Source organism: Meriones unguiculatus, chromosome 7, assembly GCF_030254825.1.
Source record: "Meriones unguiculatus strain TT.TT164.6M chromosome 7, Bangor_MerUng_6.1, whole genome shotgun sequence".
NCBI lineage: Eukaryota > Metazoa > Chordata > Mammalia > Rodentia > Muridae > Meriones > Meriones unguiculatus.
Window position 1 is genome coordinate 14708605 of NC_083355.1, and position 141844 is coordinate 14850448.

The 141844-nt window shown below is 46.0% G+C and overlaps 2 protein-coding genes, 1 long non-coding RNA gene and 1 other non-coding gene across 18 annotated transcripts; 2 read left to right on the forward strand and 2 right to left on the reverse strand.

Moving 5' to 3' along the window:
• Positions 1-11497: 11497 nt before the first annotated feature.
• On the forward strand, positions 11498-118252 carry Bptf (bromodomain PHD finger transcription factor). Of its 13 annotated transcripts, XM_060386521.1 has the most exons (32): positions 11506-12371; positions 35938-36760; positions 49888-50111; positions 53475-53684; positions 54187-54375; positions 61248-61436; positions 65696-65883; positions 67481-67836; positions 68288-68419; positions 73829-73958; positions 74524-74662; positions 75846-76025; positions 77511-79800; positions 84126-84250; positions 85319-85447; positions 87556-87706; positions 88006-88048; positions 90930-91173; positions 91494-91655; positions 91867-92018; positions 93263-93371; positions 94556-94773; positions 100612-100846; positions 101577-102031; positions 103595-103677; positions 103889-104114; positions 107218-107576; positions 109857-110030; positions 110740-110932; positions 111650-111734; positions 113077-113263; positions 117372-118252. In XM_060386521.1, the coding sequence occupies exons 1-32, from the start codon at positions 11717-11719 to the stop codon at positions 117406-117408; spliced, it is 9072 nt and encodes a 3023-aa protein (XP_060242504.1). In that variant the 5' UTR covers positions 11506-11716; the 3' UTR covers positions 117409-118252. The 13 variants fall into 13 exon arrangements, with proteins under 13 accessions (XP_021489972.1, XP_021489973.1, XP_060242500.1 ...); XM_060386517.1 differs by lacking the exon at positions 109857-110030 and having other exon boundaries at positions 11504-12371; positions 101577-102454; XM_060386518.1 differs by lacking the exons at positions 91494-91655; positions 117372-118252 and adding an exon at positions 116622-117365 and having other exon boundaries at positions 11505-12371; positions 101577-102454.
• Positions 118253-122988: 4736 nt separating this feature from the next.
• On the reverse strand, positions 122989-127718 carry C7H17orf58 (chromosome 7 C17orf58 homolog). Of its 2 annotated transcripts, none has more exons than XM_060386524.1 (5): positions 127522-127718; positions 127297-127395; positions 125089-125565; positions 124781-124975; positions 122989-123932 (listed from the first exon to the last, which is right to left on the reverse strand). In XM_060386524.1, the coding sequence occupies exons 1-5, from the start codon at positions 127616-127618 to the stop codon at positions 123742-123744; spliced, it is 1059 nt and encodes a 352-aa protein (XP_060242507.1). In that variant the 5' UTR covers positions 127619-127718; the 3' UTR covers positions 122989-123741. The 2 variants fall into 2 exon arrangements, with proteins under 2 accessions (XP_060242507.1, XP_021489945.2); XM_021634270.2 differs by having other exon boundaries at positions 124781-124972; positions 127522-127713.
• LOC132655109 (uncharacterized) lies at positions 125534-126794 on the forward strand. Of its 2 annotated transcripts, none has more exons than XR_009592744.1 (3): positions 125534-125689; positions 125929-126081; positions 126275-126794. It is a non-coding gene; the product is annotated as an uncharacterized LOC132655109 (long non-coding RNA). The 2 variants fall into 2 exon arrangements; XR_009592745.1 differs by having other exon boundaries at positions 125551-125689; positions 126004-126081.
• Positions 127719-139058: 11340 nt separating the features above from the next.
• On the reverse strand, positions 139059-139131 carry Trnar-ccg (transfer RNA arginine (anticodon CCG)). The gene has a single exon. It is a non-coding gene; the product is annotated as a tRNA-Arg (tRNA).
• Positions 139132-141844: the final 2713 nt, after the last annotated feature.

Consider the following 141844-nt stretch of genomic DNA (forward strand, 5'->3'; position numbering starts at 1 on the left):
ACCAAAGCATGTACTAGCACACCTGGCTAAAGGGTTGTTTTAAATTATGTGTGTATGCATGCACACCTTTGTGTAGGTACATAGGAGTGCTAAGACTGGAGTTATATGGAGTTGTAAACTGCCTGTTTGTGCTGGGAGTGGAACATAGGTCCTCTGCCAGGGTAGTTATTTCATATACTCTTAGTTAACCAGGGAACCATTTCTGCAGTCCTTCAAATTTCTATTTTTATCTTTTACTTCTTTGTTGTTGTTGTTGTTGTTGTTTTGGGGGGGTTGTTTCATTGATCTTCCTATCTATCTATCTATCTATCTATCTACCTATTTTTCTAGGTAGGGTTTCTCTGACTCAGAGATCCACCTGCCTTGCCTCCCAGAGTGCTGGGATCAAAGGCATGGGCAACTACCCCCAGCTAATTATTTTTTGAGACAGGGTATTTATGTGTAACCCTGGATATCCTGGAACTCATTCTGTATTAGATCAGGCTAGCCTTGACAACCTTGAATTCAGAGATCTTCCTGACCCTGCTCTCAAAATGCTGGGATTAAAAGTGTGTGTCACAGCCAGCCTGGTGGTACAAGCCTGTAATCCCAGCACTCAGGGAGGCTGAGGCAGGCGTATCTCTGTGAGTTCTGAGGCCAGCCTGATCTACATAAGGGAGTCCAGGATAGCCAAGGCTACACAGAGAAACCCTGTCTCAAAAAAGTAAAAACCTAAATAGATAGATAGAAAGATACTGTGTACCATCACTGGCTTAATTTTAACTTAACTGAAAGAAACCTTGTTCTCACAGAGCTGAGAAACATGTCACTATGTAGCAGCTGTGGGAACCAGTCCAGTCCTGTGTGTTGTTGTCTTCCATTCTTTCCTGAGGTCTACTAGAACAAACGCATACTCAAACACCCTTGTAGTATTTGTTAGGAAATATCCGCTGGAATCTCCGTAAATGGTCACTAGGTTTCCAGGTCCCTGCTACCGGTTCTTTCTCTGCTTCCTTTCATTTACTCCTCAAACCAGTCCTGTTGTTTTCTATTTCACACATGGGAGAGAAATGAAGTCAAGAAGCCTGCTCTGTCCTGGAGACGTGGTGCCAAAGGAGGTCCGATCCCTTTGCTTTTGAGTTAAGGGCTCCTCCCTCTGTGGCCTCGGCGGGTCCAGAAGCCTTACTGCAGCCTCCCGAATCTTGTTTTAGAGGTGAACAACAGTGCTTTGCTGGTGGTATTGTTTTGGGGTAGCACTGACAAAGTCCCCGATTCAATCTCCAACACTGAAGAAAGACAGAAAGAGCCTGGTGGTGGTGGTGCACACCTTTCTTTAATCCCAGCACTCAGGAGACAGAGGCAGGTGGATCTCTGTGAGTTCAAGGTCAGCCAGGTGTACAGATCCAGCTCCAGAACAGAGAAAGCCTGTCTCAAAAAACAAAACAAAACAAAAAGGAAAGACAAAATTAAGGGGGGAAAGGGAGAAAAGGGAGGAAGAAAAGGAAGGGGGCACAGAAGAGAGGAAAGAAGAGAACAGAGGAAAAGAAAAGAAGAAAGGCCTGGAATGAAGGGGATTGACTTTAATCCCACCACTGGGAGGCAGAGGCAGAAAGGATCACACTGCCGAAGCAGCCTGGGCTACATGAGACCTGTCTAAATAAGTAAAGAGATAAAATAAAAATAGAGACAAGTGGCTCAGTAGAGCAGAGCCAGGCAAAAGATGTGGCCCTGAACCTAACACTGTACTATCAGCACATGTATTTATTTAATTATTTATTTTCTTTTATTTAATTTACTTTTAATTTTTTTCTTTTGTTGAGGCAGGATTTTGCTATGCACCTCAGGCCTGGGCCACGTGGTTCTCCTGCCTTAGCTTCCCAAATGCTGGGATTATGGTGTGATCAAAGTCTTTTTGTTTGTTTGTTTTTGTTTTTTCTTTTGAGACAGGGTTTTTCTGCGCAGCCCTGGCTGTTCTGGAACTCACTCTGTAGGCCAGGCTGGCCTTGAACTCGGAGATCTGAACTCAGGAGATCTGCCTCTGCCTCCTGAGTGCTGAGGTTAAAGGCCTGTGCCACCACTGCCTGGCTTTATCAGTGCTGTTTAACAAGCTGTATACCCTGCACTGGTCTACAGTGCTGATTGCAAAGCCTGGTTCTATCATGCACTGTGTGACACTCACCATGAGAATGAGATAAACATTTTTGAAAATTTTTTTTTAATTTGATTTTATTATATACGCATTAGTGTGAAGGTGACAGATCCCTTAGAATTAGGGTTACAGACAGTTGTGAGCTGCCATGTGGGTGCTGGGAATTGAACCCTGGCCCTTTGGAAGAGCAGACAGTGCTCTTAACCGCTGAGCCATCTCTCCAGCCCCAAGATAAACATCTTTATAATTCTCAGTTCCAGTAATACACACTTAGTAAATGGTTGGTTTTGGTTTTTGTTGTTTGTTTCTTTGTTTTGTTTTGTTGGTTTGGTTTGGTTTTAGCACTTAGGACCAAATCCAGGGCTTTGTGCAGGTTAAGATAAACATTCTAGTTGGGAGAAGGGGGCCCACACCTTTAATCCCAGCACTTGGGAGGCAGAGGCAGGCAGATCTCTATGGGTTCGAAGCCAGCCTGGTCTACAGAGTAAGTCCAGAAGAGCCAGAGCTGTTACACAGAGAAACCTTGCCTCAACCTCCCTCCCCCCACCCCCCCCAAAAAAAGAAAATTCCCTACAAACTTGCCTACAACCTAGGCTTGTGCAAGCATTTTCTCAACTACTGTTACCTACTCTGAGGTGATTTCAGCTTGTGTCAAATTGACATAAAACCAACCAGCATTTCCAGGCTGTCTTCAAACTCTTGCATAGCCCAAGACAGCCTTAAACTTGCAGTGATTTCTCTGCTCAGCATCCAGAGCTATCTGGGATTCGTGTGTGAACTACCATGTCTGGCGAAAATCTCGATGGAATACCAGGCAACTATTAAAATGTAAAGGTGCTGGATGGAGTCACACACACAAAATATGGGGCAAAATTAGGCATCTGGTGTTATCGTGCCTCTGTAAATAAACCACAAAAGACCCCGGGCCTCCCGGCCCATGGATTTAAATGAGGTCATGTTAACCTTGTACCCAAATTTCACTGCTTCACTGCCCCCACCTGTTCATACACTCCTCTGCAAAGGCCTTGAGAGCACCCAAATATTTGTCAAATGTCTGTGCTTGTGGTTGAGCAGGTAGCTCAGTGGGCAAAGTTAGCACAGAGATAGAACCTCAGTTTGATTCTTAGCATCCAAGTTAAAAAAAAAAAAACACAACAAAACTGGGCAGAGCAGCACACACACACACACTGGCACTTGATATTCAGTGTCACTCTTAAACCTTCAATCTTGAGAGGCCTCCTGGTGAGGTGACCCATCCACTTGATTCACCAGGTACTGGGAGATTTCTTGAAACTCAGGACTTGGCACTCAACTGAGAAAATCGTTAGTGAACGTGGGATGAGGAAACCACTGTGTCACACTCCAGACCCTATACAACTTGTTTATGCTTCAGGGCAGTCATGCGTTCTCAAGATGGCGCCAAACTATATTCCTCAGGTAGACAGGCTCTGGATTGCTCGGGGAGCTGAGGTGGCTGGGGATGGGGCTTTGAATCAGGGAACCTTTTTTATTCCTGTGACCGAGAGGTAAGAAAACAAGCCAGACTCAGGAAGCAGCCAGAGCACAAGGGGAGAGGGGAGAGGGGAGAGGCTGGTTCCCGAAGCGTGGGCACGATGTGTGGTGACTGAAACAATCCTGAGAGTGGACAGGAGGATCCAGAGATCCAGAAACAGGATGGAGTTTTGAGGAAGATGGGAGGCAAGAGGCAGACGTGAAGGAATCCATAGAGGAGACCCAGGTCAGTAACCCAAAACATAGACATCTACGATTTGATGTGGAGTTTGTAAGGTTTTCCTGTCTGTTTTGTTTTGTTTCTGAGATAGTGTCTCATGTAGTCTAGACTAGCCACAAACTTGTTATGTAACTGAAAATGACTCCGAACTTCTTGATCCTTCTGCCTCCCCCTCCTCAGTGCTGGGATTACAGGCCAGTGCCTGGATACCATGCTCAATTCCTGTGCTGTTGGGACTGAAGCCACAACTTTTTTTTTTTTTTTCTTTTTCTTTTTTCAAGACAGGGTTTCTCTGTGTAGCCTTGGCTGTCCTGGACTCGATTTGTAGACCAAGCTGTCCTGGAACTCACAGATTCACCCGCCTCTGCCTCCCTAAGTGCTGGGACTGAAGCGTGCCCCACTGCGCTCGCCCTGAATCCGGAGCTTTCTGCACTGTGGGCCGGGTCCTTGGCAACCGTGCTGCGTCCTCAGCCTTGTTCCTCTTCTTAGTTTCTGCGTGTGTTTTGATGCTGGGCAAGCGCTCTACCCGAGCCCTTCCCCAGCCACTTCCGCTCTGTCAGCTCCTGAAGTGTATGCAGGTGGTTCCCAAGGGTCCGCGGGAGGTGTTTCCGCCCTCACTCTGTATTCTCTGCTGTCAGGCTTCAGCTCCGCGCTACATGTGCACATAATTAAAAGTAATAGTAAGACTAAACCTCTCAGAATGGTCCGATTTGTCTTCTGATTACCATTTTATATTTATTTATTTAGAGACAGAGTTTCATTCTGTAGCTCTGGCTGGCCTGGAACTCTCTGTGGAGACCAGGCCAGCCTCAGCTTCACAGAGCTCTGCCTGCCTCTCTATCATGAGTGATGGGATTAAAGGCAAATGCTATGGGAGAGGTAAGAGGACAATTTTCCTTCTTTCTTTCTCTCCTTTTCAATTTTCTTTCTTTTTTCCAGACAGGGTTTCCCTGTGTAGCCTTGGCTGTCCTAGACTTGCTTTGTAGACCAGGCTGGCCTCGAACTCAAAGATCTGCCTGTCTCTGCCCCATAGAGTGCTGGGATTAAAGGCATGAGCTACCATGCCAGGCTTGTTTTTTGTATTTATTTATTTATTCATTAGAGACAGGTTTCTCTTTGTAGCTCTGTCTGTCCTGGAACTTGCTCTGTAGTCCAGGCTGGACTTGGAACTCAGAGATCCATCTGCCTCTGCCCAAGCTCAATTCTAAGCATCTACAAGGTGGCTTATAAGTGTAACTCCAGTTCCAGAGGATCCAAAGCCTTCTTTTGGCCTCACAGGTGTTAGGCATCATGCATACAGTGCACAGGCATTTATGTAGGCAAAACACCCATATACTAAAGAAATTCATAAATAAATAAATAAACAAACAATAAAGATCACTTTTTGTTGTTGTTTTTGAGACAGTTTCTCTGTGTAGAGCCTTGGCTGTCCTGGACTTGCTTTGTAGACTAGGCTGGCCTCGAACTCGCAGAGATCCATCTGCCTCTGCCTCCCAGTGTACTGGGAAGACAGGCAGGCCTCACCATGCCCTGCTTAAGGATTACACTTCTACGTTCCATTTCCAGAGCGCTCTGAGGCCTCCTAATGTTGAGCCACAGTGCAGATCAGAGGGTGCCCAGCAGGTCTAAGTCCTAGCACAGGGAACTCTGATGACTGGACTTTGAGACCTAGAGCACCCCACATTCCACCCACAGCTACCTAGAGGGAGTTTACAGAGCCTGCTGCTGGTCTCAAAAGGAATGTCTGGGTACACGTAGACGGCAAAATCTAGCTCTCTTTTCTTGCAAATTGCTCTTCCTCTGAATCCTAACACAGCTTGAAAGTCTGGTACACGCTGTGCAGATTTTTTGTTTGTTTTCTCGAGACAGGGTTTCTCTGTGTAGCCCTGGCTGCCCTGGAACGCCCTCTGTAGACCAGGCTGGCCTCAGACTCACAGAGATCCTCCTGCCTCTGTCTCCTGAACGCTGGAATTAAAGGTGTGCACCACTGCGCCCAGCCCCAGCAAGGTTAATTCTTTTTAAACAAGTTCACATGTATATGTGTTTGTGTGAATGTAAGCTGAGTGTTCCTAGCACATAAGTAAGTTGTATTATTTTTTTCTTATTTATTTTTTATTTTATGTCCATTGGTGTTTAGCCTGCATGTATGTTTGTGTGAAAGCATCAGATCCCCTGGAAGTGGATTCACAGACAGATATGAGCTGCCATGTGGGTGGTGAAAACTGAACCTGGGTCCTCTGGAAGAGCAGCCAGTGCTCTAAACCACTGAGCCATCTCTCCAGCCCAAGAAGTTGTATTTTTCTGGTTCCCTTTGCCACAAGAAGGACTCTCACAATCCACAAGCCGGTGGTCATGAATTTATGAGTATAAGGAAAGACGTACGGGAACATCAAAGAATAGACCTAGAAACCCCTGTGACCCCAGCACTCGGGAGGCAGAGGCAGGTGGATCTGTGTAAGTTTGAGGCCAGCCTGGTCTACAAAGTGAGTCCAGGACAGCCAGGGCTACACAGAGAAACCCTGTCTCAAACATCCTCTCCCTGGGAAAAAAAAAATAGCCCTAGAAAGTAAGAGCATTTATGTCTTACAAAAATACTTATCTGGCCAGGTGTGGTGGTGCACATCTGTAGTCCCAGCACTCTGGGAGACAGAAGCAGGTGTATTTTTGTGAGTTCGAGGCCAGCCTGGTCTACAAAGTGAGTTCCAGTTAGCTAGGGCTCTGTGACACAGAGAAACTTTGTCCAGAAAACAAAACAAACAAAGCAACAATCATCAAGGGACTGAAGGGATGGTCCAGCGGTTCAGAACACTGGCTGCTCTTCCGCAGGACCAGGATTTGCTTCCCAGCACCGACACGGTGGGTGACTCACAACTATCCGAAACTCCAGTTCCAGGAGATCCAACGCCCTTCTGGCTTCTGCAGGCATGGTGCACAGACACACACACAAACACATACAGACACACCCCACAAACATCAAAATAAGGTTTCAGTGTGGAGGAGGAGGCTTCAGTAACCAGATGGTGGCACACGTTTTTAATTTCAGTACTCAGGAGTCAGGGGCAGGTGGATCTCTGAGTTCGAGGCCAGCCTGGTCTACAGAGTGAATTCCAGGACAGCCCAGGCTAGACACAGATGCCCTGTCTTGAAACAAACAAACACATAAACAAATAAATAAGCAAGTGGACAAGACATATATACCTCTGGGGCCAAGATGGAGTTTAATTGGTGCTTGTATAACATGCACAAAGCCTTGGCTTGCATCTCCAGCAACACATAAGGTGGACATGGTGACTCACACCTGTAATCTCAGCACTCCAGAGGTGGGGGAAGCAGGATCAGTATTCAAGGCCATCCTTAGCTGCGCAGTGACTTTGAGGCCAACCTGTGCTACATGAGGCGGTAGGGAAAGAGGAGAGAGAGAGAACTGATCTGTGGATCTGAGGTCATGGACAAAATAACACAAAGTAACAATCTGGTCACCGGCTTGTCTTCTGGAAGGACTTGCCTGTTGCTGAAGCTGACTTGGTTTAGAAGGGATTATAATGATACAATCTGGTAAGAGTTTTCCTCTTACAGCATCAAGAGATACAGGCCACCCGAACACCTGCCTCTTTCAGCAATATGGTTACTTCCTTCTACCTCTCTCTCTTACTCTTTCTTTAAGATAGGGACTTAGTCCTCCAGGGTGTTGGGATTAAAGGTGTGTGTGAGCTGAAGGGATAGCTTAGGAGTGAAGAGCACTGGCTGTTCTTCCTTGGGACCTGGGCTCCATTTTTAGCCCCACACGGCAGCTGAGAACTGTCAGAACTCCAGCCCCAAGGGTCCTACACCCTCTTCTAGCCTTTGCTGCGCACAGCCTGCATATGCATGTGGTATGCAAACATACATGCAGGCAAAACACTCACACGCTTAAAAAAAAATAAAAGGCCTACACCTTTGAAAGTTTTGTTTAGTAATTTATTTTTTAATGTGTCTATGTGTGGCCTGTGGAGGCCAGAAGAGGGTGTTACAAGGGGCAGTCTAATCCTGGCTGTCTGGAACTCACTCTTGCAGACCAGGCTGGCCTTGAACTCAGGGATGCCTGCCTCTGCCTCCTGAGTGCTGGGATCCACTCACCACTGCTGCCTGGCTGCAATAAGGGTGCTCTCTCCAGCCTGGACTTTTAAGACAGGTTCCACTGTGTAGCCCTGGCTGGCCTGAAACTATGTACCCCTGAACTCACAGAGATCTGCCTGCCTCTGCCTCCAAAGCGCTGGTATCAAAGGCGTGGGCCACCATCCCTGGCAACTTAAAAAGATTTATTTTCACATCTGTGTGTATGGTATATGCATAGGAGTGCAGGCTAGGAGTGGGCCCTGGATTTCCTGGAGCTGAGTCTAGGTGGTTGTGAGCTAGGTGGTTGGCAGCTGAGCTCTGGCCTTCCTTAAGAGCAAGCACTTTCACTAACTGGACCATCTGCCCAGCCCTGACCCACTCACCGCCATGACAGTGCCTTATGTATTGCAGCACCTGCCTAAGAGCCTGACCTTATAGTGGTTTTACCTGAGCTCCACTAACTTGATCGCTAACTACTGAGCACGGGTGGTCAGCTTGCTCTGTGATGCTGGCACTCAGAGGCAGAGCAGTGGCCTGCTTCTTCTCTGGAACATTGGGATCCTTAGGCAGACATGGAAGGTGGCAGCTTCAGAGGATGGGATTCCTTTTAGACTCGGAACCCACAATTCTAAAGTTCTCTGCGTCCTTCTTAAGGATTCCTTTTCTGATGAAATGATCCAGAGTCACTTTCCCAAGGCCAGCAACTAAAAAGCCTACCTAATGTCAGAAACATCCTACTGGTCCATGTTTCATGTTTAACATCTATGTTGGTAATTACACCTTCACTGTTAGATTGCCAACTCTGAAGGCTGTCTCCATTTCTAACACTCTTGCCTTCCCTGCCGTATGCAGAACTGTAGTCTACACTGTAGTACAGGTCACAGGTTACAAAACCCTACAGTGTGGACTCTATCTGGAAAGTATATATTTAGTCCATCTATAGCGTTGCTGTTCTGTTGTTGTGTAGTGGCCTACTCAATGCAGGCCACTAGTCTGAAGGCTCAGGATGCTGAGGTCCGAGGACCATTTGAGGCCAGGAATTGCATTAGCCTGCACAGTACTGTGTGACATTATTAAAAACAAAAAAAAAAAAACAAAAACAAAAAAACCAACACCGGCACACATCTATTTTCAACATTAACAAGACTAAGGCAGGATGAACAGCAGTGTCAGGCCCGCTTGTGCTGCATGGTGACACTGCTTCAAAAAAAACAAAGCAGCCTGGTAGTGGTGGTGGCCCACGCCTTTGATCCTACCACTCTGGAGGCAGAGGCAGTTGGATCTCTGAGAGTTCCAACTGGGGAGGAGAAATGTATATGTATACACACACATATGTACATATATATGTGTGTCCGTTGTGTATGCATATATATAGTTATATATATATCTTAAAATCTTGTCTTTTGGCATTTATTTATTTATGTATGTGTATGTGTGTAGGAGTCAGAGGAAAACTTTTAGGAGCGGGATCTCTCTCTCTAGTCTCTTTTATTTTTGAGTCAGGGTCTGTATATGACCTCTGCTCCTGAGTGTGGGGATTAAAGGCTTGCCACTAGGCCCAGCAGGCTTTCTTTCTGTGGGCTCCAGGGATTGAACACAGGTCAAAAGGAACGGTGGTAAGGACTTTTACCCATGAGGAATCTTGCCTACCCTCTGTTAAATAACCTTATTCTATCTCTGTCTACACACACGCACACACACACACACACTTCCCCCCCATGACTGGTCATGGTGGCACATTTGCTATCCTATATTCTGGTTTGATGACAGGCTGGGTCACTCTATTTAAAATCAAATAAACAAACGTTTCAGATAAAATCTCCATACTCTTGAAAAATATAGAAGATGGGGACCTGTCTATAATTCCAGAGTTTGCGAAGCTGAAGCAGGAGGATCACAGGTTTGAGGCCAGCCTGGGGTACATAGTGAGAGTCTGTGGCAGCTCCTCCCCCCCAACTGCAGGGTGTGGCGGTGCACACCTTTGATCCTAGCACTCAAGAGGCTGAGAGTTGGGAGGACAGCCTGTTCTACAGAGTGAGTTCCAGGCCAGCTAGGGCGGCATAGCGAGACTCTGCCCTAATAAAACAAAATAACCCCCCCGCCCCTCCCCCTGACACACACCAAGGAAGATCTGAAGATCTATCTATTTTGGGCCTGCATTCTTATAGCTGCACTTTTTCCCCACGCCCCGCCCCTCCCCACCCCCCATGAGACAGTGATTCTCTGTGTAGCCCTGGCTGCCTGGCTGTCCTGGAGCTCGCTCTGTAGACCAGGCTGGCCCTGAACTCTCAAGGTCCACCTGCCTCTGCCTCTCACGTGCTGGGATTAAAGGCCTGAGCCACCACCGCCTGCCTCTACAGCTGCACTCTTTAAACAAAACTAACATTTGTTTACCAAAGAACGCTTGTGGCTCGGTTTCTTTACTTCGGTTCCTTCTGAGGTCCCCATGGCTAAGTTTGCCACTCTCAGAGATCAACTGAAGTAAAGTGAATAAATAATGAATTAGTTGGCAATTAGTACTCTGTTTTAAATTTTCACTTCTATTCTCCGAACTATATTGTAATAAGCCATTTAGCGGACTGAATCCTATTAACTATTTTTCTTCAGATTACTTCTTCGGTTCCCACATCTATCAATGAGCACTCATATAGGTCCCTAAAGCCTTTCTCTTCTCTCTAGAGCCCACCCGGTTGACGTTGGCGTGGGCCACCTCCACTTGGCGACCTGGAGGTGCGCGTGCCTTGAACTCTCATCATTCTGACTAGCTCCCTGGGCCAAACCAGGGGTGGTGACTTGATCAGGCGGGACATTATCCGCGGGGGAACCCAAACGCTTGTAACTTCGTGAAGCCAATTATCTAGACAGGGCGCCATCCTTCCTACCGCAGGTTCTCGCTGAGGTGTGGAACTCCCTAGCGGGGAAGGGGAAAAGGTGCCGGGAGGCCGCTGGGAAGCCCCAGCCCTGGAATTTCACCCCGGCTTTTAGGGTGGGGACTCCCCGAGCGCCTGCGACCCACCCCGGGGGTGTGGCTCCGAGCGTGCAATCCTGGGGCAACTTCAGGACCCTCCAGAACCCAAGCTTGGAGCGGGGCTGAGTTATCCCAGCTCCTGCCCCCGCGTGGCGGCTGGCTCCGCCCGGCGACTGCCCCGGCCCCTGGGTCGCGCCCCCACTCCACGACACGCCTCGATTTCCCCCAGGAGGACCAGCGACTGGAAGGGAAACTTCCCCGTTTTCCAAGCGGGCTTGGGGAGACTCGCACAGAGCTCGCTCTCTCGCTCTCCCTGAGCTCCTGCTGCGGGGGAGGGGGCTGTTAGGGTCTCCCGGGAGACGACCCCCGGCGAGGAGACACCCCGCGGTCCCCCTCTCGCCCCTGCGCCGCCGCCGTCCGGCCGCGCAGGGGCGCCCCGGGGCCTCCCCGCCCCCGCCGCGCCGCTCCCGCGCTCCCCCTAGCGGCCGCCGCGCCGCCTCGCTCCGTCCCAGGCTCGTCGGGCGGCGCAGCTCACGTGACCGCGCTCCGGGCCTGCGGCCGCTGTCGGTTCCCCCAGTCACCGAGCGAGAGGGAAGAAACAAGATGGCGGCTGCAGGCGATCCGGAGCGGGGCCCCGGCAATTCGGACTGAGCCTTCTCTCTCCAGCCCGCCGCCGCCGGGCCGCGCCCCTCCCGCCCGGGCCTCGGCGCCCTCCCCTCCCCCTCGGCCCCGGCGCCCCCCGCCGCCCCTCCCCCACCTCCGCTCCCCCCCTCCCCTCAGCCGCGGCTCCGACATGAGGGGCCGGCGGGGCAGGCCGCCCAAGCAGCCCGCGGCTCCCGCTGCGGAGCGCTGCGCCCCGGCCCCGCCGCCGCCGCCGCCGCCTCCGCCGCCGCCGCCTCCGCCTCCGCCGCCGCCGCCGCCGCCCGCGTCCGGACCCATCGGGGGGCTGCGCTCGCGGCACCGCGGCAGCAGTCGGGGCAGGTGGGCCGCCGCCCAGGCTGAGGTGGCGCCCAAGACGCGGCTGAGCTCGCCCCGGGGGGGCGGCCGCAGGAAGCAGCCGCCGCCGCCGCCGCCGGCCTCCGCCAGCAGCGCCAGCGGCCCGGGCCGGGGGGGCCGGGGAGGCGGGGGCGGCAGGACGGGGGGCGGGGGCGGCCACCTGGCCCGGACCACCCCGGCCCGCCGCGCCGTCAACAAAGTGGTGTACGATGACCACGAGAGCGAGGACGACGACGAGGAGGAGGACATGGTCTCGGAGGAGGACGAGGACGAGGAGGAGGAGGACGGCGACGCCGAGGAGACCCAGGATTCCGAGGACGAGGAGGAGGATGACATGGAGGAGGACGACGATGACTCCGATTATCCGGAGGAGATGGAGGACGACGCCGACGACGCCAGTTACTGCACGGAGAGCAGCTTCAGGAGCCATAGTACATACAGCAGCACTCCAGGTACCCACCCAGGCCGCCTGGGGACTCCCTCCCCACCTCCTCCCCTCCCCCTGGCTCGCTCCCTCTCCAGCGCAGTGCATCCTGCTGCCCGGCTCCCCCCCCACCCCCATCCCCGGCCTGACCCCCGCGCGGGGGCCTCGGCGCGTCTAGTGACAAGGAAAAAAAAAAAAGACAAAACAAAACTAGATTTGCAAGAGGAAAGAGGCGCATTGTTCAAAATGGAGATTGCATTGTTGCAGCTTGCAGGCCACACACTCGTTCGCCTTCCTTCTCTTCCCCTCCCTCTCTTTCCTCTTCAAAATTTGTGCCAAGTGCGGTGTCTCCACCTGGCAGGATTGAAACTTTGGCACACACGTATCCACTGAGTTGTTTTTTTTTCTCCCCTTGGTTTGGTAGGGGTATTTTGTTTATTTTGCAATGAAAGAAGCCTCTTGCTCTGCAAACCGTTGCATGTCTAATGCGTTTTCTTGGAGATTTAGAAAAACAAAACCTATCTGTTCCTTAAAAGAGAGAATTTAGATATGGTAACACGTGTGGACGCGTTTCCTTTCCTACCCCAAGTTCTCTAGTGTGGGAACTGTTTTGGAGGAAGGGTTGCTTGGTGAACGGGGAGCCTCGACTGGTCCTGTGCGTTTGTTTGTGTTCTCCGAGTACTCTCTGGGCGCGTGCAACAGTTGCTGGTAAATGGCTGATTAGAGACCAAAGCAGAAAACCAGACCAAACCAAATTTGGCAATCCTTCCGATTTAAAATCACTTTGGTTAAGCTCCAAATAAAAGTATGACACCACAGGGCCGTGTGTCCTAACCAGTTTGGTCTTGGCTTGGCATTGGAGATGCAGCTTCGTGGCACCTGTTGCAGAAGACTTGTAGTTAGTTGAGCATCTACGCGTAATTGCCAAAGATGAACTTTTTGAAGTTACAGTATGGAAGGTGTCAGCGTGGATCCGACAGGACTTTGTCTTGTTATTTCTGTTTCTGAGGGAAAAGCCCTTCCTGGGTCAGTGGTGGATTTCTCCATGGTGATTTCTCGCATGTTTCCTCACATCGTTTCTTGAGGTTGTCCCTGAGTTGTGTGTCTTGTTTAACTAAAAAGCACGCATACAGTTGCTCCTAAAAGGATAGTTTTTTGGGGAAAAGAACCTTAACTTGTAGCTGCAGACTATCAGGCTTCTCCTTTATGTGTCTACTAACCTGGATTAATAAAATCAAAACCTAATTTTAAAAACATTTACAAAGTAAAACTTATAACATCTGAGTTTTTTTTTTTTAAAAAAACATTAATTAATTTATTTTATGTATATAAGTGCTCTATCTGTATGTACACCTGCATGTCAGAAGAGGGCATCAGATCATATTATAGATGGTTGTGAGCTGCCATGTGGTTGCTGGGAACTGAATTCAGGACCTCTTGAAGAGCAGACAGTGCTCTTAACCACAGAGTCATGTCTCTCCAGCCCCTTGGTCTTTCTCATGAGAGCTTGCCATATAATTTTCAGGGAATAGTAGGGTAGTAGAGTGGTTAAATGTTTACTTTTTTTTTTTAATTGCTTAAGTTCTTAACTGTTGCAAGTATGAGAGTTAAACCAGATTAGATTGTGTTAACATCAAGTGAAAAAAAGCTGATTTCCTTTGCCTGTCTGTAAGAACAGTTTAGGGGGAGACCTGGAGGGAGACTATGTTTTACAAGTTTCATTTCTTTTCAGCTTGGTTCAGTGTAGCTTTTATAGTAATGGGCTTTACTTTAAGAAATTATGCGTTGGCATCTTTGTACTACCAAAAGCCTAAAATTGAACTGAAGACCAACATACAGTAGTGGAGGAAGTTAGGTTTTTATTTAGAACTGAGGCATTTTGGCAGGGCAGTCCAGCTAGCTCTAAACTCCTTGAAGCCCTAACAAACAGTACTGATGAGTTGGTGGCCATGCAAATGCCGAGTTAAGTTGCTGTGTGTGGTTGGAGGTTCTTTTTAAACAGTCACATAAACCTTGTGTACTTTTTGTTGTTGTTGAGACAGGGCCTTTCTATGTAGCCCTGGCTGTCCTGGTACTCTGGTAGGTAGACCAGGCTGGCCTTGAACTCACGGAGATCCACCGGCCTCTCGGCATCTAGAGTGCCTGGCAAACTTGTGCACTTAGGATATTTCAGCGGCGCTGGAAATGTACAAGTGTCCAAATGGCACTTGTGCCCCACCCTGGTGTTCAGTTGTCTTACGTTTATGTGAGTCACTTAGCGGGTAAGTTTTGCTCTTAAACATTCTGTCGCTCCTAACAGACATGCACATGGCAGAAATGCGTAAAAGATTGATTGGATAAGTTGTTGTCAGTAGGTAAGAAACTTGATGATTCTGTAGTAGGTACTATAACTTGAATGTTCGGTTTTAAGAAACTAAAGTTGGTGTAATTAGATTTGAATAAACTCTTCAACCAGTAACACTAAAAGCAGGTCTTGTTTTGTTCATGACAGGGTTTCTCTGTGTAGCTTTGGTTGTCCTGGAACTCACTCTATAGACCAGGATGGCCCCGAACTCCCAGAAATCTGCCTGCCTCTGACTCCAGAGTGCTGGGATTAAAGGCTGGTGCCACCACTGCCTGGCTAATTTTTTTTTTAAAGAACTTTTAGAAAGTTGTATTATTATTATGTTGAAAACTGTGTGTGTGTGTCTGTGAGGGTATGTGAGGGAAGTGTAGTGTAGGTGTCTTCAGGGGCCAGAGGTATCAGGTGTTTTGGAGCTAGATTCCAGATGGTTGGACTGTCTGACATAGGTGGTGTTAGTGAAATGCAGGTCGTCTGGAAAGAGCAGTGAGTGCTTGTAAGGTTGGGCATTTCTGCAGCCAGAGTACACTGTTTTAAACTGCTCTTTGATGTGGCCTGCCGGCCTTTTCCTTCCTTTATTGGCTGTGGAGTTATCTTGAGTGTTTGGTCTTTTGAAGCAAATTACTTCTTTAGATGATGATAAAAGGGTGCTACCTTGTGAGTTTTTGACTTTCAGAGTCTGTCTACTTGTTTTTCATGAGTGTCCGTGATGGCAGTGAGCTGGTTAAGTCAAGAATATTGTGCCATCCGTCTTGTTTGTTGGGACTTCTGGGAGGAGGCTTCAGGACAGTGTGTATGAGTATGTGTGGAGCTGAGATACACTTACGCTGCTCCAGGACAGTCAGCTACCCGGAGAAACCTTGTCTTGAAAAACCAAAAGAAAAAAGGTATACACTGAAGAGCAGGTCCAGCTGGGTGGTGTGGTGCACATCTTTAGTCCAAGAATTCTAGAGGCAGAGGCAGGAGTTTGAGTGTAGTCTGGTGTACATAACAAGCTCCAGTACAGCAAGGACTACATGGAGTGACTGTCTCAAAGAGGAAAGTTGGGGGATGTGTGTTGTATTGTCAAGGCTAAAGAGGAATGTGCTTTAGTAATGTAGACTAGGTTGTGTGGTTGTTGTAGTTTAGCGCATTGACTTGAGCATTACTGGCATATCAGACTCCTGGTGCAAGAGCTGTGGGTGTAGTTCGCTTGGTTCAGTGTTTGCTTAGAGTGCACGAAGCCCTGGCTTTCATTTCCAGCACATAAACTGACATACGGGACATGCCTGTAATCCCAGTGCCCTGGATGTGGAGACAGGAAGAATTTAGAAGTTCATGGTCATCTTTAGCTATATAGTGACATACACAGCCTGGGTGACATCGATCCAGTGCCTTAACTAACTAAGTAGTATACAAGTAGAATTACTAAATAAGTTTCTTAAAAAATAAGTTCCTGTTGTAACAAGTAATTCATTGACCTATTTATTGAGTACTGGGTAGGTAATATAACTTGATGCAGATAGTCTTAGGGTTTGTTGTTGTGAAGAAACACCAACACAGAAGCAGCCTGAGGAATAAAGAGTTTCTCTGGCTTACATATCCTGACACAGTCCATTGAGGGACCCCAGGGCGGGAACACAGACCTGGCAGGAACATGGAGGCAGGAGCTGATGCAGAGGCCAAGGATGAATGTTGCTTACTGGCTTGCTCATCATGGCTTGCTGAGCCTCGTTTCTTTTAGAACCCAGGACCATCAGGTGAGGGATGGCACAAATGCCCTACATGCTTTTTGGATCTTTTGGAGGCATTTTCTCAATTGAGGTTCCTTCCTCGAAGATGACTCCAGATTGTGTCAAGTTGACATAAAACTAACCAGCACACAGATATTATTAAAGTCACAGACTTAAAAAAAAAGATTTATTTATTAATTTATGTATACAGTGTTCTGCCTGCATGCCAGAGGAGGGTACCGTATCAATCTGTAGATGGTTATGAGCCACCATGTTGTTGCTGGGAATTGAACTCAGGACCTTTGGAACAGTCAGTGTTCTTAACCTGTGAGCCATCTTTCTAGCCCTAAAGTCACAGACTTTACAAGTTTATTATTACTTATTTTTTGTGGGGGAGGTTTCAGTTAGGGTTTCTCTGTGTAGCCCTGGCTGTCCTAGAACTGTTTTTGTAGGCCAGGCTGGCCTCAAACTCAGAGATCCCCCTGCCTCTGCCTCAGCCTCCTGAGTGCTGGGAGTAAAGGCGTGTCCACCGTGCCTGCCTTTAAAGTTTATTTTATTGGGGAATTTTTCTTTTGTAATAGCACCTTATTCCAGGCTGTCCTGAACTTACTGCCGTCCTCCTGCCTCAGCCTTTCAAGTACTGGGAGTAAGGTGTGTGCCATCACACTCTGCTGATTGCTTTCTTTTTTTTTTTTTTTTTCTCCACAGGGCAAATACTACTGTAGGGATGGCGATTATTAATGCAAACTTGAAATTATCTCAGTTTGCTTAAGTTAGAGGTATTTGGTTGACTAAAGCATTTATCTTTTTTTTTTTTTTTTTAAATTGGTAAAAGTTTTGAGTTAGGGGCCTGGAGATATGGCTCAGTGCTTTAGCACATTTGTTGCTCCTGCAGAGGTCCCAGGTTCCCTTCCCAGCACCCACATGGTGGCTCACAACTCTGGTTCCAGGGAATCCAATGCCCTCTTCTGACCTCCTAGGGCACTGGGCACCCACGTGGTGTACATAACATACGTGCTGGTAAAACACTCATTCCTATAAAGTAATTAAATCTTAAAAAGTACATATATAGGGAACTAGAGAGCTGTCCCAGAGGTTAAGAGTACTGTCTGTTCTTGCAGAGGTCCTGAATTCAATTCCCAGTAACCACATGGTGGCTCACAACCATCTATAATGTAATCTAATCCCCTCTTCTGGTGTGCAGGCGTACATGTAGGCAGAACATTGTATACATAATAAATAAATAAATTTTAAAAAGAGTTAGTTCATCTGGTAGGCATTATTTCCTGGTGTATTTATTGAGGACTGTCTAGAAAAATCTGTGGTGTTCTAACTCTTCACCCTCTCACCAGCTTTGTGTACTGAGATTTGAACCTAGGTAGGCAAGTGTCTATATATATACCCAGTCTTCTTATTCATTTTTAGACAGGTTCTTGTTAAGTTGCCTTGAATTTGGCAATCTTCCTGCCATAGCTTACCAGGTAACTGTGCACTACCAAGCCAAACCAAAATATCTGTTTTTTCCCCTTCCTTTTCTTCCTTCCTTCCTTCCTTCCTAACTTCCTTCCTTCCTAACTTCCTTCCTTCCTAACTTCCTTCCTTCCTTCCTTCCTTCCTTCCTTTCTTCCCTCCCTCCCTCCCTCCCTCCCTCCCTCCCTTCCTTCCTTCCTTCCTTCCTTCCTTCCTTCCTTTTCACAGGGTTTCTCTGTGTAGTCCTGGCTGTCCGGGAACTCACTGTGTAGACCAGACTGACCTCTAATTCACAGAGATCTCCCTGCCTCTGCCTTCCAAGTGCTGGAATTAAATACATCTGCCATCACTGCTCTTTTTTTTTTCCCCCTTCCTTTTCAATCAGGATCTCTAGGCCCTGGCTGTCCTAGAACTCACTCACTGTGTGGCTAGACTGGCTTTGAACTTGTGGCTATCCTTCTGTCAGCCTCCCAGTGCTGGGATTACAGGCGTGGTACCACCATATCCTGCTCAGAAAGCGCATTTTCAGTAGACATTGGGTAGAGTGCTGACAGCACATTGAAATTTAGCATTCTGATAAAAACAAAAAAGATTACATGTTATTCTTGAGAAGAATGGCCCTTGCATTAGACTTCTGGGAATATTTAGCTATTTTAAAATTTGGCATCTATTGTGACTTCCAAACAAAATCCTGGTATCCTGGGAGCCTTAATAATTTATGTCCTCTAAGGATTATGGCAGCAGAGATTGGTGGCAGAGATGCGCTGAGTGAGCTGTGCATTTCCCCAGAGCTAGAGTGCAGTACTCCACGGCAGCACTCGCTCCTTCAGTGTTACCCCAGTGTGTCTTTTTAGGACGCACATGATTCCTGATTGCTTCAGGGGAGGTACAGAGTGGAGACTTAGAGAAGGCAGGATCTATACCTTGGTTTGGGTTTGGCGTGGGCAGAAGCTTCCGGGATGGTCTTGTCGGTTGTAAGGAGGGAGGCAGAGATGGAGCAGCATGATCTTAGCACGATAGTGAAGTGTGGGCAGTGAGTGGGAAGTGGTGTTTTTACCAAGAGTTGGGGTTGATGAATAGGAAGTCAACTGTGAAGCTGCATTTGATACCCGGTGGTGGGCAGTTCCCCAGAGAAGCAGGCTGTGGCGTGTATTTGCCTGCTGAATTAAGGATTGGGTAGTTGGGTGATCCCAGGCATTATTCCTGCTCTGGAACTCTGGGTGGATGTGTGGTGCTCTCATCATCAGGACTGCGGGTGGAAGCTTGAACTGGCCCCACCACATTAGGTCTCAGAGATGTGCTGGAAGCCTCTGGTGTCACCCTTTCCCTTCTACTGAGAGCTGCACCTGTAAGGTGTCCTGAAGCCTTCTCTATCTCTTCTCACAGATCTCTGTCACATGCATCATTCTGGCTCCTGGCGTCAATCAGAAAATCTGGGAATAGTGGGGTATGGTCTCAGTGATAATTTATAGACTTTTCTCCAGGATTCAGCAGGATGGCTAGGAGGAAAGTGAGCTAGCTGCTGGGATCTGGATGACTTCCATAGTCCTGCATGGCCATTCAACCCAGGAGTTTTCCTGGCTTGACCCATAAGTGCAGAGAAGGACAGCACCAGATAGGCTTTTGCACAAAAGCAGTGTGATCCGAGATGAAAGGAGAGCTGTTTTGACCATCAGTGCCTTTGGAGGCTAAACTTTAGAATTAAAGAAAGTGAGGACCAGGAGAGTTAACTGTGGTCAGGCAACATGATCTGTGAGGAGCGCTGAGGCATCTCCTACATTTGTGATAGTGAGTAGGCTTGCGTGTGGTTCAGACTCACTGGTCCTTGCCCACGGCATATTTGGAAATGAGGTTGTGCATATAAATCTGTGTAGCAGAATCTTGGAGGTTGGAGCCAGGAAGGAGCGCTGGTCCCTTTTGTTAGGGCCTCCTTTTCTCACCCTTGAGACCCTGTTCTCCCTGTGACTGAGACTTAGAGAAGACATCACAGATTGACAGGGTGTAGAACTGATGGGCAGCAGTAATCTGTTGATAGAGTATGAACAGCTTGGTCCAGTACTCATAATCCTTGCTGTTTAGATTCCTCCTGTTCATCTTGGTCCATTTCTTTCATTGTCTTAGAGTAGTTAACAATCTCACCTTCATAATTAAAAAAAAATTCTCTATGTGTGTGGGTGTTTTGTCCATGTGTTTGTCTGTTCATCACATGAGTGGCGGGTGCCCTCAGAAGCCAGAAGAGGGTGTCAGGTCCCGTGAGGCTGCAGACGTGAGACACCATGTGGATGTTGAGAATTGAACTTGGGGCCTCTTAACTGATGAGACGTCTCCAGCTCTACAAGCTTCATAGTTTTAACAGTGACCTCCATTCTAATTTTTAAAAAAATGTTTTTGGTTATTTAAAGAGATGCCTTAGGAGATGAATTTCTGTTCTTTAGGTCCCTCACCCAGACCAGGTCTTACTGTGTAGCTCTGGCTATCTTGGAACTATGTAGACCAGGCTGGCCTTGAACTCACAGAGATCCACCTGCCTCTACATGTCTCTGCCTCCCCAGTGTTGGGGTTAAAGGCTGTGGGTCACTATACTCAGGCATTTGGTAGTTTATTTTGCTGTCTGGTTTTTATAATTTTTGAAAAAGATTTATTTAGGTGTTTGAGTGTTTTGCCTACACGTGTATATATGTGTACCGGGTGTATGCCTGGTGCCTAAGAAGGTCAGAAGAAGGTATTAGATCCGTTGGAACTGGCATTATGGATGATTAGGAGCCTGTATGTGGGTGCTGGGAGGTGCTGGGAACTGAACTCGGGTCGTCTATATAAGAACAGCAATCAACTTTTAAGCCATTTCCCCAGCACGCATTACTGTTATTTTGAGACAGACACTCATTTGGAAAAAAATTTACTTAGTTTTATGTGCATTGGTGGGAGGGTGTCAGAATCCCCTGAAACTGTAGTTGCAGACAGTTGTGAGCTACCATGTGGGTGCTGGGAGTTGAACCTGGGTCCTCTGGAAGAGTAGCCAGTACTCTTTAACTCCTGAGCCATCTCTCCAGCCCCCAGAAACTCACTTTGTAGCCCAGTTCTGGCCTGGAACTCAGAGCAAACCTCAGCTGTCTGTCTCACTGCCCAGATTGCAAGTATGAGCTACCACACCCAGTGTGGAAATGAAATCTTGCAGGAAAAGTGATGCCTGAAATTGAGGGGCATTTCCCATAAACCTAGCACTACCATAGTCTGTGTGGCATCTTGGAACCCAGGCTCAGGGTCCACAAGAGAATGAAGAAAAGACAGACATAAGTACAGGGGTCAGGATGGGTTTTCTAGCTGTGGCAACCTGGAAGAACCCTGAGCATGCTCATTAGGTGCAGCACAGCGAGAGGGGTTATTAGTCTCCACAGGAGGTGTCTGAGGGCCAGCGATCTCAGACTGTACATATCCGTGTGGAGCAGGTGCGCTTGCTCTTCTCTGCACACACTGACCAATCTTCATAGGCAGTCATATTTGAACGTTTGAGAAGAGCTTTGCCATTCCTCTTGAGTCTGGTTCATGTGGGTAATGGCTTTGCCAATATCCTATGTGTCTGTGGGCTTGGAGTCCTTCAAAGGCAGAACCCATGTCACCACACGCATTCACTCAGGGTTTCCTCCACTCCTCACGCCACATGGAATGCTGAGGCGGGAGGCTCAGAGCAAGGCTAGCCTGGGTACGGAAAGCAAAAAGGAAGCTAGGAGTGATGGCCTTAATCCTTTTGGGATTTTAAAAGAAGCCAGGCATGGTGGCGCGCTTAGGCAGATCTCTGAGTTTGAGGCCAACCCAGTCTACAGTTGGAGTTGCAGGACAGCCAAGGCTGCATAGAGAAACGCTGCCCCAAAAAACAAAACAAAGAAACAAACAAATCCTAGTACTTGGGAGATGGAAGCAAGGTCATAAAAGGGAAGGAAAGAAAATACATTATCAAATTAATTGTGGTGTTTTACACTTATTTATTTTGCACGTGCCAGGGGCAAATGTGCCACAGGTTTGTATTAGGATCAGAGAACAACTTGCAGGAGTCCATCTGTCCTTCCATCATGTAAGTTCAGGAATTGAAGCAGGTGCTCAGATCATTAGGCTTGGCTGCAAGCACCTTTATCTGCTGTGCTGTCTGGCCAGCTCTAAGTATGTTTTAAATGATTTCTTTGCTACTCTATATCTAACATTTTTATTTTGTTGCACAGGGTTTAAGTATTTTTGATTGTCTAAAGGTATTCAAAATAGTGATAGCTGTTTTTCAATGGACATTGACTAATTTGATGATTTTTAAAAGGCATTTATGAAATGTTTTAGGTTTACTTTTTTATGCATACTGGGTAAGTGTTCTTTCTCTGAGAACCAGCCCTAGCCCTATCTCTCCCCCAACCCACCAAGGCAAAATTTATTCATCATGTAGTACAGGCTGCCTTTGAGTATTTCATAGAGAGGGAAGGGAAGCATATGCAATCCAGCACTTGGGAGACTGAGGCAGGAGGATTGTGAATTCAAGGCCACCCTGGGCTACCTAGTAAACTATGTCTTAAAGGAAAAAGGTGGAATCCTGTATTATATGGTCTTTTTCATTTAGCATAATGCTTTAAAACTCATGTTTTATAGCATGTACAGTACTTGGGTAATACATATCTTGTATGGGAATATCAAACTTCCTCTTCCATTTATTTCATGAGTTCATAGACATTTGAATTATTTCCATTTTGGTTATTGTTAATAATTCGCTATGGAATTTATGTGATGTGTTTATGTGGCATGTATCTTCATTGCTTTTAAGTGTGTATACGTAGAGGTGGAGGAGGTAGCTGGGTCTCTGAGTTCGAGGCCAGCCTGGTCTACATGGTGAGTTCTAGGATAGCCAGAGCTACATAGTAAGACTCTGTCTCAGCAAAACAACAACAACAGAAGGTTTTCACTTTTTAAAAGCTGTTATATAAAGCAATGGGTTTTTACTTATATGTGTCATTACATTTTTTCACCTGCCGTTGTAATATTTCTTGTCCCCCTGCAGATTCAGTAGTTGTAGTGTTCTTGTTGTTTTGAAAAGGTGTCATATAGCCAAGGACTCTCTTCCATTCCTGGTCTTTGTTTCTTAGTGTCTTGAGTGCCGGGAGACCGGTGCCAGGGCCCCAGCCACCCTACTTGATCATCAACTTTTCCTTTGTCTGGTACTGTGGGAGTGATCCTAGGCCTTTGTAGAGACAAGCACTGTATTACGGAGGTCTGTCCTTAGCCCTTTGCAAACTAAGTTTGTTTGTTTGTTTGTTTTCAAGATAGGGTTTCTCTGTGCAGCCCTGGCTGTCCTCTAGCTGTAGATCAGGCTGGCCTTGAATTCAGAGATTCACCCACCTCTGCCTCCTGGGTGCTGGGATTAAAGGTGTGCACCCCCACCACCACCCAGCCAGTTTACTTTCTTTTCTTTTTTTCTTTTTGGTTATTGGAGACAGGGTTTCCCTGTGTAACCTTGTCTGTCCTGGAACTCACTCTGTAGGCCAGGCTGCCTACTCAGAGATTGTCTGCCTCTGCCTACTGAGTGCTGGAATTAAAGGCATATGCCACCACGCCTATCTATCAGTTTACGTTTTTAAAATCACATTAATTAATCCCAGCACTGCTGGGAAGCCAAGGCAGGCGCATTAGCCAGTGCTGCACAGAGAAACCCTGTCTCAAAAATCAAAATGCAAATCACATTTATTAGTTAGTTTGTGTGTGTGTGTGTATGTGTGTGTGTGTGTGTAGAGATTGCTGGACAACTTGTAGGAGTTGGTTTTCTTTTTGTACCACGTGGGTCATGGGGATTGAACTCAAGTCATCAGGCTTGTTTGGTGAGTGATTCTTATTCCTCTGTTCACATCTTAAACCCTGCAGTTAGCCACAATTGTTTGTTCGTTTTAACTTTACATGTATGCATGTATGTCTGTGCGTCATGTGCATGTCTGGTGCTTGTGGAAGGCAGAGGAGGATGCCAGATCCTAGAGTTAGTTACAGGTGGATGTGAGCCACCATGTAGGAGCCAAGCCCGGGTTCCCTGCAAGAACAACAAGAGCTTTTAACCAACAAGCCATCTCTCCCTTCACCCGCAGCAGGGCTGTCTTTTTTGTTTGTTTGTTTATTATGTATACAATGTTCTGCCTACGTGTATGTCTGCACACCAGAAAAAGGCACCAGATCTCATTACAGATGGCTGTGAGCCACCATGTGGGTGCTGGGAACTGAACTCAGGATCTCTGGAAGAGCAGCCAGTGCTCTTAACCTCTGAGCCATCTCTCCAGCCCTGTCTTTTTTTCTTTAGATAAACTTGTGGGGCTGGGGTGGTGCTCTGATTGTAGGACACCTTAGCATGTACGAGTTCAACTCCCGCACTGTGTCCCTTTACCACCTATAGGCAGGAGGATCTCTTCAGTGCCTGACTCAAGCCTCTAGTTTGTAATGGATTCCTTTTACTTTCTAGCTCTGAGCCATTCAGTATGTAGCTTATTTAAATATGATTCCTTAAAATGACTTCAAATTGAACCTCAGGTCTTCAGGGCCAGTAGGTACATTGCAGGTGATCAGGAGCCATTTGGGTATTTGCTTTTGGGGTTCTCTTGGGCTCACTGCCTCTGTTGGGTCACTGACACTTTACTTAACACCTTTTCTGGCCTTGGTTTGCTTCAGTCGTGTGTTGCCCGGATAGTCTCACTGTGGTCCTCTTTATTGAGGCTGTTGGCTGAGTCTTGTTCATTGAGACAGTGGTGTTGTATTTCTTGCAGTAAGATTCTGGGGTTATCTTTAGGATACTCACTAATGGTTCTTGGTGGTCAGGGAAGAGGCAGCCAGTTAACAGTGTTAGAAAATCTGATACAACTTTTATCCTCTTGATAAAATGAAGTTGTTACACACACACACACACACACACACACGCACATGTAAAATTCATACTTGGTTTTAAAGTTAACATAGTAACTCAGATTTCCTGTGTTGTAAAAGTTACTGTGTGAACTAGATGCCCCAGGGCATTCTACATGTAAAACCTCTGAGGAATCTCTCAGAGTAGTTAGTCATTTTCATCCCTTGTTGTCTTGGTGGGGTTCTTTATGACACAGTGATGAAGTTGCTTCTTAAACCTGCAAGGAGAATTAATGTTAGCCTCCCCATGGCCGTGGCTGTGTCCTGTGATTCACGCACAGAGAGTCAGCCTGGCCAGTGGCACACAGCATGGCACTTGGCTTCTGTGCCCAGATGTGCAGCTTCCTGAGTGGAGTGCACACATCGCCTCCCCCCAGGCCTGCCCTCCTGCACTCTGTGATGGACCATAGAAAGAACTTCACAGATGAACATACTAACTGAGGTGGGTTTCTTCTGTCCATCTGAGGCGTGCACAGTCACATAGAGATTAGTTTGAAAAACTCCTAACACCTGGGAGGCAGAGGCAGGTGCATCTCTCTGTGAATTCCTGGACAGCTAGTGTTACACAGAGAAACCCTGTCTTGAAAAACCAAAAATCAAAAGAGAAAAAAGAAAGTCCAACGGGCTGGAGAGATTAAGAGCACTGGCTGCTCTTCCAGAGGTCCTGAGTTCAATTCCCAGCAACCACATGGTGGCTCACAACTATCCACAATGAGATCTGGTGCCCTCTTCTGGCCTGCAGGTGTACATTGCTGACAGAACATTGTATACATAAGAAATGAATAAATAAATAAATCTTTAAAAAAAAAAGAAAGAAAGCCCAACCTTCAAAACATTATTTAATAACATTTTTAAAATGTGGTTTTGTGTTAAAAATTTTTAAACATTAATTTGTGTGTGTGTGTTTCATGTTCCTGGGCTCAGGTGTGAGATCAGAGTACACCATTTCAGTCAGTTCTCTCGTCTGCCCTTTGATTCTAGCTAGGTGTCTGACTGGTCATCAGGCTTGGTGGCAAGCATCTTCACCCATTGAGCTGTCTTGCCAGCCCAAAATAACACATTTCAAATGCATATTTGCTGCAGTTTCAGATACGCATTTGATGTTGACTCAGCATCAGACGGTCCTTGATAACCTTAGGAGATTGCCTTTTCCTTTTGACATCTTGTCCTTAATGGTCTGAAGAGCTTGAGTTAGGATTCTGCTCTGTCTCGGGTAGCAGTGGAGACTGGAGCAAGGATTACATACACTTACATGTGGACAGGGCCCTCAGATGTGTGAAGACAGGAAGCACTTTTTGTCTTTATTAATGCATGACTGTATTTGCTGTTAATATTTAGTTGTCTTTTACAAAAGCAGTTTTGAGGGAGTCTGAAAGCTGGTTCAGCAGGTCAAGACACTTGCTACCAGGCCAGACGACACGAGTTAGATCCCTGGACTCCACATAGTAGGAGTCCACATATTGTCTTCTGACTTTCATGTGTACCCGTGTGGGTGTACATGCGTGCATGTGTGTGTTCCTGACATGGTGCTGGGATTGAGCCAGGGGCCTCGTGTTTGCTTGCAGGCGCTCTGCCGCTGGAACCAGGTCCCTAGGGCCTGTCACTTTGTAGCTCAGGGCTGGCGTTAAACACAGGACCCTCCTGCCTCTGCCTCGTAAGCACTGGTATTGCAGGCTTGTGTCCGTACACCTGGCACCAACACCCAAATCGAATAATGCCACATTCTAGGGTATTTGCTTCAGACCTCTGTTAGTTACCTTTAAATTTATTTTATGTGCATTGGTGCTTTGCCTTCATGTATGTCTGCGTGAATGTGTCGGATCCTCTGGAACTAGAATTAAAGACAGCTGTGAGCTGCCATGTGGATGGTGGGAACTGAACCCGGGTCCTCTGGAAGAACAGCTAGTGCTCTGAAACACTGAGCCGTCTCTTCAGCCCCTCTTTTAACCTTTAAAGATAAGGAAAATTATAGATTTTCCTCTGTTTGCTTCTCCAGAGGTAATAATCCCTGTTAAGTTGGCATATGTTGTTCCTAGCCACCACCACCCCTTTTTTGTGTGTTTTTTTTTTTTACAACCAGAGCCCTTAACTACTGAACCATCTCTCCAGTACCTATTCTTCTTATCTTACATGATTTCTTTTTCATTATTTATTTATTTATTTATTTCTTATCAGTTACATTTTATTAACTCTGTATCCGAGCCGTGTCCCGATCCCTCATTCCCTCCCAGTCCCTCCCTCCCTCCCTCATCTCCACCATGCCCCTTTCCAAGTCCACTGATGGGGGGGACCTCCTCCCCATTCATCTGATCCTGTTTTATCAGGTATCTTCAGGACTGGCTGCAAAGCCCTCCTCTGTGGCCTAACAGGGCTGCTCCTCCCTTGGGGGGTGGGGAGGCCAAAGAGCCAGTCATTGAGGTCCTGTTAGAAATAGTCCTTGTTCCCCTCACTTTGGGAAACCAATTGGGTGTTTTTTTTTTTTCAAGACAGCTCTGTGTAGCCTTGGCTGTCCTGGACTCACTTTGTAGACCAGGCTGGCCTTGAACTGACACAGATCTGCCACCTCTGCCTTCAAGATTACAGGCGTGTGCCACCACCCCTGACTTGTATCCCTATTTTTATTGTTGTGGCATGTATGTTTGTGTAGGAGTGTTTTATGCTTTTTATTAAAAAAAAAATAGTTTGTCAGTAGACCTGACCTGATTCACTTAGTACCCTGGGGTTGGACCACATGGCCTCCTTTGCATACTAAGCACATGCTTGGCCACTGACTACCCCACCCCATCTAGCGTATTTATTTGGGGTGGAGCCTCAGACTCAGAGAGCCACCTGCCTTTGCCCCCAAGTGCTGGGACTAAAGGAGCACACCTTCACCCAGCCTTCATTTAGCATTTCACTCTGTATTAGTGTTTCATGTTCCTCCCATCACCTCCAACTAGCTGACCTCAGGAGGTGATTTTTTCCTCAGTGTGTTGTATGTATTTATGTATGTGTGTCTGTCTGTCTGTCTGTGTTGTTAGGAAGAGTTTACCGTCTTTTTTTTTTTTAAGATTTTATTTGTTTTATGTATGAGTATTCCATCTGCATGTGCCCCTGCAGGCCAGAAGAGGGCATCAGATCTCATTATAGATGGTTGTGAGCCACCATGTGGCTGTTGGGAATTGAACTCAGGACCTCTGGAGGAGCAGATAGTGCTCTTATCCACTGAGCCATCTCTCCAGCACCGGGTTTAAGGTCTTCAGATTACATGTCTTCATGTCAGTTTTGACAGATTTTTTTATTTGTCCTTGTTCTTTTGAGACAGGATTTTTTTTTTGTGTAGCCCTGGCTGTTCTGCTACTCACTCTGTAGACCGGGCTGCCCTTAAACTCCCAGAGATCTGCCCGCCTCTGCCTCCTGAGTGCCGGGATTACAGATTAAAGGTGTGCACACCACTGCCCAGCTCCAGGTTATGATGTATGATTATGATTATCATTGGAAATCCATTGGGTGTATATTTGCATTTTACAACTGTTTTGAAGAGTTGTACCAAGTGAGGCGTGAGGGCTGGCTGTGGTGGTTACATAGTGTAGACCCCCCACTTTTTTTTCTGTGTAGCCTTGGCTGTCCTGGACTTGCTTTATAGTTTAGGCTGGCCTTGAACTGACTAATAGGCCTTTTTTTGTGATGTTCTGTGTGTTCTGTCTAAAATGCTAGCCACTAGTAATGTATGGCTCGCTGCCACCACCATGCTTAATTCTTTCTGGCTTTCACGAGATGCATGAGTTACTTCTCAAAGGCGAGCTCATTGACACATCAGCTCAGATGGTTGGTTTTGATAGTGGAGGAGAAACTTCACCTAAGTAGTGAAGACCTGAAGTATCCAGTAGGTTGTTAGCATAGTTCTGGTACTGGTTGAAACTCAGACAGAGCATTGAGCCCTCTGAGCATTTTTGAAAGGCAGTAATAATAGTAACTATCTGTTTAGGGACTGTGAGGAAAAAAATTGATAACAGGTTAAAAAGTGCTTAGCACTGGCCAGGCATGGAGGCACAGGCCTTTAAAGCCAGCACTCTGGAGGCAGAGGCAGGCAGAAATCTTTGAGTTCCTTTGAGGTCAGGTTGGTCTACAGAGCATGTCCTAGGTCAACCAGGTCTACACAGGGAAACTCTGTCTCAAAACTCTTTTGGGGGGCTTCCCCCCAAAATGTCCAATATCAGTCTTGGCACCTTGCAAGTACTCTGAGAGCTAACTGGGATGAACACCCAGGGAAAGGGGCAAATGAAATGTACTTGGACATGGCCTTGTGTGTAATACCCTATACTGGATCGGGACACTGTTCCAGATCAGGTGGCGGACAAGTCCTTGTAAGTTCTTGTGAATTTGTTTCACAATTTTTGGTTAGGTTTGTTTTTTTTGAAACAGGGTCTCTCTACGTAGTCCTGGCTGCCCTGTAACTCTATATGTGGACTAGGCTGGACTCAAATTCACAGAAACCTGCCTGACTCTGCCTCCTGAGTGCTGGGATTAAAGGCATGTGCCATCACAGCCACTAATTTCATAATTTTTAGAGGACGACTGTTAAGGACGTCACAGTTTTAAAAAGTTACATCATCCGTAGCTTGCATATGTGTATCAACTGGTGAAAGCTTTTGGTTTTCTTAGGCTGGAGAGAGGGCTCAGCAGCTGAGAGCACTGGCTGCTCTTGCAGGTGACCTGGGGTCTATCCCCAGTGCCCACATGGCTTCTCACACCTGTCTGTAACTCCAGTTTCAGAAGATCCAATAGCCTCTTCTGGCCTTTGAGGGCAGTATGCATGAATGTGGCACACAGATGTACCTACAGGCAAAACAGCTGTACACATACAGTAACAGAAAAAGAATTGGATTTTATTGATTGGAGAGCACCAACATGCAGGAAATGTACTTCCCTCATTTCTGTTCAGTGCTGACATCTGTCTTTCAGATGTCATATCCCAGCATTTTCTTCATGTACTTAGAATGGTTTTTATGAAGTCTAGAAGTTGGAAAAGAACACAAATAATAGTCCTGGAAAGCAGTGGCTTCTGGATTTAATCTTGGCGTGACCTCTGTATCTTATCTTTACTTTGTCACTAAAAAAAAAATAATGTTTTTTAGTTGCTGTAGTAAGTAAGTCATGATCAACTCACTAAAAGAGTGAACACAGGAGCCAGGACTACACAGTCAGTGATGAGGAGGGCAGACTGTCAGACACAGGTAGGAATTACCTCACAACATCATGGTGGTGACATTTGAGTGAAACCTGGAGTTGTTTTTTGTGTGTATGTGTGTGTGTTTGAGACAAGGTTTCTCTGTGTAGCCTTGGTTGTCCTGGGCTTGCTGTGTAGACCAGGCTGACCTCGAACTCGCAGAGATTCACCTGCCTCTGCCTCCCTGAGCACTGGGATTACAGGTGTGCACCGCTGAGCCCATCTAGCAGCACTGATTTAAAAGGTGAATGTGAGTTGTTTTTTGTTTTTTTTTTTTTTTAATTAAAAATGGAAAATGAAGTGAAGATTGTGACTTCGATGCATATTTCTAAAACTCAGGCATATGGAAAACTCCCTGCAACAGTTTGTTGTGAGTACAGGGAGGTGTTTCCTCATGGACAGTTTCCAGTTTCTTCGTGGACTACAACTTCTGCCCCGAAAGCTTCAGGGTTCTTTAAAGTGGCTGTGCACACTGCCACCTTGCCCTCCTGCTGGAGCCGGCAGCCCTCTGCGCTTTCTGCATCTCCTAGTGCTGGCCCTCTGGCCCACTGTCTGCGGCCATTTCCCCTTTTGCAGGCTTGTCTGTCTTAAGCGTCAGCTTCCTTTTCATGGTCTGTTATTCTACTGGTTCCTCCCGAGGCCTTTTGCTGTTTTTTCCTTTTACTTTTCTTCCTTAGTTTCCAGAAAGCCTCCTCACTGCTTGCTTTTCTAGTGTTTTCGAACTTTGGCTGTATGTCAGAATGAACTGAGCAGATGGGTGAAATACAGATGACCAGACTTCTGGAGTTCTATGCAGTTGGGTCCCACACTCTAGCCAAGGCTGACCTGAATGATTTTGTTGCATCTCCCCAGTTTTGAAGCTAGTTTTTCACATACCAAGGAGCCTGTGGTTGGAACCCTAATTTCCTAGGTGGAGATGGGGCAAGAGATTATGAACCTGACACACCACAGATGCCAGTTATGTTTATTTTGTTTTGAGACAGGGTCTCTCTACGTAGCCCAGGCTGTCTTGGAACTTAGTATGTAGATCAGGCTGGCCTCAAACCCGCAGAGAACTGCCTCTGCCTTCCATGTGCTGAGATTAAAGGTGCTGGGCACTCTAGTCCAGGCTGGCCTTAAATCTGCCAGGTCCTGAGATTACAGGTGTGTACCACCACAGCACTTGAATCTTTGAATTTGGCATAATCTCTCGTTTGCATTTACATAAACTCACTCTTAGTTATTAGTAGCAACATTACCTGACTCATTCTTTTCCCCCTCCTCTTCCTACTCCTCCCATTTTTGAGAAAAGGCTGGCCTCAAAAGAGTTGCAGCAGTTTTTACCCAAGCCTTCCAAGTGCTGGAGTTACCTGATACCCCAGCACTCACTTTTTCCTTGGAAACAATACAAAAATGCGTGAGATACCTCAGATTATGAAAGTGCTGAAAAATCAGTCATCTGTTTTTGGCTCCCTGTTCTCCCCAGAAGTAACTCCTTTTCAAAGACAACCTGACCTCCAGGGCATACTTGTCCCTCTCTTTATGCCAGTGCCTCCCAGTTCATTGTTCTGTCCAGAGGCCGGTTCCTCCCTTAACAATTCAAGGTAAAAGGGATTTCATGGGAAAGCAGCTTGAGCCCCTGGATTCTAGCCCCAGTACCGAAAAAGGGAAAAGGGATGTTATTTTTATTCCTTTTCTTTTTTTCCTGGCGCTGCAGTTTGTACCTGGGGCCTTTGTGCCAGGCAAGCGCTCCACCACTGAGCAGCATTTCCAGCCAGCTGCTTCATTTCAGCACGTTGATGCATGTAGATGCTTCATAATTGACTGAACTGTTGACACATGTTGAGGCTAAAGAGGAACAGGTGCTCTGTTGAATGAAGTATTTTTGTGCTTCATTGTGTGTGAGTAGATTCACCTGTGGGGTAGAATCAGGAGGCAAAGGGAATTTCTTTTTTTTGAGACAGGTTTCTTTGTGTATTCCTGGTTGTCCTGGAACTCACTCTAGACCAGGCTGGCCTCAAACTCACAGAGATCTGCCTGCCTCTGCTTCTCAAAGGCACGTACCACCATTGCCTGGCAGGGAATTTTTGATTTTGCCATATTGCTAAGTGTGGTGGCACATTTCTTCGCAGGCGGATCTCTGTGTTTGAGGACGGCCTGGTCTACAGAGTGAGTTTTAGGACAGCCAAGGCTACCTGTATTGGAAAAAAAAAATTTTTTTTTTTAAACCCAAGTCAGAAGTGGTGGCCCACTTGGAAGGTAGAAGCAGGCAGATCTCTGTGAGTTCAAAGACAGCCTGGTCTATATAGTACAGTCAGGACAACCTGAGCTACATCAAGGGAGCCTCTGTTTAGAACCGAGGGAGCTCCTTTGGTGTCGGGGCTGGGAGGCCAGTTGTGTGTCTAAGCATAGTCTGTGCTGCCAGCTCTACACCCTGTGGAGTCTGGAGGCCTTCTTGCTTTACCCCTAAAGTCAACAGGGTATTCATTCCGTACCTAAGTCCGGCTGCCTCAGCTCCCTTGTTTCCAAAGCTAAGGGACGAAGTAAGGGAATTTACAGTTGTGACCAAATGGAGGAGGGGGAGAGAAATCTAACACCCTTCCCACAGAGCCAGTGGCCTATTCAGAATTTATAAAAAGCCGGGAAACAAAGGCAGGGCGTATGTAAATGTAACTGTAGGTTAGCTTGATCTGTTTTTTCCTGGGTCCCACACTATCTCTGAAGGGTTTATTTAAATCTCTTCTGATTAAAATAGGGTCTTAAAAAGCCCCGTTTTAAAAGAGAAAAGAAGCCATTTTGTAGGGTGGGCAATCCTACCCATTCCCAGTTCTTTGTTCCTAGGTGTTTTGATAGGTGGGAAGCTGAGGCTTTCTTTTTTTTTTTTTTTTTTTTTTTTTGTCTTTGGAATAGTACTTTAGGTGTCAGGTTCCTGCATTCATATAATTTTGCTAGTGGAAACAGTCAATTGTCTTAGTGAGGGTCAAGGGTCAGTATTTTTTTAAGAGTATCTTCTCTGGCCCTGCCCTGCTGTTCACTGCCTGAAACATCTTTAATTGCCGTCTATACACCATAGAAGACCAGAGGACATAGGAAACTCAGAGGAAATGGTGGAAGAGCCCCAGCACGTGGGTCCTGGGTGTTAAAGTCCTACCTGCTGCAGGGCGTGGCTGCCATGCCCTGCCCTCTACCGAAGAATGGGCTTCTCCCCCAGAGGCCCTTCATTGTAGAACAAGACTCCTTGGGTCTATCACCCCTTTTTGCCCTATCTCCTCCTTTCCCCCTTCCTGTCTGGTCTCCCCCCCCCATCCCCCAGCGCACAGGCTCCTTTTCTCCCTTCCCCTCCCTCAATGCTCCTGGTAAATGTGCATTTATACAATATAGCTTCGTCTGGCAATTAGCTCATACCATTTTATTTGATCGATCATCCAGGATTGAACTCATGTTATCAGACTTGGCAGCAAACACCTTCTCAACAGCCCCAGTTTCAGGGACTTTCTTTCATTTCTTTTTTGTTTTTATTTTTTGATATGTGTTTATTTTTGTTTTTATGTATATTGAGTGTTTGCATGTATGTCTGTGTACTGTGTGCATGCCTGGTGCATGCCTGGTGCCCATAGAATCCAGAAAGGGAGTCAAGTCCTCTGGAACTGGCGTTACAGATGGTTGTGTGGGTACTAGGAATTGAACCTAGGTCCTCTGGAAGAGCAGCCAGTGTTCTTAACCTCTGAGCCATCTCTCTAGTCCCCTCCAGGGACTTTGTAACGGCCATGTTCAATAAGCAGCTAAGGAACATAGGAACTTGCTCCATAAACCATTCCTTTGCTGTGCTAAGTTATATGGAAGCAGATGAGTCGAAAGTCATGTTGAAGACATGAGACAGACTGCCTGTAATGTGGCATCAGCGCCACTTGGGTTTCTGTCCCTGCTAGGTGTGCAGGGGTGGGCAGCTGCATTTCTCACTGTGTATATTCCACATCCCTGTCTGGCCAACAGTGACCGCATTTTCTTTCACAGCAAGTGTGGCTATGTTCTAATCTGAAAAATGTGTTCTCAGGAGGCTTGTGTATTAGGCTACATTGTGTCCATCAAGGGTCTTTCTGTTTGTATTCTTTGGTGCTACTTTTTCTCTAGTCCCATGTACCACTTGGGTACTAGAGAAATTGAAGGTAGAAACCCAGGGAAGGAGCTGAAGAGCAAATCAGTGTCTTGGTTATTAATAAAACTTAGCTATACAAGAATGAATTTAGATAGCCCAGTGGGATGTTGCAAGCCTATAATCCCAGCACTTGGGGAAGCAGAGGCAGGCAGATCTCTGAGAGGCCAGCCTGGTCTACAAAGGGAGTCCAGGACTGCTAAGGCTATACAGAGAAACCCTGTCTTGAAAAATCAAGCAAACAAAGAATTTAGTTGATCTTATTAAAATTACTTTTGAAAATTAGAAAGTGGATACCAGCAATTAAGTGTAAAAGAAACATTTTAGAAATAACTTGTTCCTTTCAACAAGACTTTCTTTTTAAGCTTCAGTTTAATTTATTATTGTGTGTATGTGTATATGATTCGGGTAGGGGCATGCTGCAGTGTACACTTTGAGGTCAGAGGACAACTTTGGGGTTTTCATCAAGTGTCTTTACCCATTGAGCCCTCTGTCACTTGTAAGGCTTAATTACAAAGCAGGGCTGGCTGTCTACCTCAGACTTGTTTAAAGGGTTAAATGCTATATGTGAACATGTACAGACCGAAGTTTTCAGTGTGTGTGTGCGTGTGTATGTTTGTGTATGTGCATGCATACAAACACAGAATGTGTGTTTGTACATACATAGACAAATAAGACACCTAGATGTAGTGTCTGGTTTGTGTATGTGTGTGGATACATAGTGTGTAGATGGATGGATGGGTGGGTAGGTGGGTAGGTGGGTAGGTGGGTGGGTGGATAGATGATGGGTGGATGGGTGGGTGGAAGGATGGATGGATAGATGATGGATGGATGCCTGTGTGTACCTAATTGGTTGGTGTCTCAGGCAAGACATCGCTGTCCTCTTCAGTGCTGGGACTTGTCTGCTCTCTTGCCTTCTTTTCCAGTCCTGAGCCTGCATTTGGCCGGCTCTGTGTACCAGCACTTCTGGTGAAAGTGGGGCACATGGGAACCTCTATTGGTGGGAGGAGCCTGGCCGATTGAGCAGGAGGTCTGCTGCCCCACCCCAATGCTGGTCACCTTATATATAGTTAATTTTTTTCCAGTTATATTTTGTCAAATTCTTATCAACACATTGAAAAAGACCACTTACAGTTAATTCTTAGGTAAATAAAAGGTAATTGATTATACTTTTTTTTTTTTTTAACTTCTGGTTTAGAATTGAATGGGAAGCCAGGAGTAGCGGCACACACCTTCAATTCCAATTCCAGGACAGGCAGAGCTACACAGAGAAACCCCATCTTTGAAAAACCAAAAATAAGCAAACAAAGGAATCAAATGAGAAATTCTGAATTTAGATTTTTTTTTTGTAGTCTTAACAATCAGAATTAAATCATTGTGTTGGTATGGTGACTTAGCTTGTAATTCCATCTACAAATGGGCTGTATAGCTCAAAGCTAGCCAGGGCTGCAGCGTGGGGTTGTGTCATAGAAATGAATGAACTAAGTCGTTGGCTCTTGTTATTGTTGTTTTTGAAGCAGCATCTCACTGTTTAGGCCAGGCTGGTCTGAAACTTCTATTCACCTGCCTCTGTGTCCTGACTCTTGGGATACAGGCAGTGTGTACCCTCACACCCAGCTGCTGTTATTTTTGCTATTGTGTAGTTCTGGGGATGAGCCCAAGGCCTACGCGTGCTAGGAAGTGCTCTACCACTGAGCTCTGTGCACCCTTTTGCCCCTGATCTTGCTGTTTTCCAACTTGAGTGTTGTATAAAAGCTGATGGTATGTTTGTAGGAGCAAGGTGCTATTTGACCTGTGATGACACCATGTCCTTGTTTACAGGTAGGCGAAAACCAAGAGTGCATCGGCCTCGTTCTCCAATATTAGAAGAAAAAGACATCCCGCCCCTTGAATTTCCCAAGTCCTCTGAGGATTTAATGGTGCCCAACGAGCATATAATGAGTGTCACTGCCATTTATGAGGTGGTGCGGAACTTTGGCAGCGTTTTAAGGTTGTCCCCCTTTTGCTTTGAGGACTTCTGTGCGGCTCTTGTGAGCCAAGAGCAGTGCACACTCATGGCGGAGATGCACGTGGCGCTTCTGAAAGCGGTTCTGCGAGAAGAGGACACATCCAACACCACCTTTGGCCCCGCGGACCTGAAGGACAGTGTGAATTCCACCCTGTATTTCATCGACGGGATGACGTGGCCCGAGGTCCTGCGGGTGTACTGTGAGAGTGATAAGGAGTACCATCACGTCCTCCCTTACCAGGAGGCAGAGGACTACCCGTACGGGCCGGTGGAGAACAAAGTCAAAGTCCTGCAGTTCCTAGTCGACCAGTTCCTCACCACCAACATCGCCCGGGAGGAGCTGATGTCTGAAGGGGTCATCCAGTACGACGACCATTGTAGGGTCTGTCACAAACTGGGAGATTTGCTGTGCTGTGAGACATGCTCAGCTGTGTACCATTTGGAATGTGTGAAGCCGCCTCTTGAAGAGGTACCAGAGGACGAGTGGCAGTGTGAAGTCTGTGTAGCACACAAGGTGCCTGGGGTGACTGACTGTGTTGCTGAAGTCCAAAAGAATAAACCATACGTTCGACACGAACCTATTGGCTATGACAGATGCCGGAGGAAATACTGGTTTTTAAACCGAAGACTCATAATGTAAGTAAATCTGGCCATCATTTGTGTACACGCTTAGAGGGAAACCCTTTTCCTTCATGGCCGATATGGCAGAGCCGTGCCATGTTGATGCAGAAGGCTGGGATTTACTAATGAATTGTAGGGAAAGGCTTGTGATGGAAGAAGTATGGTATTTCAAAAACTGAAGCGACTGGGTTCAGGTGCGGAGTGTGTGCCATTCACTTCAGTACCCAGTGTCCTGCTGCCCTCCCGCAGCCCGCTGAGAGCTTTGCACCTGACTTGGTGTTAGGGCTTGAGCCTCCTCTTTACTTTTAGCACAAGGCAGTAGGAGCAGCAGGAGCCAGCCTGCCTGAGACCGGGTGTTCTATATTGGCTGCAGTCCCAAGGAGATTCTGACACATGGGATTATAGTCTGAGTCATGGGGTTTCAGGCCTGTGGGGCAGGAGGATCCCAAGTTCAAGGCTTGTAGAACAGAGCAGGCTACCTTGGGGAGTTTAGCACGACCCTGTCTCAAAATAAAATGAGAGGCTGGGGAGCTGGTTTACTGGTGTTAGTGTGTGTGAGGCCCTGTGTTCAGTTCCAGCACCACAGAAGTGGACAGATGTGCAAAAAAAGCCCCGAATCAGGGGCAAGTGGGGTCAGGGGTTGCTGTGCTTAGCCTCTTGGGGGCGCCAGGCAGTGTTGGAGTCTGGGCTGAGGACTGAGTGTCCTTAGAACCCTGCTAGAGGATACCGACCACTTGGTATGTTGAGCTTCTACAGTGTTGAGGCTTTCTTCCAGCTCTTAGACTTCGGTGGAGAGAAAACGCAGATGAAGATGGACTTCAGGGCGAGGTGCGGAGGGAGAGCAGTGAGAGCTGACACTTGATTTGTTGTCTGATTTACTGACTCACTTTGCTGGAAGCCTGTGGAATTTCCCCTGTCTCTAGGGACAGACTACACAACTGGTGCCGTGGAGGTGTACGGTGACAGGTCTCGTGTGGATCTGTTGCCACCAGTGGAGTATTTGTTTGGCATTTTGCCGGCTGCCCTCCCCTGAGCTCTTCTGTTACTTGTCTTGTGCTATCACTTTATTGAGTGTTGGACTATTTTTGCCTTCCCTCTCCAGTTTTCCTCTTTGAGGCGAGCACGTGGGTGTGCATGCATGCATGTGGGTGTGCATGCATGCATGTGTGCGTATGTGTGTGTATATGTGTGTTTTATTTGGACAGAGTCTCATTCTGCAATTAGTTCTGGCTGGCCTAGAATTTACTGTGTAGAATAGACCTTAGACTCACAGAGACCTGATTGAGAATTTTTTTTATTATTTTAAATATTGACTTTTTTTTTAATTGTTGTTTTTAATTTCCAAGACAGGGTTTCTCTGTATAACCTTGGCTGTTTCTCTGTATAACCTTTGCTGTTCTGGACTCACTTTGTAGACCAGGCTGGCCTTAAACTCACAGAGATCCTCCTGCCTCTGCCTCCCAAGTGCTGGTATTAAAGGTATGTGACATAGTTTAAATATTCTCTAAGCCCTGCTGTTAACTTTTTCTTAGCTGCTACCATGTATTTAATTTTTGTATATGTAAGAGTGTTTTGCATGTACCTGTCTGTGCACCATGTTTGCAGTACTCCCAGAGGCCAGAAGAGGGCGCCCCTGTAACTGGAGTTATAGGGGTGAGTCACCTTATGAGTGTTGGGTCCTCTTGAGAGCAGCCAGTGACTTACTCTGTAATCTTGCTCCCCCCCCCACTTTCACATTTGATCTGTTGGTCTGTCTGTCAGTCCGTCCGTCCGTCCGTCCGTCCGTCCACGTTTTTAAAGTATTTGTCTGCACTGTGTCTGCCCGGTACCCAAGAGGCCAGAAGTGACTACTCGATCCCCTGGAACTGTGTGGGGGGCGGGAATTGAACCCAGGATCTTTGCAAGAAGAGTATACCACTCCCCACATCCCAAGAAAAAAGGCCAGCAGTGGTGGTGCACCCCATTAATCTCAGCACTGGGGAGGCAGTGGTAGGCAGATCTCTGTGAGTTAAAGGTCAGTCACAGCTCCATAGAGAGTCCATGTCTAAAAACACAAAACCAAACCACAGAAACCAGTTAATGCTCTGAACTGCTGCGCTGTCTCTCCAGCCTCATTTTTTTTATTTATTTATTTTTTAAGAGTTCTTTTGTCCTATTATTATTTGTGAAAATAACAACACGAGTCTTTACTTTTAAGGAGTGTAACAGAATCCTGATTTTATTTTATGGATATAGTGTTTTAACATCCTGAGTGAATTATCGTAATGTTTTGTTTTCTTAAGACAGGCTCTCCGTAGCACAGACTGTCTTTCAGTTCCCAGCAGTCTTCCTTCCTCAGTCTTTGAAGTGCTGGGACATAGGATGAGTCACCACACCAGGAGTCTAGCTGGCTCTTGAGTGCTGGGTACAGGTGTGTTTCTTTACCCCACTGCTGCATGGCTTAATTTTTTCTGTGCTGCCTCCACCGTTACTTGTTTTGGTCTTTAGCCCCAGATGTCTGTTCTTCCTTAGTTTTAAGCTGTTGGTTAATACTGTGGAACTACCAGCTCGTTGGCAGCATTAAGCAAGTGGGGGGGGCCATATCAATTTCAGGCCGAACGAGGGGTGACAGGCAGTGTGTGTTAGAAGCCCCGCTGTCCGGCTCCTTTTCTGGCGAGCTGCTCAGAGCACAGCGGCCGTGTCGGCGGCATGTGCTGTGCGTGCAGCATTGCTGTGTTCCCGAAGGCCTCAGTTCTGAATTGCTCACACCAGGCCTGGAGGCTTTTGAGCCAGAGAATTTCAGCTCTGCTGTATTCCCTAGAGGCCAGACCTTTGGCTTGGAGAGGTGGTCTCAGAGGTCTGCTTAAGCAGCCTGCAGCCAATTCTGTTTCAGAGCTGCAGCCCCCACCCCAAAATGCCTGCCAACAGTGGGGTGGGATTCTCAGCTGCCTTGGGGTTAGGCTTTTTTGGCGGTTCACTTTGATCATGTGACCACCTGCTTTCAGCTTTTTCAATTGTCTTTCCTTTATTCTGAATTTATGTCTTTAAAAAATTCTTTTTAAAAAGTCATTTCGTTATGTTTTTAAACAAGCTATTGCTGTCAGCCTTTTTTGTCTTGTAGACAGGGTTTCTCTTTGTAGCTTTGGCTGTTCTGGAACGCTCTCTGTGGATGAGGCTGGCCTTAAACTCACAGAGATCCTCCCTCTTTCGCCTCCCTGAGAGCTGGGTGATAGGCATGGGCTATTATTTGCGTGGAGGATAGGGAGCATGCACTGCACGCGGTCAGCGCCTGTGTGAGACATCTTTTGCGTGGAGGATAGGGAGCATGCGCTGCACGCGGTCAGCGCCTGTGTGAGACATCTTTTGCGTGGAGGATAGGGAGCAGGCACTGCACGCGGTCAGCGCCTGTGTGAGACATCTTTGGGAGTTGGTTCTTTGCTCCTATCACCTGGGTCACAGTTGCTGACGAGCACCTTCATCCACTTGAGCCTCTTTCTCACTGGCCCGTTCCTTGGCCTTTTAGATGTTGGTTTCCATAGACTGTTTTTTTTCTTGAGCGACTTAGAGACCAGAGGTGTCTGGTGCATGTGTAGACACAGCTTGACGTCTTTGAGATCTAGGTGATTTTTAGTTTTAGAAGCCTGCGGATAGTAGCTAATAAGATAAAAAATAAACAGTCCAAAGCAACGTTTATTGAGCACCTAATATGTACCTCACTTTGGGTGTCCTGAGCATTTTATATCCAGTTCCTTACGACAGTGCTGTAATATAGGTTCTATACCTGCCTGTGATTTACAGATGGTGAGACTAAAGCTATGGGAGAGTAAATAACTTAGTCCCAACGCTTTGTATCTGTTTGCAGGTGAGACCTCAAGTCGTCTGTAAGAATGTTTCTGATAGTGTCAGAGTGTCCCCATGCTGGCTGGCGGCCGGCAGCTGTCTGTAACTGCAGTTCCAGGGAGCCGAAACCTCTGGGCTCCATAGGCACGGAACACACACACACACACAACTAAAAAGAATAAAAACAAGTATGTTTTCAAAACAGTGTTTCCAGCCTCACTGTATACTGCAGTCAAGCTTCTAAACAATCCCTTTGAAAGCCTGCTACTTGAGTTTTAGAGTTAAGGTGGTAGCGCTGACTGCGCTTCCAGAGGACCAGCACCCACCTTGTCACTGCCTGACGCTCTAGTTCTGAGGTGTCTCACGCCCTCTTCTGGCCACTGTGGGCACTGCGTGCATGTGGTATAAAAAACCATATTCAGGAAAAAAAAAACCTTAAAAAACAAAAACAACACATATAACTGGGGGAGAAAGCCTCTCTGATAGTTTTTGGTTTGTGTGCACAGAGTGTATCTGAGATCTTTTATATTTAGAAATAAAGGAATTTTTAGAAAACAACTAAAATTTAACATTATTGCTTTTACTCAGTAAATAACTTAAGCAGGTATACCCAAATAAAGAAGATAAAATAAGACTTAAGGAAGGAAAGGACTTATAATTTGTGAATGTCCATGAGCATTGGAAATCAAGTGGTCTGAAGGACTGAAATCACACTTTAAAGCACTTGTGGATTAATCAGTCATACGGTATTGATGACGTTAAATAGTCTCTTAGTGGAACAGCAAGTTCATTCATTTAATTTTGGTTTGGAAATAATGTTTTATGACATTGGATTTAATGTTGGTTTTATAAGCTCTGATCTCTCAGATTTCATGCTTGGTGTATAGGAAAGTACACAAATTAATGATTACTCAAACAAATATGGATCTCTTTTTTTGTTTTGTTTTGTATTTATTGTTGTCTGTTTGGGTATTTGCCAGTATGTGTGTTTATTATGTGTGTGCCTGTTGCCTGAATCGGCCAGAAGATGAGGTTAGGTCCCCTGGGACTAGTGTCCGAGCTGCCCTGTCAGTGTTAGTGGATGCTCGGCCTGTGGCCCTGGTCCTCTTCGAGAGCAACCTGTGCGCCTAACCTACTGAGCTGTCTTTTTAGCTCTTGGTTTGTATTTTTGAAACAGAATTTTCCTAGGTAGACCAGGCTGGCCTCAAGCTCGCAGAGATCAGCCTCAGCCTCAGCCTCAGCCTCCAAAGTGCTGGGATCAAAGGCGTGCGCCACCACCGACCTGACTAGCAATATGTTTTAATGCTCTGATGTCTTGAGTATTTTCTGTTTAACATCAGCGAGGAATCTTTAAATGTTAATAGTTATACAATACCCTGTGCCTATGTTAATAATTAGAAGTAAATCTGAACGGTTTCTGTGTCATTTATGAGAGTTAGATTCATATACTTTGAGGTTAAGTGTTCCTTGTGGTGGACATATGTAGAAGCTGGGAAGGTTGCAGAGCCTTGTAAACTGTTCAGGCAACTCACTAGAAGTGGAGCTTTGCCACATGTTTTTCCTGGAAGCCTAGAAGTTGAAAATGTTGACTCTCAGAGGCCCTGGTGCTCATAGTAGAGGAAGGCCTCAAAACAAAGTCTGCTCGTGAGCAGTATTTTAATTATGATGCTAGCAGCAAGTAGAAAACTGCCTTTACTAAGTGAGCATTACAGTATGTAATGCTATAGGTTGGTGACACGTGCAGTAAGAGAGCAATTCTATATGAATTTATGCCAGCAGATGCCATGTCTAGACTAGATTCTGGGAAACTCTCCTACCCACCCTCCCAATGCTGTTCTCTGTTAGCTGAAATGCTTTCTAAAGAGTTACTTATTTGTTTATATTTGAGACAGAGTTTCTCGGTTTAACAAAGCCCTAGCTGTCCTGGCCTCATGCTGTAGACCATGCTGGCATCAAACTCAGAGAAATCTGCCTACCTCTGCCTCCCGAGTGCTGGGACTAAAGGTGTGCACCATTATGCCCAACTTGAAGTAGTCTTCTAAAACTTTTTTTTTTTTTGAGACAGTGCCTCTTTTTATCTATCTATCTGTCTGTCTATCTAAATTTTTTGTGCTTTGCTGTTTTGCTTGCATGTCTGTGTTGGGGTATTAGATCCCCTTTAACTGGAGTTACAGTCAATTGTGAACTACCATGTGGGTGGTGGGAATTGAACCTGAGTCCTGGAAGAGCAGCCACTGCACTTAACCAATGAGCTGTCTCCCTCTCCAGGTGCCCTCTGTCCCCCCCCCTTTTTTTTCAAGACATGGTTTCTCTATGTAGCTCTGACTGGCCCGGAACTTACTCTGTAGACTAGGCTGGCCTTGCGCCCAAAGAGCTCCACTTGCCTCTGCTTTCCAGGGTCAAAGGCACGGAGCTCCACTGCTCGGCCCTTTATTTTTATTTTTTAAAGTTTGTGTGTGTATGGCGGCAGGTGCCATTGGAGGCCGGAGGCATTTGGATGCCTGGGGCTGGATTTGTGGGCAGTTGTGAGCCATCCGCCATGGGCACTGGGAAACAGACCCGCACCCTCTGCAAGGCAGCGCAGGCTGCTAGCTTCCGAGCCATCTCTCCGGGCCTTCTTTACGTATTTCAGTTGACGCAGCCCCACAGCAGTAGGTAGCTGCATGAACTGTCAGACGAACTGTCAGTGTTTTCAGTGGAGAAGCAGAGAGGGTCAGATCACACAGCTTGTGGTAGAGTCAGGATGGAATCAAGATGACTGCAGGACAAGTGCTCCTGACTGGCAGGTGCTGCGTTGTTGGTACTGTTAGTAAAGGGTCACCGGGACAAAACTGTCAGGAATGAGGTCAGTCCTGGAGGCCAGAAGTCCAACCTCAAGGTGTCAGCAAGGCTCTGGGAAAGAGAACCTGTTGTCTTCTGCTGTTGACAGCTTAACTACTGACTTTGCTTCAAGTCAGTCACGGCCATTTCTATCAGGTGCTCAAGATTTTCCTTCAGCCTCTTGTCCATACTCAATTCCAAAGCCTCTTCCATAGTTAAGGATGTTTACAGTAGCACTCCACTTCCTGGTTCCAAGATCTGGGCAGCTGCTGGGGCCCCTTTGGTAAAACACTACTAACGGCTCAGAGTCGTGCAGCCCTGACCCTGAGACCCTGGAAGCCAGACTCTGAGGGCTCTCTGCGGCTGCCCTGGGCCTCTCCAGGTCCTGGACAGGCCTGTCTCTGTAGGGTGGCTTTTCTCTGCACCGCCTCCCCTCCTCTTGGGAGGCCGCTGGAGTCTGGGGTGATTTCATTTCAAAGCCTCTGGGTAAATACAAGCTACACCAAAGGCTTAGTTAGGCCTTGAATTTGGGGCCCCTTACAGGCCTTCTTATTCGTCTGTGGATTTGTTGAGAGAAGCTTGAAGCTTCCTGAGAGTCACTTTCAGAAGTCAAACCCACCTCATGTGTGTCCCGGTAGAGGTCAAGCTGTGCAGCGCACACTTGGAATATGTGTGTTTGCAGATTTGTTTTCCTTCCCACCCTGTCTGCGTCTGCCACCCTGTGAATTGGTGGGGGACATTTGGCATTGAGCACCAGAGGGGCAGCTGGGCCAGTTCCGGGAGCCAGGGCTCACGGGCCAAAGCTTCCTCCAAAGCCAGAGAGACCCACCATCAGCACTCAGTTATTCCGGAGAGAGGCAGCTGTCCTAGTTCAGTCAGGTCCTGGGCTGTGACCAGATAGACTGGAAATAGCCCCAGAGCGCCAGTGTGGCAGACAAGGCGCCCTGGGCAGCATCGGCAGCGGTGGTTGGGGTTTTGCTACTCTGTTTGTAATGAGCTTATTCTACCTCCAGAGAGGAAGCTGTCGGTGGGAATATTACATATTTTTGATGAGCAGAAGAAAGGGCACCCCGTTTTTAGAGAGGTGTTAACAAGGGAGTGTGTGGTATGCGGTGTGTGCGCATGGCGTGTGGTGGAGGTGTTCGAGCATGCGTGCCTGAGAGGAGAGCGTGAGACAGTAGAGTGGCTGCTGGGAGCCATTGGAAGGGTTTGTACGGAGGCGGTGTTAGATGTACTTCACACCCTGCCAGCAGACAGAATCAGAACTAATTGTTGCAGTTACTCCAGGTTTGAGTAATTTCATTATAATAAAAACTTACTGAAAGCAACTGAGTGTAGAATGGGCGCCGCCTGAGGCAGTGAGGTTGTTGTAGAGGGGAAATTCCGCAGCGACCACGAGAGTCCATATGCCCTTTAGTTGTTAGGGACCCTTTGCGTCATTGTGGGTTGCTTGAGGAAATCTGCAGATTGGGGACCTGGAGAGATGGCACAGTGGTTAAGAGCTTGCTGCCTGTCTAACAGAGGGCCCAAGCTTGCTTCTGAGCCCCCATCAGGTGCACACAGACTCCCGGAACTCCTCTCCAGGGGATGCCATGCCGTCTCCTGGCCTTCACAGGCACGCTCACAGTGGTAGACATAACGACTACACATTATACATACATAATAAAACAAAATCTAAGAAGTTGGCAGAGTGTCCACTTAGTTGAATTTGTTCCTATTATAGTATCTTATTTTCCGAATTGTTTACCAGTCAGCAGTGTGACTCCGGGTGAATGGAGTCTCAAGTTAAGGCAGACTAAGGTCTCATGCAGTAGCCCACTGTATTCAGGGCAGCAGACGGTTTGTCCTCCGAGGTTTAAGAGCACACGAGTGAAGCGTCCCGTCACAGGGACAGGCCTCGTGTTGTGGGCAAGCTACGCAGGCAAGAACGTGTTTTCCATAGGGGCATGTCAACAAGTAACAAAAACCAGCTGTGAGGACTAAGCTCATTCCTGTCCGCTGCACCTGGAAGGGGCACAAAAGCGCCTTGTGAGAACAATTCCCTGGTTTTGAAGAAACTGAGGCCACAGGATCCATGTTGTTTTCTTGGAGTTTTCTCAGCCCTTCAGAATTCCCCTTACCCGACTCTGCTCTTGAATGGTGTTTTGACACATAATGAAACCTTACACTCACCAAGTGTCTGTCTTAGAACTTTAAACTTTAATTCTTTAAAGAATTATACTTATGTACTTTGTTTGAGTATCTCTATCTGTGGTTTGTATGTATCTGTATGGGTATGTGCACAGGAGTGCAGTGTCCATGGAGGCTCCAAGAGGGCATCAGGTCCCCTGAAACTGGCAGAGTACAGGCAGTTGTGAGCCACCTGACGGAGGTGTTGCCAAGTCCTCTACATGAGCAGTACCTGCTCTAACCACTGGGCCATCTCTCAGCACCATCCCCTAAAATAGTTCTTGTGCAGGATTTTTTTTTTTCTCAGTTGAAACCTGTAGCTGCAAGCCACATTACTTGTCAGCTGTGTTTTGAGAAAAGCATCATAGGCAAGCTTATCTTCATTAGCGTGACCCTCATAGAATGTACTTCATAAGCTGACACCACTGGACTGCATATTTGTCTGGGACCTGAAATGGACTTGAAATGCCGCCATGTGGGTGCACCGTGTTTCTGAATAAAGAAGAATGAAAAACTTAAAAACTAAAGATTTGAGGTATAGCTCAGATGGTAAAGGGCATATGCCTGTCATGGATGAAGCTCTGAGTTTCATAAGCCAGACACAGTGGTACTTAAGTGTAATCTCAGCCCTCAGGAGGGGAAACAGGCAATTCAAGGCCAGCCAGATTACATGACAGGAGGGGAAGAGGAAAGGAGAGGGGGTAGGAAGGGGTGAGCAGGGGAGAGAGAGAGCATGAGCTATCTTTATAATGAAAAAGCTGTAAGGTTGAAATTTTAGAAAATAAAAGATGGGATTATTTATAGTTTAAGGCAATCACAGCCTAAGTCAGAGCTAAGTATTTGACACTGTCAATTTTTGACACAGGATTGTGTGTAAGAGCTTTTAATGAATGTTTCTGCTGAGAAGACTGACTTGTTAGTTTTGGAAATTAGGTTAAGATCATTGTCATACTAGTTATAATAAGATAGCAGGGCACAGTGTCACATGCCTATAATCCCAGCACCTGGGGAGGTAGGGACAGGAGGATCTCTGTGAGTTCTAAGCCACACTGGTCTATAAAGTGAGTCCAGGACAGCCAAGGCTACACAGAGTAACCCTGTCTTGAAAAACAAAAACAAACAAAAAACACAACAAGGAAAAAAAACCAACTTAGGCTTGCTCTCTGGCCATCTTGGCAGCTGCTCTTGGTTGGGGTTTGTCCTGCACCTGAAGCAGGAAGACAGTGGCTGCAAAGAAGATGGAAGCCTCTGGAGATATCACTTCTAATTCAGACGTGCTGTGAAAAGGATGTGCTGGGACAGACATTCTGAAGACGACTGGACAGGACAAAACAAAGTTGGTTATTCCTGCCAACAAGTGCTCAGCTTTGGAGAAATCTGAAGTAGAACACTATTTGCCATGTTGGCCAAAACTGTTGGCCATCGCTTTCAGGGCAATAGTATTGAATTGGGTGCAGCATGCAGAAAGACTAGAGTATGCACACTGACCCAGGTGATTCTGGTGTTATTAGAGTCAGGCCAAAACAGACTGGTTAAAAAGTAAGCCAGGAAAGTTCTTCTTTAATAAAATTTCACTAGAGCTAGTTTTAAAAAAAAAAAAAAAAAGAAAAACAACCAACAACTTAGCAGAAATATCTATTAGAGCGAAATGTAGTGCCATAACCTGTGTACTCTGGGTAGTAACAAGAAAATGACTAGGGTTCCAGATTCAGTCGAGGGTTCCTGTCTCCTCAGGTAAGGGGGAGCAGGATGCCTGACATGGCCTCTGTACACATGGGGTACAAATACTAGTACCCATGTTTGCACATGTGCCAAAAAAGAAAAAAATACTGTGTAAATTTAAAAAAATTGCTAATTGACCTGTGATTGATATGTTCCCTTTAGAGTTACTGAATAATACACTCCTGGAATCCCTCTAAACTTTCACTGCCTCAATAATAATATTTTGTGTCTGTTGCTCACTAAGGAGTTCCCAGTCACTGTGTAGTTGCTCTGTCTAACATGTATCTTCAAGTCTTATGGTGGCCCTATGGCAGTGCCCAGTAACTTCACTGTGCAATGGAGGTACGGAAGTGGCTTGGAGGAAGCTTGTAATGGCCAGGCTGTCAGTATCACGGGACTGAGCCCGTTCAGAGCAGACATTTCCAGTTGAGGCTAGAACCCAGGCCTTGAGCATTCTGCACTGATTTTCATTCCTATACCGAGATTGTGTGTGTGTGGCTGTGTGTGTGTGTGTGTGTGTGGTGTTTTCCATGTCGGTCTGTGCACATGTTTGTTTCTATGTTGTCAGACTAGAGGTACCCTCTTCTGTTGCTTTCTACTTACTTTTTGAGATGAGGGTTACTAATTGAATCTGCGACCTGCTGATGAGTGAGATGGGCTGGCTAGCAAAGTCTAGGTTCCTACTTTCCCCACACCCTCATTCCTCCATTCTCCAGCCACAGGCCTGGCACTTGCCTAGACACTGGAGCTCTAGACTCGGGCCTTCATGTTTATGGAGCACCATTTATTTCCTCCACGGACCACCCTCTGCAGGGCACTTGTGTGTGTGTGTGTGTGTGTGTGTGTGTGTGTGCGTGCATGTGTGTGTGCGTGCATGTGTGTGTGTTTATACACACATGCACTCATGTAGGCGTGTAGAGACCTAAGGGTGATACTGAGCATAGAGACCTCAGGTGGATGTCTTGATCTCTGTCCACCTCACGCTTTGAAGTACCATCTCAGTGAAATCTAGAGGTCAGTGATACAGCTAGCTTCTCTAGCCAGCTTGTGCCAGGGGTGCGGGTACACCAGCTTTTTGGGCTAGAATTGCAGGCAGGCCACCATACACACCTGAAGTCTGGGTTGTGAGTCACGTACTTTAACAAGAATCCATCGTCCCGGCCTCCAGGTCTTTCCGTAGAGCTCAGTTCCTTGAGCTCCACCGCTTTGCCACTGACACACAGGGAATGACAGATTCTTAGGCACTTCACAAGACTCTTGAGTCCCTTCTGAACGGGGCGGAGGAGAAACTTCATGAGGTGAATTCCTTTCTGGTGGGGAGGTGTTTGGCTTATAAGGTGTTTTTGTGACATTTTCAAATGGTCCAAGTTGGCCTCAAAGTCATGTAGATAAAGCTGCCTCTACCTCCCAAGTGCTGGTGTAACACCGCTCCCAGCATTATGGGATGCATTCTTGAAGTCTTGCTCTTGGTGGTAATCTGCCTTGTTTTTTCAGTTAGTAACTATCTCCATTAAAGTTTACAGTTCCCTTAGATGTGGATGGAACCTCAGAGTTGACAGGAAAGGAAGCAGTCTCTCTTCTCCAGTTTGAGCTTTGAGTGTCTTTAAGAAGAGAGAAGAGCCAGGTGGTTGTACATACCCTCAATCCCAGCACTAGGAGACAGAGGCAGTGTGTTCAAGGCCAGCCTGAGCTACATGGCAAATCCATGTCAGCCAGGGATACACAGTGAGACCCTGTTATAAAAAATAAATCAGGGGCCTGTGTGGTGGTGGTGGTGCACACCTTTAATCCCAGCACTTGGGGGGCAGAAGCAGGTGGATCTCTCTGAATTCAATGCCAGCCTTGTCTACAGAGCAAGTTCCAGGACAGCTAGGGCTACACAGAGAAATCTTTCTCAAAAAGGAAAACAAAACAAGAATAAAACAATAGGACTGAAGAGATGGTTTCACTTGCTGTTCTTTCCATGCTTCTCAGCATCCACATGGCAGGTCACAACCATCTGTAGCTAGTGCCAGTTCCAAGGGATCCAGTGCCCTCTTCTAGCCTCTCTGGACACTGCGTGCATGTGGTACAGTTAAACACACATGCAGCCCACATGTAAAATGAAAATCTCCCACCCCCCAAAAAAAGAAAGAAAGAAAAAGGAGATAGATGAGGCACTGTTGCCGGGTTAGGTATGACTCCTAAGGCCCAGGGCCTAGGAAAGCCTCCCAGCACCGTGAGGTCTGTGCAGGCTGTGTTAACAGTGGAAGTACGCTCTCTGCTCTGCTGTCCCGAGCTGTGAGACTTCCGGGGCTTGGGTTAAGATGCTCACTAGGCTGCTGGAGGGGAGGTGCTTGAGGTCTGGCTGCTCTTTGCCAAGCTCTCCAGTCATGACTGGGCGTTAAAGTTATGTTTTTGTCATATGTTTAGGTATTTGCACATAACCTCACTTCTCATTAATACTGAAATTTATTTTCACCTAAGAATTGTGCGCTCAGAAACCCAAGCAGTTAGAGGCAATTGAGTGTCAGCGTGTAGTCTTGGCATTACACGGTTGAACTTGGTGAGCAGATGTTTGTTTGGTAAGTGCTACTGTGCCTAATGTTTTCCCCTCCCTGATTTTACCACAGAGAAGAAGACACAGAGAATGAAAATGAAAAGAAAGTTTGGTATTACAGCACAAAGGTCCAGCTCGCAGAGTTAATAGACTGTCTAGACAAAGATTACTGGGAAGCAGAACTATGCAAAATTCTAGAAGAAATTCGAGAAGAGATGCACCAGCACATGGACATAACTGAAGACCTGACCAACAAAGCTCGGGGCAGCAACAAATCCTTTCTGGCGGCAGCTAATGGTGAGGGCATTCTTGATTATTCAGTAAGCGCGTAGTGTGAGAATTCTGAAACTTGAAAACGTGCTAAGATGGCCAAGTTACATTTGCTTTGCTTTCGCCCTTCATGTCATTGTTTTCTACAGAGATCCTGTCTGTGCTAATGCAGATTAGGATGCTGTGCTTTTTAGTATTTTGCTCCTTGCCTTGGTCACTAATCATACCCCCTCCACTCACAAATCATTTGTTTCTTGTTTGTTTAATGAGAGTCTTTGGGTTGAGGTTGATCTTGCACTCATCATGATCCCCCTGCCTTAGCCATTTCAGTGTTGGGACTATGAGGGCTGTTCTTCCTTACCTCGTTCATTTGTGTCCTTCTCACTTCATTCATTCCATACTGTGCATTCAACTTTGTAGAACATTTACTGATTTCAGCTAGATTTTTCCCACCTCCACACAAAATCGAATGGGTGCAGTTCTCGTGACTGGTGCCCTCAGCTTTTAGTAATCCTGTTTTAGACAGCTGTCTTGAGTGCCCCAGAGCTGTTCTGCATTGGTTTGTCTTGTAAATGCTGTGGATCAGAGGCTAGACAAGTCTTATCATGAGGATTTACCCTCACTCCCTTACAAAGTTTTTCTAATTCTGGAAAATGGGCTAGATAACTATAATTTAAGAAATACAACCAAGTCGGGTGCTGCAGCACGCACCTATAATCCCAGTACTCAGGAGGCAGAGGCTTCGAACTTCTATGAGTTCAAAGTCGGCCTGGTCTATGGGGTGAATTCCAGGACAGCCAAGGTTACATAGAGAAACCCTGTCTTGAAAAAAACTAACTAAATAAATAAATAAGAAAGGAAAAGAAAAGAAAAAGGAAAAAGAAATACAACCAAAATGAAGGTGGAGAACAGTGATGGAAGGAAGTATAAATGAGGACTGCAGAACCCCCAGAGGAGTGCTGGGTTTCTTTGTCTTTTTAGACTTTGCACTATAATGGTAGACTTGTTTCCCATGAGGATTTGGTTTTGTAGTTCGGAAGCTGCTTTACCATGGCTGTCCTTCTCCAGCCATTGGATTCTCTGTAGCCAGTTTCTCACTCTGAAGAGTCGTCAAATAAGCAAGGCGGCAGTGATGCAGTGAACCAAGGACATACACACTACATAGGTAGACACAAGAATCTTATGCATATACACGGGTTAGGGGGCGGATATTCCCGATGTCATGGGACCCAGATTGTATAGTTACAACATTTTCTAATCTTATGATTAGAGAACCAAAGTTTAGCTAGGTGTAGTGACATTTAACCTTTAAGCCCAGCACTCAGGAGGCAGAGGCAGACAGGCAGAGTCTAAGGCCAGCCTGGTCCATAGAGAGAGTTCCAGGATAGTCAGGGTTACACAGAGAAACCCTATCTCAGAAAACCAAGAAGAAAAAAAAAATGTTGCATTGGTAGATGGGTAAGACATATGAAGAGAACAAAGAACTTTGAAAAAGTTCTCAAAGGTCAAAGCTAGAATAGTTTAAGCAACAGAGTTATGGTGTTAGAGAGAGGGGTGTCGGTCATGCCTGTGATCCTAGCACTTGGGAGTAAAGTGGAAGGCCAGGGGCTGGAGAGATGGCTCAGTGGTGAAGAGCACAGAAATTCTTGCCAAGGACCCAGAACCCACACGGTGGTTTACAGCCATTCCTGACTCCAGTTCTGCTGCCCTCTTCTGACCTCCAGAGACACCAAGCACACATGTAGTGCACATAAGTGCATGCAGGCAACACACACACACAATGAACTTTTTATTTTTATTTTATTTTTTTACTTTGTTTCTCAAGATAGGATTTTTCTGTATAGTCCTAGCTATCCTGGAACTCACTATGTAGACCAGGCTCGCCTCGAACTCACAGAGATCCACCTGCCTCTGCCTCCTAAGCACTGGGCCTAAAGGCATGTGCCACTACTGGTCAGCTTAAAAAAAAAAAAGTTCAAAGCCAGCCTCAGACAGCACTGAATTTGAGTCCAGTCTGAGCCTTGTGACATTCTGCCTCAAGCAGATAACCCAACAGACAAAACAACATGAATAGATGCTTAATTTGTGGGGGTGATAACATATCCCAGCTACTGAGGATGCTGAGGCTGGGGGATTGCAAATTTCAGCCCAGCCTGGACCTCATAATAAGAACCCCTCTCAAAGGATGTGTTTTATTATAAACCAAAGAGTCTTTTAGTATCCATGTGTCCATCCTGGTTCCCCTATGCTGGTACCATACCGTGCTATCACCCTGCCCAAATTGAAGGAGGGTATGCCCTTATTTAGGCCCTCAGTGGTTTTCAGAGTAGTTACGAGGCTTCAGAAAGAAGCACTTCCATACGGGCTCATTTCACTCTGGAGGAGGTGGAGCTCTGCAGATCTAGGGAGCTTGCTCAGGCGCAGGGAGCAGATTGCCCTCAGGTGTACACTGGCTTTCCGTTCTGCTTTTGATCCTTGTGCTGTGCTGTACAGGCTGAGCCTATGTCCGTTTGGAGTGTCTGTCATGACAGGGGCATGTGCCAGAGATGTGCTTGCAGTCTCAAGAGTCAGACTTTTTTCACTGGGCATGCGTATTGCTGTGTAGCCTGGGTGTGCCTGGGTTCTGGGTGAGCATTATCATGCTTACTTTGCCATCTCATCTTTAAGAAGAAAGTTGCAGCCACGTCTAGTGGTGCACGCCTGTGATCCCAGTGCTTGGGAGGCAGAGGCAGGAGAACCTCTGTGAGTTCTAGGCCAGCCTGGCCTACAAAGTGTGTCCAGGACAGCCAAGGTTACAAGGAGAAACTCTGTCTTGAAAAGCAAGAACAACAAATTATCTTTGTGTGTGTGTTCACACGCATGTGCGTGTGCCTGAGGACCGGAATAGGTCATTAAGACTTGCAGGAGTTACAGCAGTTCTGAGAGCCTTTTGAGATGAGTGCTGGGAACTGAATTTGGGTCTTCTGCAAGAGCAGCAAATGCTTTTAACCAATATGTTATCTCTCCAGCCCCTTTATTTCTTGAGAGGTCTCTCACTGAGCATGGCACTTACTGCTCTGCTAGGCTGGTGACCCATGGCTGCAGGGATCCCATTCATGCCCTCAAAGTGAGTTGCTACACCCAGCTTCTAGTGGGAGCTGAGAATTCAAGCTCACGTCTTCTAGCTGGTATAATTTTCTTTCTTCAAGACTTAAGAATACTGGATATTAAATCAATCTCTCTGTCTCTATCTCTGAGACAAAGTTTCACTATGTTGTCTCTGGCTGTCCCAGGGTGCTTGGATTAAAGGTGTGCACCACCAAGCCTGGTGAACATTAAAAGTTCCATTTGTTAGTAATTTTATATTTAGTTATGGAAAGAAAACAATTACATTTGCTTTTTTTATTATAGAAGAAATTTTGGACTCCTTAAGAATCAAAAGAGGGGAAGATATTGACTGTGATCAGAACCCAGAAGAAACAGAAAAAGACAAGAATGAGGTCGAGAGTGACAACTCCAAAAATGCTGAGAAGAGCAGAGAGGAGTCGGAAGACCAGTCCCTTGAAAAGGACAGTGATGACAAAGTCTCTAATGAAGAGCCTGGGCAAGGAAAACCTGAGGGTAAAAGAATTACTTGGTTCAAAAGAAATATTTTATTAATGCTATTTGTGAAACCTCTAGTATTAATGGCAGAATGCAAATGGAATTTTACTCCAAACAGCTATTTTTTATTCCTAAAGATATTTAAGATAGTTTCTTCCTTGTAACATCACAACCATTGTAATGAGTTTTCTGTATTGATGGATTTGCAATAATATTATACTTATGTCTAAGAAATTGGCATACCTATGATGTTGATGAAAGGTTACTATTTTTATGCCAGATTATTGGTAAAATATGTTCTTTTAAAAAATTAATTCTAAAACATTCTTAATATCTTACTCTTTATTTTTGGATGACCATTACAAAGCTATCTCGGAATCTGACTTGCTTTAAAATGGCCATCAAAGAGAAGCAGGATTTTTGGTGACTGATGATATTTAGTAGTTGATTGAATGTGGCCACTTGTCCAAAGCCAGTTTTGAAGCATATCTTTAAAGTTTTGTTGTGCGTTTTGCTGTAGAGCCAGCAGAAGTTGGGGATAGAGGGAACTCTGCGCCAGCAAATCTTGGCGACAACACCACAAATGCTTCTTCAGAAGAGACTAGTCCCTGTGCAGGGAGGAGCCCCGAGGGCTGTCTCTCAGACACCCATGATAGCAGCAGCATGGCAGAGAAGAAGGTGGCATCTGAGCTCCCCCCGGATGTACCAGGTACAGAGGGCAGTGTATCAATGCCTCTGTAATGGGGGGAACCCTTCCCTGTGCAGTCAGAGCTGCATGTCACCTGGAACCTGACAGTCTGCATTCATTCATGCTGCTTGCTCACAGTGCCATTCCTGATTGCTAAACTGTCACCTAACATTGGATGTTTGGCAGTTGTTCTTGCAGTTAGTGCCTGGAACTCCCTCTCCGTCCTCATGCTTGCATTTCTTAGATGGATTTGTGTGCCTGGCCACCAGACCATCCTGGCAGAGACTTTGATTTGAGTTACTCACATAATAATGTCTGTCTCCATGTTGAGTGACATAGCCCTTCTGGCTCATCCTATACTAACACATTAATTTTCTGTTTGCATGTGCTCATGTAGTGCTAAATGTCAGACCATAATATTAGTTGATAATCCATCATCACCAACATTTTTGCAAGATGCATTGATATGTTAACCAATAATTCCAGTTTTAACCTTTTTAACAATGAAATTTTACTTGGAGTAAATTATCATTACTAAGAATGTGATTATGACTTTTGCTTTTCAAAAAATTCAAAGGTATTTTTATTATACTAGACTATATATAATTCAGATGATTAAAATCAGAAAATAAACATCAGTAATCTCAGAGTCATGGAGGAAATCTTAAAGGTCCTTTCTGTGAATATAAAAATGTTGTCTTCTCAAGCTCGAGTGTGCGTTATTGCTGTGTGTTAGCGATGCTGGAGTGTGACTGGTGTGTTAGGGGTACCGCTGTGTAGAGCATGTGCATTCTAGGCCGGCTCCTAAATTAACGCCACTCAGCCTTTTATGGGCCTCCGGGTTTCCGATTGGAATGTGGGGGATTTCGGCAACCAGCTCCGAGAATTGCTGAGAACCCCAGTGAAAGCTTAGGTTACGCATAGGCTGCAAGTGAGCCCAGCTGTCAGCGGAACCGGTCACACAGCTGGCACTGAGGGCAGCGTGCTCACGCATCAAGGTGCAGGAAATCAGGAAACTATGCTGCCATGAGGCGGAGTGCTGGTGTGGTGGGTCAGCCTGTAGGGTCAGCGCTGGCAAGGCCGTCGGCGACTCAGGGCCTTGCGTGGTGAGCTCCGGGCTCCGCAGGGTTGCACAGGGGGACCCTGTGTCAACACAAAAAAGGAAAAAAGACTCGTGTAGCCTAGAGAACTCTAGGTTTGGTGGTTGGAAGTTTAGTATTCAAGTATTTGGGGCACTGAACTGCGGACAACAAAGAGTAAACTTAGTGAGAAACTGTAGGGGAGTGTCCTGACTGAGTGCTAACAACGATCTTAGAATTGTTTAGCAAGTAGAGCTTTCAGCTGGGCAGTGGTATTTCTCAGGGAGTCTTCTCAAGGGGCTGCGGAGACACAGGTCTGTAATTTGGTTCTACAACTGACTGACTACTTTTAGGGTTTGGTCAGTTTTATTCTCATTTTCATATATTTGGGCTAAAAGTTGAAGGTGGAGTACTGTTGCTGAAATAATGTGGAAAAAGAACCTTCCATGTTTGTTACTTTTTAAATATAATTTTTGCCCTTTTAGGTTGATCAATACTTAATGTTAATCTTAGATGTACTATTGGCTTCAGGTATGACATAACTGACCTGTTTCTAAACCAAACCTGATTGAGTTTGACCTGTTAGATCCTTAGGTCCTAGCCCTTGTATGCTGTTATTTTACATGTGTTTATTTTGGGTGGGTAAACACACACACATGCGTGCATAGCCCATGTAACAGCACATGTAGAGATCCAAGGACAACGTGCTGGAGTCAGTTTTCTCCTTCTTGGTGAGGGAACACAGTTTGTCAGGCAGCAAGCACCTTTACCTTCTAAGCCATCTTGCCAGCTGCATTTTTGTTTTTATCAAGTAGTTAATATAGTAATAAGTTTCAGACTCTGTAGGCTGGTGGGAATACATCCACGACCAAAGTGGAATGTGAGTCCTTGCTGACTGCGCTCTGGCGCGCAGCAGAGAGACATAGAGTACCGTCCTCGCCCTCAGGGAGGGTGCTCTGCTGTCTCCCGTGGCTCTGCTTCTCTGTGTTCTTACTTATCCAAGAACTAATTGTAATTGTTCTGTGGCTTGGGAGGGTGCTGTGTGCTTTGTGATGCCCCTGAACCAGTCTCTGTTCTCACTGTTGAATAGCTCCCCCTTAGGTCAGTGGATGAGATGGTCGTTGAGATTTGGAGAGTTAACTCTAGGCGGTTAAAAACAGCATCCATGGTATGGAAGAGCTCACTTGTTTGTTTTTTTTTTGACTTAGAGACTATGATGTCTTAGTTGGGATTTTATTGCTGTGAAGAGACACCATGACCAAGGCAGCTATTATAAAGATAAACATTTAATTGGGGCTGGCTTATAGTTTCAGAGGTTCAGTCCATTATCATCATGATGGGGAGTATGGCAGCCTGCAGGCAGACATGGTTCTGGGAAAGAGCTGAGAGTTTTACATCTTGATCTGAAGGCAGCCAGAAGGAGACACTGTTCCACACCGGACGGAGCTTGATTCGAGGAGACCTCAGAGCCCATCTCCACAGTGACACACTTGCTCCAACAAGGCCACACCTTCTAATAGTGCCAGTCCCCATGGGCCAAGCATTCACACACATGAGTCTATGAGGGCTAAACATATTCAAACCACCACGACAGACAATATTTATTAAGTAAAGTCTTTGATAGGATAATACTGTTGGACTGGGTGGGGAGATATTCTGGGCTGGTTGTTACTGAAATAGTGTGATGGATGCTTACCAAGTGAACGACCCAGGGGACCAGCCTGTGCAGCTGCCCACCAGAGACCGACTGTTCTGTTTACTTTTCTAAGTTTTAGGTTTTCTTTCATATGAGTGTTTTGCTCGCATGTTTATCTATGTATCATGAGCATGCCTGGTGCCTGAGGAGGTCAGAAGAGGACATCAGATCCCTGGAACTGGAGTTCCAGTTGCTTGTGAACCATCTTGTGGGTATGGGACTCAGACTGTACTCCTTTGCAGGAGGAGCAAATGCTCTTTACTGCTGAGCTACCTTTCCAGCCTCTGATTTTGATTTTAAAGAGAGAAGGGGGGGTGAATTATAATACAATATATAATTTTTAATGTCTGTTTGTTTCTTTGAGACAGGATCTTTCTATATAGCCTTTGCTGGCCTGGAACTCGCCATGTGTAGCAGGCTGGTCATGAACTGTCTACCTCTGCTTCCCAAGAGCTAGATTTAAAGGCATGGATCACCATGTTAAGCTGGTGTCTAACTTTAAAAAATCTTTTAACCTTAATAAAATGCCAGTAAGAACAAAAATACCAGTGTTGTGTAGAGCATCATCGTTTGCTCTCAGTCCATTGTAGAGATGTAGCACAATTAGTTTATCCTTTTTATATATTGATGATCACCTGACCATTTGTGTGCTTTTATGTGTATCTTCAAGTGTCTCCAAGTATGTATGTGTACTGTGTGTGTGCCCGAGGCCAGAAGAAGGTATTCGATCTCATGGAGTTGGGGTGACAGTCTGTTGTCAGCCATCACGTGGGTGCTAAGAACCAAACCCGGGTCCTCTGCTGTGCCGTCTCTCCAGCTTCCAGTGGTAGTTATTTAAATAGTTCCCACGGTGGGGGCCATAATGAATAATACTCTTATGATTATTCCTTTATGTATATTTTTACATATGCACATGTTTTCTTAGAGGTAGAAATGTAATCATGGATTTCCTGGTCTTTAAGTCTCTGTAAAAAGACTCTGAGAGAAGGGGCTTGTGCAAGCTTCCCTCACAGGGTGAGAGCTCTGACAACAGCACCCCATTGCCAGCAAGTGGCATCAGCACTGTCAAATGGCCTTTCCTTTTCGGACAGAAGTATAGGGATCCTTCAGATGGCTGTGGGAGGGGGGATTGTGGTGGTTTGTACCTATAGTTACCAGGTGATTTGAGGACATGGAACATCTGTGCTGTGTCTGTCTTTCTGTCTGTCTGTATCTGTGTGTATACAGCTCATTTGATTTTCCTCTTTTATGAAGTGCCTGTCCTTTTCCGTTATACACGTTCTGTTTTTGAATGTTTTGTTGGAGAGTGTAAGTCTTTTTTCCCTTAAGGGTATCTTTACTACAACAAAATGCCTGTGTTGTTTTTTTGAATGTTTCATCTCCCAGTCCTTGATTAAATACAGCTTGGTTATGATTATTTTTCTCATATATTACTGCATCTAATTTCTTAATATTTTGGATGGGATTTTCCATCTACTTTCATAAGTGAGATTAACTTATATTTTTCTCTTATATCCTTATCAGTGTCTAGTGACAAGATTATTTTACCTTTATAAAAATAATCTTGGTGGGGGCTGGCGAGATGGCTCAGGTTAAGAGCACTGGCTGCTCTTCCAGAGGTCCTGAGTTCAATTCCCAGCAACCACATGGTGGCTCACAACCATTTATAAAGAGATCTGGTGCCCTCTTCTGGTGTACAGGTGTACATGCAGACATAATTTTATACATAATAAATCTTTTAAAAAATGTTTAAAAAATAATAATCTAGGTGGCTGGCGAGATGGCTCAGTGTGTAAAAGCACTTACCGTACAAGCCTCAGCCTGGGAGCCCATGGTAGAAAGCAGTCCCCAACTCCTGAAGTTGTCATCTGAGCTCCACCTGTATACTGCGGCGTACACATGCCTGCACCCACCACACGTGCTAATAATAAATACAGCTTAAACACTAACAGTAGTCCTGAGCCGGGGAAATAGTTCACTCACTGATTCTGAGTTTTGCCCCCAGAATCTGTATAAGTCAGGTGTGATGGCTAACAATCTTGCCAGAAGGATAGTCAGCCAGCCAGCCTACTTACTGAGTCCCAGGCCACTGAGAAACTTGTCTTGGATATCTTGCTGGGGCTGGTAAGATGGCTCAGTGGCTCTCACTGGGCAAGGCTGACGGTACTGGGTTCAATTTCTAGAATTCTCACCAAGTTCGAGAACTGACTCCATGACTTTATTCTCTGGTCTCTACACCCAGCTCTTGCTTGCTTTTCTCTGGCTTATTTACTTCTGATCTTTCTTCTTTCCTCCTTTTTATTTCCTTTGCTTTTTTTTTTTTTTTTTTTTTTTTTTTTTGGCCCTGTGGCTCAGCTCCTGAAGACCTCCTGTGCAGGCTTTCTTCTGTGCTTGCTGTCAGTGCGGAGTTTCCCTCTGCTCTCCTTTAGTTGAAGCTTATAATTTGTTTTTCCTGTCATTTTACCTCTGTGATGTTAGTTGTGGGTGGTGCTAGATGTGAGGAAGCGCTCTACCACTGAGTTAGAGCCCCAGCGTCAGGTTGACGTTGATATGTCTCATACATGCTTGGTGAGCATAAAGATGTACATGCATACATACACAGATTCCTTGTTGGGTGTGGCGTCAGACAGTTAATATCAGGTTTTTAAGTTGTATTCTAAGTCTCTTCTTTCCCTTCTTTGCAAGACGCTTAAAAATATTTGCAATTATTTACTAAGAAAATGCTTTTCTTCCTTTCTTGTTCGTTTTGTGGTACTGGGGATTGAAGCCAGTAGCTTATCGTGTAAGCAAGTGCTCACCACTCAGCTACCCTCAGCCTCTCTACTCTTTAGTTCATTTTCACTAAATGCTTTCAAGTTTTTAATATATTTTTTGAATTAATATTTTAATCATTTTGAGATGTTCATTTATTTAATATTTCCAAGCTTTGCCACCTTCTTTTGGTTGGCATTTATCTTCTATAGTAGAGAAGTTTTTTCAAAGATCTGTGTGTGTGTGAGCGTGTTGATGAGAGTGCAAGTGTTCATAGAGACCAGAAGAGGGCATCATCAGATCCCTGGAGCCAGAGCCACAGGTAGTTTTGAGCCACCTGATGTGGGTGCTGGGAACTGAGCTCAGGTCCTGTGGAAGAACGGAGTGTGCCCTGAACCTGCCTCCAGAGCAGAAAAGTTGTAACATGAAAGCGTAGGGTGTGCCATGGCGTGTTAGTAGAGCTCAGAGCACAGCTTAGTAGGACTTGTGGAGTCAGAGGACTTCCTGGGGTCACAGGTGTAAGCCAGGGTGCTCACCCTCTACATAGCTTTAGTTTGCATTTCTCCTGGCTTAAAGTAAGCAGTCAGGTTTCCGTGTGTTTAGAGGCGACTTTCATTCTTCTTGTGGTTATTCCTGGAGTCTTCTGTATTCTCTGTGCTGTGGTAATCATCGTATTGGGTGCAGTCAGAAATCTAAAACATTTCATGCAGACACTGTTTCCCCATTCTTCATGTATTTACTATAGCTGGTGTGACATGGCGCCAGTCATGATTTAGTGCTCGGAAGAGTACCTTTTCAGTGACAAAGAGGAATACAGAGACTTTCTGAACTCCCATGGCTTTCTCTTTTTCCTAGTACTAATTTCTTTATACTGCTGAGGAACTAAACTGCTAGTGATGCTCTGAAATTACCCAGAAAGGTGAGCACACGTAGATAGAAGACCCCAGAGGTAAAGAATCCTTTCTAACTCCTTTTCTGATAGAGACCTGTGAAGATTCTGAAAACGTGAGGATGTAAGCTACATGTTTTGAGTGTTTTTCTCAACAGAACCGCCTCTTCCACATCTGATGTGCTCTGAGTTGTGTGCAGTAGTTTTTTAAAGTTTTTTCCCATCTCTAGAATGTTGAAAGGTTGCCTGCCTTGCTCCAGATGGTGATAAAGAGCCTGTGCGTTGATGGGCACTTACAGTAACTGGTAGGGTACGGCTTACCAACCTCTCACACAGTGCATTCATTCCTCCTCCGTGATCGGCTTTGCTTTCTAACGCTCAGCATCCTGATGAGGTCCTACAACTGTTAACTGCTTCTCTGACATTTAGATTTTTTATGTGATTTTCAATGTAAAAATCAGATATTCTATTTTTCTAGAAGACTCTAACAAGACATGTGACAGCAGTAACACTAGTGCTACCACTGCCTCCATCCAGCCTAATCTGGAAAACAGTAGCAGCAGCAGTGAGCTCGGTTCTGCCCAGAGTGACTCTGCTGAGGCAGCGGATGATCCTGAAATTGGAGAAAGAGACTCCCATACACCTGTCTCTGCTCAGGAAGAGATAGGTAAGAGCACGCCCATCCAGTCAAGGGAGATGCTTTTTCTTTTTCTCTTTTTCCTTTGGACATTTTTAATTTTTTTTAAGTAAAAGTTTAGTGGGTTGGGAAGAATTAGTGATTTTTATTTTTGTTTTTAATTAACATGAGCTCACTGTTCTTACTTTACAATAAATAAAAAGAATTTGGTAAGAGGAGAAAAATAGAAATCTTTTTATTCTCCCGAAGTATAACCACCATCAGTATTTTGTATTTTCCATTATGTTCATACCTGTATGTTTACAATTTTTTTGGCTTTTTTGGTTTGTTTTGAATATTAATGGGATCATTCTGCATGTGTTATTCTCCATCTTGTTTTGTATTTTTTTCTTTTTGTTTTTCCACTCAGTGGTAGGGACTGTTCATGTTAGAGTTTAATGCAGTGTTTTTAGCTGCTGCATGGTATCTGGCTATTATCTTGGTGGTGCTGTCTGCCAGCCTCCACACATATCTGTATTCTGCAAGTGTCTCTGGCAGTGTATGAAAGGACTGGCTGGTCAAATGGTAGGTACCTTTTCCAGATAATGGTGGATACTGCCTAATTACTCACTCAGGGGGGCTAATTTCCATACGTGTCTGTTTCCCAATGCGTACACTTAAATTTAACACACCATGTGTCTTTTTTTGCCAGTGGTAAGAATATATTTCATGGAAACTTTGCATACTCCTGCTTATGAATCCGGTTGTTTCTTTTCATGTGTTTAATATTCTGTATTTTGATGATTCTTGTTTCTGCTCAATTTTTCCTATAGAATTTTAATATTTAGGATTGCCTTATGTATTATGTTTGTTAATATCTGCTTGACATATGTGCTTATGTATTAGTTTCTTGTCTTTAATTCTCTACTGTCTGAAATTTTTACATTTTTATGCTGTTAAATTTATTCATCTTTTTCTTCAGGGTTTCTCTGAATGTGGTATACTATTAAATAGGAATACAATCTCACAAATATTAATATAGTAAATAGTTTCTCATAACAAGTCGATAGCATTGTTTTAAATTTATTTTGAATAGAATTTCATATATGACATATGGTTGACTTTTCAATTGTAAGTGACCAGACCATCTTAAAATAGTCTAAATGTAGAGGGGATTTAATTAACTTATGCAGTTGGGGAGTTCGTGGACCCAGCAGTGAAACAACTGCTTCTGTCTCCATCCTTCTCCCCACTCACACACACTCTCTCTCCATCCCTCTCTTCCCGCCACCCCTTTTGAACTGACTTATATTTGTGTGACAATTTCATTCTTTCCTTATACAGACAGGCTTTTCCAAGTTGCAGGTAAGATGGCACCAGCAATTTGTTTTCATGTCTTTCCAAGGTCTGTGGCCCAAAGGCAAAGGCCCTACTCCTGCTCCAAATCAAAAGTCTTTGAGGAAGGAATTTGAGTGGCTTATCTTGGATCATATTGTTCCACACCTGTGGCCAGGGCAGGCAAGGTATTATTGATGGCTCCAGCAAAAGTATATGATTGAAATGGGGTAGGAATGATTTTGCGAAAAGCAAGGGCTGCTTCAAAGATAGGGCCCACGATAACTGCAGTTCCATCCTCGGCAGCTCAGCACAGCATGAGACACACTCCTGTCTGTTCCCATACATCCAGTTCACAATGCCCCTGTCTAATGTGGAGCACAGATCTCACTCTCACCTGAAAACTTCCCCTTGGCTCACAAGTGCATCCAACAACTGTAATTATATCTAAGATTTCTGTGTGCTGTGTATTAAGTATGACAGATTTGGCGATAGCTTATCGTGTAAGCTTATATATAACCCATATGAAGTTCTGAGTTTAGCTGTTTTCAGCATTGCTGTCGTGCTAGCAGAGGCTCTACTTTGGCAAACCTGGGGTAATTCAGTGGCTAAGAAGTGAGAGGCATGTGAGAAATGTTTTTCTGTTTGGTAGCCTAATTTCTGCTGGCTATTATACGTTATGGGTTGTTGGGAATTGCTGTTGGATGAACAATCGTATGTACCAGTTTGGCAGATTTGCAGAGTTCCCTGCCTCGACTTCCCATGTCATTGTAACATTCCCTTATAGGTTTGTAGGGATTGCCACTAGTACCTAATGCTTAGTAACAGGCCTCAGGCTCCGTGGACGTGAGCAGCCCTTCTACTTCCTCACTTTGGTTGGTGGGCCTGTGCTGGCCTATGCTTGCCTGAGAGGCTGGCATAGAACCACTCCCTGATTGCCACCAGGCTCACTTCAAAGATTGATTTCTCAGTGGCAGCAGTGTGGCCCTGGGGTAGAGTGTCTTCCATGAGGGCCTTTCCTTTCCCTGGGTCTTCAGCTCTGACCCTTGCAGGTGAAGCTGCATCTTGCTTTTAATTTTACTAAGCCAGCAGATGCAGAGGGTCAATTCTGAGCAGCTGTGAATTGTGGCTGTACACTGAGGGAGTGCAGCCTGAGCCCAGACTGCATCCATAAAGTCTATTACAGGATGTTATAAGTGGTCCCAAGAGTTCAGCTCCAGCACACATAGAGTCTAAGAGCGGATAGCAGTACCCAGGGTTACAGCTTGGCATGGCAAGATACTCAGGCCCTGCTCTAGCCTGATTTAATCAGTGGCATGTTTTGTAGACAAAGACTTAAAATACTTTCTGGATTAATTAGTATTTATTGCTGTCTACAGAAATCTGCCTTGTTTAAAACATAAATGAACATTTGTTAGTGGAGTTTACAGGATCATCCAAGGACTGGTGATAGCCTCAGGTGACCCCTCTGGTTCAGGAAGCTAAGCAAGGTTATCAGCATCTTCCTCAGAATTTTCTCTTCTTACATCTGCTCCAGGGTATTGGGGATTCTTATTCCCCACAAGCTGTAGTCTTTCTGCTGTAGTGGTGCAGGGTACCAGCCTCTAGTTTCATCCTTCCTGCTCACTAACAGAAAAGCAGATGCCTAAGGTGGGGATTCAGCCCAGAGCTAGAGCGCTTGCTCATCACGTGCAAGGCTCTCAGTTCAGTCCCATGAAAGGAAAGAAAAGGGAGAGGAGATGAAAGGAGAATCCAAATTTGGAAACCAAAACATGGGGGCTGGAGCTGATAGCTGATAAGAGCATTGGCTACTCCTCTAGAGGACCCAGGTTCAATTCTCAGCACCCACATGGCAGCTCACAACTGTCTGTAATTCCAGTTCCAGGGGATCCATCCCACCAGGCATGCATGTGGAGTACCTATCTGTGCATGTAGGCAAAATGCCCATACATATAAAATAAATAAATAAATCTTTAAAGACAATGACAATAGCAACAACAGAAAAAACCTCAGACATGGACTAGGCTGATGCTGGGCTGGGAGGGTTACCTAGTGGGGTGGTGCTGTGTTCTGTCTGGGTGCTGTAGTTTCTTCCAAAGGCAATTTCATATCCCCTCAGAGGGAAGGAAAAGGAGGAGACACAGTGAGCTAACTACTGTTCAACAGTCCTCCCTCTGAAACAAAGTTTCCCTCTGTGCATTTGTCTCCACTTGCCGGAAAATAACCTATCTGTAGATAGTATGGTAAATTTCCATCAGTGATTTACCAGGGCTACACTGCTTCTTTTTTTAAGCTTTAAATTAAAAATCAGATCTTGTTCAATTTTCTGGCCATTGGAAAATGCATGGTGATGAATGGCTGGGGTATGTATGTCCATTATCCAATGTGAAATTTGTGCATATAGAAAGCAGAAATTGCTTCTGGGCATTTAAGCTATCACTATCAAAAATGAAGTCATAAAGCAGATGTTGAGAGATCCATATTATGTTAAAAATAATTGTTGTAATGAGTTTTCACAGATAATTGTGTAACTTATAGAGAAAAATTCATTTGTCACTTATCTTTAATATTTAAGATCATTGTTTCTTAAGTAAACTTCAGTGGGCAATCTTTCTAAAATTAACTTTATCCTTTAAATATACAAATCTATATCAGATATAGAAGGCAACATTTTTTTATGCGTTTGAGTTGTTAGGTTTGTTATTTGCAAGTTTTGGGGGGGCCCTCTTCAGTTTCAAAACAGGTACTACTGTTTTCTGTAAAATAATAAATGTATCATGGTATTTTGCTTTTGATGTTTGTTGTGGAAGAGAATATTCAAGAATTGATAAATTTGCTTTGCCTATGAAAAGACTTCATCTGCTTACTTCTCTTGGACTCTATAAATATATGTGTCATGTGGGTGTTGGATAATAAGGCATTCTTAGTTATTCTTCCTGTCAGCATCACTTCGTGGCGTTTTTATTTGATAATAGGTGATTTCAGATTGGAGAAGTCTAATGGAGAAATCGCCGAGTCCCCTGGAGCTGGGAAAGGAGCATCTGGCTCCACTCGGATCATCACCAGATTGCGGAACCCAGATAGCAAACTCAGTCAGCTGAAGAGCCAACAGGTGGCAGCCGCAGCCCACGAAGCAAACAAGTTGTTTAAGGAGGGCAAAGAGGTTTGTTCCATTTAAAACAAAATTCTGTGCACTGTGAATAGTTAGAATTGTGGACCAGGAGATGGCCCAGAGGTTAAAAGCACTGGCTGCCCTTCCCAACTGTCAGTAACTCCAGCTCCAAGCGATCTGATACCTGTGGCCCCCAAGGGCACGTGCGCTCATGTGCCAATACCCACAGGTTGGTACACATTAAATAAATATTTAGAATTGGATTGCACCTTAAAATCTTTAAAATAGGTTTAAAAAAATCTTTAAAATTTCCTTTAGGGAATTTATAGACCTAGTTTTGAATTGTATTTTTTTTTTCTTGTGGTTGAGGACCAAGAACAAAACCGTTAGGCTCATATTATGGTAAATACATTTATATACCCAAATTTAGTCTATTTATTAGAAATCCAGTGAGCCCTTGGGAGAGCAGAGTGAACTGTTTGCAAGCAATCCTGGCTGATCAGCATGATCAAAACTGACACTGAATGTCTCTCTTCAGCCAGCTGTGGGCAGAGTGGTGACAGCAGTGTCTCTCAGATGGTCATTCACAGGGCTGTGAACTGTTAAAGGAGCCTGAAGCCCAGTTTGAGGCAAGCCTGGGCTAGCTACTGTTAAGAAGCAGGCCAGTTGAGCTGTGTACCAAGACCCTGTCTAAACCCGACACCCCTCCCATCACAAGTATTGTTCTTGTCCTCCACTGGAAGATTGAGCCCAAGTTTTTGGAAACCTTTGAAAGACCCCAGGGCCTATGGCAAAACTGGAAATGGAAACAGCAACAGTCGAGGGTTTTCAGTCATTTCTTTTTAGGGGTTGGTGTATGTAATGCTCTGCTAGTTCGTTAAACTGTGTGTTAGAATCTTCATAGGGTTATAAATAGGCTCGTGTAGCTGAGATCCATGAAGTACACAGGGGTGTCTAACCTCATTTTCTTCTGCAGTGTATTTTCCTTATTTGATTGTAAATGACTAACTTTTACTTTTCAATTTATTTATTTTGGAGGGGTTCTTTTTTTTTCCCCCCTTCAAAATGGGTTTTTTTCTGTGTAGCTTTGTCTAGCTTTGAACTCAGAGATCTCCTTGCCTCTGTCTCCTAAGTGCTGGGATTAAAGGCATTCACCACCACCTCCTGGCTTTACTTTTGTTTTTTTAACTTATATTTTATTAGTGTGTAGGTGTGCACACAGTCACCCAGATTTATGAGAGGCTGTCAAAAGACAACTTTGGAGTTAATTCCCTTTCCACCTTGTGTTATTGAGATTAAAGTTGGGTTACCAGACTTATGTGGCAAGTGCATTTACTCACTGAGCGGTTTCTGATGTCCCCTGCCCTGAGTCAGTTTGCTATGTGGCTAGGTATGAATTCATGGTCTTCTCATGTCAGCCTCCTGAGTGTTAGGATGAAAGTATGAGACACCCAGCCCTCACTTTAAATTTTGCTTCTTTTTCTTTTTTTAAATCTCTCCCCCACCTCCAAGTTTAACTTTTAAACTTCAGTCGCTTATTCATAAGCTGTTGCCTGTTTGAAATGATCAGTTACAGTCACGGAAAGATAGTTGTCAGACAAAATTTGTATCTTGGCCACAAACCGTGATGTGTTTACTTTTTCATTAGGTGCTGGTAGTTAACTCCCAAGGAGAAGTATCTCGCCTGAGTGCCAAAAAGGAAGTGGTCATGAAAGGGAACATCAGCAATTATTTTAAGCTGGGACAAGAGGGGAAGTATCGCGTCTACCACAATCAGTACTCGACCAACTCATTTGCTCTGAACAAGCACCAGCACAGGGAAGATCATGATAAGAGGAGGCACCTTGCACACAAGTTCTGTCTCACTCCCGCCGGGGAGTTCAAGTGGAATGGATCTGTCCACGGCTCCAAAGTCCTGACCATATCTACGCTGAGGCTCACCATCACGCAGCTGGAAAGCAACATCCCTTCTTCCTTTCTTCACCCCAATTGGGCCTCACACAGGTAAAGGAAACTGCAGTAAATGTGTTGCTGTAAATATGCTAACTATCCATAAATTGATCCTTAGTAGGTGTGCCCCTTAAAATATTATCACCAATGAGTTCAGTGAAGTCACAGTGGGCCAGAAGCTGAAGATATGTGTGTAGTTCAGAGGTACTAAAGCAGCACTCATCTTTGGAAAACTTTGGGTATCAGAATTTTATCCCTGGAGTAAGTGGAGACCGAAGTTAAAAGATACTGTAGGTTAAGGAATTGGAAGGCTGCCTTGAGTTGCTCCCGGGGTATAAAGTCTCCGTTTCTCTGAGCTAGTCATCCTCGCTGTTCTTCTGTGTTTACTCCTGCCATGTAGAACACCTTCTAATTTGAGCTGTAAACCTGAGTCGTGGTAGGCTGTGGCTGCTGTGTTTTCAGTTACTAACAGCTGAGTGAGGTGATTTCTTCCTCTGAAATGCAGGGCCAATTGGATCAAGGCTGTCCAGATGTGCAGTAAACCCAGGGAGTTTGCACTGGCCCTCGCAATTTTGGAGTGTGCAGTGAAGCCGGTTGTAATGCTGCCAATATGGCGGGAGTCTTTAGGACACACCAGGTGAGTGACTTCTGAGCCTTGGGAATGGTGAGTGTTGGGTACTTCTGATGTAATCATGGAAAAGCCCAAGAGATCACAGTAAAGACTGTCTTTTCCTCATGTCCATTAATTTTTAGGATGTAAGACTGTAATGAAGATATAAAGAGATCAAATATGTTTTTACTATTTTAAAATTTTGTGTGTGTGTGTGTATACTTGTGCATGCCACGGGTGGGAATAGATTGTCTTTCCTCATGTCCATTAATTTTTAGGATGCAAGACTGTAATGAAGATGTAAAGAGATCAAATATATTTTTACTATTTTAAAATTTTTTGTGTGTGTGTATACTTGTGCATGCCACGGGTGGGAATAGATAGAGAGAAGTTTATTCTTTTTATATTACTGTTATTATGGATTTTTAAGACAGAGTTTCTCTCTTGTAGCCTTGGCTTCCCTAAAAGTTACTCTATAGACCAGGCTGGCCTCAAACTCCTGGAGATCCTCCTGCCTCTGTCTCCCAAGTGGCTGGGATTAAGGGCGGACACCACCATCCGGCCTGAGAAGTTTATTCTTAACAGGTGTCCTTATTCCCTGAGCCATCTTGCCAGTTTCCATACATATTTAAAGACATTACAAGTGAAAAGCATCTTGTGTGTGTGTGTGTTTTGCCTACATGTATGTTTGTTCATGGTTATTCCTGGTCTCTGCAGAGGCCATAAGAGGGTATTAGAACCCCCGGAGCTGGACTTTTAGACAGTTGTTCGGTATAGGCTGTAGGACCCAAACCAGGTTAAGAGCAGCCACTGCTCTTCATCGTTGAGCTCAAGAAACCACATTTTAAAAGCACTTATTCTAGAATGTTTCTGACACTATGCTGAGGATCAGGCTCATTTTCTTTGTAGCCTTGAATGTCTGGCCAAAGGTCAGTGACTACCAAGTAGACTCAGAGCTGTGTCCTTGAACAGCAGGATAGAAGCACGTACAAGAGCCCTTGCTGTCCTTTCAGAGGCGCAGAGTTCAGTTCCACCACACATACCCAGTTGGGGTGCACACACCTGTGAGCCCATTGCCAGGGATCAGATATTTGGGAAACAGACCTATGGTGATGGCTTTCTGAGAAAGTGAGCTCAAGGTTCATTGAGAGGCCCTGCCTTTAAAAAAATAATAATAATGTAATAACAAAAATGTGTAAGACCGCTTGTGTCCACCTCTGGCCTCTAGATGCATGCACATGTGCAAGCGTACTTGTGTACCCAGACACATCTTAGAAAATAAATAAAAATAACATTATTTTTAAAAATTATTACAAAGAGTGGGCTATAGCTCAGTGACCAAACATTCACCAGATCTGCACAAGACTTTGGGTTTTATTCCCAGAACTTCAAGCTGAATAAATAAACACGTTATTTATGTCTTCGTGTAACTTCTCTCCAGTTTCGTTACCCAGTTCTTTACTTCCATCACTGAAGCTGAGGTAAGAGGATCACAGGACCTTGTCTCAACCAAAAGATAAACCACCAAAAGGGATTGGTGTTTATATATTTACTTACTAACAATTTAAAGCACAAAGTAAGAGTCAGTTTAACTTATCCGTCTTCCTACTGGGATTGCTGGAATGGATAACCCTCTAACTTTTGAAATAGGCATTTATTTTCCATTTCTTTAAACATGTTTTATTTTATAGAATGTTTTAAAGCCAAGTATGGTGGCTCACATCTGTAGTGGTAGCACTTGGGAGGCTGGGACAGCAGGATCACCTTGAGTTTGAGGCCTGGACTGATAATAGTTCCTGACAGAATGAGTGGGCCTTGGCTACAGAACAATACTGTCCCCAAACTAAGCAATTAAAAGCAAAAAGCAAAACACAAAAAGAGTAAGTTTCTTAGTGATGTCAGTCTTTCTCCTCTTACTATAAAATTCCACTCATGTGTAGTTGGATTTTTGGAGGGTAGAATTTGGTAAGATAATTGAAAGTTTTATGTAGCAAAAAAACAGTAATAAAACTGTAAATTAGGCCAGGCAGTGGTAGTGCACGCCTTTAATCCCAGCACTCAGGGGGTAGAAGCAGGAGAATCTCTATGAGTTTGAGGCCAGCCTGGTCTACAGAGCAAGTTCCAGACCAGCCAAGGCTACACAGGGAACCTTTGTCTGGTGGGGGGAGGGAAGGGGCTTGAGGTCAGGAGACAGGGAAGAAAAACTGAGTCAGAAGAACAAGGTAAGCTGGGTGTAATGATGCTCACCTTCAATCTCGATACTTGAGGGGTAGAGGCAGGAAGAGTTCTGTGAATTTGAGGTTATCCTGCTCTACAATAGCAAGATTTAGGCCAGTGAAGGCAAATTAGTAATATCCTATCTGGACTGCAGGGAAAGGACAAGGCCAGAAGGTCTTGAAATGCTGAAGTGTTGCCTGGTTGATGTCATTCGGTTTTCCTCAGCTGCTGTAATTTTGTAAGTGCAGTGGCCCTGCTGTGTCCAGAAGGGTGTGGCCCTCCTCAGCCCTCTACTCCTCCTTGAGATGCGGGGAAGTGAAGTGATACACATGTTCCATTTGTGTCGGAGAAGTCCACCGACACTTGCTTTCTCTATGGGATCAGCTGTGATCACCTCTGGCCTACACACATAGGCATTCACGGTCCAAACACACACAATATATGCACACACACAAGGAAGGATTTTGTTAAAATCTTGTGTCTAGTGGGTAGAGGCTTCTGCTGCCAACCGTGAGGATCTGAGCTTGGTGAGATCCTATCTCAGAAAGTAACAAGCCAGGACTTGGGACACAGAGGCAGGTGGATCAGGAATTCAGAGCTTGAGGTCATGGAAGGATTCGTGAGATCCTGTCTCAGGAAATAAACAACAACAAAACAGGGTTTGAGATGCCACCTCAGTGGTTAAGAGCACTGTCTGCTCTTTCACATGACCTGAGTTCAGTTTCCAGCACTCAGGTAGTGACTAACAACTAGCCATAACTCCAGTCACAGTCTGGTACCTTTTTCTGGCCTCCATGGGTCCCTACAGACATGAGGTACACATAAACTCATGCAGGCTCTTACACCTACACATTAAATAATGAATAAGTAAATGTTCATTTAAAGAACAGATATTAAATTGAGGTGCACACATCTTTAATTTAACCTTTATGTAGTAGAGGATGGATAATTAAGTTTGAACCCAGCATGAGCTACATATATAGAAACTTGGTCAAAATACCTTCTGTCCAGAAGAAGCAGAACAGAGCTCTCAGGGAGTCCTTAAATCATCCCTAAAACCCACAGAAGCTCAGCAGTGCAACATTGCATCATTAAGCAAAGAGGACATGTTTCAGGGAACAGACCTCATTGATCAAGATTAAAAGACAGAACAAAACCAAACAAACCTTCAGTGCTAATAGAAGAAAGACAAAGCATGGAATAATTTATATTTTTGTTCTGATACTTTTCTTTTTAAACAAATATAGAATCCAGGTGCCATAGAGGAGAAAATTGGACACATGTATTTAAAATTCTTGAGTGGAAAACCATTATTGTTATCAAATGCAAAAGAGAGATAACAAACTGAGGGAAAATAATTGTACCATAAATGGACATTTTCATGGGTTGGCAGAGACCTTTTGTAGAGGAAAAGGGCTAATAGTCCAGTGAGAGAACAAAGGACCTGGACACGCATTGTACAGGAAATGGATGTGAAAGGCTGGAGACAGAATGGTGACTTCTCTCGTTGGAGATCAGTTTCCCTCCCAGTATGCCCAGCAATTTTGAAGTGTGATACTCAACCTCAAAAAACGGTATGAGGCAGTAGACTGGGTTTGTGGTTTATGGCAGGCCCAGGTGCACCTTGATTCATCCTATCAGCATTTCAAGCACAGGGACTTCTGGTCTCTCTATCCTATCACTGAGAGGGCCATAGAGGGCTACCCCCATGTTCAGGATTAAAGACACACAGTGTTGTATGTTGTATCTCTACAATAACAATGCACTCAGGGCACTGCCTGGACCTTAGGTGTAGAGCTGACAGTTCATGCTCCTGGTCTGGGGCTCGGATGAGTATGGAGAGTGGAAGGAAAATGTGTCACCTCTGCACCCCCAGGGTGTTGTTAATGAGAACTGGGTCTGCGTGGTCCTGTCCTGACATGGCTGTCTTGAGCCTCCAGTCGTCAGTAGTGTCCAGGAACGTTTTGCCCTACAGACATAGCTGAACTACAGATTTCTTCGTCTTGCTGCCTCTCCCCATGAAGACTTTGTTGGTGGCAGCCAGAGCAATAGCATTTTACTCAGCACACGTTACAAGTGAACCATACGAAAGCAAAGCCTAGTTAATGTGAGAAAGGGTCTGTTTCCCTGTAGTCAGAAACCAAGAGCCCAAGCTGGGCATCTGGCCCAGATGCTCTTCTGCTCATTGTCAGCAGAGCCATCTGCTCCAGCAGCAGTGATGGCTCAACCTCTGAGCTGGAGCTGGTCCCAGGAGGACAGAAGCCATGGAAACAGCTGGTGGTGGCACAGCCACACCCAACTCCTGTGCCTGAGGCTGTTAGGTGTGTTGCTGAGTGAGGCTTGACTCCCTAGTTCTGAGACAGGGACCAGGTATTTCTCTTCACAGCTCCCACAGTTGTCCGAGTGAGCAGAGGATGAAGCTGCGTGCTGAAGCCGCGTGAGAGCAGGGCACAGAGCCTCCTCGGTATAGTGGGCAGATGGTCATGACATAGCCTGCTGTGCCCTCAACTTTGAGCATCCAGCCTCCCATGTGCTAAAATGAGGGGCTTTTGCTACCACACCTGAATTTTATTAATTTGACAAATTGTACTGTGCCGGGCTTGGTGGCGAACAACTGTAATCCCAGCACGTGAGGAGGCAGAGGCAGGCAGATCTCTTGTGAGTTTGAGGCCAGCCTGATCTACAAAGCAAGTCCAGGTTAGCCAAGGCTATACAAAGAAACCCTGTCTTGAAAAGCCAAAAATTAAAAAATAAAAAGGTGTTGTGATGTGAAAAAGCTTAGTGCTTGCCCAGCATACTCAAGGCCTGTGCTTTAATCTGGCATGAAAGGTCTCTGAGTATCTGGTTTTGCTGATTAAAAGCCATAGTCTACGTGGCTTGTGTGGGTTCAGTTCTGTTTGTCATGGGCTGCAGTAGACATCCGTAAGTGCTGGCTTGTGCATGGGTCACTACAAGAACAAAGCACTAGTGTTTCTTTTGGCGGGTGTCTAGCAAGGCTGTTCCTTTTCACTACTCGTTTTCTGCTCTCATCTCTCCTAGGGAATGCTCATCTGCCTACTCCTGTCTATTGGAGTGTGTCTGGGGTGTAGGGTTGTAACTAAGCACTCTGGGTTTCGTCCTAATTTTCAGTTTTACTTTCATATCTTTTTTGTTTATTTTTCAAAATTAAACATAGTTTTTTTAATTAAATAGGTTTTTTTTAAATCCATGTATTCTCAGGTTACACAGGATGACATCAATTGAAAGGGAAGAAAAGGAGAAAGTTAAAAAAAAGGAGAAAAAACAAGAGGAGGAGGAAACAATGCAGCAAGCCACATGGGTAAAATACACATTCCCAGTGAAACATCAGGTAATTGTCACTGTGCTCTGCGACAGGATGCCACTTCTGAGTGTTGTCATGGAGATTTGAATGCAGTCATTCTGCTTTACTTTTGTTGTGATTGTGAGTTAGTGAGGGTGTCGTGAACACTTGTAATTTTTGTAAGGCATGTTTTCTTAAAATTTGAGACCAATTTGTTGAAACTAGCAATAAAAATACAAAGTGTTAAGTTCTTGCAAAAATTTTTAGATTCTTAAAAAAAAATTAGATTCCCACTGAAAATTGAATTATTTAATAATTTTAATTAATTTGCATGATTCTTTTATTATAATTTTATTTATGTGAATGTGAGAGACAGGGAGAGAGAGAAAAGCATGCACATGTAGAGTCACGGCATAATTTGTAGGGGTTGGTTCTCTTGCTGCCATCGTGTGGGTCCCAAGGATTAAACTCGGGTCATCAGGCATGACGGGCCTGCCTGCCCTTCCCCGCTCTGCCATCTCTCTGGTCCAGTTTGCCTGATTGTTAGCTTTGTTTGACAGATACTTCTCTTGCTCTGGGTGCTGTGTAACCATTGTACTTTCATTTTTACCAGGTTTGGAAACAAAAAGGAGAGGAATACAGAGTGACAGGGTATGGCGGCTGGAGCTGGATTAGTAAAACACATGTTTATAGGTTTCTTCCAAAATTACCTGGCAATACTAATGTGAACTACAGGAAGCCCTTTGAAGGAAGTGAGTCATCAACTGTTTTAATAGATCCCGCTAATACAAAATCTTTAATGTTTCCATTGCTGGAGGTTTGGGTTTGTTTGTATTTTCTCTTTTGATGTTGTTGTTGTTGTTTTAAAGACAGGGTTTCTCTGTATAGTCCTGGCTGTCCTAGAACTCACTCGATAGTGCAGGCTGACCTCAGATTCAACAGACTGCCTTCCTGCCCCACCTCCGCCAGCACTACCACTGGTGGCTTAGTTTTTCTCTTAATAGAACCACTTTTGATTGGTGTTATTTCTTAGGATTTTATAGTATATGGGAAATTACTGGTTTGGTTTACTGTTAGAAGCTCTAGTTTTTGTATTTGAGATTATTTATATTTCGTGTATATGAGTGTTCCGCCTTCATGCATCTGTGTGCACCATATGTTTATACCTGGTGCCCATGGAGACCAGGAATAGGGTATGAAGGCTCCTGGCCCTGGAGTTAGAGACAGCTGTTGGCCACATTTAGCCATGGTTCTGGGAACTGAACCCAGGTCCTCTGAAAAAAACCTCAGGTGCTGTTAACAAGCGGAAAGAAAAGTGAAAGAAAAACGAGAGAGAATAATTTTTAAAAATTCTCAGCCATGAAATTACAATATTATTTTCAAAACCTGTATTTTTTTTTTTTTGGTTCGACCACCCCAAGATCTTATATTCAGTACTAGTTGACATTCTCAGAGTTATTATTTATATAAACTCAGACAGGGAATGAATAGGAGCCCTCTGACGGATGCCAGTATTCCGAGTTGTAAAGCTCAGAGTGTGTCCCCATTGTGTGTGTTGTGTATGCTGAGGTCAGAGGTCATTCTTGAGTGTCATTCCTCAAGAGCTATCTGCCTTGTTGTAGCATCAACTTAAAGTTCTGTATTTTAGTACTTGGTGGCTTCACCTGAACTAAATACATTCAGTTCTAATGTTAGGGGCCTGTAGGAGTGGCTCCAAGGTTAAGGGCACTTGCAGAAACTAGAGTTTGGATCCTAGCACCCACATTCAGTAGCTCAAACTCCCTTTCCTGTAGGGACTTTGATTTTCTCTTCTCGCCTCTCAGGGCACCTGCGCTCAGATACGTATCCAGACATACAGGCATACACATAAATAAAAAAAATCTTTTAAAAACTTACATTCAGAATATCTGTGGCCACACATGTGATTCTTTTCAGCCAAAAATAATACGGATGAAAATAAGGATGAACCAGATAAAAGAAAAAGTCCACGAAGTCCAAAAAAAATTAAGACAGAGTGTGATTCTGAGAAAGGTGAGGCAAAAGATGCAAGTGCTACAGCTGGAGCAGACGATAGTGCAATGGAGCTCTCCAAGGTGCCTGAGAAGAAGGAGCAAGGTAAGCAGGGTCAGGAGGGATGGCAGGGTCAGGAGCGCCCTGGGCCACGTGCCCTCTCATGTCAGCCTGGTTCATGGAACGGGTAAATCACCCTGCCAATCTGTAAGTGCTGTAGCTGGTCACAGACTTGTTCAGCGTTGAGGACAATTTGACAACGTTTTCATCATGCTAAAGGAAGTTGCTTGCTGATCCCGCCCCATCCGTCTATTCTCTGTGTATTTGTCTTGTTTTAGACATTTCATTTCAATGTAATCAGGCAATCTGTTGTTCTCCTTTAATCCACTTTGGAGCATATTCAACTACACTGCGTTGGTAGACCACAACTCATCTGTCTAGTCATTGATCAATGAATAATTGGGCCTTTTCTGTCTGTTTGTTTGTTTGTTTATTTGTGAAAGGGACTCACTGTGTAACTCTTGATTGGCCTGGAACTCACTGTGTGGATCAGCCTGGCCTGGAACGTAGAGCTGTCTACCTGCTTCTGCCTCCTGAGTACTGGGATTAAAGGTGCCACCATAACCAGCTAATGTTTGAGTGTTTTTGTTTTTTGTTTTTAAACATTAAGTTTACTTAATTTTTGTGGGTTCCAGGGATCAAACTCAGATCCTCACACACTTAACAGGAAGCCTTTACCCAGTGACCCATCTTAGCAGCTCTGTGGACAGGTATTTCTGTAGATACAGGTTTTTACTTCCTAGTGGTATATCAAGGAGTGGAATTGCTGGATTGAATGGAAACACCATATTTAAGCTTTTGAGAAACTTGAGGACCAGTGAGGTATATATAAATAAAAATGTTTTAAACTTGTTTGTTTTTTTGTTTTGTTTTGTTTTTGTTTGTTTGTTGTTTTTTTGTGTTTTTTTTGCTTTGTTTTGTTTTGTTTTCTTTCACATAAGCAACTAGAGAGGTGGCATACTGGATCATGTGGTTGGAGCTTAAGTATGAGGATTGGGAGTTTATATTCCCAGAATCCATGTACATATCACTTTACTTGGGCATTGGTGGCTTGCCTATAATTCTTGCACTTGAAGTCAGAGCCTTGCTACCTAGACTAGTTGTATTTGTAAGCTCTGGGTTCAGTTGAGACAGTCAGTCTCAAATAATAAAATAGAGATGATTCTTAGGTTTTTTGTTTAGATTAGTTTGCTGTGTAGCCCAGCATGTCCTCAAACTCAAGCTACACCTGCTTCTACCTCTGCAGTGCTGGATAACACACCTCAAGGGCAGCACAGTTGATAACTGACCATACCTGCAGGCATAATGTCATTTTCCACCATAGAACCCATCAATTTAGGTACCAAAAATCAGAAACATCTGGTATTTGAAGTGTATCTATTTTTAAATTCTATTTACAATTTAACAGTGTCCATGACCTATTTTTAAGTAAAAATAACAAAAGTAGATACTTCTAGAAATGAAAATAGTCTCATGAATTCCTCATTTCAAAGTAAAAATTACGTATTTATCAATGTCTTTAATTTACAGATGTAAAAGAACTTTTAGATTCTGATAATGACAAGTCCTTCAAGGAAGAACCAATGGAGATCGATGATAATGTGAAAACAGAGTCACATGTGGACTGTCAGGAGAGCACGCAAGTGGACGTGGTCAATGTCAGTGAGGGGTTTCATCTAAGGACTAGTTACAAAAAGAAAACAAAATCCTCTAAGTTGGACGGACTTCTGGAACGGAGGATTCGACAGTTTACACTGGAAGAGAAACAGCGCCTTGAAAAGTTAAAGCTGGAGAGCGGCCTGAAGGGGGTAGGCAAGTCCCCCACAGGCGCTTTGAAAAGCTCCTCTGAATCCCCAATATCCACAAAAGCAATCGAAGGATGTCGGGGTGACTTGCTTAGACAGGAACAAACCCCCAGTCCAAGTCAGGCTAGCCCTGCAGACGTGGGCCAGGATTGCTCACAAAGTGAGTCCTTGGTTCTTGGCATCAGTGGTCCTAGTCCCAGCACAAACAAACTGTATCCAAAAGATCAAGTATTAGATGATGTCTCCACTCAGAGTCCAGGGCCAGACTGTCAGAGACAGAACTCTGTTGACAGTGACCTAGATACCAGTATCTCTGAACCTGCCAGTAAGGGACTGGAGCTGAGTCAAACTAAAACAAAAGGAAGTGACTCTTTCATTGATGACTCTACACCAACCAGGGCAGATGATGCTGGCAATTTCATCTATCAGAGCAAGAAACCACCCTCACAGGAAGATAGCAGCAGCATTGTGTCTTCTTCCAAGAGCACATTGCCTGCATCAGTACCTGAAAGTACCATTGACAGAGATGCCCGGTCCTCACCAAAAGCATCGGACTTCGATGGGAAAGGAGGTTGTGACTCTAAATATAATAGCACTTTGGAAAATAGTTCTGATACTGTGTGTGTTCAGGGTAGTAGTGAAGAAGACATGATTGTTCAGAATAGCAGTGAGCAGTTTATAACTCCAGACCAAGGTGTTCATAGTGTAGAGCCGTCAAAATGTGAGTTACTTTCTAAATCCACCGAAAATTGTGAAGACAAACTACAGGGTAAGGTAACTGAATCAAATGGTAAGAAAACAGTCCAGAACCAAAAGCTGGATGAGAGACCAGTTAACAAATGCACTGACCAAACAAGCCTAAAACATACCACTGACAAAAAGAATAATGAAAATAGAGAGTCTGAAAAGAAAGGACAGAAGGCAAATAAATTTCAAATAAATGGCAAAGAGAGTAAAACTAAAGGTTATCTCAAGGGGCAGTGTGTGAAGGATGGCTCTGACAGTAAAGCTGTGAGTGGTACTGCTGAACCAAAGGTCAATAATATCAATAAAGCCATCCCTGGAAATGTCAAGTCACTGGCTGTTAAAGAATCTGCTGTGAAGCCGGTCGTCAATGGTGACGTCATCATGGAAGATTTCAATGAACAGAACAGTTCAGAAACCAACTCACATTCACTGAGTTCTTCAGATGCCAAAGGGAATCACCAAGATGGCCTCCATGTCTTACTAGCCACCAAAGCGCCTGACAGTACACAGGTAACCATACCCCCAGCCCCTCATTCAGAATGTAGCTCATTAAACCAGGTGGAAGACATGGAAACGGATGGTCCAGAGGGTAAGAAGGCTACTCCATCCCCTGTTAGGACAGAGGACTCTACCCTTAGTGAGGACTTGATGGATGAAAATGGTCTGTCCTCCAGCAACGATGAGAATGTCAATGGAGAATCCAGAAGGAAAACGGTCATCACAGAAGTCACCACAATGACGTCCACGGTTGCCACAGAATCAAAAACTGTCATTAAGGTAGCAAAGGGGGACAAGCAAACTGTGGTTTCTTCCACAGAGAACTGTGCCAGATCCACTGTCACAACTACCACTACCACTGTGACAAAGCTCTGCACGCCCTGCACAGACAGTGGTGTGGACACCATCTCTGTAAAGGAGCAGAGCAAGACCGTGGTCACCACGACCGTGACGGACTCCCTGACCACTGCAGGAAGCACACTGGTGACATCTATGACAGTGAGCAAAGAGTACTCCACAAGAGACAGAGTAAAGCTCATGAAGTTCTCAAGACCCAGGAAGACCCGCTCAGGAACAGCCCTGCCATCCTACAGGAAATTCGTTACCAAGAGCAGCAAAAAGAGCATATTCGTGTTGCCCAGCGATGACTTGAAAAAGCTGGCCAGGAAAGGAGGGATCCGAGAAGTCCCTTACTTTAATTATAATGCAAAACCTGCGTTGGATATATGGCCATATCCTTCTCCTAGACCAACCTTTGGTATCACATGGAGGTATGTACTTTAAAACGTTACTGGGGGGTGGGCTTTGTAAAGAGCATTTTTTGTTTTTGTTTTAATTTCATTTCTAAGTAAAATGAGATGGCGGAAGAGAGGAAGCACATGTGTAATGGCCAGGGTTAGTGATGGAAAGGAGATACAGAAAGTTGCTAGCATGGCCAGCCAGTGGTACGTTGATACTAAAGTTACCCAGCAGCCACGGACTTTCCAGAAATAGACCGGATTCTTTTAACATGCATGTCCATTTTAACTTCCATGAAAGAAAAGGAAATGCCACACTTGTTTTTAGGGTCTAACTTTCCAGGTTATTACCTATTTTTGCTTAACACCATGGCAACTACTGAATAGGGCTACCAATTCCCGGGATTCATGAAGAAGACCTTCATGTCGTGCCTTCATAGTGAAACTAATTTATCTGATAAATTTGTTTTGAAGTTCTCAGTTATTTATGAAAGAAAAGATAGACTGTAATTTCCTTAGGAATGTCTTAAAATGCCGAAATAGTCTTATTTAGAATTGTAAGTTTAGAGTATTGACAATTGTTAGCCTGTGTTCATTTGTCACTAGGAAGAGGGCTCAGAAGTTCCTCTATGGACATAGAGTAATTTGCCCATGACCACAGAGGCCAGGTCAAGCATAGCACCTGGTTTTCCTGACCCCAGCTGAGCACTTCATGTGCTTTTCGCTTTCACATGCTTGGTTATCCGTGTTCTGTCCCTTTCATGTCTCTGTCTATCTTTTTACCCTTGTTGAGAGGGATGAATGTAAGCAGTGAGAACAGAGAGCCTGGAAAGCAGTGCTGTAGCCTGCATTGGTTTTACGGTTATTTGTTCCAGCTAGTTACTGAGCAGAGCATCATCTCTCTTAAGACTTCATTTCAGTGTCTTAATATTTCAGCTTCCATTAACATCCTCCTTCTTTATGACCTTTATATTACAGTCAGCTAGCTAGTGTCAGAAAAGACCACAAAAGCCATGTAACTGTGAGCCCCCCCAGAGGAATCATTCAATCTGGTGACCACTCAGCGTTTGTATGAGCACGTTTTTATTCCTCATCATTGGTTTGAAGTAAGATGTCATCACTTCATGCCCATACACTAGAGACAGCTGAAAAGTACACTTTCTCTGCAGGGCCTGCAATGAAGGATTTGCAGAATCCTGCAGGGAATCAAGGAACTCTTCATTGCAGTTCATGGAATTGTAGGATTGCTCTGCACTTTTTTGCTTTCTTCATTGAGAGCGGTCCCAAAGTGCATCCTTGACTGTCCTGCAGGTAACTTCTTTCCCACTGGAAAAGTTACTGTGTACATACAAGTAGATGAACTAAGATGCCCTGGCAGGCAGGGGCCTGGCCTTTATTTTATGCTCCTTGTGTTCCGAAACGAAAGGTAGTTTTGCTGGGAAGCACTGTTCTCCGAGCCTGGGGAGAACCAAGGCCCAATCCTAATGGGGCGCCAGAGCCCTTGCATGCATGGCTGTAGTGCGGGCGCCTTGACTTACAGAGTTTTTATTTGCGCTGGCATGCATCATATCTGTTTGGTCAGTCATTTTTTTAATGGAAAGAAACACCTTCCTGTACGTTCTTAATTGTTGAAGTTGAAATAAATATTTATCTCTTCTGACTAATAGAAGCCTGGGTTTAAAAAAAAGTGTTATTCTTTATTTATTTATTATTATAAAACTATTCATGTAAAGTGTATTTTTATGCTAGTTCTTGAATCTCAGGTGTTTCTAAGACCTGATGTGTGAGTTTTTACTTATTTGTTGAACGGTGGTTCTGATGGGTCTAGCTGTGCAGCCCAGGCTGGCCTCAAATTCCTGTCCTCCCACCTCAGCCTCATAAGTAGTCGAGACACACGCAGGCCCGGCGTGTGTGATGCAGATTTTTAAATGTAATGTTAAAGCTGAGCACTATAGGAAATTGCCATGTGTCGTGGATGCAGTGAAGACCTTTTGACCTCTGTACACACATTTCCTTAGACCTGTTTTCCTGGGCATGACTGTATGTCACTGTCATTTTGAACTGGCAGTTGTTCTCCATATGGCTGATACTAGAGGGATCCTGCTAACGTGTCTGCTGAGATTATTCTGAGTGATTGAGGGACGTGCTGATGACTACAGGGAAGGGAGGGGGAAGCTCAGTAGGAGAGAATGGGAAGCCTTGGTTTCTAGTTTCCCACGCTTTTCTTTAAGCCTTCTCTCCGGCATAGCTCCTTCTGACTTCTGCTTTCTTCTCCATGCATTACCAACTGTGCCCACCGCCTTCCCTCTGGCCATAACAACACAGGATGTGGCGTGTGACAAGTGTGTGGCTTTTACACACTGTGTTCCTTCTTGTGTGTGTGCCCCGTGCCTTCAGTCAGCCAGCCATATGTCCGATTAAGATGTGCTTTGCAGACCTATGTACTTAACCTCTCTTACAGCTCCTAACAGGTAGAGTCTAACAAACTTCTTTCTATCCCAGCCTCATTCCCAGTCTTGACACACTGACACTCCATTGTTTGAATGAATGAGTGAGTGAATGAATCAGCAGACTCTATGAGATGGGTTTATCCACTGATGCTACCTGCATTTTAAAATAGCATTGCTCTTTGGGATATTGGTCATTGGTAGAGGCTTGCTGGTATGTACAAGACTCCGGTTCTGTCCTCAGGAAAGTAGAGGGTATTATGTGTGAGTCAAGGCCCGTGGAGAGAGGGTTCAAAGTTATTGTTCGACTCTAGAGAACAGTAGAGGGGAAAGAGAGAATAGGAAGTACTTGTTCTTGCCAGGAAGTACTTGTTCTTGCCAGGCGTGGAGGTGCATGCCTTTAGTCTGAGCCAGAGTTTAAGACCCTCCTGGTCTACAAACTGAGTTCCAGGACAGCCAGGGCTACACAGAGAAATCTGTCTTGGGGAATAAAGAAAGGAAAGGAATAGCTTGTTCTGGCATACCAAACTTCTACAAAGTTTTCTGTGTGGCATGCCCTGAAAGTGACTATTACTCTTAGGATAGCTCTATGCTAGTCAGGATCTTGCTGCTAATTTAAAGGCTCTGCCCAGGTTGTTATGTGAAAAAAACATTTCACAGTTGGAGCTAGGAATTAGCCAGGCACAGTAACCATTTGACTAGAGCTTAACCATCACACATTCATTTTTTCAAATGATAGTAATAGAGAAAGGACCACCTTTCCCGTGCAAGGTTGGCCTAAGACATACTGTCTGCCTGCTAGTGGGGGAAATTATTTTCATTATGTAAGCTTTCTCTATGCTTCATTCAGCCTGTATATTCACTTCATGTAGTGTGAGAATATCCAAAAGGAAATCTAATTATGCAGGTCTTAATAGGGAATTGACAGCTGTTGGCTGCTTTAATTGATGTTACAGTGAATTCCATTTTAGGATAAAATATTCAGTGAAATTGAGTAATTTCATTTTCAGATGTGTTTTGAGTGTTACTTTTAAAAGGAAAAGTATATTCAGTAACTTCACACTCATGCTTAAGAAAGAACATGAGCCCAGGTTCCCTTCTCTTCATCTGAGTGGCTGGTACAGGCTGTGGCTTTCTGTAATGGCTTTCTTCCTAGGATTCCAAACTTAGGCAGCATTTTCACTCTTCGTATTATGTGTAGTACTCATGAGCTCATGTTTGTAAGAGCCACCGTGGGGACAGAATTCCTTCCTGCTGGGAAAGGTGGTCTTGCGTTGGCAGTGTTTCAGTTTTGTTTTACTCTTTGACATTCAGATTTTTGTTGTTGTTTTATCAAAAACTATTTCATCATGGTTTTTGTCTTCAAGACTCCTCTATCAAATTTAGTAACACAGTTAATGAATTCTCCTGAATTTTTCATGCAGATATTTTAGTAAATTAATGAGAAGATCTTTATTAATTGTCCATCTTAAGATAAAACACCTTGGTTGGAGAGATGGTCCAGTGCTTAAGAGCACTGTTTGCTCTTTTAGAGGTCCTGAACTCAATTCCCAGCAACCACTTGGTAGCTCCCAACATCTCCCGATCTGATGCCCTCTTCTGACTTTCAGGTGTATGTGTAGATAGAGCACACATATATGAAAAATAAATCTAAAAAAAAAAAGATAAAGTACCTTACTGGAAGTGAACCTCCATGATTTAAAGTTATTAAATGCACACAATCCTAGTAACTCAAAGGTATTATTTTAAAGACTCTGTAATACCATAGTGTTACAGAACTGTGTTACAAATGCTGAGTACATAGTGAGTGTCAAAAACATGTTTTTCAGTTTCATAGAGAGGAAGAGAAGAGAGAGTGAATGGGTATGTGTTTGTATGTCTATATGCAGTTGATCTGGGTTGTTCTTTCAGGTACAGACTTCAGACGGTGAAGTCCTTAGCAGGAGTGAGCCTGATGTTACGGTTACTCTGGGCCAGTTTGAGATGGGATGACATGGCAGCCAAGGCTCCTCCAGGAGGAGGGACTACACGGACAGGTAAGGGAGTCAGGCTTGAAGTTTAAAAGGTGTGGCCTAATGATGTAGCTCACCTGCTAGAGTGCATACATATGTTATGTATAGAGCCTGAGGTGCGTTCTTAGCAGAACCAGGTTATGGTGTCGCATGCTTATGACCTTAACTTGAGAAGCAGGAAGCAGGAGGATCAAAGGTTCAGGGTAATCTTCACCTGTGAGTTCAAGGCCATCTTCCATTACATGAGACTGTATACCAAAAAGAGGTAGCCAGACCTGACAGTAAGGCCTATAATGCCAGCTACTTACGAGGCTGAGGCAAGAGGATCTATTTAAAGACCTGTTGGGCTACTTAGCTCAAAGCCAGCTAGAAGAACTGTTCCCTCCGCCTCCTCCCCCAAAACAAACAAACAAACAAACCAAAAAAAAGACAAAAAAGCCAAGAAATTAGAAAGGAGTCTGTGGCTGTAGCCCTTGCCCAGCATGTATAGAAGTGTACCCTCAAGTTTTCAGGTGCCGTGCAATCAACATTATAGGGCAAGGTTCACATTATAGGTGAGTCAGCACACACAGACCCAACTAAGTTTTCAAATGATAGTTATTATCCTGTAGTGTAACCTCAAGCATTGTTTTGATTGCGTGCTGCCTCTGGGGGTTAGCTTGGACCTTTCACACATTTTGTTTGTTTGTTTTGTTTTTCCACTTAATTTTTCTTCTGCTACTCATGCTGAAGCAGAAGCATTGCCACCAGTTTCATGCCAGCCTGGGCTTACACACCAAGTTCTAGGCCACCTTGGGCTGTAGAGTGAAACCTTGTATCAAAAAGGAAAGGAATGAGGTGCCTAGCTGCATCATGAGAACCCTAACTTAAAAACAAACAGCAGCACCTCAGGCTGGAAAGACTATGCTTGAAACTTTCACCAGGAAGAAACTCAGCTAATGTAACCAAGCAGTAACGCTGTGGTTATTAATAAACCAGATGTTCTAAAACATCATTTTGGATTCACATCCTTACAGACGTATCAACAGCTACATGTTCTAAGTGTCCTCATATTCCAGGTGGTTATTAAATGTGTAAATCATGTTCCCATAGAAACTTCTGAAACTGAAATCACAACCACAGAGATAATTAAGAGGCGTGATGTGGGTCCTTACGGCATTCGTTCTGAGTATTGTATCAGGAAGATCATTTGTCCCATTGGAGTTCCAGAAGCACCGAAAGGTAAGACATAGAAAAATGTCTTGGTTCTGTTAATTGAGGTTTGGTAGTAGTTGTCTCCTTAAATTCCTTACTGGCACTACAGACTGCTCCTGTATTAAGGAACATAAAAAATAATCACGGAGACAGGAGATTGCTTTGAGTCCCAGGCTAGCCTGCCTTACAGAGTGAGACCTATTTCAAACACCAAGGAGATGAGGGGCTGGAGAGATGGCTCAGCAGTTAAGAGTGCTTGCTGCTCTGGTGGAGGACCCAGGTTCAGTTCCCAGCACCTACACGTTGGCTCCCAACTGCAGTTGCAGGGGCTCTGAGACCTTTGTCTGAATTCCATGGGCTCTTGCATGTGTGTGCATATTAACTCATGCAGGCACTCAACACAAACACATAAGTATCCATAATATAAGAGACCTGCACATGTGCATAAAAAAAAAAAGTAAGTGTGAAAGAGAAAATGTCTTCACAAAGAAACACTTTAAAAATTGTTCTCCCTAGATTATACATTTGTTGATATTAGCTTTAGACTTTATTTTAATGAATGAAGCTGGGAAATAACACCCATTTGAAAGAATACTGATAAGTAGCTTCGGTTCTGGGGGTAATGGAATACTGCTATCCAGGCACCAAATAGTGCTATCCAGGCACTACTAGCTCAGTTGGTAGGCAGAGCGTAGGTTGGAAATGCCTTCCCAGCAGGTTTTCTCCTGGCATACCCCAGCATCTCCTGAGTCACTGTCTTGTATCATTCTGTTCTGTGCAGGCCTGGCTCTACTGCCGCTCTGCTCCCTGAGAACTTACTGCCACTCAGAGCACTGGACAAGGCTCAGTTCTTATTCCTCTTTAGAGTGTTTTAGATATTGTTGTTTTTCAAGACATGGTTTCTCTGTGTAGCCTTGGCTGTCCTGGACTTACTTTGAAGACCAGGCTGGTCTCTAACAGAGATCTGCCTGCCTCTGCCTCTCTGAATGCTGGATTACAGGTGTGTGCCACCATGCCCAGCTTGGTGTTTTAAATCTTATTGGAAGGTTTTTGTATGTTCTTCAGCATTTTGGATGCCCTTTTTATATTGGGTAAATGTCTCCCCAGTGTTGTGGAGGGGAATGGGTACTGCCATCTCCATCTCAGCTGTGAAGGACTGTTAGGCTTGCTTTAGTCTTTCGGGGATACAGAGATCGAGGTCCACTGTGACCCACAACTTGAGTGCAATGGTGCATCAGGGGGCTGAATCAGAAAGATGCCATGGCTTGGGTTCCATAGGGAGTTCTCGGCCACGCTGCAGCGTACATAGAAGGGCAGTGTTGGTGAAGAAGAAGAGGGAGCAGTCAAGCACAGCAGGGCAAGGGAAGCCCCTTCCTTCCCCCATGGTTATTAGCCTTGCTTCCTGCGAGTCCCTCAAAGATGGTCATCTTCTGTACCCCCGTGTCATAGCTGGAAAAATGGCAGCATGCTAAATCTCTCGGCAGAAATTGTATTGATGTTGGAGTCTCAACGATGACTTGCTCTTAGTTACATGTGGACACAGGATGAGGAGCAGAGTTCCAGGCAGAGAAGGGGGTATAAAGGCACACCAGCCCTTTCCTGTGGCCTGCGAGCCCTGGCCACTGCCTGCTGTCACAAGTGAAGTTTGATTGGAACGCGGCTGTATGTAATTCAGACATTGTTTTTCTGCTGATTCTTTTAAGAAATGATTTATTTATCTTTATTTTATGTGTGCTGGTGTTTTGCCTGCGTGTGTGCCTGTGTAAGGGTGTCAGATCCCCTGGAACTGAGGGACAGAGAGTTGTGAGCTGTTGCGCTTGGGTACTATGAATTGAACGCAGATCTTCTGGGAGAGCAGCCAGTGCTCCTAACCACTGAGCCATCTCTCCTACCACAGGCACTTTGGTCTAGATTTGCAGCATAGACCTTCTGGTCTGTGTGGGCTCAAGGATTTACAGTATCTTGCCTTTTAAAAAGAAAAGTTTGGCTGTGGGTGGCGTCCTGGGCTTATAGCAGACTATGTCTTAAATTAAAAGACGTGGCTTGCCAACCACCATGCCTCATGATGATGTGAGACATCAGAAGAACTCCGTAGAAACAGTATTGCTGAAAACATTCTGATTTCTCTCACCAAGAAACACCCACACCTCAGCGGAAAGGCCTTCGATCAAGTGCGCTGCGACCAAAGAGACCAGAAACACCCAAGCAGACGGGCCCAGTTATCATTGAAACCTGGGTGGCGGAAGAGGAGCTGGAACTCTGGGAGATCAGGGCTTTCGCTGAGAGGTAACCGGTTAGCACCCTGTCAGGTGTTTGAAGCTTTTGTAGCTTCAGAACTAGAAAATTATAACAGCAATAGTCTCTTCAATCCATTCTGATTAATTTTTCTCTACCTTTTGATTTAAGGGCTAATTCTGGGTAGTCCTGTTTTTAAATCTAGTATGTTAGTATTATATGTATTTGTTATTTTTAAGTCATCTTAAACGTTCATTTAACACAGAAATAGTGTTAAACATATGATGCCTGGTCAGCCAGATGTAATTTATAATCGATCTGATAGTTGCTCCTTTCCCCCCCCCCCCCAGAGTGGAGAAAGAAAAGGCTCAAGCGGTGGAGCAGCAGGCTAAGGTCAGTGGGCAGCAGGTGGGATTGATGACGGGGGAGAGGGGAAGAGAAATGGATGGGACAGGATGGGATGGGACCGTTTAGCCAAATTGAGGAGACAAAAGCCCAGGGATTATATACTCGTTTGTTTGTTTGTTTGTTTGCTTTATTTGTTTTTCTGAGACAGGGTTTCTCTGAGTGGCCCTGGCTGTCCTGGACTCACTCTGTAGACCACCAGGCTGGCCTCAAAACTCACAGAGATCCGCCTGCCTCTGCCTCCCTGAGTGCTGGGATCACAGGCCTGCACTGCCGCACCTGGCTTTACATGAGGCTTTTAAAAGTGTGCCTCATGTTTCATTTCTTGAAAATACCTCTGTGATACAAGAATCTGTGGTTCTGCAAATGGTGCACATGCTTGCAGGGATTGAATCTCCTGATTATTGTTGTTACAATTCTCTGAGTAGTTTCTAGAAAGAATTTCTTTCCTGCTGAACTCTAATGTGGCCGGTGAGGAAGTTCACCGAGGCTTTGAGTTCATTGCGGTCAATGCTTATTTTTTTAGGTTTCAAGCCATTCTTTTTTCATGTTTTATAAAGCATGTTTTTCAATTTACTATGCATCTTTCTCTTGGCTTAAACTTTGGTTAAATAGCACTTTGGGGTTATGTGTTTAATGCCTCCATGGAAATGTACAAAAAAACTGTAAGCATCTGTTCCTATAGCAACTGGCTACTTGTTCTGTTCTTTGCTTTCATTGGTGTTAAGTTTTGTCATCTCTGCAACACAACCTAATGTGGCACTTCTTAATTTGTTTTGAAGTAGCACTTCAAGTTTTTAATGCATTTCTCCTACTGAAATACTCTTAATTACGTGTTCCATTTCTTTACTTCTATTTTCCTGTGAACTAATTGGATCAGATGATGTCTCTTGAGTATGCAAAACTAAGCTCCTTCACGTCTGATAAATAAGCATTAATATGAAATACTTCAAATTCTCTTCAAGCATCTGGTCTGTCTGCAAAAATAATCCAAATAGAAGGGCTGTGACTATAGAGGAGAGGTGAAGCCCTGGGATATGGGTTCAGTAGAGTCTGAAACAGCGTCTCCTGTAGCTCAGGCTCTCCCAGATCTCAGTGTGTACCTCCAGGTGGCCTCAAACTCATGGGAGTCCTCCTGCCTCTGTCTTCCACCATGTTCAGCTCTTGTTTGTGGTTTTGAGACAGTGTTACTCTGTATCTCAGGCATCCTAAAACTCAAGGCAACCCTCCTGCCTCACTCTTTTGAGTGGATCTTAATGGCTGAATCACAGCTCCGTCATGAGCTGATTGCACAGCCTGTCTGAGCTTGAGTCTCTTTATGTTTGGTGTTCACGGTGCCAGCTTCCTGATTTAGTGAGAAGTATTGCTAAGTGCAGTATTACACATCCAGTTAGTCCTACCTAAAGTTTCATACTTGGAAGCCTGTACTGTTTCTTGTTAGACCACTGTCGATAAAGTGTAGATACATTCCAGCAGTCTTTAATTAAAAACATACAAGTTTGGTGGGCAGGGTGGCGCGTCCCTTTGATCTCAGAGGCAGAGGCAGGTGGATCTGTGAGATCGAGGAGAGCCTGGTCTACAAAGTGCGTCCAGGGCATCCAGGGCTCTATTACATACAAACCCTGTCTCGAAAAAACAAAACAAATAAAAAATCATACAAGTTGTCTTTTCCACCTGTTTTGCTTTGATGTTTGTTTGTTTGTTTGTTGTTTTAGTTTTTGAGACAGAGCCTGTGTAGCCCTAGCTATTCTGGAACTCTGTGTATAGAGGAATCGAGCCTCAAGCTTACAAAGAACCACCTCCCTCTATCTCACCCTGTTGGATTTAAAGGCATGTGCCACTAGGCCTAGCTTGGTTTTTGAGAGTGTGTCCTGCTCTTTTGCGTAGGCTGGTCTCAATTTTGAAAATGCTCCTGGGAGTTGGGATTACAGATGTGCCCACTGTACGTAACTTTACTCTATGGGGGTTTTGTTTTGTTTTTTTGTTTTGTTTTCATTTTTATTTTTATTTTTTGCAGTGCAGAACAATGAACCCAGAGTCTTGTACGTGCCAGGCAAGGACTCTACCAAATAAGCTGTAACCCTAGTAACCCTGGTGTCTGATGATGAGATTTTTCCCTTCTATATAAAGCATTTACAGTACCTTTCATGTACTTACATAGTCCATGAAATATTCCCAGTACTCAGGAGGCTGGAGCAGGAGGATTGTTCCAAGTTCAAGGCTACATAGCGTTAGTTCCAGGCTGCCTTGAACTACAGAATGAGACCCTGACTCTAAATAAACAGTAACAATGTCTCAAAACTATAATTTCCATCTAGCTTGATCACAAGTTTGCTGACCTGAATAGTAGTAATAAAACTACAGTGGGGCACAGTGATGCACACCTTTAATCCCAGCACTTGGGCAGGCAGAGACCTCAGATCTCTGTGAGTTCAAGGCCACCCTGCTCTACAAACCAAGTCCAGAACAGAGAAGGCTACACAGAGAAACCCTGTATGGAAAAGCCAAAAACAAAAAACCAACCAACCAAACAACAACAAAAAAAAACCCTACCATCATGATCTTTATGATTGGCTAACCTAAGCTACAGCTGCCTTGTCAGGCCCACCCCTTTCTTCCTACTCACACTGAGTCACGGGGTCCTGTCTCCAGTAAGACTTCCCACTCTTAACACTGGAGCATTTTAATCATTTAACTTTTTTATTTGTGAACAATGTATAATGATGTAGATGCTTAGAACCTTTGTGAAGGGTTCAGGCTAAGCTTAGCCAGGCATGCTTTCGTTTCGGAAGTTCAGTATCCAGAAATCCTACAGCATGGGGTTTGTTGTGGAGAACCGGAGCTCACGCTTCCTCTCCTTGACTCTCAGAAACGCTTGGAGCAGCAGAAACCTGCAGTCGTAGCGTCCACCACGTCCCAAACAAACAGCACGAGCAGCACCGTCTCCCCAGCTCAGAAGGTGATGGTGGCTCCCTTGAGTGGCTCAGTCACCCCTGGAACAAAGATGGTGCTAGCCACAAAAGTTGGATCTCCTGCCACAGTCACATTCCAGCAAAACAAGAACTTCCATCAAACTTTTGCCACGTGGGTGAAGCAAGGCCAATCCAATTCAGGTAGAGCCGGGGTGAATGGAACATTGCTCTTCTTCTGGGTTGGGAAAAGCATTTCTAACCTTCATTTCGTGAGAGAGTTGCTCTGCTTCTGCCACTGCTTGACAGGCCAGCTGTGGCAGTCGTTTGTCACAGGCGCTCTTTGTGGAGCCCCTCTCTGCAGTCCTTACCTTCAGCACCCACATGGCGCACTCGGAGCAGAGAGGAGGTTTCTATCATTACAGAACGGGCCACATTTCATGCATCGGTGCCCTTCCTAGAAGTCAGTACGCTGCTGGTTATTTAAAAGTCTAAAGCTCATTAAATGTCTTATACCCCATTAGCCACCAGCACAGCTGCCACCTCTGCTACCACCATTGCCAGCACAGGTCAGACGTTCCAAATTACAGGCAGTCCCGTCACTATGGCAGGAAAAGTAATTACCAAATTGCCACTTCCTGCAAACAGCAAGATTGTCGCTGTAAATGTGCCAGCAACACAAGGAGGTAAGGCAACCTCGCAGAGTTTGAGTTCACCCTCGCCAGATCATGCTGTCGCCATCACTCCATTTCCTCCTCACTGGTCTCAGTCGTCAGGTCTCACATTCTGTGTAGCCACTCTGCAACCCACCACACGCAGTTTCTCCTCAGACACCAAGAAGCGCCTCACTCTTTCCGTGGAGGGCGGTGGTTCATGTCTTCTTCGTCTCTCTTCAAGGCGTGGTCCAAGTGCAGCAGAAAGTCCTGGGCATCATCCCATCGACCACAGGTCCAAGTCAGCAGACCTTTACCTCATTCCAGCCCAGGACCACAACCGTCACAATTAGGCCCAATACCTCAGCCTCTGCAGGAACCACCACCGCGTCACAGGTAAGCCTCTTCCCAGACTTCTCTGTTGAGCAATGTTGGACGCGTGAAGGTGACATTCCTGTGGCCTCTTCCAGCATCAGTTCAGCTCATCTTTCTTTGCTATGATTTCGTCTGTGATAAAGTACCAATTTGGAAATACATACAGAGATTTTTATATTTTTAGTGAACAAAAGCTGTACATGATACGTTAATTTTGGCATTCAATTAATTGCATGTTGGTATTGTTGTAAGAAATTATTATTCGGCAATATTTTCTGGAGAAAGCTGTGTGGCTTGATGGACAGCACCTCCTAACCCTAACCCTCTGGCATCCCCTCCCACTGGCAAGAGTTCTCTCTCACCTGTGCTTGTAATTCATCTGATTTAACTCATTTCTGATCAAAAAAGAAACAGATTGGAATATACTGTATGTCAACTGTTACATGACATATTAGATACAACATTTCTTTGGCACTAGTGTCATGGAAAAAATTTTAAAGTCAAAATGTTCCGACTCGGGGGCTGGAGAGATGGCTCAGAGGTTAAGAACACTCACTGTTCTTCCAAAGGTCCTGAGTTCAATTCCCAGCAACCACATGGTGGCTCACAACCATCTATAGTAAGATCTAGTGTGCAGGCAGGATGTTGTATAAATAATAAATAAATCTTAAAAAAAAAAAAAAAAAATGTTCCGACTCTAATTAGAGAACTGAAGTAAAGTGCTCATTATTGTTGCTTTTTAAACTTTGATTTTTGTTTCTTTATTACAGTCTCCGAGTCCTAGGACTCAGCCTGGCCTCATCATTGAGCACTCGTGACAGAGTTGAGCTTTCCTGGTTTTTCCTGCCTATTAGTCTCCCAGGGATTTTTGTCATCAATGCCAAAGAATTTCATCTCTCATTTGAGTTAAAGTTTCTGTCCTCAGAATTCCACCTTTATACCAACACTGACTGCAGTTTCAAATGTAATAGTGAGGAGACAGAGGCAGGTGGATTTTTGTGAGTTCCAGAACAGCCAGGGCTATAGGAGAGAAACCCTGAAGTTCTAAGTCCATTGTGTTTTCGTAATTTTGAAGCAGCTTTAATTCTTTTTTGGTTTGGTTTGGTTTTGGTTTTCCTGGCTGTCCTGGACCTTACTCTGTAGACCAGGCTGGCCTCAAATGCAAAGATCTGCCTGTCTCTGCCTCCCAGTGCTGGGATTAAATGCATGTACCACTACCACCCTGCTGAAGGAATTTTAATTCATTGTACTTTTTTCATCCACAGGTAATCACAGGGCCTCAGATCCGCCCTGGTATGACTGTGATTAGAACACCACTACAACAGCCAACACTAGGAAAGGCGATTATTCGAACACCTGTGATGGTGCAGCCAGGTACTCGTGCATGTGCTGATACTATCAGTGTTTGGGCAGTAGGTCTGGGAAATTGTGACACGCCTCTCTGTATTAGTAAATATTGATCAGAATTAGTGTAAGTGCACATTAAATTTCTAGTTCACAGTGGGATGGGAACACAATACTGTTTGTTCTTTTTCTCCACCAAAAAGAGACAAAGTAAATTTAAGTTTACTTACAGAGTATAGGAAAGCACTAATAAATGTAAAACATAGCATTCGGACCATTAAAGAGAAGAGCAGAGCTTTTGTACGTGTAAGTTACAAAGGCAGTTGCCAGACCCTCAGTCATTCACGGTTAACGTAAGCAGATTAAAACTACCGTATTGAAAGTCAGAGACGGTGGCCTAGGCCTGGCTCTTGATGCTAGAGCTTTTGCTTTGTGTGTATAAGGCCCAGTCTCTGGACCTTGCCACCAGGGCCAGTCTCTGGACCTTGTCCACCTTGCCTTGTGGACAGGGTCGGTGCCTGCCAAGATGCATCCCTGGAATGGCCTTAGGGGCAGTTGTGAGCACAGGGTGGGCGCTGAGGCTTGTATCTGGTTCTCTAAAAGAACAAGTTCTCCCAGCCACTGAGCCATCTCTCTAGCCCCCAGGACCAGCCTTTTCTCTGTGTTTCTGGTAGTAAGCAGTATGAAATCCTAAAATGCTAACTTCCCATGGATCATTCCCAAGTGCAGTGTATAGGAGATGGTCCTGGGCTCCGGAAGCACTCACAGCTAAATCTTTGGGGTCATCTTAAGTGGGTGAGAATAACCCAGAAGTTTAGAAGGAGGAACAGTAATGAAAAACTTTTACAAATTATTAATCATCTCATAAGGTTACCAAACTTAAGAACATTGTTCCCAAGAAAGCACACAGATAGATGCAGCCCCAAAGCCATTACATTTGAGAATTTACTGTATGACAAAAAGGATGCCTTTTGTTTTGTTTTGAGATGGGGTCTCATTACAGAGATCTGCCTGTTTCTGCCTCCATTGCTTGGTCTAGACTGTTTCTTGACTCTGTTGATGTCAGTAGGAGGCTTTGGCTTTGGTCCTGTTTGAGCTCATCTTGGGTTATTGGCTTCCAAATGTATATTGGAAGATTGAAATGGGCTGCATTCATCTATTTTAATTCAAAGTGCTAAGAGCATATGAGTGATGGGGGTGTCTTGCTTGTGCAGGTGCTCCCCAACAAGTGGTAACTCAGATCATCCGAGGACAGCCTGTTTCTACCGCCATTTCCGCCCCGAGTCCGGCTTCTGCAGCACCTGTGCAAAAAGGCTTACCTCCAGCAGCAGCAGCTGGGACCGCACAGCCTTCACCCCCACACACACCCCGCCCGCAGCAAGGGCAAGTGAAGCTCACCATGGCGCAGCTCACTCAGCTGACACAGGGCCATGTAAGTACCGTAGCTTTGACTGGGGAGGCAGCCCTGTCTTCGCTGAAGTTTACCTTTGATCGGAGGTCATTCCTTGCAGTACGTGCTTAAAGAAATCATTGCCTGGGAACGGGAAGGTGGCTCAGAGGTTGGAGCTCTGGCTGCCCTTGCAGAGGACACAGGTTGAGTAGCTCTCTGTAACTCAGTTCCTGGGGATACGACACCCTCTTCTGACTTCCATGGACACGAGGCTTGTGCATGGAACACAGATGCACATTCAGGCAAATGCTCACACTCACCATTAAAAATCTTTTCAAACTATACAAAGAGAAGAAATGGCTGCCTCCTGGAGTCAGGCTTATTGACAGCATAATGTCCAGCTGTTTGGATTTCTTCAGTTGGAACCTGTACCAATGAAAGGGAGAAGCCTTTCAGTTACCAAAATTTTATTAGTTGGGCAATTTTCATAGGAAAACAAAAAAAATTGGGAGCATTAAACTACTTGCCTGGATTATCCAATATTGTTGTCTACTCTTCTATCAAAACCCAAAGTTCCCAAAAGTCCATTTTTTGTGGCTTTCCACCAGATGAGCCCTTCTAATGGTGGAAAGATCAGCAAGAGCACTGATGCTGTTGAAGAGTTGGGGAATTCGCTTGTGTGCGACCTCATTTCGAACCTTACTGCAGGGTTGGGAGACAGCAGTGGGCAGAGTGCTCGCTGCATAAGCGTGAGAGCCTGGGGTCCCTCTGCATCACCCACAAGTCAGCTGTGAGGGCTGGAGAGATGGCTCTCCCGCAGAGAGAGCACTTCCAGAGGATCCAGGCTCAGCTTCCAGATGTCGGTTACCACTTCCAGTAACTCCATCTTCAGAGATTGGCACCTTCTTCTGAACTCTGTGGGCACCCCCACACATATGCAGAGATGCATGTGTACACACACATATATATACATACATACACACACACACACAAATTAAAAGTAAAGATAAAATTTTAAAGCCACATTTGTGTCACACAACTGTAGTTATAGAGCTAGGAGGGAGACGGGTTCTCGGGAGCCACTATCAAAACTCCAGCACTAGGGGACCCAGCATCCTCTTTTGCTTTCCAGGCCCTCCTGCACATACATGGTGTTCACACACACATACATGATAAAGGAAAACACCCAGTGTTATCCTCTGACCTCTGTGTGCATGCATAAGCAAGCACATACACCATATATGCACCCTAAAACAGACTAGAGCTGCAAAATGGTTGGTAGAGAGCTTATGTAGCACCCCAAAGCCCTGGGTTGGACTATGTCACTGCATAAATCGAGTATATTACCATGTACCCATAATCCCAGCATTTGAGAAGTAGATATAGGAGGATCGAGAGTTTAATAAGGTTATCCTTGACAGTTTAGCAAGTTTAAGGCCAGCCTTATGTCAGGCCCTTTCCCAAGAAAGACACATTTTTTTTTATTTATTTTCTTTTTTTTTTTTAAATCTTACTGCAGTGCTCCTAATATGCATCTTGGCCTCCCTGTAAGCAGGTGCTTGCGATACGTTGATGTAGTAACCTTGCAAACTACTGAGGAAAGACAGGGTTTTCAGTCAGGTTACTGGCCTGATTGGCCGCACATAGGAGACCATAAACTTGAGACCCCAAACCACAGCCTTGTGCCTCATTCTGAACTCAATTCTAAACTCAGCGTTCTTTCCTTTCTTCTTTTGTTGTTTTATCGTGAGACAAGGTTTTATATATGCTGAGATATATCTGTGTAATCCAGAGCGTAGAGGTGTTTACCATCATACCCAATCTGTGAGACGCTATGGGTCAGACACAAGCCTGTGCCTGCTAGACAGACTAGATCGAAATGTACCTCCCCCCAGATGGGTCATTTTCTCATTCCTTCTTTCTTTAATTTAGTTTTCGTATTTTGTTTTTGGTGATATGGGTCTCACTTTGTCATTCAAGCTGGCCTCAAGTTTCTAATTCTTCTGCCCACACATGCTGAATTCTGGATTCTGGAATTATAAAGATAGTATACCCAACTTCCACTTCCTTTTTTTTTTTTTTTAAATTTGATTTTTTGAGACAGGGTTTCTCTGTAACATGTGCCCTGGCTGTCCTGGACTCACTTTGTAGACCAGGCTGGCTTGGAACCCATAGAGAACTTTCACTTCCTTTTCTTTTCTTTTTGTCTCTTTTTCGATAAGAGTCTCTCTGTAGCCCTGGCTGTCCTGGAACTTGCTGTATAGACCAGGCTGTTCTTGAATTCACAGAGATCCACCTGCCTCTGTCTCCCCAGGCATGAGCCACCACACCCAACTATTTTCTATTCTCTTACCCTTTTTTCTCGTTCCCTCCCTCCCTTTCTTTGCTGGGATCAAAGCAAAAGTCTTGACAGCTCTAAGCAAGCACTTCCTGTTGGGCTGCCCCAGCGCCATAGCTTTTTTAAAGCTACAGAAACTGTTGACCACACAGCACAGGAGGGAGAAGCAAGGAAGCTTGTGAGTTCCAAAACAGCTTGAGCTGCAGAGGAATAATACCCTGTTGCAACATTAATTATTTAATGAAAGTAATTTAAAATGGAATTTCCTGGAAAGTAACCCCAGAGCCATGGATCTATCTCTGTTGGTACAAACGTTGCTTGGTATTTGCACAGTCCTGGATTCAGTTGTTGGTACAGCAAAAACAGAGGAGTTCTTGCTGCAGCTTGTATCCTACTTTATAATCTCAGCTACTCCAGAAACTGCAACAGCACAGCAGATAATTTTAAGGTCTGACTAAACTATAGAATGAGTTCAAAGCCATCCGGAGCAATGTAGTAAGACTTCGAAGTAAAAGAGGCCTTGGTGTTGTTCGGTGTTAGAACACGTTTCTAACTTACACAGTCTCTGAGGTGAATCTCTTACAGAAAAATAGAGTAAAGTTGACCTGAACTTGAGTTTACAAAGCAAACTACAAGGAGTATGGTCAAAATGAGAAAACTTAGAAATATACCCAAGCATAGACTTAGCCAGCATGAGCAGAGAGCTAGGGAGGGACTGGGAAGGGACTCCGAGGGTAAAGCTCTCACTGTGCTAGCCTGATGACTTGCTGGGACTCCCAGAGCCCTCAGAAGCCACACAGTAGCTTAAAGACAGTCTCCAGAAGTTCACTGGCCGCTGCCATTTACAGCAGAGAACAAGAGAGACATACCCTCTCTCAGAGAAGTTGGGAGGCAAGGACTGGAAACTGAGGTTGTCACCTGAATTCCACGTGTAGGTACCCTACACACATACACACACACATACAAACACTAGATAATTTTTTTTAATTAGTACAGTTCAAGAAGGGGTAATTCCAGGGCTAGGTTTATACGCACATCATCAGTAGTAGAGAATTTAATTATCCTAGCATTTGTGAAGACATACGTTCAATTCCCACTGGACCTTAAGGAAAATGTGTATTAGCCATCTACCTAGGAGACTGATCTAAATTGAACGTTCATCAAAAGCAAGACTTGCCGGGATCAGAGTAAAGGTTCATGCACATCCAGCAGGAGGGTAGCCACGTCAGTTAGGCTGTTGCTAGCAACCCCGATGCTGTGTGGCATTAGAAGTGTGGATGCTTGAGGAATTGGAATGTCTCCTGTTGACCTGAGTGCCAGTGTGCACTGGCACAGATACTCAGAGCAATATGTTTTTAAGAATCAGTAACTTAGAGAACCAAATGTCTGTGTGTCGGTGTGATAATTACTGCAGAATGGAAACTACGGCTAGATACAGAAGTGGCTTACAAATAAAATGTTGTGGTCAGGATTTTAAAATAAGTGCATACGGTATGGTTGTATAAGATTCTGAAACTGTCAGAACTAAGCCATGCCACCGAGTAGGGTACAGGACCGCTTTATTTTACCTAGAGGCCATTGTGTTCTAAACAAATGTTGCTTCTTTTTAAGGTTTAGTATTTTGTGTGTAGGGTGCTCTGCTTGCTTGTGTTTAAGGTTTAGTATTTTGTATGTAGGGTGTTCTGCTTGCTTGTGTTTAAGGTTTAGTATTTTGTGTGTAGGGTGCTCTGCTTGCTTGTGTTTAAGGTTTAGTATTTTGTATGTAGGGTGTTCTGCTTTCTTGTGTTTAAGGTTTAGTATTTTGTGTGTAGGGTACTCTGCTTGCTTGTGTTTAAGGTTTAGTATTTTGTGTGTAGGGTGCTCTGCTTGCTTGCGTTTAGGTCTACCATGTGCATGCCTGGTGCCGATGGCGGCCAGGAAAGGACATGGGGTCGTCTAGGTCTGGAGTTCCAGACAGTTGTGAGCCACGTGTGGATACTGGGAATTGAACCCAGGTCCTCGAAAGAACAGATGCTTTAAAGTGCTGCACCAACTCTAGACCCCGAACGTTGCTTCTCCTGTGAGGATTCACAGTGGCCAAGTAAAGATAAAGCCCTGGGTAGTGACGCTCTAAAGAGGTACAGTATCACAGCAGTAAGAACCGCCCATTCCTCTAGGGAAGAGAGTGGCAGCCAGAGCACCTCGTGTTCCTTGGTACTGCATGGTCATCACAGCAGTGTTTTAATAGGTGTTTGCTTTGTGATTATTACTTAGATCTGTCATTTGTGTCGTTTTGGTCCTACAAAGAATGTGTATTTCTTAGGAAACAAACAGATGCTGGCTGAGGGAATTCCGAGCTTGTGCAGCCAAGTGCAGACTTCTAGTGTAGAGAACTGTCTGTGCTTCCTAACCCCAACCAACCCAACCCCCAAGCGCGCACACTTGAGGCATCAGGCGTGCTAGACCGACGGATTTTACACAGAAGCCTGTATGTGATAAGTCCTTGGTGTCTTGTTCCCCTTTCAAAACTCCTGGACCTTAGTGGCTCTCCTGACTCTTGTGCTCTCATATTCTGTCTTTGAGACTCTGGGGACACACAGATACAGCTGGGTGTGTGGAGTGCCTTCCCAGGGAAAAGCCCTGGATTCAGCCATGTTAGTGCACTTAGCATAGAGCAGAGCGAGGTTGATATACTCATACTGTACAACAAAAGCAGACCGCAAGACATTGCTTTCTGGTTTCACACCTTTAACTTTGGCAAGGAACTTTTTCTTCCTTTTGTGGCTCTGAGGATTGGATTTAGGACCCTGAGAACAGTAGGCTTGCACTCTGCTGCTAAGACACACTCGAGCTGCTGCTGCTTTTGAGCCAGGGTGTTAATACGCGGGTCTGGCTAGCTTTGAATGTGTGCCACCATTCCTAGATGGACCTTGACGCTTCTGAGTTTCGTAATTGGGAATAAATGACTATGGAATATAGTAAGATTTGTTCTGCCAAGCCGCTAAGCTTACTCGCTGTGTGAGGCTAGAATGAGACCACGTATAAAGATGTTTCAAAAGTATAAAATAGAGTGAATAAAAGGGGTTTAAAGTAAGAATAAGGTGTGATGGCTTAAGTCATAGTGGATTCCGGGTTATCCTTGGGTACCACTGAGAGCCAAACTCACAAAATTTAATTAATTAGGTGGTTAATTGACTGAGTGAAATAAGAATTTGACCTGGGGCTGGAGTGATGGCTCAGCAGTTAAGAGTACTGGCTGCTCTTCCAGAGGTCCTGAGTTCAATTCCCAGCTCACAACCATCTATAATGTGATCTGATGCTCTCTTCAGGCATACAGATGGATAGAGCACGTATCTACAATAAATAAATAAATCTTTAAAAATAAAAAAGGGATTTTTACCTGAACCTGATAGCTCTGACCTATACAATCCAAACTTAAGAAGTAGTAGTAAGGGTTTTTTTTCTGGTTTCTTGTAGGATTGGGGTGTAACATAAATGATTTTATTAAAACACTTCACAGATTCATGATTTGAAACTGTATATGTTGTCTGCTTTTTCCTTAGGGTGGCAACCAAGGCTTAACAGTAGTAATTCAAGGACAAGGTCAGACTACTGGACAGTTGCAGTTGATACCTCAGGGGATGACGGTTCTTCCAGGGCCAGGACAGCAGCTCATGCAAGCTGCAATGCCAAATGGCACCGTTCAGCGGTTCCTCTTTACCCCACTGACTACAGCAGCTACGGCCGCCAGCAGCAGCAGCAGCAGCAGCACTACCACCACCAATACTACAGCAGCAGGTAGACACGCGGGGTTGCCTCTTGTTGCTGGGCTTGCACATTGCACAGGGCCCAGCGCTCTGCCTCCCGCCAGCATCACAGCCACAGACAGCCTCTGCTTCAAGCCTTGTTCCTAGACCCTGTAACAGCAAGCAAGGAGGGAGGAACAGAATAATGGATACCATGGCACCTGTTCCTGCACTCCTTGTTCAGCCTTGGTGGAGCCCTGGGAATGAGCTTAGGGAGAGTAAATCCACCCAGCTTCCAACCTGTGCTTGAGTCCTGCAGGCCCATGCCTCTTAGTCAGCCTCCTATAAGCTGTCAGTCACCAGGCATGGCAGCGCACGCCTGTAACCCCAGCACTTAGGGAAGCAGAGACACGTGGATCTCTGTGAGTTCAAGGCCAGCCTGGTCTACAAAGAGAGTCCTGGACAGCCAAAGCTACACAGAGAAACTCTGTCTTAGAAAACAAAAACAAAACAAAACAAAAAAAGCTGTCAGTAACTGTTACCATGCCATAGCACAAGAGTGACACTTGACAGAGGCCTCAAAATGCCGAGCTGACACATGGAGAGCATACAGGGAATGGCCCAGCTCTCTGGCCAAGGTGATGCAGAATCTCAGTGCAAGGCTTACATCTTCTGTCCTGAAATATAGACTTCCCGGCTTCAGGAAATCCCCTTCTGATTCTTCTTTCACCATGGTGTTCTGTTCTACGTCACAGAAATCATTTTGTCTTTCTTTCTTACAGGTTCAGGTGAACAAAAACAAAGTAAATTATTACCCCAGCCCCAGGTACAACCAGCCACAACCCTGGCACAAACTCCATCACCATCATCGAGTGTGAGTCCTGCAGAAGCGCAGCCTCAGACTACTCAGCCTGCAGCACAGTCCCTGCCCCTCCCCCCACCCGCAGCGCAGCCTGAAGTCCAGACCCAGCCTCCTGTCTCGCCCCATGTCCCTTCTGAAGCACAGCCATCTAAACCCCAAGTTGCAGCACAGTGTCCGCCTCAGAGCAATGTCCAAGGACAGTCTCCTGTTCGTGTCCAGAGCCCACCACTGACTCGAATACGTCCATCAACTCCATCCCAAGTGACTCCTGGACAGCAGCCCCAGGTTCAGACTCCAGCTTCACAGCCGGTTCCACTTCCATCCCCCACATCTCTGCAGGCGCCTTCCCAAGGCCAGCCACAGTCACAGCCCCAGGTACAGTCTTCAGCTCAAACTCTTCCATCAGGACAGATATTAAATCATGCTACTGTCTCAGCCCCACCCCGTCCTCAGCCACAAACACAGCAGCCGCAGCCCCAAGTCATTTCTGTGCCTCCGCTCCAGCAAGTCCAGGTTCTCTCTCAGATCCAGCCGCAGGTTGCGGCTCAGATACAGGCTCAGCAAGGTGGTGTGCCCCAGCAAATCAAACTGCAGTTGCCCATTCAAATTCAGCAAAACAGTGCTGTGCAGACTCAGCATGTTCAGAGTGTGGTCACAGTGCAGGCAGCCAGTGTGCAAGAGCAGTTGCAGAGGGTTCAGCAACTCAGGGATCAGCAGCAAAAGAAGAAGCAGCAGATAGAAATTGAGCGTGAACACACCCTCCAAGCTTCTAACCAAAGTGAAATCATTCAGAAACAGGTAAAGTTATTAAGTCAAAGCAGCATGTTCGCTAGCGTGAATTATTGTGCTGTGCAGTAGACTTAGTGATTTGGTTGTGTTAGACGTCCTGAATGAGAGAGACAGAGCCACTGGTGGGTGAGCTTAGGCGAGCAGAAGTACTGCTTGACGGTTCCAGCGAGGGACCGCCTCCTTATTGTACGAGTAGCATCGGTGCTTATTAGAAAGCACATTTCCCTGGCAGGTAAGGCCACCTTCGCAATGTAGAGATTCATTGGAAGTCATTTGATTTGCAAGTCTCAGTCGGTCATTTGCTTATCGACTAAGCAAATTGTGGGCAGACAGTTCATTTGCATTACTTGCCACACCTTTTTAAACCCAGATGCTTGTCCGTAGTGCAGCCGGGGCATCTTGGAGTGTAGTCTGGGGGCAGAAAGTCACTTCAGACAGCCGGAGCTCTGCCAAAACGAAGCCGGTGACCTGCAGTCGTGCTGAGGACACTGTCAGCGGCCATGTACCCCCATCAGCACTAGGCAAGAGCTTCAGGTCTTACTGAGCTGTGAAGCACTATTTCTCCCTGAGCGGTGTCTGAGCTAAAACCCGTCTCTTTGCAGCCACATGAGACTGCTAGGACTAATGCTGTCACGTATGTGATTGTGAAGGTTTAAGTCAGTACTTCTAGAACAAGTTCCTCTGACGTGTTCATATCCCAGCTCTTGGACTGTTTCATCTGTAAACTGACAGTTGCTCCAGTACCCGTCTTTCGGATCTTTGTATGGGGCAGGGGCCTCTTCAGACTAGACTTTTGTTGGCGGCAGCATGGGTGGAGGTCCGTGGAGCATGAGAGTTGGGTGCAATTTGGGGCTGGGTTACTTACCATTTAATTGCAGACATGTTGGTTGGTTTCTTTGCATGTCCGTGTTTATTTGAAGAACTGCCCCTGTATTTCAGTGTTAGGGTAAAGAAAGAACAACGTCAAGTGCTTAGCTTAGTTGAGTAGCTGCCGCACGGTGAGAACCCGGGGCCGCCCCGCACCTTTCATCCTGGTGTGCCCCTTAGACGGCTCTCACCAGTTGGAACACTAACAGGTTACTTTTAGCTGTGTGCTAACTTAACTGTCTGTTACAAAGTGCGCATTTATGGATTTGTTCTGTCCTTAAGGTGGTGATGAAGCATAATGCTGTACTAGAGCATTTAAAACAGAAAAAGACCATGACTCCAGCTGAAAGAGAAGAAAATCAAAGGTAGGGAGAGGGCACTCCCAGGGCACCTGCGAGTCTGTACAGCTTGGTGTTGCTTTGGTCTTACCCAGGTTTAACGCAGAAGTGGCTCATGGTCAGCCGCTCCTTGACACTCGGCTCTCAGTTTGCACGTCACCCAGGGATGTAGACAAATGGTGCCTTTCTTTTCAGGGTGAGACAGCCAGCTTTACAGAGGTTGTGTGTTTTTCTCTAGAATGATTGTCTGTAACCAGGTGATGAAGTACATTCTGGATAAGATAGATAAAGAAGAAAAGCAGGCAGCAAAGAAACGCAAGCGAGAGGAGAGTGTGGAGCAGAAGCGGAGCAAACAGAACGCCAGCAAGCTCTCCGCTCTGCTGTTCAAACACAAGGAGCAGCTCAAAGCCGAGATCCTGAAAAAGAGGGCGCTCCTGGACAAAGAGCTGCAGATCCAAGTGCAGGTAGGATCCTGTTCCAGGGTCCGATCTTGACACACCTTTTTGCCTTCTCTTTTTTATTAAGCCTAAAATTCCAGCTCGCTTTCTAGAATTTACATTTGTGTGTCTATAGCATGGAAAGTAAAAATGGCTTTTTGAGATCTGAGAGGGCTAAGCCGTCTTAGCTGTGTTGGGTGTGTTGTGGTTTTTAGTGTCTCTACCACTCATCAGGAAACACAGCTTTAAAGAAGACTGTGTGTATGAACGTACGAAACAAGTGCCCACTCATAAAGACAATTTTTCCTAACCTGAAAGTGATCCTATAGACTCTGCTCATCCATTCTTGCATAATTTACACAGCTTTCTCAAAAAGAAGCGGGGTATTGAAAGCATTCTTTAAGGTGTATTGTACATTTCAATAAAATACCCCTCAGACCAACAGAGGACATTAGATAACCTGGAAGCTTGGCGGTCTTCCTACAGAGGACAAACCAGACAGGTCCAGCAATCAGGGAATTCATTAGAGAAAGACAAGAAAAACAAACTGCAAGAAAAAAGACAGAATTATTATTGCATGTGATGCAGTTGTTACACTGACATTCCCAGGAAAACCATATTACAACTTGTAACAGCATTATAGTCTCCAGTATTAGGATTAACCCTGAGAGAACCTCTGTTGTCACAGTGCCCTTTCACAGCAGAGTCAGAAAGCAAAATTACAGCCTTCTGCTTTGTGCTGTGATTCAGTTCAGGTAAGAGTTATTCACAGAGAATCACATATATTCACATTACAGCTTCACACATGACATTAAGAGACTATGCAGGGAGCTGGCTGGGGCAGTGCACGCCTTTAATACCAGCACTCAGGGAGGTAGAGGCAGACGGATCTCTATAAGTTTGAGGCCAGCTTGGTGTGCAAAATGAGTCCAGAGCAGCCAAGCACACAAAGAAACCTTGTCTTGAAAAACCAGAGAGAGAGTAATTCTTGGAATGGTTTTATCCTTTCTTTCCTTTTGTCTTTTTATAAACATCTGTATAAAGCTGCCTTTGGTTTATGTCAACTGGATCTCTATTTATCCCAGGTCTGGCCTCAAATTCCTGGCCCTCCCTCTTAAATGCTGGGATTACAGGCCTGAGCCACAATGCCAGGGAATCTATAAAACTCCTGTAGGTGTGATGATTCCATCCATCCACTTAGCCCCTGCAGCTGCTGGGAACTCTCTGTGTCTAGAACTGAAGTGAAGGCAGCAGCAGGGTTAGAGGAGGTTAGTGCAGTTGCTCACAGCCCTTCTTAGTAGTGGGAGGGCTGGAGAGGTGGCTCAGCAGTAAGAGCTCTGGCTGTTCTTCTAGAGAACCTGGATGCAGTTCCCAGCAACCACCTGGCAGCTCACAACTGACTGTAACTCCACTTCCAGAGGATTGGATACCCTCACACCAGTGCACATAAAATAAAATTTAAAATAATAATAATGGGGTTATAGTGTTGTTGTTGCTTTTTGTTTGTTTGTTTGTGTTTTAAGCCAGGGTAAATTAACATTTTAAAATGCTGCTTCCAGCCAATACAGGTCAGCCAGATGGTTGTTTTGGGAGAAGGAGCCTGCTTAGTCCTTCAGGGCAGGGAAGTGAAGCAGCAGTGGCTGGAGCAGATGCTCGCTCACCTTGTGCTCGGAGTTGGGAAACTGCAAGTGCCTACAGATTTGTTTTACTTTGGTTTTTTGACTCAGGGTTTCTCTGTATAGCCTTGGCTAGCCTGGAACTCCCTGTGTAGACCAGGCTGGCTTTGAATTCACAATCTTTTTGTTTTTGTTTGGTTGATTTGTTTTCCACTTGGGTTCTCGCTGTGTAGCTCTGATTGTCTTGGGACTCAGTGGTTCTCAGTAGTCCTTCCTACTGCTGTGACTCTTAATATAGTTTCTCATGGTGTGGTGACCCCCAACCATAAAATTATTTTCATTGCTATTTCATAACTGTAATTTTGCTACTGTTGTGAATCATAATATAAATATCTGCTATGGGACCCCTGTGAAAGGGTTTGTAACCTAGAGCTTGGGAACCATGGCACTCCATCAACCAGGCTGGCCTCGAACTCACAGAGATCCTTCTGCCTCTACCTCCCAAGTGCTGGCATTAAAGTTGTGCACCACTATACCTGCTTTCTTTTTTGTTATTTTAAGGGAAGGAAAATATTGTTAACTCTACTCTAAAAAAGTGTGTGTGTGTGAAAGAGAGGAGGTTAAGAGAGAGAGGGTGTGTGTCTGTCTGTCTGTCCAGGGTAGACTTGAGGTAGTTCTGTCTCTTGTCTTTCATCAGTAGTAATGCTGGGATTAGTGATGTAAACTGCTACATTTGCATTGTGCTTTCTGAGCATTGAACTCAAGCCATCAGTCCTTTGCCACAAGCATTTGTACCCACTGAACCGCTCTCTGGAGCCCAGGATTCCAATTTATGGCCAAACCTATATAGAGAAAATAATGTCTTTTAGAGGATGTTGTTGGGGCGGGGGGGTGTTTTGTTTTGAGATAGGGTCTGAAACTCACTGTGTTGCAGAAGAGGACCTTTAACTTTTGATCCTCCTGTTCCTATAGTGGGTACTGGGACCGCAAACCCATTTAGAAAATGCTGTTGCCTGGGTCCCCTGTCTTAAGTCTAAACAAAGCTTGGTAAACACAGACAGTCCATCTCTCATGCTGTTTATTGCTGGCCAGGCCATGTTTTAGGCCTTGTGTTCAGTTCATGTACAGACTGATTCTCTTTGGAGCTACTTGAGCCAGGCAGTAGTGGTGCACACCTTTAGTTTAGGATGTGAGAGGCAGAACCAGGCAGAGTTCGAGGCCACCCTGGTCTATACAGCGAATTCTAAGATATCAAAGGAAAACCATATCTTAAAAAAACCAAAACAAGCTGGGTGGTGGTGTCTCAAGCCTTTAACCCCAGAGCTTGGGAGGCAAAGGCAGATAGATCTCTGTGAGTCCAGGACAGCCAAAGCTTCGCAGAGAAGCCCTGTCTTAAAAAACCAAAACAAAACAAAAACCAAAGAGCTGTTTGGCAGGTGATAGTGTCTACTTCCTGTCCAGGATGCTCCTTCATGTAACCCTGGTGATCATTTGTTTGTCTTAACTGACCACAGGAAGAGCTGAAGAGAGACCTGAAAATAAAGAAGGAGAAAGATATGGCACAGGTGACACACGTCAGTGCTGCCACAGTACCCACACCCTCAGTGCCAGCGTCAGCACCAGCACCAGTGCCAGCGTCAGCGCCAGCTGCCCCTCCAGCTCCTCTTCCTCCTCCTTCGCCTCCCTCAGCACACAGTCTGCAGCCTGCAGGCCACCCCACAGCCCCACTGCCTGTCGCTTCCCAGAAGAGGAAGCGGGAGGAGGAGAGGGACTCCAAGTCCAAAAAGAAGAAGATGATCTCCACCACCTCCAAGGAGGCCAAAAAGGACACAAGGCTGTACTGCATCTGCAAGACGCCATATGACGAGTCTAAGTACGTGCCTCTCCCCTCAGCTTAGCTGTTGAGTGAGCGATTGGCAGCACTGGGAGAGGGTGAGCCAGTGTGAGGCTGGGCTTCATCGACTATTTGACTTAACAGCAGTGCAGTGGGGTGCTGTTCCACACGCTTACGGGGCTGGCTTGTCCTCAGCGATGTTCTTTTCTGTCAAAAACAAGCTTGCTGTGGCCTCTTTGCTTTCCCAGTGGTCTTTGTGGACTCGCTCTTAATCTGCCAGCACTGCATCTTGCAGAAGGCCATCATCCCAGTGCGCCCTGGCCTCCTTTCTGTGATGGCCAAAGCCCAGAGTCCATCCCAAAGTGGATGACCCAAAGGCGACATCGGTTCCCTTTTAAAAACATAGACCGCAAAATAAATAAATAAATAAATAAATAAATAAATAAATAATGAAAAAGAAGTTGCAGCCTAATATTGTTGTCTAAATTTCCACTGTCTTTGGAAAACAAAACCCAAAAAAAGTACATAAAGTGTTCCTTTTATATCACACTCAAAAAATGAAGAGCGTGGCAATTGGCAGCTGTTTTTGACAGTCATGACTTGCATTTGGTGACATAGTAAGATTTTTAGGGATACTATTCCATAAATATACAACAAGTTTAACTGTGCTTTACCCAAAAAAAAAAAAGATTCAGAATTAAAAATTCTTACTGTCTGTGTATGTGGTGATACGGAAACCTCTCTGTGGTTCCTAAATCACCATCATTTTGCAAATGTCAGTGGAATCCCTGCTGGGGCCAAGCTGCCTGTTGAACTCAGCAGAGTGTAGCCGTCTTCACTTGCAATGTGTGTCCCTCATTGGTGACTATCCATCATGTAAAGAGTGGCACCCTGTGAACTAATTTGCCCTATAGGCTAGTACAAGTACATGTGCCTCTCTTTTAGGTAAAACACACCGGAGGATCCCTTAAACATACCCAGGATGGGGAACATTAGGCGCAGGTCAGCCTTTAGCTGACATAGTGTTTGATCCACAGCAGATCATTTTGATGAAACCTTCTTGGGATACTGACGCTGCTTACAACGAGGCACATGTGTACCTGTACTCGATCTATTGAGACTGCCCATTATTTTGTGGCTATTTCACATTTTTTTTTGTTTGGTTTGGTTTGTTTGTTTTTCTCAGTTTGCCATTGACATTTCAATACAGCAGAGTCATTCACCCCTTGTCATAGCTGGAGGAAGGCGGTATTTTATCAGTGTTCTCTGACATTCAGACCAAACCAGCCTGGTTTGAGCACCGAGTCACTGGCTTCCAATGAGAATTACTAAAAATTGAAACTCGGGCCCTGAAGTCCCTTCCAAACCAAATAGCACCTTAAAGAGGCAACATTTAAAGCACCTCAACAGGTCCTCACCTGAGTTAGGGCATGGGGGCGTCATGGTTCAGAAGAAAGGGTCCCCACAAAGAGGCTGAAGCACCTCACTCTGCCCTCACAGTCACACAGCATCCCTCTAGGTAAAATTACCAGAAACAGCTTGGTAGACTGGGAAGGTACCAGTTGTCACAAGGCCAGCCCGGCTGCCTGTGATTGACGCACAGCTCCCTGCACAGCTCCCACCAGCACGGATAGAGACATTTTAAAGAGTGCTGGTGACCTTTCCCCAGAAGCCCGTGTCAAAGCCTGGGCTCCTTTACCTTCCTCCCTCGCTCACTCCCCTTGTCGAGCTCAGTGAACAGGAATGCCTACATACATGGACCTCTCCTAGTTTTCCTCATATCACGTTTGACCATTTGTCCTCTACACCTGGCTGGCCTGCATGATCCTTGTACTGTAACTGTCCTTGGTGTGTGCGCTTTGCTCTGTTTCCAATTTTAAATTGTGAGATACATTTTCAAACCTATCTAAGAAATAGCCCTGGTATTGAAATGGCTTCTGTAGAATAGGTTTGACAGATGTAAGTCTTTGATTCTTTGGCTTTTGGTTTCTGTGCCTGTTACAGTTTCACACACATTCATTAAGAGGAAGCCATCACCATCAGTGTGTTGTTAATTTTTTTTTTCTCAAATTTGAGTGTGTTTTTAAAGACCCATATTTCACTAAACGTGTGTTCGTTGAAATCGATGTGACGGCGTGTCCACCCTTGGTACAGTGTCAGATGCTGTAGTTTGGTAGGATGGTTGCATTCAGGGTGTATAGCTGACTCATTGCAGAAATTATTCTGTAAGAAAGTGAACCAGGGTAGAAAAGACAGATTTACATACCATGCAGCTCAAAATGACAACTACATTGTCATTTTCATTGTGAATACTTTTAGGTTCTATATTGGCTGTGATCTTTGTACTAACTGGTATCATGGAGAATGTGTTGGCATCACAGAAAAGGAGGCTAAGAAAATGGATGTGTACATCTGTAATGATTGTAAGCGGGCACAAGAGGGCAGCAGTGAGGAATTGTACTGTATCTGCAGGACACCTTATGATGAGTCACAGTGAGTTGATAAGAGCATCTGTTTGACAATTCAGGAAGCCGCATTTCTCGATTGGTCACTTACCTGAAAATGAAAGCAGGGCCTCTCTGCTGTGTGTTATACACCTACATTACAAAGCCTTTCCAGTCTTTTTCTCTGTTCCCTCTCTTTCTCTCTCCCTTTCTCTCTCTCTCTTTCTCTCTCTCTCTCTCCTTCAAAATGTATGTTGCTTCCTAGTGAATGATTGAGTTGCCTTGGGGGAAATGTCGTTTCTTCAATATGTAACAAAGTACTGTGATGAAAAGCCTGTCTGTGAAGTGGTGCTCCGTTCTAGCTGGGAGAAGCACCCTTGGGGTGAGCTGTGCCTCTTTACTAGCTCACTGATTTTGCACTCTCATTTGATACGGGACATGTTGAAAGATTTTTTTTTTTTTTTTGGCCTTATTTTGAGCTTTAAAAGTCAATCAAATGTTTTGTATTTTTCTGTAGATTGGTTCCCCAGTAGTGCACAGTACTTTAAAATTCATGTTTACGACTGTTCTTAATATCCAAAGTATTTGGTTAACACATTGGGGTGTGAGTCTCGATTAGTAAAACAACCATAATGCTAAAAGTGCTTTATACCCCAGGGGTTAGCCAGTTTTCAGTTGCATGATGGTCTTTAAAGGTAAAGTCTAGGCAGGAGCAGCCTGTTCTGTGTGGCCTCACATTTCCATTTTGGATCTTGCAGATTTTATATTGGCTGTGATCGGTGTCAGAACTGGTACCACGGGCGCTGTGTTGGCATCTTGCAAAGTGAGGCAGAGCTCATTGATGAGTATGTCTGTCCACAGTGCCAGTCCACAGAGGATGCCATGACAGTGCTCACACCACTGACAGAAAAAGATTATGAAGGCTTGAAGAGGGTGCTGCGCTCCTTACAGGTAAGAAGCTGCGGAGGGCTGCACCTGAGGGTGTCTCCCAGCGCCCAGTGAGAAGAGCTGGAAAAGGTGCCTTCTGCCAGGTGCCGGTGACCTGAAGTTTACCAAAGGTGCCACGTCCGCTGTTGCCTACCTATCACCCGAGAGCATGTTAAGCATTGGTCTGTTTTGCTTTTGAAGAAAACTGTATCTCATAGACATAGATGAGAAAACAGTTCGGGTTCTCCATGTATTCTCTCACTAGAAATGAAAGAATAGGGAAGATTGGGAGTATAGGAAACGGGTGTCAAAGCAAGGCGTTGTGTTAAATCTCCGCTGTAGTTGCAGTCAGCGTCACGAGACCTGGAAAGTCAGCCTCAGTGCCTGGCAGAGTGCTTTTCGGCATCTGACTCTGCCACCTCATTACCCAGTAGGGATTGAACATCCCAGCATGCTGAAGGGCTTGCCGGTCCAGCATCCCGCAGCTGGCAGCTCATCGCATAGGAACCAGGGAACAGACGTCATGTAGGCCCCACCCCTGTCACGAAGGTCCTCGGAGCACTGTGACTGTAAACCGCGATCATTTAAGAAAACCTGTGCCTCACTCGAGTGACCAACTTCACTTTGGGAACGTGCCGCTCACTTGACTTTGCAGGGTTTGACCCCGTGAGGCAGCTGAATAGGATTAGTACGTATGTTACTGCATTCACAGACGGTAATGACACTTGTTGTTTGTTGTAGGCCCATAAGATGGCTTGGCCTTTCCTTGAGCCGGTAGACCCCAATGATGCGCCAGATTATTACGGTGTCATTAAAGAGCCGATGGGTAAGTGCTTGAGCTGAGCAGGGAGGTGCGTTTCAGAAGTCTTGGGCGAATGTTCTGTCATCCATGGTGCTGATGCATCATGAGAGTATCTCAGGCATATAGGTGACACTGGAACTGTATCAGTCACTCTGGATGCATACTTGAGGTGTGTTTGGAGGCTGGACTTGATAGGCACTCTTAGCCCAGGCCTGCGCATACTTGTAGTGCTTCTCCTGCCTGTACCTCCCAAGTGCTTGTTACAGGAAGGCACCACAGCCATCTTGGAATAGCCATTTCCGTATGCCTTTGAGCCTGCAGCTTAACATGGGGACAAGGGTATGTTCGTGGCAACAGTGTTTGTGATGGCAAAACACTGGAAATACAACAAACTGTCAGTCCAGTAGTCACTCAGTAAAACTAGGTGAGTAGAGAGTTGTACAGCCGAACAAAAAGTGAGTGCAGTCAGTGAGCCCAGCCTGATGAACAGGCAAGTCCAAGGACCACCAGTGGAGAGCCTGCCCCCTGAGAGTAAGCGCTAGTAGTCAAGCTATAACTGAGCAAAGAACAAAGCTGTGACAAAGCAAAGAGGGGCAGCTACGTACAGTCACACTTCCGAATCACATGCCAGCTGGAGAAATTACAAAAGCTGAAGCACAAACATTTGCCCATAGGTGAGGCGTTCCCTCTAGCTGATAGAAGGCTTGTGTTTTTAAAGCCAGCGGAGTGTTCTCAGAAGAGAGGAGAGCCTGAAGAGGCTGGAGGGAGGGTCTGTTAAGTCAGCGGCTGAGTGACCACTCAGTGGCAGAGCATTAGCCTTACAGACTAAGAGGCCCGGGACAGTTGATGCTTGGCCCTTTCAGAACAATGATTCTGATGGCTCTGTGTGGCCCACTGGCAGAGCAGCCAGATGCCCTGCCCACTGGGCCATCTCTCAAGCACCAGTAAATTGAGCTTCTAAGCCACACAAAGCCATTAGAACCATCATTATGAAGAGACAGACAGCTATGTAGAGAGACCCTGTCTCTCAAAACAAACAGCAGCAACAAAAAGATAGACAATTTCTTTTACATATTTATGCTTAGATCCAATGGCATGGTTTCCTTTTCCTTAAAGAGTGGAGTGAGTGGACCCCTGCCCTGTGTAGTTACCTGAGAATGAAAGAACCTCCTTAGCAGCAGCCAAGGTTCCAGAGCAGAAGCAGTGTTGAGCAGCACTGAGATGCTCTTTGCAAGTCGCAGCCTCCAGACCTGGAGTAGCAGTTTCAGAAGGATTTAAAGTAAACACACATGTCGAGTTCATGGGAGCTGCAAGACAGGGAGGAACACCTTAAAGCTTGGAAAATATTTTGTTTTGTGTTTTTAAGACCTTGCCACCATGGAAGAACGAATACAAAAACGGTATTATGAAAAGCTGACAGAGTTCGTGGCAGATATGACCAAAATTTTTGATAACTGCCGTTACTACAATCCCAGTGACTCCCCCTTTTATCAGTGTGCAGAAGTTCTTGAATCATTCTTTGTACAGAAACTAAAAGGATTCAAGGCCAGCAGGTAAGTACGGGTGTTCAGTGTTCTTAACTAAGTCCTTCTTTAAACTCTGCACTGTCCCTACTGAAGGATTGGCCAGTGTAGTATCCTTACTGAGTTTGTTCCTCAGACAGAAAAATACTATTCCCACAAAGTCAAGACTACGTACGGGATTATGCTATAGGCATGGCAGTGCACAACTTTAATCCCAGCACACAGGAGTCAGATGAGTTTGTGAGTTTGAGGCCAGCCTGGTCTACATAGAGTTCTAGACCAGCCTGGTCTACATAGTGAGTGAGACCCTGTCTCAACTAACAAACAAAAAAAGAGCATGGCATTGTGCTCTGCTCTTCAGAACGGAAGTAGACACAGTAACGAGAAAGGCCTGTGTCTGTTAATGTGGTTAACACGAAGTCACTGTGTGACATGCTGTTGGCAGGAGTCTGTCTGCTGACTCCTGGTAAGCAGGGACAGCTCTGGCTCCCCTCAAACCACCCAAGGAGAAACCCAGCAAACAGGGCTTAACAATGCTGTGCTTGGGTTATCTGTGCTGCACCTTAGAAATGGTCAGCTGCTGGTTTTCTGGGTGCTTTCTCTAGGCTGTGCTAGACTGTAACTCTCAGTTTTTCTGAACCATAAAAACCTTGAGCACCTCTGCATGAAGTCTTCCAGCTGTGACCTTTGTGTCCCTCTGTTTCTCAGCCTCACCCCCATCTCAAGTCCATGAAGCTCTTCCTCCTTGTCAAGGCTTGGTGCCTCTCAGGTGGTCACAGCCAGTCACTGCTGTCATTCTGCAGCCTTGAGAATCATCATTCACCTTACCACACCCACCCGCCCGCTCAATCAGTCCTGGGCTGTTCAGGTCCTGTCCACCTTGGACAGGTTGGGACCTGTTCCTCTGTGTTCTCTGGATTCCATACCGAGTACCAGAGTTGGTGTTGTGAGCCCAAGGTAAAGCTGGGGGATAGCACTGGTTGAGTTCTCCAGCCCTGGGCTCTCCCACCTCACACACCGGCAATGCCTTGGGTCCATTTTGTCTTTCTTCTCCCATAGGAAGAGCTGTATTTTAGACATAGTGGATGAGGTTTTCAAAAGATAGGTTCCTAGTAAAGAGCACACTGAATTCTCATCAATAGTAAGCAGATGGGAAAACATCAGTTCGTGAGTCCACTGCATACCTAATCCAAATTCTTGTGTAGAATTCAGCAGAGGTCCCAGCACATTGCCTGGAGAACCTCAGATATGGTGATTCCATAGAAAACCACAGAGAAACAAAGAGCCGTTCATCTCTGTTGGAGGTGGTGCTGGTGGCTAGTACTTGGATGCCGGAGAGAATGCTGCTTACCTTACTACAGTGAGCAGGCCAGCCTCCCAGAACAAAAATGAACCATCCCCAGAATGTCACTTGGATCACTAAAAAACTCATTATATCTAAAGCCAAGAGTAGCTGGAACTCAAGTTCACGACCCAGTAATACCCTGTCTCAAATAGCAGAGTAGTAGCTGCCCTCCAGTAAGCTCTGGGCATGTGGCTGAGTCTGCTGACACCCAGTCTGAACCCTGTTCTTATGAAGAGGGTAGCCAGATACCCAGGAAAGCCTGCACTTGCAAAGGGAAGGGCCAGGGTGGGACAGAAAAGTAGAGCCCAGAGAGAACCAAGCTGTTTACAGCCTGGTCACATCCCTGAGTTGTGTCCCAGGAAACTGTCTAATGTACTGCACCTGTACCCTGCTGAGTTCATTATTGAGATAAACAAAACCTGCCCAAGACAGAAAGATTAGGAAAAGACAAGTGTAAGTGATAAAAGTTCATGTCATGAAGATTATGAAATAAAAATGTTACTACGCCCAACTTAGTGAAATGTCCAGAAGAGCAGAGAAGATGAAGGAAATGATCAAAAGATTACTGGCAAAAATCAAAACATTCAGGACCATTGTTCACTGAGCACTGAGCCCAGCTGTCTAGAACCCTTCTGCACTGCCTTGGGGACGCTGAGTAGTGAGGAGGCTTCTCCTCTGCAGTTTGCATCCTCGCAGAGAGAGATCACTGATCAGTATGCCAAGGCAAGGGACAGGTGGGAAACAACCACCACGCTAAATGGCCAGGCTAAAAGAAGCTTCTGGAAGGTGGGACAGAACACCTGTGAGCAGCAAGGGTTAGACTGCTGGCCAGTCTGTGTAAGGGGAGAGAGGCTGCATCCCAGCTCTTCAGAAAACTTGGTTGTCAGCTTGCATGTGTACAGCATGAATGCGGGACGCTTTGTTGGTGATGTAAGGAAAGGGCCTTCTCCGGTTGCTGTGACGTGCTTTACCAGAGATAAGAGCATCAAGGAAACAAGACCTTGAGTGCCTGGAATGGTGGCTCCTGCCTTGGTGGCACACATCTTATTCCAGCTACAGAGTAAGACCCTGTCTCAAAAAACAAAGGAAATGAAAGGAAAACAAGGCCTTTAGTCCAAGAAACAAGAGGTCCCAGCAACCAGTTGAGAATGCCTAGAACCTAAGTGACGTTTGTAGAGCCAGTATGTGCACCACATGTCCAGGTCAGAAGATGACAGCAGATAAGCGATAGGAATGTCTCAGGAGAGCAGAGGGTTCAGACATTAGATAATTGATTAGAGTCCGAAAAGCATAACACTGAATTAACACACACACACAAAGTGAGGATGAGAAAACACTTTCTCAGCAAATGACTAGGTGCTGCAGAGAAAGGGCTTCATCTTCTCAGAGCAGCCTAAGGAGGTATTGAAGACAGCTGCAAGTTGTAGGGAGATATAGTAGGCTCAGAAAGGGAAGCAGGAGGGGAAACAGTTGCCCCGCAGCAGAGGCCACAGCTCCCTTCACAGGCCCCTGTGGGCTTTCCCATTCACAGCTTGTACAGTTCGTGCTGTGGTCAAATTTCTGAAAGTACCTTTTAAAACTCCAAAAGGCCTTTGGAAGGAGCAGGCATCTGGAAGCTGGGTGCTTTGAGTCCTCCTCAAGCTGCCAGACTTGCAGGCAGAATGGGGCGGGGGATGGAGGGGGCAGTCCTGGGGCTTGTAGCAAAACAAAAGGATTTGAAGAAGATCGAGGCTTAGCAACCAGAGAGAGGGAATAATATCAGATCCCCAGGACATCTTTCCACCAACTTGCTTCCAGTGGCTCAAGGCTGCTCAATTCTGCTCCAGTGCATTCAACATAAAGACTTGTGTGGAAGTGGTTTCTGCTCTCCTGGTTTTAGGCTAGCACATCATGGGAGGTCCTTAAGCCCTCCTCCTTCTTTGCTGTTAACCTGACCACACCTCCCATGTTTAATTTGTGATCTCCAAGATTGTGTGCACATTATTCTCATGACTTTGTTCTGATTCATCATTTATGCCACCCATGTTCTGTCTTTTCTTACAGATTGTGATATCTTTAGTGTGAATCTTTAACTGGAATCAGAACTGGATGCTGAGGTCACTGGTTATTGTTCCATGTGATTACCTAATTCAAAATTCCCCTCCCAAAAGTTGAAACTAATTAATATAATTTTTTAATGCTCAATACAGATATGTAGATACATAAAAGTTTTATTCTGGCAGCCATGTTGGACAGTGTGTTTAAAGAATTATGACTGCTGGGGACACTGTACTTACTGCTACTGCGATAGAGAGTTTTGAGTTAGTCCTGCTGCCTGGACAGTAGTTTAGTCACTAACAAGTTGTGACTAAAACTGTGAAAAGAGGAAGACTTTCTGGGCTTGAATAGAAAGATGTGATGTTAACATTGCCATTGTCTTCTGATAGAGCTTTCCATTTTCTGCATATTGTAAATAGACAGGCACACACACACCTTTTACTACCGTAATGTGTCTATAAATGTTTTATTTGTCCCATTTGTTGAAAATGATGTAATCTTAATATATATTCACTTATATATTATATATCTTTAAACGTTGGATTTTTCCAGTGAGCCACCATGTTTACTGTACAGTGAAAAGTTTTAATACTGTAGCTTAAAGATTTCTTAATTGTCAATTTCCTTATAAATGCTTGCCAAGGACGAGTGAAAGAGCATGCCTGCTTCCCCAGACTGGCCTTGGTATCCACAAAAAGTATCATTGCTTCAAAAATGAAGGGTGCTTAATTGTCCCCTTTTTTCTGTATTCTGTAGGTCTCATAACAACAAGCTGCAGTCTACAGCTCCTTAGAGCTCAGCGTGTCACCTAAGCTAGACACAGCGAGAGGCTGGCGCTCTGAACTATAAAGTAAAGCGCCAGATGTTCTCAGTCAGGCTACCCTGACAAGACTTGACCATAACCTCGTTCCTATTGGTCACAACAATCCAGTTGTATTCTTGGCCAATTTTGTCCAACGGACAAAGGAAAAGCAAAGTCAACGACACCGTTGTCTTGTCAAGAGCAAATGGCTTTGCTATTGTGGCAGAAGCAGGAAACTTTGTTTATTGAAAAAAAAAAAGAAAGAAAAAAAAGATACTATGGGGTCAAGTGTAACTCCGTGGAAATGCCACCTCTGCTCTTCAGTGAAGAAGCTGCTTAGAGTCTCACAGAAAACTTTGACTGTATTTATTTATTGTTGCAAAAAAGACGCTTTTTTATTGCTGCCCTCATTTGTCAGCTAATTATTTTTTCTTATAAAATCCAGCCCTGGTCACGTGTATCCATCGTGTATCTATCATGATTCCTGTAGGTGACGTACAAGGCGACCTCTAGGTGTCTTTTCTTTCTATGAAAGGAGCTGCTATGTACACATGTGCACACAACTGGGAATCAACAGTGAGTCTATCATTCACAGTAGACACAAACGAAGCTTACGGAAAGGTTGGGCTAAGTGGTCCTGGACTACAGACTTCGTTGCCTTGACTACACCAGTACAGACTGTCATTTACTCTGCACCGGGCTAAATGAGCAAAATCTATTTGAAGGTATCTTGTTTGTAAACATTTGTCAGATTCTAATTTTTTTTCTTTTTGTATTAAAATTCAACTATGGATGTATATGAATCGAAATAAATGGAGATCATTTTTCTCCCCCAGATGGAGGTCTCTTTGAATGTGCGCTAATGATTACCTGTAAGCCTTTGTGGGGACAGGGATGGCCGCCAGGAATGACAGGCAGAGGCCTGCGTTTCTCCAGTGTAGCAGAGGCCCTTCCTTTCCTAAGCCCGTTGTCACCAACCACATCAGGAAATCTCCAGGGAGCTGACCCCGCGCACCACTTGCTCATGCTGTAATAACTGTAATCACTTGGGAATTTGACACAGTGCAGGTTGCCTTCATCCCCCACCCTCTGTGATTCTAGACAAATTCCCAGTGGCAGCCAGCTCCCTGTGAGGGGTGAGGGGTGTTTAGATGACCGTGGCCTCTCTTGTTGTTGGTTCCTTTGGTTTGGTTTGTTGCGGTAGTGAAGTCACACAAAGCAGGGTGGAGGACAGAGCTGACAGGCGTGATCCGCATGTCCCTCCTGCCCGCGCGCTCACCTTCCCCTCTGCGCTGCTTACTGTGTTGTGCGAATCAGCTGGAGTTGGGCCGTGCAGCCTCGCAGATGTTTTCCTAGATTTTGCACTAGTCTGTATTAGCCTTGTCCTGCTGAGTTCTAGAATCTACTAGTTTTTGTTTTTTAAAAGTCTTCTCTGTTCGTCTGGTGTCGCCCTGCTATGCAAAGCCTTCCCCAGCCCTTAGTTTCTTGAAAGGAAACTGTGGCAACAGTTGGCAACTCTTTCTTATTACAGGCTCAGGTGTACAGGTTCTTCTGGGTTCACGCACTCTGTTGAAGCCCACTCCCTCCCACTCCCTCTGTATATAAGATGTCACTTTAGCCTATGCTTACAGCTAAAGAGACTTAACTGCTCAATATGGTAACAAAATTTTTGCTTAAACTATTAAGGTGGAAGTAGTTAAATACAGGCTATTTTGTCCTTTTAGTTTACCAAAAAAAAAAAAAAAAGTTCCATGTTGTAAGCACTGTGCTGATGCAAGAATTCCACATTTAACGATACTAAGTGATTCTGCATCTCGCCACGTCCAGTATTCCTGTACTTTCTATTCATATATCTGAGTATATATGGGCTTAAATCACTTAAGCTTGTTGCAGCAAAAGCTTTCCTACCTGTAGGCAATAGATTGCTATGTTTTTAACAAATTGTAGCAAATTCTAAATAATTCTTTTTGTACGTAATAGGACATTTCATCCTAAAAAAAAATAATAATAAAAGTAATGTTTTTGACATTGGATTCTGTGCAGTTTCTAATGAAACAATGGTTGGTTGGTTCACTGTTTGATATATTTTCTGGTGTTGCCAAGTTGTACAGAGAAGGGGGCGGGGGTGGGTTGTGGATTTCTGAGACCAGGAAGATGTTAATTTCATATTTGTGTACTTAATGGTATAAAGACTTTTGCAATTTCTATCACCATATAAAGACATTTTATAATTTTATCAGACTTATAGAGCTTTAGTCTTTCAAGAGGAATTTTTGAAAAAACGTACATTCTTATTTCAAAAGCTGCTTTTCTACAAATCTTATTTGACAAACTTCTGCTACTCGGTAAAATGTTATGCTGTTTGATTTGGCAGACCAAGTGGTCCGATGCGCATTTGTGAAATGGTTAGGATGTTTCTGCACAGGCTTTGAGCCTGTAAGTTGTATTTCTTTGCCTTGATAGATTTCTTTGCTAAAACTATTTTTAGCATTTCTTGTGCTTCATCTCCAAATTCACAATTTGAGACCATTTCTTAAGAGATATTTTCATCGTGTCTGTAAGGCTTTTTTTTTTTTTCTCCTGTGCTAATTCTTCAGGGTTCGTATTTACTGTCCTACAGTAGGTCAAAGAAATTGTGATCTTTTGGAGATGTTTTCTACAGTAAAAAGGACCTTTTTCTACTTGCACTGGCCTGGAGTGCTGTGTAGGGACCCTGACAATGTGTTGCTGTTTGTAACCTTTCCTCTTAAGATCTGCAAATAAAACTTCTTTCCCTGTCTCTGTCCATTTGTGTCAGGTCAGATCTCGGTTCTCTCCTTTCTAATTTAAGACCCAACATAACATGGTGGCTGCATGCTCAGACTAACAGCATTTCCTTTTTTGTTGTTTTTTGTTTGTTTGTTTGTTTGTTTTTGTGAGTTTTATGTATTTTTATGTGTATGAGTGTTTTTGCCTGTGTGTATGTATGTATGTATGTGTGTATGTATGTGCACCACATGTACGCCTGAAGTCCACGGGAGGTCAGAAGAAGATGCTGAATCCCCTAGAAATGGAGTCTACTGACTTAAGCCACCATATGGATGCTGGGAACTGAACCCAGCATCACTGACAACCAATGATTTAACTGCTGAGCTGACTCTCCAGCCCCGAGAGTTCACTCTTTTCCTGTTGGGATCAGGTCCCCAGGCAGTGTCTGGTTTTTCGAGACAGGGTTTCTCTGTGTAGCCTTGGCTGTCTTGGACTTGCTTTGTAGACCAGGCTGACCTCAAACTCATAGCGATCAGCCTACCTCTGCCTCCCTGAGTGCTGGGATTATAGGCGTGCATGCGCCACTTTGCCCAGCCTCAGGCAGTGTCTTTAATTTGGAGTGTTGGTCTTTCCTAAGCAAAGTAATAGCTGATAAATGGTGGGGGGGTCCCACAAAAAACCTTGGGAGCCCCTGGGGTCTTGTCATGTGGAGTAGTTTGAAAAGTTTTTAGATACACAGAATGAGATTCTGAGAAAGGCGTTTCTGAGACTAGCGCGTCTCTTGTTCCAGTGTAAACCAAATTTCAACTAAAAAAAAAAAAATGGTGAATTTTCAGACTGGAAGAGACCACAAACAAGTTAAGACAGGGCCCTGCAAGTGGCAGGCAAGAAGTCTTGCATGTGCATTCATTTGCTGTCCTTAAAAATGATTTCAGAAGAACACTGCAGAGAACCATGTGATAGTCTAGAGACAGTTCTTAAAAGATAGTATCACACACCAAAAAGGGATGGGAAGGTGTCTTCTAGTCCTTTCCCTACAAAAAAATAAATAAATAAATAAAACTTCTTTCCCCTCCTTGAACCCTTGAAGTAACAGCCGTATTTGAAGGACAGATGCTCTTGAGTTTGTCCAGAAGGCAACTGAGTATTTTATTGCTGAGGGACTATTGTGTGTATACACGGGCACAAAGGGCCCTTTAGGTTTTGGAGCATGGATCCATGGACGGAGGCAGCGGTTGGCATCTATCAATGGGACAAAAGGATTAGGGGCGACAATGATTTGCTCATTAAAATTTTTCTATGAAATTAGAAGCTGCAACCAAGGTTCTGTGTGAATATTAAAGGCGATTCTTCCAACCCTGGAACCCCCGGGGTTCTTTTCTGTCTCCTTTTCCAGTCTCCAGCCCATTGACCTCAACTGAGCCGCACCAGCCTTGTCTTGCAGACCCAACCTTGAATCCTTGAATGATGGCCTTTTTTTTTTTTTTTTTTTTTTTTAAATCCAGGCAGTCTACAAGTGGCCTGACCTCCAAGTACACTGAAACAGGGTCTGGCATTTGTGGTTTTATGTATTGTGTCTGTTCGGGGGAGGGGGGGTGCAGTTGCCCAAGGGGAACAGAAGAGGACCTGAAGTGCCCTAGGCTAGAGGTGCAGGGAGCTGAAAGCTACTGAGCAGCACGGATCATAACAGCTGTCATCTCCCAAGCCCCTGCTACCCCCTCTCTAGGACAGGCTCTCATGTAGCCCAAGCTAGCCTCGCACACATGTAGCCAAAGATAACTTTGATCAACCTCTGCCTCTACCTCCTGAGGGCTGGCATTACAGGTTTACACAGCCATGCTTAGCACTCCAAAGAAGAAGTATTTTAAAGGATTCATCTTTGGGAAATTCTCTAAAAGACCTTAAGCTGGGAGTTTGCGATACAGTTCCAGAGAGCTCTTCCTGTGAGCTTTGAAAGTATGGGGTCAACCTGGCTTCTGTAGCAAGTACCAGTCAGAGGCTACATACAACTTTTTTTCTTAAACCAAAAGATAAAAAGCCCCTTAGTAATGCTTTAACACAAGATAGAAGTGCTCAGCTTTATTTACTCGTGTGTCCCATGTCTGAGGCCAACCACACTGCACATGGCTTTTCCCCCCCTCTCCCCAGACAGGAACCCTCTGTAGCCCTGGCTGTCCTGGAACTCTCTGTGTAGACGAGGCTGGCCTCAAACTCCGATCCACCAGCCTCTGCCTCTTGGGTGCTGGATGTGTGCCCCCTCACCCAGCATCTTTTATTTTTGAGACAGGGTTTCACGTAGCGTAGATTGGCCTTGAGCCCTTGACACGCTCGCCTCAGACTGCAGGTGCTCATCACCACACCTGGCTATGCCTTGCGTTATAAGCTGTCGCTTCCCAGTCACCTCCTCCAGTGTTCCTCTCTTTATTCTGACAGTCATCTTCATTCGTTCCATTCTTACTGTGGGTCTGACTGGTCTGGAATTCACAGAGACCCACCTGCCTCTACCTCACCAGGGCTGGGACTAAAGGACCATGCATTCTCAGGGTCTACTCACAGCACTTCAGAATAACAGAAATACAGCTTGAGCATCTGAGGGAGAAAAATTGTTGTGTCCTTGTGGACTCAGGTATAAAATCGTGAAGCTAGTGACTGGAGATTTGTCCACACCAAACAAATCTAGCCCTCGGCCCATCACTGGGGAACACTGCTTCCAGGGTTTGGGAAGAAAGTTTGAGAAAGGCTAGAAAGGCTTTTTCTAAAATCTTTAGGATCATTGAGGCCAAAAAAAAAAAAAAAAAAAAAAAAGGCCAGGTGCATTCAAGGTCTGATTTCATGGCAAGATTTACTGCTTTACAAACACAGTTGTGATACTGGGTCTTAACATAAAAATGACATCAGATATACCAGGAAACAGGCTGGAATTGATGCCGGTTTGACACAAAACAGGTTATAGGGCCAAGGAAGCCTGACGATACATAGGGCCTTGTATTTTGGTACATCAGAAACACACTTTGAATGATGTTTTGCTTGAATTCACCCTTGAAATGTCTAATTTTCATCCTTGGCCTGGGCTCCGACCCTACTGTTTGATGTAAATGACATTTCATATGCAAACAACTTGACGGGATGCTTACCCTCGTGTGTGGAATTTAAACTCTGATGCTTTAAATACAAAATCTAGCTTGACACATGATAGATACTATTCAAAGTTGTATATTTAAAGTCAAGAAATGTTTTGTGAACTGTTTCTACTGAAAAAAAAAAAAAGCATTAAATTAAAATAACTTAAAAACAATGCAAAGTGGTGTGCTTTGTTGACCTGGGAGGTCAGGGTCCGCCCTCGCTGGGCCTATCGCTGTCTGTTACTGAGTAACTTTCTCACTGCTCTGGAGCCTCGGCATGAACCTCAGTGAACACAGTGACAGCTTTATAGTGAAGCTGTACTCGTAGTGCATATGGTAGCTAGCTGTGGGCCCAGTTTCACAGAAGCCCCCACCCCGCTACGTGAGGGCGGACCTTCCCCGCCTTACTGCGGGATTCCGAGCCTTGAGTTCCACGAGTTCCGAGTGGGTCTGCTCAAATGCACTGGGCGTGGGTGGCACCCCGAACTTGCCACTCCCGTTTTCGGTTAAACCTCTTCACGTAGCTGCTGCCACCCGTGAGCAGTCCGTCTCCAGGACGCAGGCGCCCTCGCAGGGCCTGGAGCAGAGCGGTGGGGAGCTGCCGTCTCTTATGGTAGATGTGGCCCATCACGATATACCTGCTCCCTGAACAAAAGAACCGTAAGAAAAACGGTGTCATCTAAGCGCCGAGAAACCGCGAGATCTGAGCTCGAACCTCATCTCGCCGCGCAGCTATCTAGACTCTCGGCAAACGGGTGAGAAACCCATCGAAAGGATCACCTGCCCACGGCCAACATTTCAGAACGAGGCCAGGGAGCATCTCTAGGGAGAAGTGAAGACAGGCTATCCCCGACACCGCTCCGAAGCGGCCTTTCTGAACTCAGTGCCGTACAGAACCCCCTAGGCACCCCTTTCCAAAGAAGAGTTTGTCAGAAACCTATGCGCCAGCCTGTCGGCGTTCGGGACTGTTCTGGGGTTTTTGTTCTTTTAAGGAGGTCGCTTAGCCAGAGCCGGCCTTGGGCATTATGTAGCGGAGGATGAGGAGCTTCTGACCCTCCTGCTTCCAGATCCTGCTGGATGCTGGAGGGGCAGCACCGCTCCTGGCCAGTGTGCCAGTCAACGTTCACACCTTTACGGGAGAGCGGAAGTGGGACTGACTGTCCTCTAAAGCCTATGGTTTAAACTACCGTCTCACAAGGCAGCTGGGACTGAGCCCCACCAGGAACCCAGCAAGTGTAAGGCCGAAGCAGGGGGATTGCCCTAAGTTCCAGGTCAGCCCGAGCTCAGTATGGAGAGCCTGCCTCAGAAGAGACGGATCCTGGGGGCGTAGCTGACGGCCTGGCACGGGTGAGGCCCTGCTCAGTGCCTGGTCTTTGGAAAGGGGGTCGGGGGCTGGGATGACCAACAGAAGCCGGGGCTACACCATGCAGGTCCCCAGCAGCAGTCGGTATGAAGGACACGGGTGACCTGCTCTTTTGGGTCAGTTTCGATACCGGGTTTGAATTCCGGACACGGCTTATAGCAACTGGAGGCGTCCAGGGCTAGGACGTGCACGCGGAAGAAAAAGCCGTCGGGAGTGATGTACAGGCGGCTCATCTTGTACAAGCCGTCGGGGTCCACCAGCAGGGTCACCAGCCGCATGCCCGCGCCCAGCAGGTCCACGTCGTGCACGATTCCGTTCACGGCTGCTTTGGAAAAAATTAAAAACAAAACGAAACAAACGGGATTTGGAGAAAAGCCCTTCCAAGCAGCGCCGGGGTGGGGACGGCGCGCGGGTTCCCGGAGGGCGCGGCGCGCTCACCGAACTCGCTGGCGCAGAAGGCCTCGCGCTCGTCCGCGTCCGCGCCGCAGGCGCGCGCGCACGACTGGGGCTCGGGCTCCGGCTCCCCGTCTCCGGGCGGCGGCGCCCCTGGGCTTCCGGAGGGCGGCGCGGCGGCGCGCGGCCGGTTCGGGTGGGCGGGGCCGGCGGCGCGCGCGCCCGGGGGGCGCTGGGCCCGGGGGCGCGCGAGCCGCGGGGAGTCCTCGGGCGGGGACGCGCGGTTCTCCGCCTGGGCGAGGCGCGGGCCCGGGAGCCCCGCGGGCGCGGGCGCGCGCGCGACGTCCCGGAAGCCGGCCCGGTTGTCGGCCTGCGGCGCTGGCTTCCGGCGCCGGGGGTCGGGCCAGGCGCGCGGCCCCGCATAGGCGGCGCGCGGGCGGCGCGCGAACTCGGGCAGCGGCTGCGCGCGCGGCCCCGGCGTCTCCCGGGCGTCGTGCTTTCGGTGCGGCGGCGGCGGCGGGGCTGCGGGAGAGAGCCAGGCGGTGAGCCCGGGGGAGGCGAGCAGTGGCACCTCGCAGCGAGCGCCTGCCCGGGCCCTGCAGGAGTGGAGCAGCGCCTGCAGCAGGAGGCTGGCCGTGAGTTCTAGGTCAGCCTGGGCTGCGGTGTCGCCCTCTCCTCACAACAAACAAATCCATCCAAGAGTGGTGCTAAGAGGCCTAGGGCACACTTCTATTAAGGAGCTTTGCTAAATCTATAGCTTTTCAAATTACAGTCTTCTCACTCGTTCTAGAGCCAAACACTTTGGGTAACATGGCTTACACTTCTTTACCCCTCGGCACATCGCATACAAACGTGCACTCGCGTGTGCCTTTTTGCTATTTACAGTTTGTTGGAAAAAGTGCCAAGAGCAAGCCCCAAGGGGAAACGTCTAGAGTTACGGGTTTCTCCTAATTGTTTCAGCGCTCCTGACAACAGAACTATTTGGTTTTCCCATCCGTGTTTACACTGTCATCTTGGTCTCCGCGGCTTTAAACATTTGTGAGTGGATTTTTATCTGGCTTCTTGGACACCACTTTCTATAAACAGCAGCTTAGAAAGGGCTTTAAGAGCTTGGCTGGGAGGCAGAGGCCCCTGGTTAAGTATAAAAGCATACATTGGCCCTCCCCATCAGAAAGTCTCCCAAATATCAGAAAGACGCTTTTCTTAAATTATTAATGATTTTTTTTTCCAGCTCTGCATACAGGTTGGTGCACAAACTTCAACCAGCTTGAAGTCTGGGCAACTTTCCATGTCCAGTTACACAACCTCACCAGCTCCATTGCCCCTCCAGCCAAGCCCAGCCCAGGGCATGCTTTTCTCTCCGTCTTCAACGAAAGCTTGGTCTGCCCCCTCAGCTCTGACAACGATTCATTTACAGTGATGCGTCTTCCCAAATGAATCCTCTCCCTGAAAAAGCAGCTTTCTCCCCGCAGGAAAAGCTAGTTACACAGTCCGTGTCTCTGCAAAGCCGTTGGTTCTGACTCCCTCTGTTCAACCAGCGCACCGAGCCAGACAAAGTTCTGGTGGTTCTCCACCTCCTGACTGTCAACAGTTGACCTCAACCGCTTCCCCTCTAACGCCACCATCTGTTGGCATAGGAAAGATGGTCTGATACTGGGGTCAAATGCCACTGAAGTCATCCAGTTTCCATGTGGGGGAAAATAAAAACAAAACTAACATAAAATAAATCGCCCAGTGAGGCGTGGAAGCTATGATTCCCAGAGATAGTGAAATGAGTAAGCGCCTAACAAAAACAACACCCAGAAGGCCTGGGGTGTGTGTGTGTGTGTGTGTGTGTGTGTGTGTGTGATCAAGGTTCAGGTATACCGGAGGCTATAGCAGAACTGTGAGGAGCAGGATGCCCGGGGCTGTCGCACCATAGCTGGCCTGTGTCACCATCCCTAGCCTGGGGGCCTGTCCACAGCTCGCCCCGACCCCTTTTGACACTTTCCCTCCTCCGGGATGCAGCGATTTAACATGCAAAGTTTTCTGCAGCCCGCCCGGCTCGCAGGCGATCGGTTCAGCAGCTGAACCCGCGCCTTTCCCTCCCGAAAGGCCGCCAGGGGACATGAAATCTTGGGAGACCCTAGGCGCTGCTCCCGGGCGCACGCAGACCCGGAGTCGCCTGTCCCGTAGGCGCTGACCCTTGGCTCGTCCCGCCCTGCCTCTCGCCCTCTTCCCGGTCCCTGGGGCGCTGCGTTTTAGCGACCTCACCTTTTCTCTCCGCCACCGGGGCTTCGGGGGACCATCCGGCGATCAAACAGAGAAGCCAGAGGGCTCGAGCTGTCATTTTGGTAGACAGGGCTCCCCGGGCTGGAAAACGCAGCGAGGGCTTTGGCTCGCTTCCTCTCCCCCCACCCCTTCTCCACACCCCCCACCCCCCGTTCATGCTAATGAGGGGCAGCCTTTGGGGAAACGGGCATCGCTAGCTGCACAGACCATTGAAACAAAACCGAGTGGCGGGGATCTCGCCCTCTTTCCGAGGAGGGTCGGCTGTGTGGTCCGGGCTGGGATCTGTGGGCCAGGAGAACATCATGGCCCTGGGCTCCTGCTCTGGGTGGGTGGCGGGCTCGGGGTGAGGTGACAGGGTGTGGGAGAGTGAGGTTGTTGAGGGGGGCCGAAAAAGTGAGTGAGGAAATCAACAACAAATAAATTAGTGCTTAGAATAGCTTGGGCTTGCGGAGGGGAGGGGACTCGGATGACAAAAAAAAAAAAAACGCATTCCAGAACGTGTGAGGCAATTGCCTGACAAACCAAGTTTGGCAAAGCTGTTTGGCTACATATGCAATCTTGATATTCTAGAACCAGAAACAAGGGGGTGGGGGAACCATTGCAAAAAAAAAAAAAAAAAAAGCCAGCCCTCTCCTCCTCCCTTCTTCTCCCTCCCTCTCTCTCCCCTCCCTCCCTCCATTGATAACTGGTATTCATTTGGCCAGATTCACCAAGTGTATACTGAATGCATAAAGATTGGCAAGCCACCTTTCCAATTCTGGGGGCATCTCGCTGCTGGTGGGGGAGGCCGAGGTTTTATTGTTCCTAAGAAAAGCGAACTCCTTTCCCGCTGTGTCCAGCTTCCTGACACAGCATCTTACTTACCTCAATTGGTCTAGGACAGGGTGAAGAGCCCTTTTCTTTTCCCTCAGATGAAATAAAGCCAGGATTTGCCAAGGGGTGGGGGTGGGGGATGAGGGGATCCCCTCCCCAGAACAAGTCCCGAGCCTGGGGATTACACTCAGTCCACAGCCTCGAACCTAAACCGAAGCAGAATGCAGTAAGCCCACTGGCTTGTGTGAGGTTTGCAAAGTTACAGAAGGAAGCCTCAAGGTTTGGTGGCACCGTCCAGGGGCCGGGAACTCCAGGGCTGCTGGACTGAGTAAGTGTTTGAAGCCATGGTCTCAGAAACTACAGAGCGGGAACTCTGGTGCCGAGAGAGCAGGGCTGTGTCACCTTTGGGTTCTTTTGGAGGGACGAAGGAGAAGCAGTCTGGCTCAATTTTAGCTGCCAAAGACTATCCTAGGGGACATGGCTCAGTTAGCAAACTGCCTGCCTCGCATGCATGGAGCCCTGGGTTGGGTTGAGTGTGCTTCATAAAGCAAGTGTGTAGGGCATGCCTGTGATCCCAACCCTCTGAGGGAGAGGCAGGAAGACCAGGGGATTTAAGGCCGGCAGCAGCCGCAGAAGGAGTTCAGGCCAGCCTGGGGTACAGGAGACCTTATCTCCAAAGGAGTCCCAGAATGTAATCACAGCCAGTGTCTCCAAAGAGGCTGTCTAAAAACAAAAGCAGGGCTGGAGAAACGGCTCATGGGGTAAGAGCAGTCACTGCCCTTGTAGGAGCCGGGTTCGGTTCCCCATCACCCACATGGCGACTCACAACTGTCTGTCCCTTCTTCTGACCTTCTTGGGCCCCTGCTCACATGCGTCGCCCTTACATACACTCGGGCACACACAGCTATACATAAGCATAAACAAATACTGTAAAACCTAAGCTTAAATAAGGAAAGCAGACTGCAGACAGCATGGAGGGTTTGTGACCATGAGCTCCTGGCCAAGGAGGAAGAGAAACTACAGGAGATTCTGGGGTGGCCTGGGGGCTGCAGCAGGGCAAACACATCAACCTGAGAGGTGGGGCCAGAGGAGGCAGCACAGCTGTGGGTCGCTCGTCTGACACACTCAGCAACTGGAAAGCGCTAAACGATAAAAATAGAGCCAGACTGTGACTCCGTGCTACCTGACTGAGGCCCAGACTCTTGTAAACCAGTCCTCACAGACAGACTCTTCATTCTTATTCGGCAGGGAAAGGCTTAGAGCAAGGTGAGTAGGGGTACTCGGCAATCACAAGGCTACCTGGCAGCCTGGAAAATGGAGCTGAAGGAAGCAGGCTGTTCTCCCCTCACGGGAAGGAGGTGCAGAGAGGGAATTCTCTGTTTCCTTCAAAAGAACAGCCTTTCCAGGGCCGCTGAGATGGCTCAGCAGATGAGGGCGTTTGACACCAAGCTGAAAGCCCTGAGTTCGATTCCCAGAACCCTCTGTGGTAAAAGGAAAGAATTGACTTCTGCAAGGTTTTCTCTGCCCTCCACACACATACCAGGGCATGCACACTTAGGCACAAGCATGCACACACAAGTAAATAGATAATTCAAATATTGAGTTGTAGGCGGGATCTAATTCTCCCACATGCTGGTTGGGTTTTTTGTTTTGTTTTGTTTTCCTCATGCCGAGTAGAATTAGGCTTGATCTTTCTCAGTTACAACCACATCTTAGACAGGCCTTCCCAAGACTACATTCAGTCACACCAAGATCCATTTTGGGGGTGTCTCTGGAATTCTGCTATGTAAAAAATGTTGTGAACGTCCATGGCCCACACCCGGAAATAGAGAAGCAGAGAGCATGTCAAGATATCTCCCTGTGAGAACTTCCAGAATCCAAGGCCAGCTCTCGGCCAGTGTCAACTTGACACAAACGAGTTCCCTGGGAAGAGAGAACCTCAGCTAAGGCAGCTGCCTCCTTCAGGTTGACCTGTGGGGACCCACAGGCAATTTCTTGATTAGTGACTGCTAATGGAGGGCCCCAGCCACTGGGGGTGGTGCTACCTCAGGCAGATGGTCCTGAGTTGGGTAAGAAAACAGGCTGAGCAAACTTTGGGGAGCAAGACAGTAAGCAGTGCTCCTCCAGGGCCTCTGCCTCCTCCGTTCCTGCATCGAGGCTCCTTGCCTTGAGTTTCTGCCCCAACTTCTCTTCATTATGGACGGGTTACCTGGAAATATAAGATGAAACAAGTGCTTCCTCTCCCTCTGTGCTGCTTTTTGGTCAGTGTTTTATCAAAAACAAAGGGAACCAAAGTAAAAGCAGGCAGTGTCTACTTTGCAGCCACATAAGCCAGCCAGGGCTGGGGATGCAGCTCAGTGGTAGAGCGCTTCCTGGCAGAAGTAAGGCCCTGGCTCTGAGACCTAACATCAGAAAGCAAGTTCTTGCTGGCCTGGGTGGACGGTGCCTATAATCCTAGCACCGGGGACCAGAGGCAGCAGGATTGCTGTAAGTTCAAGGACAACCTGCTTTACATAGCGAGTTCCAGGCCAGCGACCTGCCAAGGCTACATGGTAAGAATAAGAAACAGAGGAAGAGGAGACAAAGAATTCAAAGGGATCGATCTACTTAGAATGTTTATGAGCTTTGCTTTGTTTTATTTTATGTACACGGGTATTTCACTTCTCTATGTGCACTGTATGCATGCCCTGTGCCTGCAGGGTACAGAAAAAGGTGCTGGAGCCTCCTGGAGCTCTCCATACAGCCATAAGGTGCCCTGTAGGCATCTGGGATTCAAACCTCAGTCCTCCGAAAGAGCAGCAGGTGCTCTTAATCACTGGGCCATCTCTCCAGCCCCCAAATATCAGCTTCTTAATTTACAAGGAGAAAATGGCTTAAGCCGATTCCTGGTCAGTAAATAAGCCACGGTGCCAGACGGGGCAAGCGTGTAACTCCAGCACTCAGGAGGGTGAGGGAGGAATGGCCCATGTTCACAGCCAGCCAGGGCTACATAAGGGAACCTTGGAATGTGTAACGAGACCCTGCTTCAAAAGAAAACAGTTTTCCTTCCCATTGTCAGCAAGGTGTTTAGTAATGGACCGGGGAGCACCGAGTCACTCCCATGCTTGGAATGTAGGGCAGTGTTGGTTTCTCGTGACTTCCTGTGTTCACCCACGTGCTAATACTCAGCATCCCCTCCAGCGGGAGGAGCCTTATTTGTGTGTACCTCCTGCTTGGCAAATATTTATTGAACGTGTTTCATGTGCTGGAATTTGCCAAGGGATACAAGTGTCTTGGTTCCCAAGAACTTTCTGGATCCCATATGCAGGTATAAAATTGAGGCATCCCTTGGAGGGTCCGCAGCCACGCCCATAACTTCAGGATGAGGCTGAGACACCGGTGAATCAGAACCTCTGAGGGATGGGGCTTGAGCCATCAGTCTCTAAGGAAAAGGGAGCTGGAGATTAAGTAAGGCCATATGGCCAGTGATCTCTTTTGTCACACCTTCTGAATGGAACAAATTCTCTTTTTAGGTACCTTCTTTTTGTGTTGTGGTGGTGGTGGTTGGTTAAGTTTGGTTTGTTTATTTTGTTTTTTGTTTGTTTTTCTGAGACAGGGTTTCTCTGTGTAGCCTTGGCTGTCCTGGAACTCAAGCTCTAGACCAGACTGGCCTCGAACTCACAGAGATCCACCTGCCTCTGCCTCCCTGAGTGCTGGACTTTATGGGTGCTTTGTTGGTGTGGAATATGAGCCGATGCTCTTCCATGCCCAAGTAGCTACATACTCCTCAAGTCAGTGCTTGACAAACATCTTCCCGGCACCACCGTCACCTACCAGGACAAGGTTGGGTGAGACTCTCCCTACAAGGCCATCTTGACAATTTTTCCAGAAGAGTTTCTATGTCTATCTGACTGAGTCTCTCTGTGTGTGTGTTCAAAGACAGGATGTTGAGCCTGGTGGTGGTGGCCCAAGCCTTTAATCCCAACACTTGGGAGGTAGAGGCAGGCAAATCTGTTAGTTCAAAGCCAGTCTGGTCTACATACAGAATGAGTTCTAGGACAGCCAGAGCTACACAGAGATACCCTGTCTCAAAAAAAAAAAAAGATAGATAGATAGATAGATAGATAGATAGATAGGATCTCTTATAGCCCAGGCTGCTCTCAACCTTGTTATTTAGCCAAGGTTAGCCTTGAACTCCTGATCCTTCTGTTTCTACCGTCTAGGGCTACGATTGCAGGTATAGGGTGCAAAGTCCAGAGAACGGTTTTGTGTGTTGGTTTGGTTTGGTTTTTCTGGTACTGGAAGTTGAACCCATAGCCCAAGCAAGTTAGAGACATTGGCAGCTCCACCCCTTTTCTATGTGTATGAGTATTTTGCCTGCCTGGGTTTTGTTTAGTTGTTTTTGGTTTTTGGCTGATCTTGAACTCGTGAGTCCCCACCCGCCGTTGCCTCCCACCACACCCAGCTTGCCTTTAGCTCTGTGTACTGCACTGGCACCGGTGTCCAGGCAGTCATGTTCTGAGCCACAATGTGGGTGCTGGGGATTGAACCCTGGTCCTCTACAAGAGCAACACGTGCTCTTAACTGCCAAACCATCTCTCAAGCTGCCTTTGTTAAGTTGAGGCAGGGTCTTACTGTGTAGTCTATTTGCAGGATATTTGATCACACTGAAAACCCCGAGATTGAGTTGTTTACTGGAAAAACCTGTTTTCAGTTGTGTTGTGGATCAGCCTTTGCACACACCTTTAATCCAAGAGCTTTCTGCATGAATATTATAAACAGAATTAAATAAAGTCAACCATGGGTCAAGAGGCAGAGCAAGCAATCAGTTAACAGGAAGTGACCATAGGATTATTAAGAAAAAAACATACAGAGGAAGAGGAAGTCAGGAGGATGGATAGAGAGACGGACAGGAAATAGAAGGGAGGGACATTCAGTTTGAGGGAGGTTGCTTGAGCCAGTGTGTGAGAAGGGTCTCCCTTCTGAAAGGATGACAATGCAGCTGAGTGGGGAAATCAGCTGGATGCTTTCTCTGCAAGTCTTCACCCCAGCATCTGGCTCCCGAGTCAGAACAATTGAGATTTTGTTAAAAACAACAGTAGCCAAAGCTTGCCTCAGATTCACTGTGGTAGCCAGGTGGTGGTTCTGGCTGTCCTGGCACTGGTAGACAAGGCTGGCCTCAAACTCAGAGATTCACCCACCGGCTCCTGCCTCCAGGTGGTGCTGGGTGTGGATCACCACCTGGCAGCAGCCTGTAACTCCTTTTCAACAGGAAAATACAAACTAACTAACTAACTAACTAACTATATATGTATATATATTACAGTCACATTGGTTCCCATTAAGTAAGTCACAAACTCTTTCTAGTTCTCTTTGAGCGTTGTCTTCATTGCACCAGGATGTCTCCAAGCTCTTTAGACTTTCAGAGATGGCCCTGCTATTTCTTCACTTGGCATGGGGAGGCTACAAGCAAGGAAAGTCAGGGCACAGTTATGAATCAGAAGGTGGCCTGGATCAGGGGCCAGGAAAGGCAGCTGAAGGAAGTGAGTTATTCTTCCCTAGCTGAAAGGAGGTATGGAGGAGTGAGTTCTCTCTTTCCTTCGAAAGAACAGCCTTTCCAGGGCCACCAACCTGGAAGGCCTGAGTTCAAACACCAGTCCCCACAGGGTTGCAGGGAGAGCAGACTCCCAAAGGTCATGCTCTGGTATCCACATGGGTGCCATAGCACATGCATGCCACCGAACAAATAGATAAAGAAATGTGAATTTAAAAAACTCAAGGCCAATTGGGTTCATAAGGGAAATCCTGGATGAAGGGAGTGAGCAGACAGCTCAGGGATAGAGCATAGAAGGGTCCAGGCCTCTTGGTTCCTCCATCTCCAGCACCATTAAAACAAACAACAAGCACTGGAGAGATGGCTCGGAGGTTAGGAGCCATCTCTCAGATGGCTCAGACCTCTCAGACCTCTCTTCCAGAGGTCCTGAGTTCAATTCCCAGCAACCATATGGTGGCTCACAGCCACCTATAATGAGATCTGGTGCCCTCTTCTGGCATGCAGGTGTACATGCAGGCAGAACACTGCATACGTAATAAATAAATGAATCTTAAAAACAACAACAATAACAAAAGGTCACAAAATCCAGTATTTGCTGAAATTTAAAGAATAACAGATATTAAAATTTTAAAGCATGTAATAAAATACGTGTTTATCACCATTCCACATTTACATAAATTATGTATATTACACATACACATGCATAGCAAAAATCTAGAAATTGATATGTCAAAATAGTCCTACTGCAATAGCAGTACACTTGGTGGTTTTCTTTTTGCTCAGCCGTAACATCTGAAGTTTTTTGGTAATATGTATCCCCTGCCCCCAGCCTATCAAATTTACACTCAGAATCCTCCTGCCTTAGCCTTCAGCCTATCAAATTTCAGGTGTGTATCACATCACATCTGGCCCGTCTCTTTGGATAAAGATACTGTCTCAGGAAGGTCCAGTCCTAATCTAAACCTCACGGCCTCCCAAAGTCCCTCCCCCCTAAACACTGTCACCTTGAGAGTTAGGCCTCACCTCTGAATTGCAGAAGGGGGGGGCATTCACTCCTTATTTGATGCTCCCCTTCTTTGCCTACTGGCTCAGCATCAATACCAACTCTGAATGACCAGCATAATAGCTTCAGCTTCCAACTGAATGGAGCCAGGACAGTGTTTTCTGGTCTTGGACACCAGGGCCTCGGGACCCACGGAGCTCTGCGTTTCCCGTGGCAAATGAAAACTTTTCTTCTGGCCGTTCATTGTTTAGTTGTTAGAGACATTCCTTGTTGCCTGTCACAGTGTGGCAAGTTATATTAACACCCTGCGGCCTCAGACAGGAAGTGTTTTCTAATTCACACTTTTCTGTGGGCCGGCCGACTCGTCTTCTCTCCTCTCAGCCCCGTGCCCCTCCCAGCATCTTGGCTTTGTCCCATGAACAGCAGCATGTAGCCCAAGCCCTGCAGGCAAAGAGGATCAGTCCAGCCCCAGCACAGCTCTGCAGAGTGACACACCCCAGCTTGTCCCTGGGCGTCGTTTAGTTTCAGGAGGCGCAGCCTTCCCCTTGGAGGCACGCCCTTTGCCTGCTGTTCCTGAGATCTGCGGCCGTGAGCCTCCTTTCCGAGCAAAATACCCAGACGCATAAAATAAAATAATCTTTACAAAGATATGACGAGAAAAAGAAACGAAAGTTGTTCTGTGATCTCCATCTTGGCATGCATGTGCCCCACACATCCACCGATAAATGTAGGTTGAGAGAGAGCGATAAGGACCGCCGGGTAAAGGCACCCACACGGTGGAGGAAGAAAGCCTTTTCCTTTACTTAGGTCATTCTCTGACCACCTCATGCAAGCTCTGGCTCGAGGGTCCCCACACATACACACCTTCAACATGCACCGAATCCTTATTAAATCTTTGCAAAAATTTTCCTTGAAAAATTGCAAACACACACATGTATGTATGTATGTATGTATGTATATGAAATTGGAGGGCTGGAGGGATAAGCTCAGTGATTAAGAACACTTACTGTTCTTGCAGAGGACCCAGATTCAGTTGCCAACGCTCCCGAGCCCACAACTGTCTGTAATTTCAGTTCCAGGGGATCTGATGCTCTCTTCTGACTCCCTAGGGCACCAGACACCTGTGTGGTGCACATACATACAAGCAGGCAAATCAATTACTCACGTACATTAAAAACACACATAAGGACTGGCAGGCTGCAGTGGTGCATGCTAAAAGCCCAGCAAGTAGGAAGGCTGAGTCAGAAGGAGGCTGCTTTGAACATTCCATCTCCACATAGCCCAGGCTGCAGCCTGGATTACATAGACCCTACTGAAAAAAAGGCATTTTTTTTCCCCTCAAGACAGTGTTTCAGCCAGGTAGGGGATGGTGGCCCACAATTTTAGTCCCAGTACTTGGTAGGCAGAGACGTTTGGATTTATGAGTTTGAGGACTACCTGGTCTACAGAGCAAGTTTCAGGACAGCCAGGACTACAAAGAGAAACCTTGTTCCAAAAACCCAGAGGGGGTGGGGGGGAAGAAGACATTGTCTCCTAAAGGCCAGGTTGACCTCTCCAATTTTTGTGGTTTGTGAGTTTTTGGGTTTTTTTGTTTGTTTGTTTGTTTTTGAGACATGTTCTTATAAAAATAAAATGAAAATTCCAAATCATTCCACTTTACCAATAAAGATTCAAGAGTCGGATGCTGGGGTGAAAGCCTACTAGTTCAGAGAGGCAGAGAAAGCACCCAGCTGACCTCCCTGCTCAGCTCATGTCCTAGAAGGAAAAGGCTAGCTCACCAGACAGACAAGGAGAAGGCCAAAAGGTAAAAGCCAAAGAGCTCCTTCTCCTCCTTCTCTTTCTCCTCCTCCTCCCTCTTTTCTATTTAATCCCTGTCAGCTGGCCTCTTGCTCTGCCTCTTGACCTACAAACAACTTTATTAAATCCTTTGTACAGAAGCTCTAGGTGTGTGCTAGGGCTGAAGCAAGGAGGGGGAATCGAAGCTCAGCTGTGGTAGAGGTGTGTGCTGGGGGAATTTAGACAAAAGGGTGCTAGGTAAGAGGTCATGGCTAGGCCAGCGCGTCGCTGCCCGCCTGGGATCCCAGCACTCTGGGAGGCAGAGGCAGGCGGATCTCGGTGAGTTCAAGGTCATGGCTGAGGAAGACAGGGCCAGGGGGCAAGACACAGGCCATAGGCACATCCTTGGGGCAGCCTGGCTAGGAAGGCAGAGGACATGCAGTGCTCATGTGTACGGCCATAAAGCCGGAAACAGCTCTTTAGGACAGGGATGCTGCTGAAAGCCTTGGGTCTCAGAGCAAAGAGCAAGCAGAGGGGCCAGTTCCTGACATAGGCATGAGGGGAAATTAAGACCTTGTCCCTGCAGGTGGCAAACCTTTAATCCCAGCACCCGGGAGGCAGGCCTGGTCTACAGAGGGGGTTCCAGGACAGCCAACGTCACACAAAGAAACCATCTCGAAAAACAAAAAATAAACAAAGATCTTGCCCCTTTCCGCGAGGTATCACTAGGCGCTGGACAGGTTTCCCGAGGAAGAGGGATGAGTTCATTGTAGAGGCCTGACCAGGAAGACTATCCTCTGAGACAGAGAGGGAGGGCCGAGGGTAGTGGAGGTCAGGGGGGAAGAACTGTGGGAGTTTGGCGCTCAGTGGGGTATTCACAGGCACTCAGGGAGGAGTTCAGGGGGAGAGAGGGTCGAGGTGGGAGGAGGGGCTGAGCCCTGGGGAGGACCGTGAAGGCCGAGGAATCAGCACCTGTCGCTGCTGGGCACAAACTTGCGTTTGGGTGACTAGGCCACAGTGTCACTGTTGTCCCCAGTGGCGGACACGAAAGAAATGTCACTTTTTAAAAATATATATATTCATTTTTATTCTTTTTTAATGTGTGTATATGTGTGTGTACTGATGTCTAGAGGCCAGAAGAGGGCGGCAGATCGCCTGAAGCTGGAGTTACAGGCTGTTGTAGGCCGCCCGGTGGCTGTTGGGTAGCAAGTGCTTCTAACCATTGAGCCATCTCTCCAGTCCCCGGCTTTGTTTCCCTGTTAAAGTAACAGCTCCATGTTTTAAGACAATACAGTGACCAGTCCTCACGACTACAGGCGAGGATTATCTCTTTGTCTTCTTAGATGAGGTTTCAACGTACCTAAGCCTTGTATTCGTTTTCTTTTTAATTGTGCGCACGCGCGCACATAGGGCGTTGGGTCCCTCGAGAGCAGGAATTACACAGTTGTGAGCTTCTGGGTGTGGGTTCTGGAGATCAGGCTCGGGTCCTCTTTAAGGGCAGTGCCGAGTCCTCGCCTCCGAGCCGTCTCTCTAGCCTGTACAGGTTTTGTTTTCATTTTGGAATAACGACGACGCGCAGAACGTTGCAAAGGCAGCGCAGAGCGCCCCGTGGGCTGGCTTTCGCGTCGCCCCTTGCCCTGTGCAAGGAGAATCAGCCTTGTGCGTGCTAGGAAACCTCAGCGTCCTCAGCCTCCGCTGTTCTCTGCCCCAGCAGTCCTCCTCAGGCCTGCAATCCGAGGACTGGAGAGGTCAGGCCGGGCTGCAGAAGGGCCCGAGTCAAAAACAAGGACAAAACGAGACAAAGGAAAGCCAGACTGGGATCCAGGGGCTCGCGTTTGCCCCCCCCCCCCGTGTGCAGGGCGGCGGGAGGAGGGTCTGCTCTTCTAGAGAAGGAAGGACAGACCTCCAAAGCCCGCGTTTGGTTTCTCTTATTTCACTGAACTGTAGATAACGCACGCCGAGACGACAAAGCCGAAATGGTAGCCCAGCTCTGGGGGGCCCTGCGCCTCTCCCGGCTCCCAAGGCCGCTGAGCACATGTGACACACACAAGAACAAACCCTCCTCCGCTTGACTTCGTTTCGCTCTCTGAGCCAGGGTTGCTCTGTGTAGCCATGGCTGGGGTCAGGATGGGAGGGAGCGGACGCCTACGGAAACTCCAAGGGAAACAGCCTCCTAGGCAGTTGTGCTAGGTTGTGTGTGTGCGGGGAGTAATGGTTTGTCTTATTCTATTTTTTCTTCTTTCTTCCTTTTTTTTTTTTTTCCTTTCTTCATTTCTTCCTTTGACCCTGTCTCTCTGTGTAGCCCTGGAACTGGCCTTGCTGACCAGGCTGGTCTTGAACCCAGGGAGACCAGCCCGACTCTGCTTCCGTGAGGGCTGGGACGAAAGGCGGTGCGCCACTACGGCGAAGAAGAAGTAAAATCTTTTTAAATATACAGCTTTTGTGAATTATACCTCAGAGGTGGACAAAAATGTTTTTAAAAGAACGAGCATGTTATTAAAGAACCACTTTCTTATTTAAAAGCTCTGCGTGCCCCGTTATTACTATAAATCAAATAAGGCGACGAAATAAGACTTTAAATTTGCCGATCTTTTTGTTTCGACAAAATAAACTACCGTGCGACCCAGATGGGACTCGAACCCACAATCCCCAGCTCCGGAGGCTGATGCCTTATCCATTAGGCCACTGGGTCACCACGGAATCCGTCTCCTCACTCCCTCTCCTTACGTGATGTGGTCATCGCGGCCCCGCCCGCCGCGCGGCGGCCTCGCGCAGGCGGGCCAGCCCTGCCGACTGCGCTTGCGCACTCACCCCCCGGAGCCTTCGACCCTTCGAGTCTCAGTGCGCCTGCGCCGCAGACAGGTTCGCTGCCTCTTGCGATGGGTCGGTCCGGGGTCCCCGCCGCGCCGTCTGGCTTTCTCTGGGGGTTTTGGAGAAAGCGCCCCACGTTGGCTCGTCAGGCCTCGCAGGGAACCTTAGAAACAGCCCCTGCTGTGCCCTCCTCCTGCGGTCGAACCCCCTGGCCTTGGGCAGGACGCAGCATCTACCTGCATTTTCCAAAGGGCCCGGGACCTTTCCGTCTCACCCAGCTTAAAACTCCCTGGGCTTTCCGGCCTCAGCCTCGTTTCCCCTTTCTTGCTTTTACTCAACAAACATCGATTTGATAACCTTTTATGTGCTGTGGGCATATTGAAGGGTGGACAGGCTTTTCCAGCCCAAAGAATCTTCCAACCTGCCCTCTTTCCAACAGCCACTTCCTGCACCCCGCCCCCCAGGCTCCCTCACCCCTTAGACTAAAGGGGAAATGAAGACACGTCTCTAAACGCAAAAGAATACCTTTTATTTTTCACCCTAAAGCTAGATCTCGGAAAACAACCGACTTCCTGGCTTCATGAAATGTCTTTGCTGCATGTCAGATCTGCCTGGTAGGTTAAGAAAATTGAGTCTCAGAGCTGTGGTTGTTTATGGATAGGTAATCCCTGTTCTTTGCAATGTAAGAATACATGTATGTGGGCAATGCAGATGTGATGGTGGTTAGTGTTGTCAGGTTGGAAACACCCAGGAGATGGCCCTCCGAGCACTGTGGAGGATTCTCTGGATTACCTAAATCCGCAATGGGCAGACTCCCAGGTCCGCTGTGGGCAGGAGCAGCCCAGCAAGGGGCTCAGGAATGGAGCTGCGGGGGGGGGGGGGGGTTCCTGAATGTGAAAGGCCTGTGACCAGCTGCCTCATGACCCTGCTGCTGTACCTTGAACTGTGAGCTAAAATAAGCCCTCCCCCCCTTAATTGCTTTTCTCCTAGTGTTTCATCACAGCAGCGGGAAAAGTAAATAAGGCCTCACATAGAGAATGAAAAGCTTGGAGCCTGTCAACTAAAAGTCTTTGTGCGCCTTTCCCTTCGGGGGGGGATGGCAGCCATCTTCTTTTTACCTGTGGCCTGTGCGCCTCTGTGCATCTAGGAGCGCCCCAGCCCTGAACGTGCTGAGGGTCAGTATGTAGAGCAGGCCGCCCTCAAACTGGCCTCAAACTCCACAGTCCTGTTGTTGCCTCCCCGGTGCTTGGATTTTAAGCCTGTACCATCACACCCGGCTAAGTCTGTTTTCAGGAAGGACGGTTGGGCTAGGGTTCTGCCTGCCTAAGCCTCAACTTCTGAATACCTAGTTTTGGTATTTTCACAACCTGGGAAGTGTCCATAAGTCACGTCTACCTCGCACCAAAGTGAGCCGGTTAAGTGGCTGAGAGCGCTTGTTGCTCTGGCACACGAACTGGGTTTGATGATCCATCCGCCCGGTGGCTCACGACCGCCTGGAACTCTAGCGCAAAGAGATCTGACGCCCTCTTCTGACTTCCGCACCAGGCACAAGCTGATCATGGTGCGTAGACATGTAGGCCGGTGGGCGTAAGTCAATAGACCTTTTTAAAAATGAGCGAAGAGTTACAGAATTCTCAGACACATGTTCAGCTTCTGGAAGGTCTCCCAGGAACAGCTGCGCTAGGCGGCACTTCTCTTAGGACTGATGAGCCCGCATTAGGACGTTGTTAGCTAGACTCAAGAGTTGGCAGTTAAGAGTTCATGTGCACGTTCCGTGGTTGTTGGAGAATTTACACTGCTGTGCAGTCTCCATTTGCAGCACTATACAGGCAAATTTCACAACCTTAATTAATTTTTTAAAAGGTGCCACAAGCCGGGTGCAGTGGTGCACGCCTGTAATCCCAGCACTCAAGGAGGCAGAGGCCTGTGGATCTCTGTGAGTTCAAGGCCAGCCTGGTCAACAAATCGAGTCCAGGACAGCCAAAGGCTACACAGAGAAACCCTGTCTTGAAAAATAAAGAAATAAACAAATGAATAAATAGAAGATGTCATGTTTAGGCAGGGTCAGATGGTTCAGCAGCTGAGAGCCCTTGTTGCACGTGAGTACCCAAATAACAAACAGAATATCCATGAAAATGCCTATCACCCCAGTTCTGAGGGGAGTGAAGTCAGGAGGGTGGCTGGGACCACACTGGAAGCATGTTTCTCCAGCAGCACGGTCCGGGTGCTGTCGGCTTCCAGGCAGGAACAGAGGAACCTCGAGATCAAAGGTTCCGCTTCTCTCAGGACCCCATTGGAGCTCTTGGGGCAAGGCCAGTGTGCTAGGCAAGGCTCACTGGGGGAGGTGGAAATGAGTTTTCCACTGGATGCTAACAGTTATCTCTTTTAGATGAAATTGCCAGTGTCAGACAGCAGTGGAAACTTGGGAGTTCCAAAGCCGGTGATGATACTGCAGTGTTAAAGTGGCTTAACCAAGGATTAACCAAGGGTTAAGTAAGCCACTATGCTAACAGGCGGTTGGGGGAGGGGGAATCCCGTGCCTGGTCAGCAGGCCTGAAGAGAAGGCAGGTCCAGGCCCAGCACCAAGCTCCTGG

Coding starts and splice junctions, on each gene's coding strand:
- C7H17orf58 (XM_060386524.1), bottom strand. CDS start 127,618: ATGATGTTCTCCTGGCCCACAGATCCCAGCCCGGACCACACAGCCGAC. Junction 127,396..127,521: donor CACTCGGTTTTGTTTCAATG/GTCTGTGCAGCT, acceptor TGCGTTTTCCAG/CCCGGGGAGCCCTGTCTACC. Junction 125,566..127,296: donor CCCGGTGGCGGAGAGAAAAG/GTGAGGTCGCTA, acceptor TCTCTCCCGCAG/CCCCGCCGCCGCCGCCGCAC.
- Bptf (XM_021634294.2), top strand. CDS start 11,717: ATGAGGGGCCGGCGGGGCAGGCCGCCCAAGCAGCCCGCGGCTCCCGCT. Junction 93,372..94,555: donor ACCTGTGATGGTGCAGCCAG/GTACTCGTGCAT, acceptor TTGCTTGTGCAG/GTGCTCCCCAACAAGTGGTA. Junction 100,847..101,576: donor CACCAATACTACAGCAGCAG/GTAGACACGCGG, acceptor TCTTTCTTACAG/GTTCAGGTGAACAAAAACAA.